Source organism: Stenella coeruleoalba (assembly GCF_951394435.1).
Source record: "Stenella coeruleoalba genome assembly, chromosome: 3".
Taxonomy (NCBI): Eukaryota; Metazoa; Chordata; class Mammalia; order Artiodactyla; family Delphinidae; genus Stenella; species Stenella coeruleoalba.
The window spans coordinates 5,479,027-5,623,205 of NC_137148.1; the positions used below are offsets into that span (position 1 = coordinate 5,479,027).

Genomic DNA, 144,179 nt, shown 5'->3' on the forward strand with positions numbered 1-144,179 from the left:
TCGCACACGAGTCCCTTAATCGTTGGGCAGCAAAAGGTCTTGCAGAATGTACTCGGTCACAGAAGCCCAAGGAGCCGATCGCAGGAGCAGACAGAAAACTGATAAAGTCCAGAGCAGAACAGGGGCCAGGATGCTAGAGAAAACAAAGAGGCGTGTGCAGAAAGCCTGAGCACCCTCAGAGCCCCAGCTGTGAGCAAGGGCAGACCCACCAATCTGCGGCTTTGCCGATTTCTGATTCTGAACCAGACGATGCTATAAATAAGGCCAGGAATAAATATTCCACCAGCGCATCCCTTGTCTCCTCAGCTTGTGCTTGCTCTGCTGCCGAGCAAGGCTGTCCCCACTTCTGCCTCATTATCCTAATGTCGCCACCATCAAAAAGGATGGGAAGACTGCTCTTGTGAGCCCCACGGTCTGCGCCCACTTCAAGGCCGGGCCAGTCTGTCTCCCTCTTGTCTTGGATTTTGTGTCTTGGCAGGAACAATTTAAAAGAGAGTAACAAATGACCCAGGCACGGGCTGCTTGAAGCCTGTCTAAGCAGGGTGATGTCTTAATATCACCAGCCTCTCATCATCGCCACCCTCCCACCCCAACCAGCACTAAGCATCCTGCTTAGGCCGAGTGTTTGGTGGCAAAAAAATTTGACATTTGCTCTGGGAGCCAGGATGAGCAATCAGACTCAGCAAAATTAAGAGAGAAATAATAAAAGTGAGTGACCCTTTACTGACCGATCACAACTGATTGACTGAGTGCCTGAACAGCCCTGAGCGCTGTCAAGAGGAACCACGTCTTAGTCTGTTCCCGGCAGGCGTGACCAGGCACCGCAGAAGGAGCGGCTTGAACAACAGACTTTATTCCTCACGGCTCTGGAGGCTGGACGGCCAAGATCAGGGTGCCTGTGTGCCGCTTGTTCTGGTCGAAACTCTCTTTCTGGCTTGCCGACGGCCGCCTTCTCCCTGTGTTGTGATGACCTGAACAGCTCACAGAGCAGTGTTCCCCTCAGTCACCCATCGGGAAGGACCCGATCAGCAGGTGTAGACACAGGCGTAAAGCACGGGGTCTTGTATGAAATAAACACTGCAGCTAGGGGCGGCCCTTGAATCCCAACCGGCCTCCTCCTGCAAGGCCAACTTGTTTCAAAATTAAATGGACGTGTGCATGGACTTTCTTGGTGTTCACAGCACACTTACCCAAAAAGCAATTCTTTTAAAACGGTTGATTTTTTAAAGTGTTCCTGTGGATGACTAGCCAGAGCTTACGTGTGATGAGCAATAGGGAGAACCCGCACTCACAGCTCAGGAGCCGCCAAACCGGGGTAAGAAGCCCCCTGTCGGATGAGGAAGTGCAGATTTGGTCCCTTCAGGGGTCACCTGTCACCCTTCCTCTCTTGGGGCACTATGTGAGCATCTTCCAGTGCCGACGCGGCCACAGAGACCGTGGATGCCCTTCAAGAACCTCTCCCTCAGACCCCTCGCCTCTGCAGCTCCCACACCTTTGTCATGCACACAAGGCACTCCCAGCTGTGTGTGCCTGTGTGTGTGTCAAGGCCATCTGCAAGGCATCCTACTTTCTCGGGTTTGTAACTTCCGCCGTCACCCACAATATTTCTTCCTTACTGCCAAGCCAGAAGTCTTGGCTACTTTTTCCTTTTTTATAAAATTTAACTTTTTCCTTTCAAAAAGCAGAAAAGGATCTTATGACAAGGAAGAAGACAAATGTTGCTTCTGTCTCTACGTGGACGCACATGATTTTAGTGTTTTCGCCAGCCCTGGATCTTCGACTCTCAATTCATGACCGGCCTCCACTGGGAAGAAGGAACCAGACGTTTACAGGAGGTGGCAGCTGGGCCCCGGGCAGATCGGGAAGAATGGACATGGCAGTCCCTGAGTCAACAAGGCCAGGGCCTCAATGGCCAGACCTGCCTAATAGGGCAGAGTAGTGGGTGCAAAACGATGGATTCCAAAGATCTGTTTCTCAGACTCTGCAAATTCGACGTTATTTGGAAAAAGAGTCCTTGCACATGTAGTTAAGAATCATGAGACGAGACCAACCTGGATTTTCCAGGCGGCCTTAAGTCCAATGATAAATGTCATTACAAGAGACACAGAGAAGACAGCCACATGATGACTGACGCAGAGACCAGGGTGAAGCTGCCTTCAGCCCAGGCACAGCTGGAGCCTCCAGAAGCTGGAAGAGGCAGGAAGGATCCTGCCCTGGAGCCCTTGGAGAGAGCATGGCCCTGCCTACACCTTGATTTCAGACTTCCAGAAATCAGGTGTAAGCCCCGCTCCACCCTTGTTAGCTGTGTGGCCTGAGCAGGCCACCCAACCTCTCTGTGCCTCAGCTTTCTCATCTGTAAACTACCCCACAGACTTCCTATGGCGACTGAGGCAACGTGTGTAGCACGTTGTGTAGCAACGTGTGTAGCGTGCTTAACCCATATCTGCTACATAAGTGACAACATTACACATTAATGGAACACTAAGTGTTAAAAATTATTATGTAGGAAGTTCACTGACTGGTCTAGATGTTCGTGGTACACTCTTCGGAAAAAAAAAAAAAGCACGTTACTAACTCATGTGTACAGGAATAATTTCACATGTAGCTATTCATTTGTGTGTCTTGTGTTCGTAGAAAAATGTCTGGATGGATAAAAGGCACAATATTAACAATAAGGACGGCAGTATGTGTGCCTCTCTTAGCTATATTTTTCGGAGTTTTCCGTAATGAACACATGATCGTATACCCCAAAAGATGAAGGGCATCCTACTTCTGCATAAAGGCAAGGGCTTAATATTTGCTTTTTCATTTTCTTAACCGCAGGGGCAGCACAGGTAACGAGAATAGTGACTTTTAAAGCTCAGGCCCCAGGACCCACCTCTTGGTGCCATAGTGATGTAGCTGTGCGTTGAAAATCACTGGGCTTTCAGGTTGGTTGCTTGGTTGATCAGTGTTTGGGGGAAGTGCAGGCAGGGGTGACTTCAAAATCGAAGGAGGAATTTGCAACTAACTAGGCGTCATGGATGAGCAGGGGTGACGTAAAGAGAAGCAGCCCATCAAAATGGTTGCTGTTGCACCAGGATGACTCCAACAATCATTGCTTTTTAACTGAAATGAGGCCCTTGAGAGGAGGGGTCAAAGGGCCAAGGGAAGGGGCAGTGAGGTCAAGTGTGCACAGTCTGAGTCTAGGATGCGGCCTTGGACCTTCCAGTGAAACCTAAAGGCCGTGGGCAGTTACGCTCAACACGCCACCTTCACCGTGAGTCTGCAAGAAGGCCGCCTGCAGGCCTTTCACGTGAGTCACACAATGTCCGTTCTGAGCGGGGAGTGCTCAGTCACCTAAGAGGACTTGAAAGTGGTTGGCACTTGCAATGAATACTCATGCCAGGTCCGGTGCAAAACGGAGACCAACCCATGAACTTAGGGGAACGTACCGTGACGTCCCAGCATCTTTTGGGGGCTCCACTGCAGAGGCAACGTCAAATGCGCTGAAGGGTTGTTGACGAGTCCCAAGGCTTCCCCCCAACACACCCTAACTTGTACTGAAAAGACGGAGGGACATTCCAGAGTGACTGGCTCCGGCAATCCCGGCCCCTGCGGGGCCTGGCTCAGCAGGCCCCCAGGCTGGGGGGCTTTGTATCGTCACTGGCTACTTGATCAGCACCTCCACTCATCGACGGCAGCCGTTCTTCTCAAGGCTGAGAAGTAGCTGGAAACTGCCTGATTCTCAGGCCCCGGATGTGCACAACAGCTGCCCTTTGCCAGCTACATCCTGCGAGTTTCAGAACCCAGAGGGGAATTACAGACACCTGTGGACCCACCAGGCACCCAGGCAGAGGGAATGGAAATACACCCTCCGAGAAGGCTGGGGAGAAGGCCCACGTCTGGGTCACGCACGATGTTTTAAGACAGAGGACAAGGAATGGTCTGGAGTAATCGGGTCACTGCTGGAACTGCAAAGGATGTCTTCTACTGAGTCAACAGGATGGAGTGGGTCAGAACACGCTCTGAACAGTCGGGCTGCATGTAACATGCTGCTCCCTGCACATCAGCTGTGACTTCTGGCTCTGTCATACGGTAACAGTTCTTGCAGCTCCGGGGACTGAGGGGAGGACCAACTGAGTTGTCCCATGGGCACAGGGGTTAGGAAGGGCTTTCAGCCCGGCCCCCTACCACCCACATGCAGCTGCTAACAGGGCGGTCAGAAGCGGGAAAGGCAACGCAGGAGAGGAACCTCCGGGTCCAGGATCTACTGGCTGGGGCAGCCCTCATCTAGAGAAAACCGCGCCCGGGATGGGAATCCTTTTCTGGTGATGTTTTGGAGAGAGCGGAACTACTGACAACAAGGTAGCAACTTCCTAAGGGGCCTGGCCCCCAACTCCTAGCAAATATAAGACTCCCTTGGGAAGCAAGGGCACACACGAGCCCCCGTCCCTGGGAAGGGGTCAGCAGAGAACGCTGCGAGCTGGGCTCTGACCCTCACTTCACTCGGCCACGCCCGCGGCCTCACCGGACACAGGCCAGTCAGCGGAGCCCACACCATGCCCACTGTCACACACCGATGAGACTCAAGTCCCTAACTGTGGATCTTGGCTCTAAGGGGTCCAGAATCACTGGGGCCAGGAAACCAACAACACAGGTTCCCGGGCCCCAGCCCAAAGCCTCTACCCAACAGGTCTGAATTGGACCCACCTTTCCGATGAACGAGTCCAGGTCATTCTGATGCCGTGGTCTGCAGTGACCCTCGAGAAACACCACACTGGGGCCTACGGCTCAAAGTCAGCCCGCAGGTGCGGCGACAGCACTGCCCAAGTTCACCAGACACACAACCTCCCAAGGCCCGCCGGCCCTGCAGACTCCGAAGGCGCAGCTGTCCCCGCCATCTGGCAGCCCCCTCAGGCAGACACACAGGGCCCCGGGATGGGCTGGGGGTGCATTCCTGAACTGTGTCAATACACCCGCAATGTCCTCTGTGAAAGAGGCCGCAGGGAAATCAGAATCCTGCATTTCACTTTGGCTTTTCCTGCCTAAATGCCTGCAGAACAAACTTCACCAATATCCCTCACACTTTAGGGAAGTGACAATTGTTTACGAGATACAAGATACTATACTATGAAAACGTTACAGAAATAATTACATGGAATAAGTCTTATAAGTACTTAAAGACTTTATTATATTAGACGAACTGAAATCTATGGAAACACAGTTCCATTGAACACATTCTTTATGCACTATACTTAAAAATATAAAATACAAAACGAATTTAAAGTACTTATATTAAACCAAGTTTTCCTTCTGTTTTTTTGTTTAGCTTTCTTTGACACCATAAAAGAAAGAAAGAAAGAAAAAGAACAGAAAGAGTATATTAAAAGAAAACTATTAGGTAGAATTTTTTTAAACTTTTACTTTACCTATCATATTTAATATTTCCAAGACTATTTGGCCACGGAGAATCATACACATCGCACTCAAAGTTGTGTGATCACCAGTCCCCTGAGAGCTAGAGGACCAAACAGAGCACGTCAGGGAGGGGGGCAGCTGGCGGCACAGCCCCGCACGCCCTCCAGGCCCTGCCGTCCCCAGAGGCCAGGACCAGGACAAGGTGGCGGGAGGATGGGCCCAGGAAACAGCATCGCTGCCGCTCAGTCAAGGCTGCCTGAAGGTCACGGCCACTCGTGCAGGGCTGGGAGGACCTTCAGACAGACGGAGGAGGGAGTTAGGAAGGAGGATGGTCTTCCCCCCGGACGCTCCGGTACTTGGCCATGTCCTCAGGAAATACTTTAGAGAGTTCTTGAATCAACAGGCTTTTAAATTTCTAAGAAGAAAAATATACACGGTCAAGATATTTTTGCACGTGACCCATCACCCAAGTTAAAGACGACGCCCCACCAGAGCCTCAAACTCAAAAGAGAAACTGGGCTTTCCCTGCACTGTCTGCTCATCTCCCTGGATGCCACACCTGCCAAACCGCAGCAGGAAACTGCTTGCAACTATGCTGCAGGTACATCAGGTACATGGAGAACTTCCTGAAAGAGGAATGTTCATTCAAAGACTACTTCTTCCCTCCCACCTCAAATGACAAGGAGCCCTCTCGCACAGAGCCAGCCACTCAGGTGGAAATGATTAGAGCAAGTGTAACAGGAGTCTTCACGTAATAATTAAGCAATTATTAATTCAAACCACATCAAACCCATTGTGTGCAAACAGCTCTCGATCAAAGCTTTCAGAGCACCTAGAAACCTGTCTTCTCCAAATACCACGCTCCTTGAGCCTTCGTATCAGCATAACGTTTGTTTTAATCCAATCTTAAAAGCAGCTAAATATCTGCCAGCATCTCAAAACCCTTTCTTATAAGCTGTACAGAAAGGCAGCACCGTGGATACAAACAGAGAGATGGTCCTTATGTAGGTCAGGAACACATCCTTAAAGGAGGCTACATGCCAACCCTACAGAAAGCATTTAAGATAGAACTCATGCAACTTTAATCACTCGACCCACCAGGCATACAAACTGCACTGTGAGACGTTCACAATCTTATGAGAGGAAATGACACCAAGAGGCAACAGAAAGGGGTGCAAACTGAACAAATAGCACGGTCGCTAGTGTCACTGCCGACAGGCCATCTCCAGGTGCAGAGGCAGGGAGGCGAACAGGAGCGCGGGCAGCCGGGAGCACATCGCCCTGCGGCCGCGGCCCTGTTCTTAAGGGGAAGGGCGGGGCTCTTTCTGCCTGTCGTCCCCTGAGCTGGACGATCCGGCTCGCCCGCAGACTGGCCCAAAGAACCCCAGCTGGCTCTCCACCAAAGCGCTATCGTGCCCCAGAGGTGATGCTCCGTTCAAGAGCAACTCAATCCCAAGCTGGCAAAGCAGAAATGAGGCCGGGGGCACCACACTAACCCTCACAGCAAAGCCACCTCCAGGGCAGGCCACCTGGGATCAGCACAGATCCCTGCAGTCCAGGCAGCGGGAGACGGGCCTGTCACGGCAGTCCCGCCACCACCGCTGTGCCGGCCCCTTGCCTCGCCAGCGCGCCCTCCGCGTGGCCGTCCCCACGAACAGCAGACACCGAGCAGGCACCTGTGCCCCTGGGCAGCAGAGGGAACACAACACTCGTGCCCCTTGCATGCTGGGGCTTAGGCTGCAACAGGGGACACAGGACAGAGACAGAAGGGCCGACCCTTATCAGCCAAGGCTGGTCCGCAAGGCCTCTTGGAGGGGGTGACACGCCGACCAGGGAGGACAGGCAGTGGGCAGAGGACGTGCAGGAGTCCCAGCAGAGGAGACGGCAGGGGAATGGACAGGAAGGAGACAAGGAGACGGGCCGGTGAATTCCAGAAACGCAAATGAGGCCAGCGCTGCTGGGGGCAGGGGGAGAGGCAGGAGGGCTCGCTGTCTGAGACCAACAGGAAGGGGTGGCACCGCCCACCTAAAGGAAACCCCCCACACACACACACCCCCCGCCCCTGGCCACACGAGAGTCAACGTAGGTAAGAAAACACTCCATATACCATGTTCAAGATGCAGTTTTCTCAATCCCATCAAAACCAAGAAATACAAAGAGCAGGGTCTCTGTGGCGAATAGGGTATACGGTACAAAGGGGTCTGGAGTCTGAAGCTGGAGACGACCACCAGAGAAAGAGAAGTCAAGGAGGATTCGGCAATCCTCTAAACCAAAGACCCACAGTTACAGAAAAAGGCCGAACAGAAGGACTCAGAAAGCACCAAAGGGCAACCTGGAGATACTAAAATCGTAAAAACAGAAACAAGCACGTTAGCCAACAACTAACACCACAAAAATTAACCCAGACTTCTGTAAAAGGGAGGCTAGCCACGTCGCTACGTTTATTATGCTACCACACGGCTTGCTATTTAATTTTATTACCTATTACGCATTTCAGAAATCTCAGCTGGGTAATGTTGTCAGGTAGCTGAAGTTTTACAAAGTCTATGAGCCAGATTTGCTCTGTGAGCATTCCTTGATGTTCTGACATTATCTTCTGTTGACAAGAACCTTACCTTCATTGTGTCAATCTTGCCTTTAACTTGTTCATTTTTAGCCAGAGCCCTCTCCAGGCACTCTTTGGTATAGAGTTGGGGATTTCGACCTTGATCTATGTATCTGGAAACATGAAACATGTCAATTAACATTCATGGCTGATACCTCCTCTCACAGTTTTCTTATGGGGAAAAAACAAAGGTAGCGATCTGTAACCTCACATGGCCCTGTTTAGAAGCTGTGTCCAGGAACCAGGTGAATTAGGATTCCTTCGGTTATACAAGTATAGATGACTTGCACTCATATTACTTCTAATAATATGAATGACTCATGAAATCAAGTTAACGATCACTTATAAACCAAGCAAGCTTCACAGTCACACCAGTTCACATGTTTAGCACTTGTGTTTTTCGAAAGGTTTCATGGCCAACCACACCTTTTTATCCTCACAACAACCTGTAAGGTCAGGCAGCTCTTGACAAGAGAGAACTAAGCGTGGGCCAGAGCTTCAGGGCTGAGCAATACAGGGAGCCCACCGAGATGCAACCCAGCAGGCCCACCCCGTCCTCTGTAGAGCCGCCTCGGGGCTGCAGGATCGGTGAGGGGAGAGCAGCGAGCACGAGAGTGCTGGCTTTGCCTGTCCTGAGATTAGTTTACCAACTGGAGAGAGGGGGGAATGATACACTACTTTCCTAAAAATACCTAAGTAACTTAAACTTAACAGAGACAGATTCTCTCCAATTATTTCTTAACAGCATAAAACTGTTCTGTGAAATTTTCAACACGTGTCCCCAAAATGTCTTCCTCATCCCAAAGATTTCATTAAGTGTACTGCCTAGATGAATATACACATTTTACCTGCGGAAGGCCACCTGCCTACTTCTGCACCTTGAAGACCTTCACATCATCCAGCTAAACTGAATTACTCATTACAAAGAAACAAAAACCACCACCACTACACTAAGTCTGATTTATGCATTTTTAGGCTTCAGTTAAAAAAAATTATCACTTCAGATTAAAGACACCGTTAGGTTGCTGTTAATGGCATAAAAACTGGCTTTTAATTATGACAGATAGAGAAATACTAATAAATGAAAAGTTCTAGAAATCCCATTTTATTGTGATGTATTTGAAACGATGGAATGAAAAAAGCAACATTCTGGTTAAATCCTAAGCAAAATCCATCCATTTCTGGGGGGCGGGGAAAACTCAACGGGCCCAAATGTCCTAAATAAACAACCCCTTTCGACAGTGATGTCATTTGGATCGGGCTCTTCTTTGAAGACTCGAGGGTTGACTCCCACTTCTGCCAACTCGCCAACCCCAAGCACCCGGCAGAAGGGCCGAGGTTTACGTTGGTGTCTCTGCTCCAGACGCAGTCGGCGTGCCTGAGAACAGGCCTGGAGACCCTTCTACGTCGGCACAGACTGATGTAGACAGATGTAAGCCAGATCTGCCGACAGCTCAGATCTGCTGCTTGCTGGGCGCTGAGCGGCCACCCCATCCCAAGTCCCCACGTGGGTCTCCGCTGTCCCTGCACCCACCGGCTCCGGCTGTGCTGGCCGAGGCCTCACTGCCCCCGCCTCTTCAGCGGTCTTCCCCATCTGTCTTCCTCTCATTTGCTCCACTTCAGAAGCCAGGAGTAGTTCCTCGGCATCTGTCAATATACTCATCCCACACACTCGTGACCAGAATGGCTCTAATGAGGACACTTAAGGAAAGGAAATCAGCCTCCACCTTGCCACACTTCACGAGCAGGAGTCTAGAGCTGCAACACACGCACAAGACAGACCTTCGCTCCCACCTGGGAACATGTGACACCTTGGCCAGCAGGTGAGGACAGAGCTGAGGCTGGGAAAACTGCAGCCTATGTGTCCTGACTTGGTGGCCAGCTGCCGAGCTGTGCTGTAACTGGGACTTTCATCTCTGACCTTTGGGGATGTAAAAAGGTAACTTTTCCTTTTACTGTTCAAGGAACTCTAGTGATTTACATTTGCAGTTTTACTGCAAAAAGCCCCAGAATACTCTTGCTGTTCCAAGCCAGCTCCGGGAGGGAGGCTGCTTGGCCCAGAGAATTGGCCCTGGTCAACACAAGTCCAGGATTTGAAACTAAAATTAGAGCTGTCATATGATCCAGCAATCATCCAAACTCCTGGGCATATACACAGACAAAACTATAATTCAAAAAGATACACGCACCCCTATGTTCACAGCAACACTATTTACAATAGCCAAGACATGGAAACAACCTAAGTGTCCATCCACAGATGAATGGATAAAGAAGATGTGGTGTGTGTATATACATACAATGGAATATTACTCAGCCATAAAAAAGAATGAAATAATGCCATTTGCAGCAACATGGATGGACCTACAGATTGTCATACTAAGTGAAGTCAGAAAGATGAATATCACAAGCTATCACTTATATGTGGAATCTAAAACATGACACAAATGAACATATCAATGAAACAGAAACAGACTCACAGACATAGAGAACAGATTTTGGTTGCCAAGGGGAAGGGGGGTGGGAGAGGGATGGAGTGAGAGTTTGGGGTTAGCAGACACTAATATAGGATGGACCAACAAGGTCCTACTGTGTAGCACAGGGAACTATATTCAATATCCTGTGATAAACCATAATGGAAAAGAATATATATATGTATAGCCGAATCACTTTGCCGTACAGCAGAAATTAACACAACACTGTAAATCAACTATACTTCAATAAAATTTTTTTTAAAAAGTCCAGAATTTTAGTCTCAGCTCTGACACTGACTAGCTAAACAGCCACTACAGTTACTTACTGGTTCTTTCACCTGTGAAATCAGTGTGATAAAACCTGGATGGATAAAACCTAAAGAGTTTATTTCCTAGAGGCATCTCTAGGCCAGGACTGTGCCCAGGTGCAGGCAACTCTCTCACAGAAAACGGTAAAAAGACTTATCAACATACCTGGCCTAAGAACTTTTTTTTTCAATAGAGCAGATATTATCATCTCCTAGAACCAGCACTGCCAGGGCAGTCTGGGGGATACCAGACCAAATTCGTACTTCTCAGGTTGTTTCTGGCTTTAATTTTTTTTAATTTATAACATAGCTGCATAAGACTTTTTCATTCTCAAGAAAAAAAAGGAATTCATGTGGTTGTCCTTTTATATAAGCAAGATTTTAAGAGCCTAGGATGTTCTTCACATATTTAAAAAGCCTTTATTCACATGTAACTCTTTTTAAACAATACAATACTGAGTTGTTGTTTTTTAATTAATTTATTTATTTTTGGCTGCATTGGGTCTTCGTTGCTGCGCGCGGGCTTTCTCTAGTTGCGGCGAGCGGGGGTTACTCTTCGTTGCGGTGCTCGGGGTTCTCATTGCGGTGGCTTCTCTTGTTGCGGAGCATGGGCTCTAGGCATGTTGGCTCAGTAGTTGTGGCATGTGGGTTCTAGAGCACAGGCTCAGTAGTTGTGGCGCACAGGCTCTAGAGCGCAGGCTCAGTAGTTGTAGCTCACGGGCTCTACAGCGCAGGCTCAGTAGTTGTGGCACACAGGCTTAGGTTGCTCCGCGGCATGTGGTATCTTCCCGGACCAGGGCTCGAACCCATGTCCCCTGCCTTGGCAGGTGGATTCTCAGCCACTGTGCCACCAGGTAAGTCCCTGAGATTTTTTTTTTTTTTTAATGGTTTAATCCCATGAGAACATAAGCTCCATGACGGCGGGGATTTTTGTCTGTTTTCTTCCCTAACATATACGAAGCACCCAGACCATGCCTGCCACATAGCAGACACTTATATACTGGTAGTTGAGGAAATGATTACAGCAAAACTAAACAATAATTAGAATATCAAGAACACTACTTACTCAAAAACTTCTAAAGGGACAGTAATATCATGAAGTTGCTGTCTGCATTTATCGATATCCTGTAAGCCAGTAACAATAAAATTCCTGAGGAAAAAAGCAAAAATGGGACGTTAGGTTAATTGGGACGACGGCACTGAGCACCACCCACATCTGGCCGACCAGGGATCCACACGCGTGTTCCTTGCACAAGCACAGGTTACATGTGGCTCTCAGCTCTTTGGTTAGCTACAGAATTCCGTAAAGCTTTGGCGTTCTATCATATGCTTACCTATCTCCTGATCGTCTTTTTAAACAAGGAATTGCCAATACTGGGGGGCAAGAACCAATAGGAATAAGGGCAGGAGCCTTTGAGAATCTGATGAAAAATACGAGCCTTCTCTCAAAAACATTCACCCTGAGGTGGCGGGGATTTTGTGTGCGGTGTCAGACAACGCCCGCGGTGGGCGACTCCAGTTCAAGCATCCATCCTCAAAGCCTGAGGGAAAGCAAGTCGCGGCTGCCTAGTCTAACTTCAGCTCCCCGCGGGAGCCTTCCTAGATCAGCCGGCTGGTCCCGCAGCACCGGGTACGCAAGGCGGGCTTGCAAACAGGTTGGTGCTTGTGCCCTCCGTACAGCTGTGAGCCCTTCTCCGGAGCATCCGATTTGTATCTGCCTTTTGTTCACCCTAGGGCCGGGCACCGCGGCCAGCACAAGGCTGCTGCCCCAAAAATCACTTCATAAACGTTCTGTGGCCCGTCGCAACCCACCACCGCCCACCATCATCCGATCCTCCCTTCGGGCCTAGGCATCAAGCGGTTTCTGAGCCCTCGCCTTCCCGGGGCCCATTTCACCGCACTGCCGCGTGAAGCCCGCCTCCCTTCGGGGGGCAGGGGCGGAACCCCCGGCCGAAGGGGAGAGAGTCCTACGTGCGTAGGGCAAGACTCAGATTCAGAAGCACGCCTCCCCCTGATAGCCCCAGAAACAGAGACTGATAACGTGTCCAAACGCGGCCCCAAGACAAGGTCCCAGCGCGGCAAAGCGGGAAGGAGGCGGGCCTGCAACAGGCGACAGCGGCCAGCCCGCCTGCGCACAGCCTGGACCGGGAGGGCCCGGGAGGGCCCGGCCCCGAGCAAGGCGGGGAGAGGAGGCGGCTCTCAGCCGGCTCCAGGCTCCCCATCCCGGCTTCCAGGCAGACAGACGCCACCCCGCTGGCGCCGGGGACACGCCGGCGGACTCGGCCGCCACTCACAGCTTCTGGTTGAGCCCGGCCTGGCTGCTGGGCTGGAAGTCGCTGACGATGATGCCGAGCTGCCGGATGTTCTCCACAAACTTCTCCAGGTGCTCCTCCAGGTGGTCGAACTTCTCGGCCATTGCCCAACCGTCAGCACCGCCGCGGGCTCGCTCCTGCCCCGGCGCCTCTGGCTTCCGCCGGGGCCCGCCACCACTTCCGTTTCCTCTGGGGGGCGGGGAGCGGGAGGGGGGTGGGGCCTGGATGGTGGGGCGGGGCGACGCGGGGCGGGGCGGGGCGGGGCGGGCCACCGGGGCGTGGTGTGGACCCTGAGGCGGTGTCTGGGGCGGGGCCTGGATCGGAGGCCGGGTTTGAGCGCGGAGCGAGGCGGACGTCAGCTCAGCCTGGCACCAGTAGCCCTAAGCGGCCCAGGTGAGCAGGGCACGCCAGGTGTTGGTCCTCAGGACTCGCACGCGTGCTCTGAGGGCCACAAAGAGCCCGCGATGGGGAACTGTGGGATCCGGCTCTGCCTTCACTGGCCCTAGGCAAGTTCCCGAGCCTCTGAGCCCTTACATAAAATCAGGATAATGAGACCCGACAGCTACATGAGGTTAGTTAGAGGAGATAACGCCGGTAAGGCTGAAGCACAGCGGGCAGTACTTGGAAAGAGTAGCTTGACCCATGATGAAAATGACTTTTTTTCCCCGAGTATTCAAATTACAGGTACTTATGGTAAATAATTGCAACAATAAAGAAAAAAATGTAACGAAGAAAGGGGAAAAGACACCTGATATCCTGCCCCCCTGACATGAGCCATCTTTAAGATCTCAGAGACCTTCCCTTCCTCTGCTTCTTTACAGGCAGGTACAACCGCTTGTGGACAAAGGGCTTGGTCAGCTTCTTATTCCACACCAGCGAGCCGCTGTGCAGGGTCCAGCAGGCTTCCTACCTGCTCCTCTGGAAGCTGGCCTCTCCCTTTTGGAGCCACTCAGCCTTTGCCCTGACCCTGAAAGGCAGCTCAAGCTGGGCTTCAAACCCATCACTTTTCCAGTAGTGATTTGCCATCCCCAAAGGGGTGAATTAGCAGCAAGGACAACAACATACGGTGACCTTAGGTCTAGTGTCACAACTGAGGCTTCTAGTGCTAACTGCTGCCACCTCCCACCAGAGGTCTCGGTGCCCTCCATGCGCCATATAAGGCAACGTCTTCACAAATACCCATGTACCTGAAAACCCTCAAGTTTGCATGAAGGACCCGATAAGGACAGTCTCCTTGTCCCTCAGTTGGAATCCTTGAGGTCAGCTCTGGCACCCCGACTTCTTTCTTCTGGTATGTAATTAGCACCCACCAACTCTAACTCTTCCTTCTAACCATGTCCCCTCAGCTCTTGCTTCCCTAATTCCAGCCACCTTCCTAGGTCAGGTCCTCGGCCCCTTGTGCCAACTCTAATAAAACAGTGCCCTATGGGGTTTCCCTATCTGCGAAGAATAACCTCCCCTACTTCACAGAGCTTTTTGTAAACAGCTGTTCATTGATCTTACTAAAATTCCATTTTGACCACTCTTGTGCTTAAGAAACGTTTATGCCCATTCTTCTAGGAGTAACTGACGTTTGCTCCTGCAGTAGCCTGCCTGGATCCCTCAAGCCACCGTAATTTCCTTTTCTACTGAATATCATAGTATCCATCATTCATCCTTTTCAGTTCCTAGAGTCTTAGGCAAAATGAGGAAGCCCCTTTTCTTGATGATCTCCAAAGCCTCTCCCAACTGCAGCCAGAAATGGGAACCCAGAGAAGGTACGTGATTTGTCAGACTTACTGAATCAGGAACTCCAATTGATGTGGTGGGCTGAAGTGACAGGGAAAGCCTCTGTTCTGCTCTGAATACACAGACATGTTAGATAAAATACCTCCCTCCCAACGTAAGGGCAGTTAACTTCAGGGGAATTTTAAAACGAGGTGGCAATAAAATACTAGACAAAAGGAAAAAATGATGATTGGGGAGAGGGCTGGATATGAAGTTAGTCCTTTTCAATTTCATAAGAATAAAAAGGGATAGATATTGATGGGACTTAGGCTTTGTTTAGTATTGATTTAAAAAGTTAAGTTTATTTCTTTAGTAGAACAATATAATTTCCAAATTAGTAAAGGGGAAAGGGAATAAGGACAATGCAATCAATTAAATAGAAGGCAAGAAAAACAGAGAATAGGTGAAGCAAAGAACAAGCATAAAAAATAAAAAGCACACAATGAGATAAAAGAATTAAAGAAAAATATGTTGGTGATCACAGTGAATGTAAACAGACTTCACTACTTGTTTAAAAGGGAGATTCTCTCAGATTGGAAGTGTTTTATTATATTTTGTTTTGTTTTATTGTTGTTGCTGCTGTCTTAATCCAGCTATGTGGCTTTTCCAAAGCACACCTAAAACAAACATACAGAAAGGTTTAGATAAAGGAATAGGATAGAAAAAGATATGACAGGTAATCAAAAAATATTATTAAACATATGAAATTAAAAATTAATAAAAATGTTAAAAGACTTTTTTAATGATAAAGGAAAGAGTCCACCAAGAGGCTATACTAATATTTACCTATAAGCAACTAACAACGTTGTCTTATAATATCTAGCACAAAAGTTGGCAAATTATGAGGAACAATTCAAACTCCATAATCGTAACAGGAGATTTGAACCACCTCTATCAGAAAATGATGTCAAGTAGAGTACAAAATAAATGAATATGAAAGAGTTGAATAATATGATTAATGTATGTGATCTTTGAGAAACACTGAAGAACAGATTATTTTCAAGCACATATGGAATATTTATGAAAATTTGACCATTCACTAGACTACAACGGAAGTTTCAGCGAATTTCAAATTGTGTCACATGGACTGGATTTTCTGTCTTCAGTGGTATAAATACAGTAGAAATCAATGAAGTTATTTGCTTTTTACATACACACACATGCACACACACACACACACACACACACACACACACACACACACACACAGACCTGAAAACCAAAACACACTCTTTGAAATAATTCATGGATATATATACATCTAAATTTATATGGTCAAGACCCGATTGATGTCCATCATCCCAATATAAGTATTAGTAGCACTTCCTGTCACTCACTATCAAAGGTATCTCAATTTGGTTGATACATTACATGGCCATACTAGTTAAAGAGGAATTTGTAACATATTTGCAACTGAATGATAAGCACTCCTTATCAAACTTCTGCTTTGCTTCTAAGGTGATACTCTGAGGAAAAATAACCTGGAAATAATAAGCTAGGGTTTTCAACCCAAAGAGTTAATGAAAAGGATCAAGAGAGAAATCACAAGCACAAAAAATATATAGAAAGGAGTGGAAAAGATAAAGAGAGATACTGATGAAAACGAAAACTCTTCCATTAATTTTTTTTTTTCTGCTTTCGTTAGAAGCTAGAAAGATGAACAGTAAAGAAAAGCTGGCTGTTGAAAAGACGAGTAAAGGTACATACTTCAGCAAGTCCATCAGAAGGCAGAGAGAAAATAAACAATATTATAAATGAATGAGGAAACATCATTCAATAACAGTGAAATTTGTATTCATATTTTGAAAGCTTGAAGGATGTGGACAATTTTCTAGAAAACTCCCAAAAGTTAACCTAAAAAATAATAGGAGATCAGAATAGATCCTAACCTTTCAATAAACTGGCCAGCAGACAAAAATCTCTTTCAAAGAAACAAAAGACATCAAGCTGTGACTGCTTTTAACACTAGATTGTTCTTCTTTAATGAAACATTAAAGAAAAAAGAATTTCAATTTTAAGCAGACATTTTCAGAGACTAGAAAACGAAGAAACAACATCCCAGCTCATTTTTGTTTTGTTTTGTTTTGTTTTGTTTTGTTTTTGCGTTACGCGGGCCTCTCACTGATGTGGCCTCTCCCGTTGCGGAGCACAGGCTGAGGACGCGCAGGCTCAGTGTCCATGGCTCACGGGCCCAGCCACTCCGCGGCACGTGGGATCTTCCCGGATCGGGGCACGAAGAATCCGTATCCCCTGCATCAGCAGGCAGACTCTCAACCACTGCGCCACCAGGGAAGCCCCCAGCTCATTTTTAAAGAATTATATAACTTTGATAGGAAATGCAGACAAGGACAGTCCAAAAAAAAAAAAGAGGAAGAAAATATAGGCCAATCTTCCTTCTGAAAGTAGATGTAAAAATCACAAATATTATAAAATATCAGCAAATTGAATCAATTATCCCGTATCAGCTATCAATTGCTACATAAACAAACCTCGTGGAAACGTAGTGGCTTGAAACAGCCACTTTCCTCTATTTTGCTCGCAACTCTGCAATGTGGGCTGTGCGTGGCGTTCGTAGCTTTCCCCCGCTCCATGTCACTTTGGCTGGGTGGCCTGGCTGAGGCTAGCGAATCTACTTTCAAGATGACTCCCTCACACGGCCATCACATTGATGGTGCATGTCGGCTGGGAGCCCAGCTGGACTGTAAGCTAGAGAACACAGTCCCCCTCTGCGTGAGTCTCTGCGGACTTTGGGAGCATCCTTGCCTTGTGGTGGCTGGGTTCCAGGAGCACGTAGCTCAAGAGAAACAGGTAGAAGTTGCACAGCCTTCTAGAATCTTGCCTCCAAAGTCCCATAGCATCACTTGCACCATAGCCATGGCACAGATGGATTCCCAGAAGGGAACATAACCCTGACCTGTCAGTGGAAGAAGTAAGAAGTCACTTTGTTGGAAGAACAGGTGAAAGAACAGGTGAGACCTTTTGAAGCCATTTTTGAAAAACACAACCTGTCAAACATCACACTGAAAAAAAAAATAATAATAATGATCTATTGGGCTTCTCCTAGGACTGCAAGAATGGTGAATATCATAAAATCTTTCATGTATCTAAGTCCATTAAGAATTAAAACAGAGAAATATCTCAGATAGATTTTTAAAATAGACACTTGGTAAAATTCTACTTGATTCGTGTTTTTTTTTTTTTTTTAACAAAGGAACTTCTGAGTAAACGAATAGAAACTTCCTGATCCTAATAAAGGATACATACTATAAACTTACAGAGGGCATTTGACTAAATGATAGAACTTTGGAATCAGTCTCATTAAAGTCAAGAACACGCCAGAATCTTCCCTATCACCCCAACTCTTCAGTACTTCATTGGAGCACCGGCCGGTGTAGAAACAGCCATGGGAGCGGCACTGGGCTGTTACTCATGTCCTCACTAGTGTCTGCCTTTTTTGACATTGAACCTCTATGTCCTTCCTGCTCATATCTTATACCTTAGCTTCCAGCTATATTTTAGGAATTCTGAGGAGAGGAATCCAAACTTACACATCCCCCAGAGTCCCAACTTAGTTCAAACTAACTCAATAAACAGTTTTTGATTATATGAAGGTCACAGGAAAAAGAAAGAAAGAAAAGAAAACCACAAAAGAAAGTGGTAGAAAGAAACCAAATGCCTGTTTTTCCACCATGGATGTAACTCCCCAGGAAGCCATTCTTTTCTGTCGGGTCGACCCTGGCAGCAACTTGCTTTCCAAATAATGAAGAGAAATGGGTGCTTCTGCAGTTTTGACTTATGGCCCCATCTGTGCTACCCTCCCTTTGTTTTCTCCAGCACTTAGCGAGTTATTTCTGCTGTGTCCTGTACTTGTGTCTGTAGCCCATGATAGGGCCAGTTCCTAAGAGCCGCTGTGGCCATAGAAAATGTTCCATGGAGATGTTCTGCACTGCTGCTTCTGCCCTGCCTCATAATAGTCACCCTGGCTCTGGGATCATATTACCTGTTGTATCAGTTCCCTAGGGCTGCTGCAACACAGTATCACAGACTGGGGGGCTTACACAATAGAAATGTATTGTCTCACGGTCCTGGAGGCCAAAAGACAGAGACCAAGGTGTAAGCTGGGCTGGTTCCTTCTGAGGCTGGGCGGGAGAATCTGTTCCATGCCTCTCTCCTGGCTTCTGCTGGTTTGCTGGCAATCCTTGGTGTTCCTTGGCTTGTAATTGCACCACCCTGCTCTCTGCCTTCATGTTCACATGGTGTTCTCCCTGTGTGCATGTCTCTGTCCAAATTTACTCTTTTCATAAGGACATCAGTCATATTGGATTGGGGCCCACCCTAAATGACTTAATTTTAACTTGATTGCATCTGCAAAGACTTTATTTCCAAATACAGTCACATTCTTAGGTACTGGGAGTCAGGATTCCAGCGTATCTTTTTGGAGGGGACACAATTCAAGCCGTAACACCTGCCTCTTCTGTTCAGGAATGCCAGCCCTTGCTCTCTGTCTTGTGGCTGCAGGACATTTAATTCAGGCCAGGTCATAATGAGTATAATTATGGTATCATACCCTACATTTTTGTGATCTGTGATTAGTCATCAGCTCCAATTATTGTTCCCATAAATATTCTCTTTCCTCTCTCCTCCTATTTGCATTGGCTAAAGTGAGAACAGAAATGGGAGGTTTTCAAGTCTGACGTTTGAAACCATCCCAAGTAGGGCCATTGAGATCCACTGAGTGCACCACAGTTTGAAAGTCTCTCTAAATCACTCATCTCCAAGTTGTCCTAACTTATTGTTCCATTGACTATTGTTCTCTGATGAAACCAAAAGCTATTCAAATCCACTGAGACCTTTATGCAGGTTCTCCCTTTTGCCCTTGAAACAGCTAAATTGTGGCTGCTTTCCCTTTACTGCGCATGGTAAATATTGTTTATTTGTTTGTAAGACATGTTTTAAGATTTAAACACCCAAGGCTCCAAATGTAAATGGAATTAGGCTGGAAAATCCCAGCAAGTCAGGTGTACCTGGTAGGAGGCTGCATGCAGAAAGCCTGCAGGGCTCTGCTTACGGTAGAGGTAGAGGGTGTCGCTTTGGTTTCCCTCTGAGGTCAAGGTGATCTGCCCCTGGGAAATTTCCAGGCTTCTAATGCTTTGTGACCTTGGAATCTGGAGGCATTTTTTTTTCTTTCTTTCTTTCTTTTTATTCATTCGAATTATTGTTGCTCGATCAGCACTCATGGCCCTTAGTGATGCCATTTGGAACATTTTTTGCCATTCATTTTCATTTATTCTGAGAACCAGATTCAGCTTAGGTTTTTAAAAATGCAGCTATCCTACCAAGAGGACAAAGCAGCTGGCTTCTGCTTCTTACTTTGTGGATTTTCCGCACATTAGCAATTCTAGCAGAAGGGAAGGTTTGCAACTCTGTTGCTTTGATGATGATGATGATGGTATGATGATGATAATGGTCATGAGCATACTGATGTCAATTGCTAGCATTTTACTGAGCATTTTATAAAGAGTATTTCATTTATTCTTCATAACCCTAAGAGGAATTTGCACCATACATAGTCAATGCACTATAATTTGCACTATAATTTGCACCATACATAGTCAAATGTAAACCAAAAAAGCTTCCCTAAATACAGAATTGAGAAGCAGAATAATTCCAACTGGTAGAGGAGGCTGATATCACTTTTCCCCAAGTGCCACATTGACACATGAATGTTCAAATAAATCAGATTTACCATTCATTCTATTAGATTCACATGTCAGTGAGCGTACATGACTTGTGCCGTAAAAAAATATAAATTGTATCTTGTTTTTACACTAATAAATATTGAGAAACAGTAACATCTCTCTTTTATTTCCTTTGACATGAAACATCTGTGGTTCTACCTGAAATTCTGTGTAATGAACCTATGACAAGATTACATTCCTATAGCCTACAGATTGCCATGTGAGCCAATCAGGGAATGGAAGCATGCAGTTGACATTCACTATTAAGTTTTTATGAAAAGTTTGTCACAAATTCAAGAGAGGACAGGGTAGCACTATAGAAAGAGGGAAAAGGTGAGATACACACATACACAGAAATATAAACTTTTTAGACTTCATACCAATTTTCACCCTACTAGCTCCTTCAGTACATTGCTGAAGTCCTGATATCTCGCAGTCCTGTGTAAAAATTGACGACATTCAGTAGAAGTCTAAGTTTGTCTTAAACACTCCAAAGAGAAATGCACTGTGCTCAAGTATGCTCTTCCAATTGTGATGATCCAGAAAGCAAAGCCTTACCTTGCAGAAAATCATGGTGCACATGGACTGGGGACACCTGCCTCTGGTTCTGGTCAAGAAAGAGCACCAGGATGCTGTCCGGCAAAGAACACCTGAAATAAATATGAAGCAGCTTGTGTCAGAAGACTAAGTAAAGATATATCAAAACTCTCAGTATGGAAGATGGAAGCTAAGAGGGGCCATGACCAAGGTCTATACAATTTCAGTTACAATGGACACTAGAACTAGTGTCAACCTCCTTAACCTTCTAGAAAATGGCTTTAGGTGTGCTAGTCCTGGTCTGTGAGAAGCAGATCCCAAGACACGATTGAACATATAAGACATTTTTTTAAGGAAACATTGGTGAAATAAAATGGGGAAGTAACCAGAAAAGGCCAGGAGAATCAAGACCAAGATGCAGGTCTGATCCCAAGAAAAGGAGAGAAAGGACGAAGCAGGGAGGGAGGGAAGAGGTGGTAGAGAAGGGGGGAAGGGAGGGAGGAAGGAAGTGGGGGAGGGAGGAAGACAGGTGGGCAGGCAGGCTAGAAGCATCTTAGACTGTAGTGCAGTTCAAAGGAGAGTTTGGTAAGACCACTACAGAGTCCTCGAACCCAAATCCCTCATCAGCAGAGTCCCAGGTCTCTCTGGATGAACATGACTTAGTATTCCTGCCTTACCCAGTCATTGGCTAGAAGCAGTCCATGGGAGCAGAAACTGTAATAAATTTCAGAGTAGAGCACTGGGGCTCCTTGTCAATTCTGGCCACTGCAGTTGGAGATCTGAGGGGTGTATTTTCATGGGCACCACGTCAGGTCAAACAACAATCATAACCATAATCATAATAATGGCTGTTTACTGACAGCCTGCTCAGAGCCGAGCATTGCACTAGATATTTTGCATATTCAACATAATTGTCGAAACAACCCACCAGGCTAGGTATGGTTGCTCCTCAGTCTCAATGAGGACGTTGAAGCTTGAAAGGGTAAGTGCCTTACCAAGACTACACAATCGGTTGGTGCAGAAGTGAGAGTAAATCCTGGGTCCCTCAGGCTCCAAAGCCCTATATTCTTACCGCAGCAAACACAGGAGAAGACTTTTGCTTCCTCAACAAGAAACACTGGCTTCGCCGAACTTGTTAAGCCAAAAACAGTTGAGTGTATTTAAAATATAAACAATACTAACACAGCCAACCAACAATGTAAAGCAATTATACTCCAATAAAGATGTTAAAAAAACCCCACAATGCTCCTTGTGTTCTGCGTAATTCATAAGTGACAAGATTTGAGACCGACACCATCACGCTTTCCATCAAATGACTCATCATCACACTGGGCCCTTAATGGTCCCAAATGGTATTCCTTAAGTCCTCCTGACTGTCTAAAAACAGAGCTCAGGTGTGACCAGGAAGGGACAAAGCCCTGTACTTCCTTGCTACATGACTTTAAGAATGACCCTAGTCATTAGTTTTCTCCTCCTGGAATCAAGGTAATATCTATAAATTGGTGAAACATCTAGCATGGCACCTGGAATGTGAAAGGCGTTTGACAAATGTGGTCCCCTTCTATCAGCTTATACTGAGCAGGCACAGTCAAGCTTTTCTTCTTGTACCATAAACTGACTCTTGCAAAAATGTATTGATTATGTCATTCTCCAACCTAAAATCTTCTGACAGCTTCCATTTTCTACAGCAGGGATTGTTTTTTTTTTTTTAACTCACTCATTTTATTTATTTATTAATTGATTAATTAATTTTTTAAAAAATTTTTGGCTGCCTTGGGTCTTCGTTGCGGTGCGTGGGCTTCTCGTTGCGGTGGTCTCTCCTGTTGCGGAGCACAGGCTCTAGGCTTCAGTAGTTGTGGCACATGGGCTCAGTAGTTGTGGTTTGCGGGCTCTAGAGCACAGGCTCAGTAATTGTGGTGCATGGGCTTAGTTGCTCCGTGACATATGGCATCTTTCCTGACCAGGGCTCGAACCCGTGTCCCCCTGCATTGGCAGGCAGATTCTTAACCATTTACAGCAGGGATTTTTAAACTTTACTCTCTGTGTAACGCCATCCACACGCCCCTCGTACTGGCTCTATTACATTACCCAAATTCTGTGGGGGAGCAGGAGGGAGTGGGGAGCAGGTGCATGTGACCCTGGGAGAGGGCATGAGACCCTCAGAGGAGTAGAGTGTGTAGCCTGAAAATTCTCATCCTCCGGGAAGTTAGGCTGCAGCCCTCGTCTCCTCTTTGAGAGTTTCCAGTCCTCAGAATGAACTCTGAGTCCTTGTCTCCCACTGACCAGCACCCCAGGGACTGGCTGGACCCTTGCTCTCCCTGCCTCCTTGCCTTTGTTGGTTTCCTCCTTCTGCTTGGAAGTCCCCTTTCACACTTTTGTCCCATGCTTGGGGAACTCACTTGTCCATTTCAGTGAAGTTTTCACTCCCTGCTTCAGGCAAAATTATAACTCCCTGGTAGAGCTCTGGCACATCTAGGACCTGTTCCCTCCTGTAAAGGTAGTGGATCCACTAGAGGCTAGAAGCACAGACTCCACCTTCAGACAGGTAAGTGTGGTGGAGACTGCTTGAATCCCAATAAAACCCAGTCTTCCTTCTTCCAAAGAAATGGAAGTGAAGCCAGGCCCATAGCTGCCCGGCTGGTCCACATTTCCTAGGCTTGCTTGAAGTTACCTCTGGCCTTGACACGAAGAAGTTTGAGCAGAAGTCATGTTGCCAGATCTGGGTCTGGGACTTAACACATCTGGTGGGTCTTCTCCATGACCACTTCCCTCATCTCTCTGGCTGGACCTAGACAAGGCAACGACTGTCCAGTAGACCTTTCTGAGTTGATGGAGATGTTCTAGATCTGTGCTGTCCAAGATGGTAGCCACTGGACACTTAAAATGTGGCTAGGGCAACTGAGGAACCAAACTTTTAATTGTAAAATAGCCTTGTCAGCAGTGTATACTGTATCAGACACTGGAATCCTTGGGGGTGGAGAAGCAATGACTTGGAAGCAATATGAGTCTTGAAATGCCCAGTGGAGCAGACTTACCCCACCAACATGGACTACTTAACTCAGAACTGTTGAGAGGGGGAAAAAGTCAATATTTTTAGGACAGTTAGTATAGTGTGGCATTGTGGTTATGGCAGTGACCGGGAGGGTCACTTTGTGAGTTCAAACTCACTGTGTGAGTTCAAATTCCAGCTCTGCCACTTAATAGCTGTATGACCTTGAGCAAGTCTCTTTATGTCCTCGTGCCTCAGTTCTCAACACTTCCCTGGGGAGATGAAGAGCACACAACCTCAGGTTGTTGCGAGAAGCAAATGAAGTAAGAATGTAAAACACGTAGAATATCATATCCCTCTGTAATTGTTAGCTGTTGTTAAGAAATTTGGGGGCTCATCGTTATAGCACCTTAGCTTTGCGCTAACTAATACATGTGGGTTTGAATCAGGCTCCACCATTTGCCACGTGTGTGATATTGGGCAACTCAGTCTCTCTGGGCCTTAGTTTTCTCTATTTCTTATAGGATAAGGGGAATAATAGGCTCTTTCTTGTAGGGTTCTTGGGAGTAATAAAAAAAGATTATACAAGTACAGAGCTTAACACAGTGTCTGGTCCAAGTTAAGCACTCATATCTGTAACTATTATTGTAGAACATATCATATTCTGGTATAGGCAGCTGTTTAGTTATCCCTCTGTGAGCACTCAAGGATAGACTGTCATCTTTTTTGTTCTTTGGTGATTAGCACAGTGAAGATTCTCAACAAATGTTTATTGAATGGATGACTGAATAGGTAAATAACTCCTCGAGTATTAGTTTACCTGAAAACCCAATACTTTAGCTGTTGAAATGCTGCTTCTGAGACTTCCCTTGGACATCAAATCCCAACGGCAGTCAAATGAGCACACCCAAACAAGGATGTTCTGTCCCCTCCACCCAGACCCTCCCTAGGGACAGCAGCTCTTCCAACACTAACAAAAAGGTTACTCTGTAGCCTCAGCTGAGCACAAAGACTGGCCAGGATGACTCACTCCAGCAGGCTGTTGGCAGAGGGCACCTGCGGGATCACTCTCGTCAATTCCTGTTTATTAAGTGTGTGCCCCGAGGGATGCTGGGGATGGGTGGTGACATGTGGCTGGAATCTAAGGGCCTTGGCAGAGCCAACGCTGTACCCTGACTCCCACAGATTACTTGCCCTAAGCAGAGGGAACCTTTGTTCAAGCTCTCGCTGGAAGGAAAGAACGTGTGGAATCTTACCTGTAGTCAGGGCTGGGTGAGGGGAACAGCCAGAGACCCACCTGCACATCCGTCAGGCAGTGAACCCTGGTTCACTAATTGAGGTGGTCAATTAGTCAGGGTTCTCCAGAGAAACAGAACCAATAGGACATGTATAGATATATAGAAAGAGGTTTATTGTAAGGAACTGGGTCACGTGATTATGGAAGCTGAGCAGTCCCATGTTCTGTTGTCTGCAAGCCCAGCCAGCAGTGTAATTGGGTACCAGTCTGAGGCCTGAAAACCAGAGGGGCCAAAAGCCTAAGTCCTGGTCTGAGTGCAAAGGCCCAAGAGTCAGAAGTGCTGATGTCCAAGGGCAGGACATGGATGTCTCAGCTCAAGCAGAGAGCAAATTTGCCCTTTCTCTGCCTTTTTGTTCCAGTCAGTCCCTCAGCAGGTAGGATGGTGTTCTTTGCTTGGTCTACCGGTTCAAATACTAATCTCTCCTGGAAACAGTCACAGATATGCCCCAAAATCATGTTTTGCGAGCTACCTGGGTGTCCCTTTGCCCAGTCAAGTTGACACATACACTTAAGCATCATGACCACAGTCCTTTATGAAGCCAGAAAAATGGAATGCTGACACAGGTCTGGGGCCACCCCAGGGGTGGCCCTGTCCAGCAGGAGCACAGGGTCTCAGGGAGTGAGTGCTGTGAGGGGCAAGTCCAGTCCACAGGGACCTTTATCTGCACCCAATGGGAGCCTCTGAGGATGAGACTGGGGTGAATGTGGGCTCGTCTGCGGTGCTCAGCGGTCCCCAGCATCTGCACGAGTCCGTGTGAGATGAAGAGTCTGACCGGAGAGGTGGGGGGTGGCTGTGAGGACTCATGGGGTGGAGTCGGCTGAACAAGAGAACCAGGGAAGAGCCACGTGTGGCTCTGTGGCTCTGGCGGGAGGGCAAGGAGGAAACACTGAGGAAGGAATCAAGGGAGCACGGTGTTGGTCTAGCCATGTTGAGGTTGAGCTGCTTGTGGGGTTCCAAATGGAATGCCCATCAGACAGTTGAGAAGATGCCCCTGTGCTTGGTGTCAAGGCTGTGACAAGGTCGCTGTGAGAGGGATTCAGGAGACCCAGGATCACAAGCCATGAATGCCATGTACGGGGTGAGATGGTTAAGGGTGAGAGCGTGCAGTAAGAACTGAAGGGCTCAGGGCAGGAACCTGGGGGTCTGCAGTTCACAGTGGAGGGTGGAAAGAGACCCGACAAGCAGAGGAGAGAAGGAACCTTGAGAGGTTCAAGGTGATGCAGGGGTGGGAGGGACGGGAGAGGCAAGAGAGGGCACTGCCTCAGGAAGGAGCTGGGCACAGGGACAGGGGACCACAGGGAAGATCAGGGTGGAAACACACCCACCAGAGGGGAAAGTGAGACTTGCTAGGGGCAGGTAGGGAGTCTCCTCCAACGTCGCGTGGCATGTGAGCAGCGACCTGCCGGAGGGTGATGCAGTTTGCCAGGTCTTGAACCATCTTGCTGTGGGTTGAACTATGCGCATCGTACACAGCAAATGCTCACATCCTGGTGGTTGAAAATGAACCCAGCACTCTATAGGGCCAGCACGGGTCATGTAATCACTTCACACCTTTTAATTCCTTTAATCCTCACGACAGCCTTACAATATAGGATATAGGTGTTATTGTTCTCTCTACTTGTCAGGTAGAGGACAGAGGCAGAGGGAGGCTGAGTAGCTTGCCTGAGGCTGTGTGGCCATTGGAGCTCAACGGGCAGTAGGTTCCAGAGGCTAACTCCTAAAACATGCAGTGCCGCCAGGCATGGGCGGAGGCGCTGGGGAAGAGATTCTACCGCACAGGTTTCCTGATTCACTTGGAAAATCTTTGCAGTGGCTAGAACTGTGGCCCCCAAAAGACATGTCCACTGGCCTAACTCCTGGAATCTGTGAATGTGACCTAATTTGGGGAAAAAAGTCTTTGCAGATATAATTAAATTAAGGATTTGGAGGTGAAGAGATCCTTCTGGGTGGACCCTAAATTCAATGACAAGTACCCTTACAAAAGACAGAAGGGGAGAGAGACCCACAGGTAAGGAGGCCCTGTAAAGATGGAGGCAGAGATTGGAGAGATGTGGCCACAGGACAAACAGCCCTTGGAGCCTCCAGGAGCTGCTGGAAGGGACAAGGGAGGGTCCTTTTCTAGACCCTTCAGACACCTTGATTTTAGACTTATAGCTTCCACAGCTGTGAGAAAATACATTTCTGTTGTATTAAACCACCACATCTGTGGTAATTTGTTATGGAGGCAATAGGAAACAAACACACATCAAAATCATAGAGGACGGTCCAGAGTCTGTCCTGAGTTCGTTCCCTGCTGACCCTGAGACACAAACATCCCTGTTCCTGTTACCGCAACTGAGATTCTACAAAGTAAGGTCTCCAGAAAGTATTTTAAAATTCCACAAGCCACAGGAATTTCACACTGAAACACTCAACTTGGAATGTCTCTCTACGACTTTGGGGGCATCTAATGTGGCATCAACAACAATCAGATTTATGAACTCAGGCAAGGTGGGGTTCTGAACTGACTTACCCGTTCGCAAGAAGAGCAAGGCTGTGACCCAGTGCAGAATTTGCTTGGGTTCAAATGCTTACTACATTTTTTTTTTGTATTATACAAATTTACTCCCATTACTTAAAACTCATTCTCATCACCTGAAATCATTCTTTGCCACACAGCAGGAGATGACTTGTCCAAGCTTCCCCCACCCATCGTTATCCTCCACTGCCTGCCTCCCATGCCTGGGACTTGAAATGTGCCCAAGGTGCTAAGGCTGGGTCACCGCGTCCCCTCCTCACTTATGACATCACATCCCCTTAACGGCTTTTACATGTGCGGTGGTAGTTACCCTAGTAGTTAAGAGTTGGGTGTTGGTCCATTTCAATACCATACTTTTTCCAAATCTTAGATTAGGGTCTAATGATTTGTTAGCCGTGTAAAATTGCTAAGAAACGATCAGACAAATAGTGTTATGGGTCTATTTGTGGTGTCTGCTATGCTGAATTATGTATATATAGCCATAGCCAGAGCATCATCACCCCAAGAGCTATGTTTTCTCAGCCTTCACTCTTTCATGCTAATCTCCAGTCTGTTGATCTGAGTATATTATATTTCACAAGCATACTTACAGCAGAAATTATCCAGCTTTGGTTCTGATTAAAAGCATAAATAACTTTTGTGCATAATCATAGGAGTAAATTAAACTAAAAAAACACCCGGCCACTCAATTATCAAAGGACTTTTGTACTTAACACATAAACCACTATTCTAAGGTATATATTTTATCCCATGTATATCTTTTATCCTTCTATACTAATTTCGGGATTTTAAATTCCATATTTTCCAAACAGCATATGAATTCTCCCTCCTTGAGAGGGTGAATTAACACTTCTGAGAGTTTCGTCCTATTTATAGATGTGAAATTGGTGACAGGAATTTTTTTTATGCTAACAAGCATTAAGGAACCACTCCATGGCAGGCATTTTTACATATGTTACTGTAATTAATTTTAGAAATTCATTTTTTCTTTTATTAATTCTTGGTGCAGCTCCTTGGTCTCACTCTTATATTCTCTTTTCTCTGTAATGGGCTCTCTCTTTATGGGATCCCTCTGGGTAGAAACAGTGTCTTCTCCACAGATTTCCAGAACCTCTCTGGGAGTGCTGAGGTGGTAAGACTCACAGCTGATTAATTACTGCAGCAGGTGCCCCAGGGGACCCCCAGCCCCGGGTCAGCTTCCTCGGACATAAGTTAGACATTGCTCTGAAAAGTCCCCTCAGGTCATGTCCTGGGGGACCCGGGGATGCTCCGGCTCGTGTGAGTGTGTGTGAGTGTGTGTGAGTGTGCCTGTAATGTGTACAGCTGTGTATGTTGATGGGCGTGTTCAGAGTAGGGTAAGCCATAAACTTCTGGTGAGAAATCACATTTCTTTAAAGTTTTTTCTTCACTCAACAGCAAGAGTGATGAACCAATTGATCGGCCCCTGGGACATCTGGAAATCAAAGCAGGGAATTAATGGTCTCTTGCAAAACTGAGGGCAGCCTGCAACCTTTCTGGGGAGGGAGGGAGGAAAAGCAGGGAATTTCCGGGGGCGGGGGAGTGTAGAGACAGCAAGGACTTGGAATTTGGAACCCAGAACTCAGACCAGAACAGAATCTCCAGTACAGAGCAGGGGATTCCACATCTGCTCCCTACCCAGCCTGAGGCAACCTGGTGAAAGTCCCTTTGCGTTTTTTTAAGTTATTCTATACCTTGTCCAACTTCTATCCAGTAATATACCACATGAATAAAAAACTCAAAACGTACAGGAGGACTTACAGAGAGCAGCTGTCCCTGGCCCCTTGCTTCCCAAATCCCCTCCCCTCCCTGCTGTTTCCTCTTCCTGTGGCTACCGCCCTATCTCTACATAATGTGTTCATATTGGCATTACTCAATCTGTCAATTTATGAATTCTATATTGATTTCACGCTTTGCCATATGAGGGCTTAGCTTTACCCCTGCTCCCAACAAGTTCATCACTATTTTTACTTTTCCAGTTGGTTCCTAAGTAACTTTGAGTGGTGCCCTCTCATCTCTTAACTCCATCAGGTGTAAACCACACATCCCCACCCTCAAATGTGTAAGCTACTGGCCCCCTACCCAACGAGCTCTTCTATGCATCACCTGTAGGGTTAGTTCTGAATATCACAAGGCAGCCAACAGTGGTATCTTCCTCAGACTATGAAAGTACGTTCATGCATGGCCAGAGAGCCTGCTTTGATTTCATGTCTTTTATTATACTATTTATTGTTGTTCCTGGAGTTTCTAATGTCTTTTAAGAATTTGCCTTCTTCTGGCTTCCCTGGTGGCGCAGTGGTTGGGAGTCCGCCTGCCGATGCAGGGGACGCGGGTTTGTGCCCTGGTCCGGGAGGATCCCACGTGCCGCGGAGCGGCTGGGCCCGTGAGCCATGGCCACTAAGCCTGTGCGTCCGCAGCCTGTGCTCCGCAACAGGAGAGGCCACAACAGTGAGAAGCCCGCGTACCGCAAAAAAAAAAAAAAAAAAAAAAAGAATTTGCCGTCTTCACATCCTTTCCTCCTGCAACCTCTCCACTACCTGCTCTATTCAGTCAAGTCCTCCTTCCCCTGGAAATGACCTCTAGGAGCTTCCCACGCTCACCCTCCTAGGCTGGATCCACTTTCCAGGCCACACCACTGTCGTCTGAGAACTTCTCTCCTATTGCGTGGGACTCACTATCTCCTGGACCCCCATCGTCCTCTTTTCTGCCTTGCTCAAGTACAAACTTCAGTAACTTTTTTGTGTGTTGTTTTTTGTTGTTGTTTTTGGCTGCATTGGGTCTTCTTTGCTGCACTCAGGCTTTCTCTAGTTTCAGCGAGTGGGGGCTACTCTTCGTTGCGGTGCGTGGGCTTCTCATTGCGGTGGCTTCTCTTGTTGTGGAGCACGGGCTCTAGGGCGCGCGGGCTTCAGTAGTCGTGGCACGCGGGCTCAGTAGCTGTGACTCGCAGGCTCTAGAGCGCAGGCTCAGTAGGTGTGGCACACAGGCTTAGTTGCTCCGTGGCATGTGGGATCTTCCCGGACCAGGCCTCGAACCCGTGTCCCCTGCATTGGCAGGTGGACTCCCAACCACTGCACCATCAAGGAAGCCCCAAATACAAACTTCAGTAACTTTTGATGAGAGAACGCTGGTAGATACAATTTCCGAATCTTCAAACATCTGAAATGTTTTCATCCTGCTTTCATACTTTATATTTTGATAGATTGGCGGGGTAGAGAGATCTTGGTTCAAAGTCACTTTTCTTTAGAACTTGAAAAACCACTCCATCCTCTTGTAGCATCCACTATAGATAACAAGAGATCTTATTTCATTAGATCTTATTTCGGACCGATTCTTATTTCCAGGAAGAGACTTTCTGCATCCTTGGTTTTCCGAAATCCTCCCAGGAATGGGTTTGGGCCTGGGTCTCATTCACGGCACTGAGAACTCAGTGGACTGTTTCAATCTGAACACTTTTGTCTTTTAATTCTGGAAAGTCCTCAATCTCTGTTTTATATAATTCCTTCCACTCTGTTTTCTTTAATTGACTCCTATTAATCAGGTATTGGACCTCATACATTTTTTCTCCAGGTCTTTTGTTTTTTCTCCTATACATCTTTTGCCATTATTCTCTTGTCTGGAAGATTTTCTCTATTTCATCTTCTGACCTTTCACTGATTTTTTTTTAATTTCAGCAATTAGCGTTTATTTCAACAGTTTTCTCTTATTCTCTGATGGCTCCCTTTCTGTTTAGCATAAGCAGTACATGTTGAATTTCTGAGAATACAAAATAGCGTGCGTGGGGTGTCTTTTCACACACAATAACGTGTTCTCTTGTTCCCTGTATTAGCTCCATTTGCTTTGGTCTATTTCTTGTCCTTTTTCTTTCTTTTCCTGTTTGTACAGCTTGTAACACTGGCAGGGCTTTGTAGTCACTGAGAGCACTTTTCTCCTTTGTTGGTCCCTGCTTACCTGTTCCTAATGAAGTGCAGAGCAAAAGCTCAGCTGCCTGTGGGCTCTATGTGTGTAGGTGGAGCTCTTTCACTTGGCTTGTCTGGGGATGGTGGGGAGTAACTGTTTTGTTTTAGGGCCCTAAATGCAAGAAAGGAAGGACGTTGCTTGAGAAACCAGGTCCCACAGCTAGCTGTCTGAGTTCTCCCCAGACATTCCACTGAATGTCTTCAGACGATAATTCTACTTTGGGGAAGGGAGGTGGATGAGGTTACGGGGATTATTTGTGTTTGCTGTTGTTATTGAAGTTTTTGCTAGGAAATAAATTCCTGGGGATGGGATGGTCTGCCTGAGAGTTGGAGGAGTGTTTGATCCTCAGAAAAAAATACAGCATATCCTGCAACCATGTCAAAATCCCTTAAGCTTGAGGAACTAGGGAATCCAATGAGATATTTCTGTGGAAGCCAACAAAACCAGTGGAATGAAACCCTGACTGAAAATTGGCCTGGACTTCTTAGGTCATGATGAAGCTGAAATTTCTCAGACATCCCTAATGAGGACACAAAGCAAAGTGTGACAATTTGAACCCAAGTGAAACAGAACTCTTCCATCATGTCAAAATGGGGGTGTGGTCTGTTCTCAGATGTATGTTTCTGCTACCCACGGAGCTCCCTTGCTTCTTTATAGCCACACTCCTCAAATGATATATGAAACCAGTAGCCTTACTTGCTAGCATGGATCTTAAAGTTGGAATGCCTTAGTAGTCACCTAGTTTAAGTTCTAATTTTAGAGATGAAGAAAGTAAAACCCAAGGGACTTTTTAAAGCTCACACCACCAGCTGGTGAGAGGCAACAGAAGAAGGGACGTGGGGTTTGGAGGGAGAAGATCTGGGTTTGGATCCAGGTTTGCTAGGTTGGATTGGCCAACACATTGCCTAGGATGTGTTTCTGGTGCGTTAATAGGTGAACGTGAGTCCCGGGAGCAGAAATTTTGGGTGTTCTAGATCCCAACAGACTCTGAAAAAATCAAAATTATCTGAGAAGTGTAAGATGAGTATTCCAGATGGCCCTTTAAAGGACAGGGAAGACCCTAGTCACATTTGCTTGAATCCATTCTAACCATCACTGTCTGAATATGTAGGTGAATTTTTGGAAACCAAATTGTTCCCCAACATTCTTTGTGGAGCTCTCAGAAGCAATCCAGAAGGATCCAAAGAGAGGTCAGAGATTTGAAGAATCATTATGTTTTAAGATTTCTAAGAGGACTAAGAGACGATCCATCCTGATGCCTTCATTGTACAGCTGAAGAACAGAACATATAAGTTAACTTGACCAAATTCACACTGCAAGTTAACAGCAGAGGCCAGAAGTGCTGTGGACTGGGGCTTCCATGGGTGTCAAGACATGAGAATACAGATGTGTGGATAAACACTCGCTGACACATTCCCCAAGACCATTCCTTCCACAGACACACGGACCATTTAAAAAAGGTGGAGACCCGTGAGTGGTCAGGATAATCTCTGGGTGATCAATATTATATAGGAGTCATGTGGCTAGATCCTAATTAATGATTCTTAGTATTATTTAACATTTATTTCATATGTAATAGTAGTTAGTACTATATAATATATTGACATGGGTATTTGTTCCATTAATAACTTTAAGCTCTTGTTAATTTGTAAATAAATGTTCATTAGGATTCAGAATCTCAGTGGTGAATATATGTTTACCAGACCCATTGGCACATACATAAGGTCCTCCTTCCATCCATCTGGACCCTTCCCACTGTCCCAGTTTGGCACAGGTGGGTCCAGAGCAGGACTGAATTAGCTGAAAGTGATGATAAAGGCTGCTCACGGTGACAGGTCTTCTGACTGTCCTGTCTGATGGATTTCTGCACAGCATTCTCGGGCTAGTTATGGTCAAACTCTGAGAGGGAAATTTCAAGATATAAGCAAGGAGCTTGGAGCATAACAGGGTTTGGGGGTGTGAATACAAATCATCCAAGATGCTATTTCTGAGGCCAGCAGATGCCTGCTTCTCCCTGTACAAATGGTGAACGCGTCATCGCGGCCCTTCTCCACAGGGCAGCGCTCACCCCACCCTCACTGGTGGCAGCCTCTGTGGGTCACTTGTCCTCCTTTGGACTTCAGCTCGCTCGTTTGTACAATGAGGCTCTGGGGTCAAAGGACCCTGGGGGTTGTCCCGGCACCATGTTTCTTTATCACAAATGAATTTTTTTTCCTCCCGTGGAATGTAGTTCAAGCACAAGCCATTTAAATGTCCTCTCTGCTCTAGCAGTGGAGGTTTTAACTGAAGCCTGTGGAGTTTTTTACTCATTTCAGGTCTCACAGAAGTTGAAACTTCAGCATGTCTTGGTGAGAAGTACACTGAAAATATTTTTAAAAGCATTTATGTCCACTTCCGTCTTTCTACAGCCCAGGGACCTAGTTTTTCTTGAATTATGATGTTGACATTGAATTGTAAACACCAGAAGTGTGAACACGCATGTCCGGTTACATAACAGGCGGATAATCTTATTTAAATAAGTAATTTCAATTAAAAACCTCAAGCATGATCCACAGACACTCCTATCAGCTCTTTGAAATGGATATGATGACTTAGTTTTGTGGCACCAGCACCGGTAAGCAGAGGATCTTGGTAATAAACCTGATTCCTCTTTGATTGATTCCTGGTCCATAGACGGCCCGCCTCAGCTGTCCTCAAGGTCAACTATGTGATGGCTGAGTTACAGAAATACGACAATGTAACTCATGACAACACCCACTCCCTGGGCTGGGCGTCCTCCCCTTGAGGTCACATAGCTGTGGTCACCTCATCTCCAGCAAGCACACTCCCGAAGAGGCTGTCTGGCCTCTGGCCTCCTGCCCCCTCAATTCCAGTGGCCCCAGGGATGCCCATTCTAAGCCAGAAACTTCCCTGGGAAAACACAGGTTAAACCAAAGCCAGCCACTCTGTGGGCAGTGACCTGATTCAACAGGACAACCAAAAGCAAGGTCTAGCAGGAGCAGTCGGTGAGCACAGAGCCACAGCCTCTGTTCTTTCTTTGCCTCTTATAACTCTCCTGGCCTTAATTTTGTTCTGTGTTCATAGGGTCCTGTTTTAAAGAAGGAAAGAGGGTCTAAAAAGAAAAGAATGTTTATTTTAATATCAGCCCAGAAAACTCTTGGGAACGAGCCGGTGGTCATAAGGGAGAAAGCTGTATTTTCCAGTGAAGGAATGACTACAGTTCCAAGCTCAGGTCTCCTTCTGAGACTTCATGTGCGGGCTGCCGGTCAGCAGAGCCTGGGGCACCCTGCACCCTTACCTGCAGCACCACAGGTCCGGGGCCAGGACGAAGCAATGGCGTAGTAGGGAGGGTGGCAGAGGGACACGTCAGCTCCTTGAAAAAAGCGACCCTTGAGATGGAATAAGCAAACCCCTCAGACCCTCTAACTTCAGACACTTGGCAGAGCTCACCGAGAAGTTCATTTCTTCTCCCCCATTGGGTGGCCCCTTTGAGGATTTCAGTGGTCATGTCTAGAATGGATCCCTCTCAATATTCCAATTCCAGAGCGACCTCACTTAAGAAAAAAAGCCAGACCAGACTATCAAGACTGATCAAGCAGGCATGAACGAAGCCACCACCGTGGTTTCTTTACAATTACGATAGGACGATGGGACACCCACAATGTCACCAGCCCTGAGCATCATTGAGGTACAAACCCTGCCTCCTCGCTTGGGACATCACCACCTTGCCACAAGCCTGGGCTGACCCGCCCACGTGAGTATCAGCCTTGTTTCCCTTTTGCCTCCAAGAGTGTATGGGCACAGCCAAGGCCCTGTGGAATCCATGGGGGTAAAAAGTGCTTCCTCTCCTATGGAGAGATTTAACATCAAACCAGTATCACGAGTAAAAGCTGCTGCACTGGGGGATTTTAAATCAGAGAAACAAAATCCAAATCTCCCAGGTGGAGCTCAATGAATAACTTCCAGACCCGAGTCCATGTTTTTGATAACACTGCTGATAATCCCATGCAAACACCTAACAGGAAAAAAATGCACCTGTAAAGGTTGGGTTTTCAACAAGATTGTTCCCGCACAGGGAACGGAAATAACTGATAGACAGCAAGTGGATTTGAACTGTCACAACCCAGCCCCCCAGACCTGGATAGCCCCTTAAAGACATAAGGCTCTGTAGCAAATGCAGGAGGCTTTTGACACCTAAGAGAGAGTTTAACAATAGTTTGTGACAGATAAGTTTGAATGTGCAGAATTGGAAAAGATAACATTTCTCCACTGTTTCTTTAATGATAGCTTTGAAAGAGGAGGTTGTCAGTTCCACCCTCATTCAGGAAACTGTCTTGTGATGTCTCTGTTTGCTACAACTGTCTCCATATTGTCAGGGAGGCTCCCAATTTCCCAGCCTTGCAGTAGGTCTCAGGCTGGGGCAAAACCTTTGGTCGGTGCGGTTCTCCAAAAGAGGGCAAGGTGGACAGGCCATCCACTCAGACTCCTGTAGCCCCCTTCTTGCCTTTGACAAGAAGCCCCATCAGCACAACTGCCACGGCGTGCCCGTAGCACGGGCCCCCTGGGAACCAAGCACCAATGCCTGTCGTGGTCATCACTGAACAAGAACTGCTTGCGCCACTGATATTTTCATCGCCTGTTGTCTGCAAAGGGATAAGTTCGGGGAACATATGGACCCACCTCCCATAAAAGCCCTGCTCAGGAAAGATTCCAAAAGGTCCATGTAAATACGTCCCCCTCAGCGGGTAGAACTTAACTTCATGCCTGCCCCACCAGGGTGTGAGCTCGACTCCATGACTTGATTCCAAAAGACTATGGAAAGAGGAGAGAATATGGAAAGAGGAAAGAATATGGAAAGAGGAGAGAATAATGTTATGGTGGAGAAATCTGGCAGACTCCAAACGGTCAAGGTTATGATGCCCGGGGATGTCATGTCCATACCAGGTGCCCCTGATGTGCTGCACTACAGGGGACTTTCACCTTTCTGGTATGCTTTCCCAAAACATCCCCAGCATCAACATGAGAAAAAAACCTCGAAGAAGCTAGACTGAGGGACATTCTACAAAATACCCAACAAGCACTCCTCACAACTGTCAAGTTCATCACAAACAACAAGACGACTGAGAAACCATCCCAGACCAGAGGAGTCTGGGGAGACACCATAGCTGAATGCAATGTGCAGCCCTGGTTGGGATCTCAAGAAAGGGCAGGACTGGGGAAACTGGAGAAATCCAGAGTCTGAGGTCTGGTTAGTAGTGATGCAGCAGTGTTAACCTTACTGCTGGCAGGTGCACCATGGTCATGTAGGATGCTGATATCCGGGAGCTCTGGGTGAAGGGTGTCTGGGAATGGGACTGGGACCAGGCATCGCCAAGCAAGGCACCTGGGTGCAAATTTAGGGAGGGACTCCCTCTGGGGGTCTTTCATGTACCAGCCACGTGTGACCCCGTGTGGAAACTCTCTGTGCTATATTTGCAGATTTTCTATGAACCTAAAATCATTCCAAAATAAAAAGCTTATGAAAGAAAAAAGCTCTGTTTGGAATCTTTCAATATCCTTATTAGGATATGGAACAGAAATCTTCCTGGCAAGGAAAAGGGAGAATCTGGCGCAGTGGCCATGCAGGGTCTGCTCCGCTCCAAGCCTGTGAGTGTAGGGCTCAGCCTATTACACCTGCCGTGCAGGTACACACAGTGACATTAGGCAGTCCCAGCGATGGATAATAATCCAGCAGGGGCTCCCCAGGTAGGTACCCGTGTTTAACAATACCCAAAGGGACACCTTGGCTCAGAGCTTTACAAACCCAAAGAAGCCGTTGAGTGTGAGAAGTGTATTAACGGACTCCACTTACAGCTCATGACTGACCAAGCATGACATGTTGTGGATTCTGGTAAGAATCCTCAAAGAATTAACTACAGCCCCAAATCAGGATGGACAGCATCCCATTGGATCCAGACTTGTGCGATCCATGTTATTCTGCCCACACACTGTCTGGAATGGTTGAGTGGTACTATTGCCTGGTGGCTCCATGCCTGTTGACCATGGTGCTCTCAGCCTTCTCTTAGGAACCACAAGAAGGAACCACATAACTCTACAAGTATCTATCCCACCTTCCTATGTCTGTGGTCCCTCTCAACAGGGGACGTTTCATCGGCTGTGTCCTTGTTAGGTTGCAACCAGGCATGGGGCAGGAGGGAGGGAAGGAGGGAGGAGAGTCACCTCCTACTTGAACTGAGAGCTTAAAAAATGTTCTCCCATTTGTGCAGTGGTGCATAACTTCAAGTGTGATGTCACAAAATACACCCTCGTGGAACACAGAGGCCAGTTCTTCCCCTTCCACTACCCAGCACCAGGGGAGGACCGAGGGGAGCTGACCCAGCCCTGGAAGCTGGCAGTGCTGATATGGATGTGGCTACAACAATGAACAAATAAGCAGTTTTTAAATTGACAAGGTGAAAAACATGTAGGATTGGGGACTGTTGCCAGAGAGAAAGCTGAATGTCAGTGAGGAGAAAGAACACTGAATAAACCCAAAATATGTTTTAAGGAAACCCTGAAAATGCCTTCTGTATAACATTAGCTCCCTCTGCTAGAACTGCCAATTTTTAGTTTTCTCACTATTTTTATTTTCTTGAGAACTGATCATTTTTATAAATAGCTTTCTAAATGTCAAACTAACTTGCATAATTTCTCTCTCCTTCTTATCCTGAATAACTTAATCCTTGCTTAATTATCTTGGGCTTGATTAAAAGGGGGCGGTCATCAATGGCTGGAAAGTGGTCCTCTCTTTGATGTCCTGTTGACTTTGGTCATTCAACAGTCACAGCCCACAACCAAGGTCAGGTAACACAGATTGAAGCCACCAAGGAGCCACTGGCCAGGGGCCACGGGAGTGCTTCCCCTGTAGCCACAGTGAGACTGTGACCCTGTTGCTCAAGGAGCGGAGGCCACTCTCATACATCTGCCCAATCCAGGGCACCGTGGACATTTGTCCACTTGGGTGTTCTGGTCTCCTCTTTTGGGGCTGCAGAACCAGCCTGTGGCCAGGATGAAGTCCAAGAGATTTAACTTGAGCTAGAAGGTTGTTCTGCAAGGGCATGCCTCCAGCATCAGCATCACCTGGGAACACGTTAGAGATGCATTGGCTGAATCAGGAACTCAGGGTGGGAGGGAGACAGTGACCTGTGAGTTAACATACCCTCAGGGCCACTCCGATGCACCTTCAAGGGTGAGGACCTCTGGTCTGCAACCCTGGTTACCTGGTCCTCAAACCTGGCTGTACATTAAAAAAAAAAAAGCTGATGTCTCTACGGAGCCTATGATTCATTAACATGACGTGTGGCATGGACAAAGGTTTTGAAAACTCCTCAGGTGATTCTGATGGGCAGCAAAGTTGGAGGACTGCTGGTCAGGAACAACCCAGAAGCTCTGAGCCCAGGTCCTGCCCCAACTCGTGCACCAAGGGAATCCTGCAGTGTCTTCTAGGTCCAAAATACTCATTTTTCTCCAAAGATTGTTCTAGAACAGGGCTCACTATTCTCCTGCACATTAGAATCATCAGAGGAGGGCTCAGAGATTTTCATTTGTTTTTAAATTATTATTTCTCAGGTCATTCTCTTGTGCAATCAGGGTTAAGAATCAAGGGTTAAGGACACATGCCCCATTCTCATCTGGGTAGGAATTCTCCTTTCCCAGCCAGACTTTGAATCACCTCAGAAATGGGCTTAGGTGGTGTGATACTGTGTTTTTTTAATAAGAAATAGATTCTTGGTCTCTCCCTGGTTCTGGCACAGAGCTCCTAAAACCCTTGGAAGTTCTTGTGTCTCTTGTTATGTTAATGAGGTGACTTTGGAAAGTCACCACCTGAGGAGGAGGGATAGTTACCAGGGGACCCATCCTTGTGTTTTAGATGATGAACCTTTCATTCCCACCTCCGACCCCTGGGGAGTGGAGAGGGGCTGGAGATTGAATGATTTAATCAATCATGCCTATTAGCAAAGCCTCCATTAAAAAACCCAAAAGGACTGGGTTGGGAGAGCTTCTGCGTTGGTGAACAGGTGAAAATTCAGGGAGAGTGGTGCTCAGGGGCCTGAGCACTCCCTTCCCCTTCCCCACACCTTGTCCTATGCATCTCTGCTTTCTGGCTCTTCCTGAGTTATAACCTTTTATAATAAACCAGTAATCTAGTAAGTAAAATGTTTCTCTGAGTTCTGTGAGCCATTCTAGCAAATTAATCAAACCGAAGGAAGGGGGCATCATTGGAACCTCCGATCTATAACCAGTAGGCCAGAAGCACAGGTGACCTGGCATTTGAACTGGCAGGGTGGCAAGGGTGGGCGTCGGTCTTAGGACTGAGCTCTTAACCTGTGGGATCTGGCACTATCTCCAGGTAGATGATGTCAGAATGGAGTTGACTTGCAGGACCCCCAGCTGATGACACAGAATAGCTTCATGGGGCGGGGAGCCCCACACATTCCAACTAGAGTCAGAATAGCCAGGTGGGAACTCCCACCAGAGCACAATGGATTAAAAGTGCCGTTTGCTTTGTTTGGGTCGATTGAGTTTGAGATGACTTGGGTCTTAGTCATTCACAAACCACCCCTCCTGAGTGACATTTTAGATGAGCCTTGGGTTCCTGCACCTGCCCTGAGACCTGGGATCACAGAACATCAAAGACACCTGAGAAACGCCTTCTGGGGTCTCCCTCCTGGGCTGCCTCTCCGGCAAAGCCCTTTAATTCACCACATCCTCGCTTCTGTAGAGAGACGAGAAAGATTAATATCTTCCCCCTGAATGATCCCTGTTTGTATTCAGGGGCATCCTTAATTAGGGCAATTTTACTAAAATCCTTTAAATAAATAATCCCAAATTTCATTTTAACATAACCAGTTTCAATGTAATTAAAGTGCCCTGGTAGATGCCCTGGAGGAAATCAAGGTCTCCATTTAAATTTCTAAAACAAGTGTGCAAATTCTTACTTAAAAGCATCTTAATTCAACTGTCACTTCTTCCAGGAAGCCCTCTCTGACCACCCCCAAAGTAGACAAAGCCCCTGGTCAAGGGCTCCCCGACTCCGTAGACCTTTCTCCCTGTCACTCAGCATCTGTAGCCATTGATCCCCCTCTGCCTGCTAAGGACATGGCCAGCTGGGTGGCCCTCTCTTGCATCTGTGGGGTTTGGCCCAGTGGCTGGCACAGCCATCAAGGAAAAAGAGAGCTCTTCCTTCTACTCCAAAGAGTGTGTTTCCTTTCTCCCATCTTGCAGCCTCCTCCAAGTAGACGAGACGCATTGCACATGAAATCAAGAGGGACGCGGGAAGTTCATCACTGACAGGGAAGCTGAAAGCCAGGTGTGGGAGGAATGCTGCCACTTCAGGAGGGCCAGCTGCACAGCCAGGCAGGGTCGCTCGGTTTCATTCATTCCATCTTGGGTCTTATTGCTCAAAATGATCAAACACGAAGCAGGGGACATGCCATAATTTGAAAGGTAGAGAGCCCCAAACAAGACATTAATAAATGCTAACAGCGGGAGGGGGACGCTAAGAAGAACAGACATTATTCAAAGCTGGGGCTCCTTCTCCTGATTCCCTGTGATTGATTGTATCTTGGAAATTTCTGGACAGAATTATACTCTTAGCATTTGTCCTTGACTGAATTGTGTCCTCCACAATTCATAGGTTGAAGCACTAACCCCCGATGTGACTGTGTTTGGAGGTGGGGCCTTTAAGGAGATGATGAAGCTTAAATGAGGTCATAAGGGTGCGGTCCTAATCCAGTGGCGTCCTTAGTAGAAGAAAAGAGACACCAGAGTTCTCTCTCTCTCTCTCTTTGTCTCTGAGCACACACAGAAAAGGCCACGTGAGGACACAGCAAAAAGGCATCATCTGCAAGCTGAGGAAAGAGGTCTCTTCAGAACCCAACCTTGACCTCAGACTTCCAGCCTCCAGAACTGTAAGAAAATAAATTTCTGTTGTTTCAGCTGCCCTGTGTTTTTCTGTTATGGCAGCCCTAGCAAACTAATATGGGATTTTTCATTTCTGCTTTATCAAGAACTCTGTATTTGATTTCATCATATAAACATGGGAAAATAAACAAGATAATTGACTTTGGAAGGTGGAACTGTTCAGAGGTGAAATGTGTGCTTGGTTTCCTCAGTACTCCAGCATGAGGCATTTTGAATCAGCAGCTCAGAGTTGGCCTTAAGTCTTCTGTCCTTGCAAAATCCTTTACCCTCTTCTTATAACCCAGAGTTTTGCAACTGGGGGCAACGCTGTCCCCCCGCAAGTTTACTTGGAAATGTCTGGAGACACTTCTGATTGTCACAGCTGAGGGAGGTTGCTATTGGCATCCCCCCTGGATAGGGGACCTGGATGCTGCTAAACGTCCTACAATACAGGACAGCCCCCCGAAGGATGACCCCACCCCAAGGATGATCGTGCTAAGAAACCTGTCCCAACCACCCACAGATTCAGGTTCTAAGTTGTCACTATGTTTTCAGACCCCAGATTCATCCGACCAAACCAATCATTAGCTGAAGAATGTAAATAATTACATTATAGAGACCAAAAGAAAGTCATGTAAGAAAATAGAAAGCAAGGAAATAAGTAACCATCAACTTTCCAGTTGGCATTTATTAAACTTAAACAATGTCTTATCACATCATAGTGCAAATAAAATATTAGGTACCAAATAAGACGAGTGTTCCTTTTTCGCTGACTTTGTCACCTTGACATGTTTTCTGATGAGTCTCACATTAACAACGGTGGCAAGAGCCCATATGACATTTGCCCTGTAAATCCAATGTCAGCTGACAGAGAGGCATGTAATTATACCCACAGGAGACTGAGCTTACTTTTCCAGCTTCACATGTTACAATTTAATAATACCTCATGTAATTATACATTGTTACAGCACGCGATGTCACAGACTCACTCAGAACTCTTCTTTTGGGGGGATTTTTCAGTTCCTAAGCTGTACCCAAACACTTTCCCAAGCTTCAAGATGTTCTAATCCTTTTATAGATCTAACTAATAAAAATAAAGAAATAGCAAGGCAGCTGCTCAAAAGGGTCTCTTTACATTGACTGTCTGTGCCCTCACTGGTGGTTGAGTGCCATGGTGTTTATGGAAGTGATGCTTGTCTTGTACTGGCCATCATGTGGAAGGTACAGTGGAAACAGTCCCCAACTTGGGTAGCATCTGACAAATCCGTGGACTGATCCCTGCTTTTGTGATGTCCCAACACCTGTTTGTGAGTTTCCTGGGGCCGTCATAGCAAAGTACCAAAAACTGGGAGGCTTAAACAGCAGAAATATATTGCTCACAGTGCTAGAGGTCACAAGTCCTAGATCAAGGTATGGACAGGGCCATGCTCCCTCTGAAGGTGCTAGCCTGTCCCAGGCTTCTCCCCAGGACTTGTAGATGACCATTTTTCCCCCTGTGCATTCCTGTCCCAGCATCCAAATTTCCCCTTTTTATGAGGAATCCAGTCATGTTGGATTAGAGCTCACTCTAATGACCTCATGCTATGGACAAAATGTTTGCCCCCAAATTCATACGTTGAAGCTTAAATCCCCAATGTGATAGTATTAGGAGGTGGGGCCTTTGGAAGGTGATTAGGTCATGTGGATGGAGCCCTCACAAATGGGATTTGTGTCCTTATAAGAAGAGGCTGGAGAGAGCCGCTTCGTCTCTCTGTGCCCTCTGCCATGTGGGGATGCAGCAAGAAGGCAGCCATCTTCGTGCAGGTCCTCAGCAGACACTGGATCTCGTCTTGGACCTCCCCCTGCAGCCTCCAGAACTGTGAGAAATAAATGGTTGTGGTCCACAGTATTCTGTTATAGCAGCCTGAGCTAAGACACCTCATGTTAACTTAATTAACTCTCTAAAGACCCCGCCTCCAGATAAGCTCACATTCTGAGGTCCTGCTTGCATTGGTTTGTTCCTTGATAAATGTGCTGGAGGGGACATATTTGCTGAGGGCCAACAGAGCACTAGGCATTGTGCAAATTCCTTTGTACACGTTCTCAGAGTTGACCCCTCCACAAACCCAAGGGGGTAGGTTAAATTTATTCCCCCTGGTACAAAGAGGCCGAGTGGACACCTAAATGAGCTGACCCACTCACACAGCCGGGTGTTGTAGAATCAAGTCAGAACTGCGTCTAATCAACTCTAAAGGCCGTGCCTCTCCCCAGTCCAACCTGCTGCTTCCAACTGCTTCTCTTTATTCTGGTAATTAAAGTTAGGTAGCTTTAATTGAGCCCTTATAAGGAACTGAGAGCCCTCAGCTCCCCTAGAGAAACCCAGAAGCCCCTTATATGTCACTAACGTGTCACCTGGAGACCTACTTCCATGATTTTATATTTTCAACATAGGAGACAAGTCCAGCCTTTCAGCTTTGCAGTGATTTTTCTGAGTCTTGTCATTACGGTATTGGAGAGCCTGCATCTGATTATTTGCTTTCTGTTTTTTCTAAAGACAGAACTTCTTGCCTTTGAAGCAGGAAGCAGTTCTGCACAACTCCAGGGGGTAAGTTCATACTGTGATGCCAGTAAGGAAAGCTCCCAGGGCAGTGGGCGTCGTCATACAGACCTCAGATGGATGGGGCCCTCAGGGCCCGGACTTTGAAGAACGTGCCTGAGGTCAGGATTCCGGGGGACGTCATCGCTTCTTCCTTCCTCGTTTCCACTCTCACCTGCCCCGTCCCCACTTCCCAGTCCAGCCAAAATGCAACTCGACTCGGAAGACAGACTGTGTTCTTAGCCCCGCAAATCAAGACATTCACCTTCTGCCGATTTAAGTTATGTCCATGACATAATACCATAGGGACAAATGGAAAATCACTGTCCTGGGAGTTCAATGTATTTCACGGGGCAGTGGTAGCAGGTAGAGGGCTTCTGATGGTCAGCAAGTTCATATAACAAAGGCCCCCTCCCGGGCCCCCAAGATTCTGTTCACCATCAATACCATCTCCTTCTTACTCTTTCATTCGTTGTTTGCCACCTTCCATCCACCGCTATTTTATTTTTTCTCACCTTCTGTTGTGGGTTGAATCGTGCCCCCCCAAAAGTCCTAACCCCTGCTACCTGTGAATGTGCCCTTATTTGTGAATAGGCTTCTTTATAGATGTAATCGGGTTAAGAAGATGCCCTTAGGGCAAGTCTAACCCAAAGAGTAGTGTCCTTAGAAGAGGAGATGCCATGTGAAGGCACAGACACACAGGGAGGTCACCCTGTGGTCACAGAGGCAGCTGGAGTGACACAGCCGCAAACCCAGGAACGCCAAGGACCGCCAGCACCACCGGAAGCCAGGAGGGGGCAAGGAAGGACTTACCTAGAGTTTCAGAGGGAGCTCAGCCCTGCCGACACCTTGATCTCATACGTCTGCCCTCCGGAACTGTGAGGGAGCAAATTTCCATTGTTTCGAGCTGCCCCGTTTGTGCCGCTTTGTTACTGCCCCCCCAGGACCTAATCCTCCTTCTTTCAGCCAATCACCTCGCCTGCTGTGAGTCAGCTGGGGTCCAGCGGGGAGGCACCGACCATTTAAATAGAATTCATCGGAGAACTTTTGCTAGTGGTAAGAAACTGAATTCATTGTAGACTAAAACCAAAAGCAAAAACCAAAATAACACCTCCTTTGAAAATGAGTGATTTCCTCGTATTATGGGCTGGTCACAGTATTGCCCCTGCTCCCTGCCCAGCTGTTTTGTCAGGAGCCGGGACTTGAGCTCGTGCTCGTGGCTGTGGAGTCTCTGAAGGGGACCTGGGACGGTGGTACAGATCAGCACCCCGGGCAGAACACTGCCGGGTCCTCAGTGGGAGACCGCCCACGGGCACTTTTATCACCAGTGGACCGGCGGCCTCTCTCTCCTTCAGCCATCTTCCTGAGTTATTGCCAACCTGCCTGGATCAACTTCTTCCATTAAGAAGAAGCTCTCACCGGGGCGAGGTTTTGTGGGTCATGAAAATGAATATGGACTCAGACTTTGAGGGTCAAAGAGAAGGTCACGTAGAAAACAGGAAAGCCCTTACTGTATGTAGTCACCTTCAGCACTGCTCCTCCATCCCACCTCGGACCTCCCCACCTGCGGTGTGCTAGGAGGGGTTGCTTCTGTGGAGCACTTGTGTGTCTATCAATCTTCTTAATAATGGCCATTCATTGCCCACCAGTTTCCATCTAGGACAAAACAGAGGAGGGAGGGAGTGCTGATTAATTCTTTCCCCAAGAAGCTTCTAAACAGCGACCCGACGCTGCCATCTCTGCAGCCCTTCTTCTTGGCGGAATTCCCGACTCAGGTCCATGGTCACCGGGGCAGCAGCGGGTAGCTCACTGCCCTGTCCCAGCCAGGTGCGTGAGTCCTGTGGGAGACACTCTACACCATCTAGGACGATTGTGTCTGACTCACCACCAACGCCTGGAGAATAGACCAGGAGTGACCCTCGGGTGACCCGCCAGCACGAGCAGTTTATGTGATTGTAGTGTTGAGTGACACGAGTCGTCCCTCTCTCAGAACCTGCCCTGTGCCCAGCTAGTTGCCTTTGGGGTTCCAGAGCCAGTGTACGGCCCTGGAGGAGAGCACTGTCCACTCGGGGCCACGCTTGGTTCCAGCCACTCAACCACAACACTGGACATGTAAGTCACTGCCCAAGGCACAGAGGGTGATGGTTTCCTGCCTGTCTCACCAGGCCAGCAAGCCCAACCTGGCTACACGTGACACTGGGGGAGTTGTCAAATTACCCAGATCTAAGCCTCACCCAGGAGGTTCTATGTTATTGGCCCTGGAGGAGTGGGCATCAAATTTTCCCAGGACAGCCCCACATGCCCACCCAGGTGAGCCTGTGTGTAGCCAGGCTGAGATGGCTGAACTAGAATATTAACCCCTGAAGTTATGGTGTTGCAGTCTATACATTTCTTTTAATTATTAATATAAAAGCCTAGCCTAGTCTATCACATTTAACAAAAATGTTCCTTGAATGAATGAATGAACAAACGAATGAATGAATGAATGAACGAACAAACTAATGAAGCCTTATGTGCCTTCCTCAGGTTAAGAGGAAGAGTTTGTATGTGATCTGCCAATTCTGAGATGTAAAGATGAAGGTTACTTTCCTGCTAAACTGTGATTCGCTAAAGTTTGTAATTTGACAGGAAAAGGGCAATGCTCTATGAAAAGTGAATAACACATTTTTCATGCCTGTAAAATTACCTAACAGCAGACCTCGTTTGACCCAAATAAACCAAGAGTAATTTGACTTTGGAATAAGATTAAATATGGAGAGTTGCAGACATAAGCCACAACCAGGGAAATGGAGGCAAATGGAGATCTGTGAGTAAAACGGAGTTTCTAATAAACCATTTGTAAGTGTGACCGTGGCAGTGAGCTTCCAGGGCCATGCTGGAACTTATTAAACTTTCTCATTCTTTGACCAGGAAAAACCTGGTTAAACGACATCTTACTTATCAAGCTTCAAACAAACAACATCTCATTAAATTCAGCTCTGCATCTTTAATTCCTCTGACCATTCCATGAAGAATTTGGGGCTCCTACATTGGTTGATATCACATAACTTATTCCTACTTTCCTTCATTACTTACACATTTTCAAAATTATTTCTCAACGTCCTGATTTTCTGAAGGATGTTTTCCTACTGTGTAAATGTTTGAGCCCAGAGGAATTAAAGACGCAGAAAATTCCCAGTACCAAGTATTTTCTTTAGGGATCGTCACAGCCTCAAAATCACATGATTTGACCCAAATTTCTAACAATACCATTCAGTCACACAGTAGTTCTCCATGGAGTCTCTTTTCTGTGCTAAGTACCCATTCTTCTCTTGGCAAAGACAGGCTACCAAGGAGACGAGGGAAGGAGCTACAGATGTGGCATCTGGGGAATTCTCCAGACTGGCTGTATTCCTGAAGTTCCATAGCTAGAAACTCTGCCCTTTTAGGTTAAAGCAGTGTTCTCGACCAGGAGCGATCTTGCCCCCAGGGGACATTTTGTGAGGTCTGGAGACATTTTGTCATCACGACTGGAGTAGGGGTTGCTACTGGGATCTGGTGGGTGGAGACCAGGATACTGCCAAACATCCCAGGATACACAGGGCAGCTCCCATAACAAAGAATTGATTGGCCAAAAATGTTAATAATATCAAAGGAGAAAAACCCTGGATTGGATCAGTGAAGTTTTAGACATCTGGAATGAAAATAAAGCTAAAAAGGAGCATTAAGGATGTCTTTTAGATCACTAAGGGAGGGTCCACAGATATTTACTGAGTGGCTAATATGGGCTGGGAAACTTAGAAAATTTATTGTATCTAATTTTATCGCAATCCTTTGGAGGTAGGTATTATCCTTACTTTATTGATAAGGAAATTTAAGTTTCACGGAAGTTAGATAACTTGCCCCAAATTATGTAACTCTTACAGTGATGCTCCAAAATCAACCCAACCGTTTCACCAGAATATCTCTATTTATCAAATCAAAAAGCTTCAACAACAGGGATATTGGCTCGGTGCTTTGTGACCGCCTGGAGGGGTGGGATAGGGAGGGTGGGAGGGAGGGAGACGCAAGAGGGAAGACATATGGGAACATATGTATATGTATAACTGATTCACTTTGTTATAAAGCAGAAACTAACACACCATTGTAAAGCAATTATACCCCAATAAAGATGTTAAAAAAAAAAGAAAAAGAAAAAAGCTTCAACGAAGCATGAAAGATGAAAATCTAAGACTGAAAGAAGGATGGCCTCACATGGTTGTGAGTAAGTTTATGGAACTCAATACTCAAAAAAGTCAGTACCAGTTAAGCATAAACACAGCCACACAGACACTATATAAATTCATTTATAACATTACTAATGGCATTCTCATGGGAAGATAGGCTGTTTGGAGCACACTTCTGAAATTGACATCAGAAAGGACAATCACCTCTTTCCGGAAACTACCTTGAGATTGAGGCCACATCCTGCATCTCATACTCAATAGTCAATTAACAACTGCGTGTCAAATTAGTCTGAAATTCTTGATGTTCTGGTCAAAGACAAGATTCAGTGGAATGGGTCACAGAGTTTTACTTGACAATTTCTATGTTTATATGTTCTTAGCTGGAAGGAAGGGAGAGAGAGGCAGGGAGTGGGGAGAGAAGGAAGGAGGGAAGGAAGGAAGGGAGGGAGGGAGGGGGAAGGGAGAAAGAGAAAGAAAGAAAAAGAGAGGAAGGAAGCAAGGGAGGGGGAAGGGAGAAAGAAAGAGAAAGGAAGGGAGGAAGGAAGGAAGGGAAAGAGAGAGAGGGAGGGAGGAAGGAAGGAAAGGAGAAAGAAAGAATGAAAGGAAGGAAGGAAAGAAGGAAGGAAGGAAGAAAGAAAGGAAGAAGGAAAGAAAGAGGGAGGGAGGAAGGATGGAAGAGAAAGAAAGAAAGAAAATTAAACTGAGAGTGGATAAATTCCACTTGTATAGTGAGCAGACATGGGGTAGCTAAGTTGAGGAACACGTAAACATGTCTCAACTACCAGTTCAGGGAACTCCTCTTGAAGACAGGGTAACGTCTACAAGCATACCAAGACTTTCTCTATTTACATATTTTTTCTAGTTTAACACTATTTTCATACCTGGATATTTTAATATTAGTCCCAAATCTAAATATTATAAAATGTTCCTATTTTACAAAATCCAACAAATCCTAGACCTTTAACAAGGGAGTTCTCAGGTGTCTTCATGACCTCAGACTTGGTGACGTTTGCAAATAGTCATGAAATGAATCACATTTTCCACTCTGCATGCAGACTGTTCTATGCCACAGACACAGCTTTTGCGTATTATCTTTAAAAATAGCTCACTCTGTTTCCTGGGCTGGCTCGTCCTTCCCCTGGGCTGGCTCGTCCTTCGCTTCTGCATTCCTCTGCAGAGGTTCCCAGGCTGGAGGGGCGGCAGGGCTGTGTGGGAGACTCCGGAGCACAGCCCAGCCCAGCCTGGCCCTTTGCGGCCCAGGGCTCAGGGACCCCCGCCATCAGCCAGAGGTCCAGGGCACTGCTTTGACTTCCACCTCTGAAGCCTTTCCACGACGAACTTCCAACTAGTAGGAACTTACCTCTGAAATCTGGGGTTGGACTAGATATGTTTTCAGGGCTCATCCATTGGCAGATGGGGGAGCAAGCTGCTCGTGGCCCAAGAAGCTGACTCTCCTCCCCCCACAGGTGCCAGCCTCTCCTCTGCCACAGTTGCCAGCCTTAGCTTAGCAGGGTGACCCCTCTCCCTGCCTTCCTTCCCTTCAGAGCCCTTAAGGCCTGACCCTTCCTCTCTTCAACAACAGTGCAGCAGGACAGGGGAGAGAAGAAATTTTCTCTCTCTGGGTGCAGTTGTCCACGTTAGGGGAGAAGAGGCCGGAAGGTCCCCTCTGCTTCCACACCCCCCACTGAGGTCACAGCCTCCATCAGCACAATCCCTGGGTGCCTGGTGCGCACCTATGGGCACCGGGTGCTCTGCTGGGCATTGAGGGCTGCGGAGGGGAAGGTGAGGTCGCGACTCATAGGCAGTCAGTTCATAACCCGCTTGGAGAAAAGAATAGCAGAACCATCAGTTAAAGTGATGTGCTTCTAAACAGCAAGGTGAAGACAGTCCTGCAGTACTCAGCTCCCCCCGCTCTGCCTCTCTGTCCCAGGTCCCACCTGGGTGGCACCCAGAGCCCCAGCACCACCTCCTGGGATGAGCCCAGGGGAAGCTACAGTGGTCCCAGCAAAACACAAAGGGTGAGCCCTCCAGGGCTGGGGGTTAAGTGTGTGTGTCTGCCTGAGGGTTGTGAGGAAAGGCGCAGAATGAATGGCCAGGGAAGAATTCCACATTTCAGGTTTCGAGGATCACTGTACGGCGGTCTGGGCACATACTCTGCACACAGTAGTGTTCTAGGGGCAAATAAAATGTGTGCTCTAGGGGCTTCCCTGGTGGCGCAGTGGTTGGGAGTCTGCCTGCCGATGCAAGGGACACGGGTTCATGCCCCGGTCCAGGAAGATCCCACATGCCGCGGAGCGGCTGAGCCCGTGAGCCATGGCCGCTGAGCCTGCGCGTCCGGAGCCTGTGCTCTGCAACGGGAGAGGCCACAACGGTGAGAGGCCCGGGTACCGCAAAAAAAAAGGAAAAAAAAAAGAAAAAAAATGTGTGCTCTAGCGGACTTAAAAGTGAGCCTTGGTGACACAGTGCTTCCTAGACTAGCTGGAGAAGAAATTTGGAATTAGAAGCCACGGCCATGCAGAGCGGGCCAGGACTCTGTGCTGAAGAATCCCACCCCCTCTGTGCAGGGCACAATGGGGACTCATTGGGCCAACAGGCTTCTTCAAGGGTGCGGGCGTGGGTGTATTCGTTTACTAGGGCGGTCATAACAAAGTACCATGTTTTCACAGTCCTGGTGGCTAGAAATCCAAGATCAAGGTGTTGGCAGAGTTGATTTCTTCTGAGGCTCTCTCCTTGGCTTATAGACGGCCGCCTTCTCCCAGTGTCCTCATGTGGTCATCCCTCTGTGCCTGGGATCTGTATCTTAATCTCCTCTTCTTACAAGGACACCAGTCATATTGGATAGGGGTCCACCCTAATAACCTCATTTTACTTTTATTACCTCTATAAAGGCCTTATCTCCAAATATAGTCACATTCTGATGTATTAGGGGTTAGAACTTTAACATGTGAAGCGGGGTTGAGGGACCCAATTCAGTCCGTAACGGGGGAAAATTGTGAATGGGTGTCTTGAGGCATTCATAGACCTCTCCTCACCCCCAACCCAGGCTCAAGTTGACTAATTCAAATAACTGGCGCCCCAGGGGGTCACAGGTAACTGGGGAAGGTGAGCTGAGGGGTCTCCGGGAGCTGTGAGTCTCTGGGGCTGGGGGCGTCATTTTCAGGCACAGAGAACATAATCGGGGTGGGGTGGGGTGAGGGACAGGCCGAACCCAGAGCAGGGAGGAGCTCTGCAGGAGGGAAGGGACAACGGGGCTGCAGCGTGGAAATAAGGTCTGGATCCCACCTGCTTGTCGTTAGCTCAGAACTGGCCCTGCTGCTTGGATGAAGCTGGTAGTTCAACATACACATCTGACATGAGTGGAATGACTGATAGCAACCAAAAGGGATCCACACCTCAACTTGAGTGGCTCCTCTACCTCTTGAAAAACATATTTACAAAAATGTTCTGCCCTGCAAGACAAGGTTCTACGTTCAAATTCCTCTATCCCAAACCCCAAACATTTTTTATATAGTGAGTCTGAAAATAAAAGAAAAATGTTGGAAGACATTCTTCATGAATTCTGATAAGGATGTGATTCTTTTTGGAGGCATCCTAATTAGAAAGCTACACAATAAACCCCAATTCCAACAGAGTTATTCTCCTCTATTGGGTAGATGGTAATTGCTTTTAAAAATATATATACGTGCACAACTCGTGGCTCATCTGCTTAAGCTATCTGTTTGGGGGAAGTAATATCTAATCTTCTTAAATTGCCTAATTTTTTATTCTGCAGAGTCTCACTCAGAATAAAATCTCTTTTCAAGAAAAATATTGCTACCTAGATGAAACAGCAGCACTGAAAATATAGAATATTTTCTCAGAAAAGACAATAGCAGATTGTCAGAGAAAAGTAGTTCAGTGAACACACACGTGAAACTTCTGCCACAGAGGCTGGAACTATTTCAGACTGAATGAAGATAAAGGACAGGATGGGGACCCCAGACAGTCACCGAGGTGATCCAGGCTGTGCCACAACAGGCAACATTGGAAGATGCACCCAAAGTTAGGAGAAAGCATGGGTGCAGCTGGAGATCCCAGGATGAATTGGAAGCTGCTTCCCTGGATGACCAGTACCAGTTCACTCCTTCTGGAAGCGTGCCCCTCATCCTCAATCACAGAAAACAAATTCAGAATCAGCCTTGCATCAGGTTGCAAAGTAAGAGATTCAGAGGGGGGTCTTATAAGTGTTTGCTCCCCAGCTACTTGTGAATGCAAAGAGCAGCAATGAAGTTTTAGGCTCTTCAGCCGCTCGGGCTCAGACACATTGGGCAGCTTGGGATGGGGGTGGCCTCCAGGCTCATCCAGACCCCAGGAAAGGGGTGGGGGAGTTCCAGGCATTTTAGGAGTAATCCAGTGTTGATTACCCCCAGGGTCATAGAGGACCATGACAGTAGAAAGGCTGCAGTGCCTGGATTTCTACCCAAGGACCACTGCACAAACACAAACATTTCCAGCCAGGCAGTATCACCGGTGGGATTGCTTTGATCAAAACACAGGCTTTTCTATTTGAATATTCATGACTGGATTAATTCATTTATGCATGTATTCGATCATTCAGTAAAAATATGTTCAAATATGCCATCCACTGAAAGACAGAATAAATTTTATCTCACATTGCTTTTGAAGATATTTGTTATATATCTTAAAATCTCTTCCGTTGTTCTTTGAGCTTTGTTTCCTTGGATGTTAGTTCTTTGGTTAGGGTTGCTTTTCCTCAAACATTTGGTGGTGTTTTATTCTCTGTGCATGTGGGATTGCTCAGGAATCCCTGCTCTCCCCCTGGGGAAGGCTGATTCTTAATTTGTTTTCCGTGATTGAGGGTGAGGGGCACGCTTCCAGAAGGAGGGAACTGGTACTGGTCATCCAGGGAAGCAGCTTCCAATTCATCCTGGGATCTCCAGCTGCACCCATGCTTTCTCCTAACTTTGGGTGCATCTTCCAATGTTGCCTGTTGTGGCACAGCCTGGATCACCTCGGTGACTGTCTGGGGTCCCCATCCTGTCCTTTATCTTCATTCAGTCTGAAATAGTTCCAGCCTCTGTGGCAGAAGTTTCACGTGTGTGTTCACTGAACTACTTTTCTCTGACAATCTGCTTCAATCTGCTATTGTCTTTCAAGGATGCCTCCAAGTTTCATGTCCACTAATGATTCTCTTTCTTGTTTTCTAGCAGTAATGCTGGTGGGAGTGTAAAACAGTTCAATCAACATGGAAAAGAGTTTAGAAGTTTCTTGCGGAGTTAAACATATGCCTAGCCTTTGACACAGCCATTCCACTCCTTGTTATAACCTGAGAGAAGTGAAAACATATATCCAAAAAGACGTGCACCTCGGTGAGCATAGAAGTTATATACACAATATTCAAAACTGGAAACAACCCAAATGTCCTTCGACAGGAAAATGGATAAACATATTGTGGTATATTCATGCAATGAATACTACTGATCAATAAAAACAACTACTGACACATACACGACATGGACGAATCTCACCGTGAAATCATATACTGATTATATATCACTGACAGAAGCCAGATATAAAAGAGTACATACTGTATAACTCTATTAATATAAAGTTCAAAAACAAAAAGCAAAACTACTTTATGGTGATAGAAAGCAGAACAAAGGGTGCCTTTGGTGGAGGGTTAGGGTAGGCTTGACCTCAAAGGAACGTAGGGGAACTTTCTGGAGTGATGGAAATACTCCATATCTTGATTGAGGTGTAAGCTACACAAGTGCATACATTTTTCGAAACCCACTGAGTTGTGCAATTAAGATCTGTACACTACACTGTATGTAAATGAATCCTCTATTTAAAAATTTTTGAAAATAAGATACTATCTGAGTACCAGATTTGCAGAGTTCATTTTTCATTATATTTTTCAAAGCTGGCATGAGAGCAATAAGACATGTATTGTCATACACTGCTGTTACGATAAATAGCAAAAAAGGTTCAGAAGATTCCGTTATACTCTAACGCTTTGAAAATGCATAAGATAAATATAATACATGTTCTCAGTTTCAGCTAATTACAATATTTCACTCACCACCCCTCAGCTTGCCAGGAAGCAGAACTGACTTTTCTTTCTCAGAACACTATATTTGGACCAATCTTTAGACCTAATATTTAAGGTAACAGTGAGTAGAGACACCACCTTGACACACAATATCAGCTGTCGTTTCGCACTTCCACACAACCAGAAAGTAACTGTCTTTGCCTCAAGCAAAGATGAAAAGGACAGGAAAAACGAGATGATTATCTCTGGAAATCTCTCCAGGACCAAGCAGTTTCTTCTTCAGAAAAGAATGCATGACTCATTTCATCGGTCAAGCATGCCTTCAACTGCCAGAGACAATCTAAATTCCGTTATTACAAAAGCCATCTTCTCCACTCAAAAAGCTGAGTAGAGCCCAGGAGGAAGCCTTCAGAGATCGTCATGGCGACAGTTCACACGGGTTCTCCAGGCAGCCCTCACGCTGACCCGCGTTTGGACTGGACCACCTGACTTTTGGAAGTCCTGAATGAACAAAGGGGTCAGGATGCTCCGATAGCTTCTGAAGGTCGCTGCAGAGGGGAAGCAGCAGCGGGCTGAGGCAGCACATGGGGACAGCACCCAGCACCTCTACAGCCATTTCTGGCACTGATGGCATTTCTGGGAGGTGAGCAGCTAAAACCTAAAGGCAATACCCTTCTTTCTTTTGGCTTCCTCAGCATCCCTGTTTCTTCTTTTGTTTCTCAAACACTTCAGTGGCTTTGTAACCAATTATCTGGATTAAATATCTCCTGTTGAAACACTTAGCCTAGCTCTGTGCTCCTGATTAGACCCTAACTAATACAGGGCTTAAGACCAGGAGTGGGTCCAAAGATTGAGATGACCAGCTAATGGCTTTGACCTCGAGCACAATAATGGAATCGATGCTGGCGGAAAATGGAAAATTGGTAGTTAGTGTAAAGCAGCATCACAGTTCCGTAATGATCACCCCCTGTGGTTGCCTGAGATGTGGGACATACTTGAAAGGAAGGTTTGGGGAGAGCCAGTAGCTGCTGCACTTGACCGTGACGGTAGAAACGTTGATGACAGTGGAAAGGTGGACGATGAGCTCCTCTGAGCAGTGGAGGGAGAGCTCGCAGAAGGAAAACAGCAAGCTCAGAGATCAGAACACTCAGTCCAAGAAGAATCAGAGCAGGCGGGACACTCCACAATGGCCCCATAAGACTGTCATAACCCTTAGAGCAAAAGGACTGGTACAGCGCAAGACCAGTCCCCAAATATGATTCTTGAGGATACAGGATTAGGAAGTACATTGAACTCACAGCCCTGCCAACACTCTGATGTAAAACTCTGAGCATCGACTGGGAAGAAATAGCAGCCTGAGAACTGAAACGGGCCCCTGTGGGTGACTCAGAAAGCTTTGAGAACCCACAACCCTGACACTCCTTGCCTGTGTCTTTCCACACCTGAGTCAAGTACTAGCTCCTTTGCCTGCAGACCCCATACTAATCTTGCCCAAGGGAGTTGCCTTGCAAGGGAGGGCCTGTTCTCCCCAACACTCAGCCACCGCCCCTCACTGCCACCAAACCAGAGCCCAGCTCACCCCAAGGGGACAAAGCCCATGTCTGACCCAAGAGGAGAGAGCTTGTACTCCAAAGAAATTGCAACACAGTGTGAGCTTACACCAAATCCGAAGGGCAGAGTGAGGAACTGCTCAGGTACAGGCTAGAGAAAATGCCCGACAAAGATCGCGTGCACACACACACGATCTGAACTTCTTCCCTTTGGTTTACTCTCCTAAATTAGCTATTAAGTACAGGTGATAGAGACTTCTACTGGCCCCCCAGAATCCATACCTCCCTGTTTCTTTCTAGTGAGTTTAACCTGGCACACGCTAGCCAGTGAAAAACAACATCTCCCGTGCCGCCTTGGAGATGGGTGTGGAATTGGCTAGGAGTGGTCTATGGAATTCCCTGGACATTTAATTACAGCTACATCCAGAATGAGCAAAAGGCAGCAGGTGAAGCCACCAGGGAGGCCATGTGGCAACTGCCTTGTCCTATTACATACAAGAGAAATAAACTTCTTATTCGAGCCCCTAGATTACTTTTTGTTAAAGCAATCTAACCAGTGCTCTACCTAATACAAAACATATTATTTCAAAATAAAAACACTGCTATATATTATCTAAAGTTTCATGTGAATTAGTTTGACCAAAGTCCACGCACCAAGACCAACCCCCATGGAGCCTCCATCTTCTAACCTGAAGTTCTGCTTTGATGTGTCGGATTGGCTGAGGCCAGGTCCCATGTCTGTGCCTGGATGCAAGGAATCTGGGAAAGCACGTTTCTGGCTTCGAGGAAGTGAGAATCAGAAAGACCTGTACTGTATTGGTTATCTATTATTGTGTAACAAGTTGCCCAAAACATGACGGTCTACATCAGCAGTGTTCTTTCTTATCCCTCACAGTTTCTTTGGGTGGGAAAATCCGTCAGGGCACAGTGGGGATGGCGGCTTTCTGCTGCTCAGTAACTGGGGCTTCAGCTGGAGGGCTCAAAGGCTGGGGGCCAGAACCGTCTGGTCCCTGCTGCTGGCTGTCTGCAAAGACCTTAGCTGGGTCGATGGTTGGACACCCACATGTGTGGCCTCTTTAATGAAGGTTGGGCTTCCTAAAATATGGTGGCTGGGTTCCCAAAGTAAGCATCCTGACAGAAAGCATTCAGAGCCCTGTCCTCTCATAGCACAACCTATGGAATTTGAAGACTGCATTGTGATAGCACTGGATAGGGCATCAGGCCTGGGGCTCCGGGCTCCCTCTCCATCACCTCCTGTGACTCTGGGCAAGATCCTCACTGCTGTGACTTCAGACATCTGTGCTGTAAAATGAAAGGCTGAGTTTTCAATTGAATAACAAAATACATCTGCTTCCATCATGGGTCTTGAGCAAATGCAGAGGTGAGTATGGAACATTCCTTGACGTCCTCAAGTTCTTTCCTTTAGAGCCTGCTAGAACAATTTTCTATCGAGTGCTCAGAGGGTGATAAAGACATCCTCCCCAGAGCCCCAGCTCCAGGAGGGCAGGATTTCTTCACTGCCGTCTCTGCAGTGATGACTGCATGTAGTAGGTGCCCACAGAGCAATAGTGCAGCACCATATGAAACTGTCTGGGTTTGAATCCTGGCTTCACTGACCACTCACTGTATCATTTTGGACTAGTTACTTAATTTCTCTATAAAGGAAGGCTAAACATGGTACCTACTTAGAAGGTGTTATGAAGAGTAAATGAATATCTATATCTATATAATATATATACAGTGCTTGGGATGACACTTGAGATATGAAGTCCCATCTAAGCACTGGCTTTGATGATCGACAAACGAATGCCATAATAGGTCAGGTGACCTGGTGACACCAGAGATCAACACTATGCTGCCTTGCAGTGAATTCTCGCAGAAAATGTTTCTGAATTTTGATAGTGATCTTAACACCTTCGTTCAAGGGAATAAACAATGTGTATGAATTGGGGGCTGATATTTTGAGCTAGTCTGGTTGATGCCTTTATGAGACTGGGGCTCCTGAAGAAATAGGACCAACTGGAAAAAATGGGGATGCAGTCCTCTGAGACAAAGAATAAATGGGCAAACCCAGTTCTGCATCTCTTTATAAAAACTGCCACTGGAGACAGCAGGCCCCTGGCACCATTGATTCAAATGCTCATGGGAGGATCACTGGCAGGTACAACACAATCCCCAGACGACGGACGACCGTGATAACCAGCTTCCCTCCCTCCCTGCCTCCCTCCCTTTCTCCCCTTCACGGCAGATTGGCCTCAGCTCCCTCTGCAGAGATCCCCTAGCCGTTCCCCTCCCCACCCCATCACTACTTGTGAAGGGAGGAGGAGATAGAGACCCACAGCTGTCCTTAGAGATTATTTTATTTTGCTAAACACTCTCAATTCAACTGTCTTAATGTTGTAAACTTAATCGCCAATCAGCCAATTTTTAAAAACTTGCTAACAATTTTTTTCATTGTAACTGCAATATATTCTTTTTCAGAGTGTTTGAAAATCAAATAAAAGAGAATAATTTAAAAAACAAAATGCAACCTCTACACATTGCTAAGCTGGGTAGGTGCCCATTCATTCCACTGGTGACGTGGAAATTTCTAGAATCTCCTGGGATAGGAGAAGGAGGGGGCCCTCTTTCCCACTGCTGCTGCTAGCATCCCGTCACTGAAGCAAATGTTTGAGTCCACGGACTGGAGGGTTGAGGAGGGGGTATGTTGAGAATACCTACCCGTACTAACGTAATAATTGTTACCATTTCAATTTTCCTCCTTCTTGTCTTTTTTCCTACATATAGCTTTATGCAGTTGTAGCTATAGTGTATATAATTTTGCACTCTGCTTTCTTACTTAAAACTATTATGTACATCATAAATATTTTTATTTTGCTATATAATCTTCATAACTGTAATGTTATTGCTGCATAATATTCTCTCAAGTGGATTAGGTATAATTTACCTTCCACTTATGCTATTGTTGTAAATTTAGGTCGTTTCCAATTTTTAACTAACATTTGCCTTTAGCCCTTTAAAGAGTTGATCAGAGATGCTGAAAGTGTGACAGGTAGATAATAATTAAGATGACCTTTATATCACCTGTCAGTCTGTCCTGCTTTGGCCTCTTGTCCCAGCATCAGTATTAACTGTGATCCTTTCACTTTCAGAAAAACAAAAACAAACAAACAAAAAAACGCCCTGCATCCCAAGAATAAATTATATGATCACCCTAATAATACTTCCAGTCAGAATTAAAGCCCTTACAGATGGCTGCCTGGGATTTCAGTTAAACCATTCCCAAACCACACTGGATGACACCCCTGCTTCAGGTAGGAAACGTTTCTCCAAGGCCTCCCCCTAGGTCAGCTGGCCTGTGGGGATTACAATCACACCTGTGGAGACTTTCTCACCTCCACCTCCGGGACTGGGACTGAAAGCCAACCCCGGCAGAAACCCTGCAGGGCAGTGTACTGTCTGGGGCAGCTGGTTGACCTCAGCACAGGGCTTGGGGGCACAGGGACCAGGATGTAGGCCCCAGCACACGGCTGAGCTGGGCTAGCTGCTGAGCTTCTTTGAAACACAGTTTCTTTACCAATAAAATGGGTCAGATAAAACCCGAGATGGCTTCTGTGGCCGTGAAATGATAAAACAAGTAATGCCTGCCTGTCCCCACCAGTGTCACCTCCCGATCTGCTCACATCCCCTCTTCCCATAGGTTAAATGAACTCAGGGTACTTTACAGACAGACATTGTCATCTTCCTGATCAACCTCTCTTTAAAAATCAGAGCTGGACAGAACGGGTCACACAAAAGCCCATGAGACCAGGACAACTAGATCTCAGTCAGTTGCAGCCAATTCGGTCACCAGCCACTGGTCTTGCCTGGACTGCTGTACTGCCCACTCCCACCCACTGGAAAACAGCCTCCACGGAAAGGCACCTTTATATATAGTCACCGATCCAGGGGACCACGTCCCAGGGTTGCATGCACTTGCCACAAACCGGCGAGGACTGGCGGGCACCTCACTCTACCGGGAAGCAACTCTAGAAAACCGAACCACAGACCCGTTAGGTCTGAACTTAACTTCCGCGGTGATCTGAAGAGCTATTTTTCACAGGGAAAATTTTTAATAATTTATAAAAGTGAAAATGGTAAAGACGTTTAAAAACAATCGTCACGGTGACATCAGAATGAACGCGCTCTGCTGATGAATCTAGAGGCTCCTCAAGATGAAAGCCAAACCAGGAACAGCGGTGAAGTTTGGAGTCAGTCCTTGGCCATTTGGGTTTTCGGGGTGATTCCTCCCATATTGCGGGGATCATCACCGCCCCTCCCCATTGCGCAGCTGGGCCACAGACACTAGACTATGCGCGGCGGCGCGATTCCTGCAAACGTTGGACTCTTCCCGGCTTCCCTGGTTGTTCCAGCTTCTGGGGCTGTGAAAGTGCTTTTTGCTTGAAATTTCACCAGATAAAAATAAGTTTCAATGAGTTAAAGGCAGAAAGGGAGGCGAGGGATGAAAGCGTCCAAGTCGAAGGAGGATCCCCACCCCTTCCGCGGCCAGTCCCGAGGTTACCCGCGGGTACCGGGGACTCCAGGGCCGCAGAGTGCCCGCCCCGCGCCCTGAGCGCCCGCTGGCGCCAGAGTCGGATGCGTTTCCCCGCAACCTCTTGGAAATGACTCGAAAGCCAGTGCTCCGTGGTCCCTTCCTTCCCCTTTTGGAACACAGGGACCCCCTGGCGTGGCGGGGAGGAGAGGAGCCAGGCCTGGTCGCAGGGGTGAATTCGCGGAACGGTCATCCTTTAAAGTCGGGATTCGAGGGGTTCTTTAGCGGGTTGCGGAGAGCACGCTTCCCGCATCCTCCTCCCCAGGCCCTGATTCTTTGATCAGTCCTTAGGAGAGCACTGGTTCCGCAGATCCCGGTCCAGGATTGCGGTGTGGACACCAGGCTCCATCTGGTACACACGGGATTCAATAAACAGGTTGCTTTCCATCCTTCTCCGACGCCCCTTCCCCTCCGGATTGCTCCAACTAGGTTAAGTGAGGTCGGAGGCTCAGGCCGGGGTTAGAGCCTGGATCCCGGGCAGAAGGACCCGGAGCCTCTGAGACCCTCATTAGCGCGCGCACACACGTGCCCCTTCTCGCTCTGCTCCCCACCCTCGCTCCGCTCCGGCCGGCCGGTCGGCTCCGCGCGGCGCTACCCCGCAGCCCGGCGCGCACCGATGTCTCCCCCCAGCGGCCGTGCGCGTGTCGCCGCAGGAGCCGGGCGGCTGGCGGGCGGCGGGGAAGCGGCGCGGCGCAGGCAGTCCCGCGGCTCCGCCCCGCGCCCCCCTCCCCGGCCGGCAGGACCGCCCCCTCCGCGCCGCGCTCGGCTCAGACTGAGCAGACGCCTTTGCAATGTCAGCAGCCGCGGCGGCGGCGGCGGCGGTCGAGGCCCCGCGGTAGCGGCCAGCGCAGCACGGCCCGGCGGGCGCGCACGGCGCGAGCCCGCGGCCGCCTCGCTGCCTTCGGGGCGCTGCGGACGGCTCGGCGCGCCCTGAGGCGGCGATCGGACTCGAAGCCAGCCCGGCTGCGGCCGCTCACAAAGGACCGCGGACACCAGGCTCCGGGGGGCTGCGCGCAGGGACCGGCCGGGGGACGGCCCGCCGCGGCGCGTCCCCTCCACGCTTCCCCTCCCCGGGCGGCTGGAGCCCGAGCCAGAGCGGGCCCCGTCATATGACAGCGGCGACCCAGCGGCCGGCGAGCGCGCGTGCTGCCCGCTCGGCTGCGCCACGGCCGCCGGCGCCAGGGGGGGCCCGCGCCGCGCCCCGCTGAGTGGTCGCCGGTCGCTGCTGCCCCGCGCCCCCCGCGCCCCGGCTCTCGGGCTCCGGGGGCAGGAGCCGAGGGGAACCCCGCGCCGGCGCCAAGCCTAAAATGGCCACGCTGCTCCGCAAAATCGGGCTCATCCGCCTGCACAACCGGGACACCGAGGACCCCAAGCATCACCACAACCACCGCGGCGGCGGCGGCGGCCAGCAGAGCGCGTCGCTGCGCGGCAAGGGCGGCGCCAAGAGCGGCGGCCACAAGCCGCAGCAGCAGCATCCCGCCGGGGGCGCGGGCGACGCCAGCCCCGGACCCGGCAAGGGCAAGGGCAAGCGCGCGGCGGAGCTGGCCCAGCGCGACAAGCCGCCGCAGCCGGCGGCGGGGGCGGCGAGCGGCGGGGGCCCCCGGGAGCGCGCGGCGGGCGCCAGGGCGGGGCCGGGCCCGGCGGCGGCGGCGGCGGCGGCGGGCGGCAGCCTGGTTCCCGCGGCGCGCCAGCAGCACTGCACGCAGGTGCGCAGCCGGCGGCTCATGAAGGAGCTGCAGGACATCGCGCGCCTCAGCGACCGCTTCATCTCTGTGGAGCTGGTGGACGAGAGCCTCTTCGACTGGAACGTGAAGCTGCACCAGGTGGACAAGGACTCGGTGCTGTGGCAGGACATGAAGGAGACCAACACCGAGTTCATCCTGCTCAACCTCACCTTCCCCGACAACTTCCCCTTCTCGCCGCCCTTCATGCGGGTGCTCAGCCCGCGCCTGGAGAACGGCTACGTGCTGGACGGCGGCGCCATCTGCATGGAGCTGCTCACGCCGCGCGGCTGGTCCAGCGCCTACACCGTGGAGGCCGTCATGCGCCAGTTCGCCGCCAGCCTGGTCAAGGGCCAGGTAAGCTGGGAGGAGGCCGGGGGCGCGCGGGGCTGGCCCCTCGGCGCTCTCGCTCCTGGTGCGCGCGGGGCTGTGTCTCTACCCCAGCCTGCCAAGGGGAGACGTTCCCGAGCGCCTCCGCTTCTCTTCCCTGAGCGTTTTCTTCTTTCCCTACTTTTCCATCCCGTCTCTGCGGGTCTCCCGCTTGTTCCCGGTCGGTCCCCATCTCTCTAGAATACGCTCTCTCCCTCTCCGCACACCCTCCTCTCTTTTCTCCTCTGCCGCTTCTCCCCTCTGGCTCTGCCCCTCTACCCTCTGCCCTGATCTCCTGACCCTCTGTCCCCATGTGCCCCTCCCTTTCCTCCTCCTCCGCCCCCGCCCCAGGCTTCCGCTCTCTCCCCCTCCCCCTTCCTCTCCCGTTTACCCCCTTCTCCTTTTCCTTGGCTTCTCCCCATCTCCTGACCCCACAGTCTCCCTGAGGGTGGAACTTCACGTGGACTTAGGAATCTAAGTATCCAGCCCAGTTTATTGCCCCCTTCCCTGCCACACACGCAAAGTTCCCCCCCCCCCGCAACAACAACTCAGGGGGGATCTGCAGGTGGGGGGCTCTGCAGGGGGCCTGCTGCCTGCTGGTGAATCTGCTCCCCTGCTCTGCCCCCTCTTGACCAGCATGTAGCGCAAAGGTGAAAATTTTGCTCTTGAGAAATTTCACTGGAGAGGCAGAGGTGTGGTTTGAGTGTGACAAGGCCAGATGACCTCAAGGAAATGCATGGTACCTGGCTCCTTCCAGGACCATCACCTTCTGGGTAGTTGTTCAAGGTCTTGGTCTCTCTCAGACCTGTTTCTTCCTTCCGGGTTACCCCTGCCCCCGGGGGGTTAAATCCATTATCAGAACTAAAGATTTTTAACTAAATACTGAAATCAGGGGCAGGCTTGGTGCCTGAATCTTCTCACCTATTGCACCAGACGCAGCTTTACCAGAAGAAACCCCAGAGAACTTGAGAGCAGAGAATGAATGAATCTTCTGAAATTTGTCCCCCCCGCCCCTCGCTGCAGGCAGAGGCATGATGGTTTTATCTTCCCACATTATATGCTCCTGATCATGTTCAAGTTGGTTGATGTTTTCCCAAATCGCTATTGAACATTACTTAATAAAATTATAATTTTATATGGGTGTCTTTTAGATTTATGAAGAATCCCTGTTTTGTTTAGGAGCCCCGAAATGACCTCGATTTGATCTTTCTACAGCTAGCGTTTCAGAAGCCATCAGTCCCCTGTCACCTGCCTCTGTCCCTTTCACGGCAGGATCTTTCACACTAATCAAATAATGCTTGTTCTGCCAATTTCACTAGAGGTGGAGCCCCTGGGATTCCAGGCAAATCGCATTGTGACTCCAGTGGAGAAAGGCACTTAATTCTTGACTGAGGTCTGTTGTTACCAAGTACTATCTTGCTAGTCCATCTTTTCTGGGGTTTAGCTTCCGCTCATTTCTCGCGTTCGAAATAGGAGGGACCTGGCGGCTCTAGAAAGGTGAGGTTTAATGCTTTAACATCAGAAATGCAGTCTGAAGCCTGTGGTTCAGCGCTGGCTCTGATGTGAAGAGCCTGTGATTCGATACAAGCCACAGGGGTGGGAGAGGGTCCCGGTTTATGTTATTATCAGGATTTATACAAATGATGGGGAAAAATATTTTGCAGAAATGCTTCTGTTATTTTTTCTGAAAGCACTGCTAATCAGAACTCTCTGGAACACTCTCTTGCCTTCTTTCATTCTTCACAGAGATGACTTTGGGGATGAGGGGCAGAGGAATATCATTTTGCCTTATAATCACAGAATAGTAGCATTTAGATTCGGAAGAGATCCTCAGCCACAGCCTGCATTTTGAAAGATGTAGGAAAGTAAAGATTTCAAATGAGAAATAAGGACTTTTTTTAAGGAGAGATACATGTCAGTAAGTTAAGTGTTTTCCATGTTCACATGAATGCTGTGATTGACAGTTCTCTTGGTGCCCCTGCACTTCTATTAAATTAGGCAGGTCCTTGTGTCTATATGTCTTTTCTTTGTAATCCAAATTGAGAGTCTTCATACAGTCAGCAAGTCAGAGACCTTATTGTTGAAAGTAATTATCAATATTTTTATTTCTTAATTTCAAAATCTTACTTAGTTGAACTCAGGGCCCTCTATGTAGCCTATTGTGTTATATCACCTATTCTAAAGTCTAGTTATGAAATACCTGAAAGGGAGGCGAGTACTCAGCCATTTATAAAAATACCAGTTCCGTTTCTTTGCACTTTTCGTGCTGACTTCAACATCCAAAAGAGAGTCGTGTAGGATATACACAAACAACTCGAAATGCAGTGTAAGAACAGGAGGAATGAATGTTCATCAGTGTTTCAGGATTCTGTGCAGGAAAGGATCCTAATAGTGTCTCAGGGCCCTCAGCGTTATGGTGCCTTTCCTGCTTTCGTAAATTTCCTACCTACAGGTTGTTCATTGCACTTACTGCAGTTACCGAATTATTTCCGTAGTTGAAGGTAGTTAAAGGACTTTGGGAAAGCAATCAAAATACCTGATTAGGTATTCAAAGAGAACCAAGAGTGCTACCAAACCAGTGATTACTTTAAAAGGCAGAACCGTTCCGTTCTAGTTACATTCCTCCATCTGTTGGCCCTTTCGTTTTTCTTAAGCAATGAGATTAGAAAAGGCTCGTTTTCCTCTTGCATAACTACCAAGCGTAACTTTCTGAATTGGGGATCTCCTAAGTTCATTTTGTTTCTCTACCTTTAGAGAAATCATAAAATACTTCTAAGGGTTTCATCGGTCATATTAAGAAAAGATCTGCTTAACCATTTTGTGTATAGTATTAATGTTTGCGTTTATCTCACGGTGTGACAGATTCAGTCATTTCACGAGACCTTTACCTGACTTTTGGGGCCCATGTTATCAAAATCTCTCGTGTGCTGCCTTATGGATTGTGGTTGTTTTAAATTAACTTACAACTTTCTTGTATGATATATTCTTTGTAGAGATAATGACGTACATACCTCGCCTATTTGTTTATTACCGAATCCTCTTCTGACTACAAAGAGACATTTTAGGTAACTCTTGGATCCTGCAATTAAATGAAAACTCCCCGTACCTGGGAGGGTCCTGCCCAGGCTGGCCTCGGCGTTCACTGGCATGTGTACCAGGTCTCGCACCTGGGATGATCGATGATGCAACAGAGACCCTCTCCTTGCAGCTGTGTGAGCAGAAGGCACCCAACAGTAGCTTGAGGGCGCACGAACTCAGGGTTCTACTTTCACATCAGTTCGCCTCCTGAGTGTCCCCTTTTTAATTAGTTAGACATCGCCAGGGGCAGGGAACCAGACGGCACTTGGAAGACAGTTCCTTACTCCTCCTCTGTCCGCTCAGTGCCAACCATGCGCCTCAACCCAGCATGAGGACGATGTGGCAATAATAGCAGTGGCGTTTACTGTTTGCTCCATGCCAAGCTCTGGGCCAGCGGAGCACTTAGGGTGTTAACCTTACCTGATTCTACTGTTTCCGTGGTCACTGTACAGGTGAGGACACCTCAGCTCCACACGGTCAGGTGAAATTAATGCAGCCTCGTGTTCTAACACTAGCAATGAGTGAGAGCCTCTGAATACCAGTCCACATTAGTAAAAGTCAGCGACGGCAGAGTCACACCCAGGCCACCTGAGCCCCTGGCCGTCTCCAGCCAGTGGTTGGCGGTGACCGGTGTGATCATCATTTGTGTCCACAGAAGACAGGTACACAGTCAGCTGTCAGCAGAAGAATGAACACAACAGGACTAAAACACCTTCAGTTCTTAGTGTTTGAATTAAAAATTGCTAAGCGATTCCGGAACAGTTATGTTTCCTGACAGCGCTAGTTTCTGGAATTTTTGAACACAGAAAACTGGTAGATGTTGCCACGTGTCAGTGTGTGATGAAAAATTAACAGGCTCTGCAGATCAGCTCTGTTTGACGATAAAGTGCATCTCTGAGGTCGACTTTAGGGCTTAAAGTGTTCTGCACCATGGGTGTCACTGAGAATCTTGCACACACACACACACACACACAGCCTGTCTTCAGAACCTCTTCCAAAGTACCAGGCCTGGAAATAGCTTTTTACTTATGGCTACACAATCTCCAGGTCTTATCAGGAAAAAGTAATGAAGATAAACAGCCTTGTGGGTTCCTAAAGTTTATTGGCTTCTGAACTATTATAATTCACACAACACTTTTGAAAGCCCTGTGTGAGTGTGCTAGGGCTACGGTCACAAAGTCCCACAGACTGGCGGGCTTCAACAACAGACATTTACTTCTCACAGTTCCGGAGGCCAGAAGTCTGAGCTCAGGGTGAGGGCAGGGTTGGGTCCTTCCGAGGGTGTGCAGAGGATGAGCTCCAGGCCTCTGCCCTTGGCTTGCAGATGGCCATCTTCTCCCTGTGTCCTCACGTGGTCTTCCCTCTGTGCCTGTCTGTGTCCTAATCTCCCCTTCTGGTGAGGACACCAGTCGTATTGGATCAGGGCTCCATCCTAATGACCTCAGTTTAACATGATCACCTCTGTAAAGACCCTGTCTCCAAATACAGTCACCTTCTGAGGTGCTTGGGAATAGAACGCCAACGTATCAATTTTGAGGGATCACAGTGCAGCCTGTAACAAGCCTAAACAGGAATTTCTTAAGCAATCCAACCTCTCATTTCTCTAGAGGCTATTGCTGGTTTGCAAAGTAACATAAATGATGCCCATCCGTGTGAACACAGGACCACACCGAGGAGGCCCCAGGAGGGCCTACGTGGAATAGAGAGATGGTGGCCGCTTTAAAGGGAAGCTGGGAGAACCTAGCGTGTGAACCGTGACAGCCAGGGGGTGGGTCCTGCCGCGTGACTCACCGAGGAGAGTGGATTTGTGGAGGAGTCTTATGAGTCAACCGTGTCGTTGTGTCCTGTGCCCATGTGTAGGTGAGGGAGGTCATTACCACACAGGATGACTCTGCAGCTTGAGGTCTCCATGTACTCGATGGATCGGAGAAGAAAATAACTTGTTCTGGTATCAAGTGGGACGGGGCAGGAGGACGCAGACAGGACTCTGCATCCTAAAAATAGTGCCGCGCCGACTTGGCAAGCTCCCACGTGCCCGCTCCCTGGCGAGTCTGCTCATCCCAGGGCTGACGGTGCAGTTAATAATAGTAGTGGCTTACTTTACCCAGAGTTGTAAACTTTTGAGAATCTAAAGTTGCAAAAAGAGGATGCAAATGCATTTGTGTTTACTTTTCTGATTTATAGTGAAGGGTGTGAGAGGATTGTTTTCCTATTTAAGGGTCAGGAGAGTTTGGGGGGGTTTGTTTGTTTGTTTAATGGAAAGTACCAACATGAACACTAAGTTGAAGTTTGTTTTAACCCAGAATCCTGCCCTTTCTCATCCTCACGAACAGGCGTGTGTGAGTCCAGCTTTAGAAGGAAGGCAGCCTCAGTGGTACCACTCTGGGGACAGCTAAGGAACCAGCCAAATGGCTTTCATGGCTTTTTTTTTAAGCAGCCACCAATAGTGGGTTCTTTGAGCCACATTTCAAGTCTCCTGAACCCTAGATTTTTGCTGTGTTGATAGGGTCGTGGGGAGATGGGACATAGGATGGGGACGAGGTAACTCCTTTCCTCTCTTTCCTTTACTTATGGCTACACAATGGCCGGTGGTCCTCAGCCCCAGGTTAATTAGATGCTTCCGGGAACCTTTAAATTATTCCAGTGCCAGGCCCTTTCCTCGAAGATTCACACTTCTTGAGGCTAAGATGAGGCCCTAGTAGAGGCCCGTTGGAAAATCTCCTACGTTGATTCTAACGGACAAACCAGGGTTGGAAAAACCACCCTGGACCAGAATTACTCATCACGTCTACCATCTTCGGTACATCCTCCCACCAACAGCCAGAACAGGGAGCTTCAGGTGATGGTGGCTGTAATGAACCCCTTACCTTCCCCCCTGCCACCTTGATTGGACTCACTGTCCTGTGTCCACCCCGACTAGCCCTCTGGAAGCCCTACTTTTGTAGAGGAGCTCATCATACAACTCAGTCCTTCCTCCCTGGACCAAGAGGGAGTGTAAACCCTGAAAAAGGAAATGTGCTCAAGAGAGTTGCTCACCCCCGGATCAGACACTGTTGTGAGGGCTTAGGTGCGCGGACCGCCCAGAACTGTGGATAATTAGCTCGTTCGCACAGCACGGGTACTGAGCGTCCACTCTGTATCAGGCACACACTGGGCACACAGTGGTGAATCAGATTCACGGAAAGTGCCAGCCACGGAGAACTGACTGTCTAGTGGGGATAAAGTGCAACCCACTCACATTTGTCTGTGATGTACCAGGCAGCTCCGCGGTTATCGCTTGCTTAGTATTTGGGTGAGTGCCCATTCACTGGTGCAAGTGGACTGGACACCTGGCAGTGGCCTGTGGGTATGCCAGGGACTTGAGAGAGATGGGGTCCTGGGCTCAGCAGCGTCTTCCAAACTTCTGGGTGACGTTCCCAGAAGGAATGCTCATGGTTACGTGATTGTCACACTGAGGGTTAGCCTGTTTCTCTGAACATAGTTTCCCTGCTAATAAATGGGACGATCAGGCATTTCCCAAAACAGACAAAGGAGTCATTGTAAGGGCAGAAATATTGCCAATAACGTCTACGCTTTCCTACCCAAGGAGTCAGCAAACTAAGATAAGGTTTAATTGTTTAATGCCCCATCGTCACACACTTCATTCCTTCTTTCTTTCCTTCATTCGGGACCCGTTTGCTGAGGGTCTACCATGACTTGGGCACTGAAGACGCATGGTCTTCAGCACTCCCGTGGCGACCTACCCCCATTCTGTGGGTCGCCCCTGGTCCTCTCCGCTAAGGGCAGGAGGACCAAGGCCCCCAGATCGAGAACCTCTGGGGAGGAAGCGGAATTGGGACCAACCAGGTGGCAAAGCCTTGGGAGAGGAGGGTGGGGCGGGAGCGGGGAGCCGGGAGGAGCGCCAGAAGGTGCCCTTCCCCACCCTGCAGGCCTAGGTGTGGTCAGGCAGCAGACTAACCGGGCCTCCTCGGTCACGTTCCCAAGCCTGGCTTTTCCTCTCCTCCCTGCCCTCCTGTCTCCTTAGAGGCTTGTCATCCCCTGCTTGGATTCCTGGGATGCCCCCGTCCAACCTCTCCGTCCCTTTCCATCCTCCCTGCTGCCACCTTCCTGGGTCCTCTAAGACGCGCACCTGGTTTTCTCACACCCTTGGTTAGACAGGGACAGAATACATCCAAGCGCCCCATCGCTGCCCAGCCTGGGTGCAACTCTTCCACCTTCCACAGCCCCCAGGAAGCCCTTCTCCCACCAGCCCCGCCAGCCACAGCACACCAGCAGGTCTCCACGTTTGCTGAGCTCACAGGTCCGCCCCCATCGGGAAAGCACCCCCTCATGCATCAGTCGAGCCCTGCCATCCCTCAGAACCCTGCCGAGACGTCTTAACTCCTGCAGAAGGCCCTGCAATCACTCCTCCAGTAAGGGCATCGGCTCCCTCCTCTAAACACCTCTGCGTTGTCTGGAAGGTGTTCATTTCTACTCTCATCCTGCTAGACCGCGTGTACCTATTTCCAGCTCTGTTTCCCCTTCCCCTCGCCCAATGCCCAATACATTGTATGTGCCGAATAAATGTGTCCACTGGGCAACTTGCACAACTGCACACACACCCCCTCCCCTCCCCTCGTCCCTATTTGGAATATGGTAAGATTGTGAACTTACCAGGTGCTTGCCGTGGGCCAGCTGATGTGCAAAACGCTTTAGTAGGTCATGTGATTAAATGCTTTCAACAGCCTATGGGGTGAGCGCTGTTGTTATTCCCATTTTACAGAGGAGGAAACCAAGGCTCGCTTAGCCTGGGGAAGGCAGAGCCCTGCAAATCTGCGGGTTGGGGTCTTCGGGAAGCCCCTTCCTCCAGTGAATGCCTGAAACTAACCCAGATGAGCTGCCCGCAGTGGCCACTGTGATCCCTCCCCTCACAGAAGTGCTTGTTTTTCCTTTGATCACCTTTATAATGTATCCTATGAAGTATCATAATCTTAGAGAGCTCATGAAAGACAAAGCTTCTCTAACTGTAGGATCAACCAGTAAAATTACATAAAGCTGAAAGGAGGTTGGTTTAATTCATAACTAAAACTAATCTAATAAAACGTGACTTTGAATTCTGCTGGATTGAATTACAGTGATTTTTGTTTTAGTCATTTTATTTAAAAGGGGATCCCGGCATCTGCCTTTTCACTGACAAGGGAGATGGATGCCTCTTGGTTATTCTCTCAGATCCGAGAAGAACCAGAGGCCCCTTCCTGCCACCTCTGACCCCCAAAGGCCACCCCCAGCATCTGGGGGCATCTGAAGACCCCTCCTCAGAATAATGCTTTTAAACGCACAAAATAATATTCATAGGCTTTCCAAGGAAAACAGTCATGCTTAGAGATAGTTATTGCTATTTTTAAAAAGTGATGAACTAAAATATGAAATTAAAACGCATGTCTTTATTAACACATTTAATATCAAGGTCTAGTTACTGTCCTAACTGGACATAGGAAGAACTGATGACATTTCAAGTTGTCTACAACAACTGTCATATGATTTTTAAATGTCTGGGGTTTCTGTTGGTGACAAAATCAAGGCAATGCTAAATCTCTGCTTTGTTACTTCCAATCGCAGTTAAATGAAGTGCTGGACTACAGTTAGAGTTAATGAAAAGAAAGACATTTTTTTCCATCCAAGTTTGTGTTCCCTGGGGATGCACGGCCCCAAGAACCCCAAGGTGGTAGATGGCTCTAAGTGTTGACAGCTGTCTTGGGAAAGAACTTAAAGTTTATCATGCAGCTCATGGCCAGAACCTCTGGGAACGAGGTTTAGGATCCCAACATATAGCTCAGTCCTGCCGTGATCTTGTTGGGTGGTCACAAAAATCACAGGGTAGCCTCCTCTTTGCCCTCTCAGAACTGCCACCTCTCCTTGTGGACTCTTGTCATCACCTCTGTGGACTCTCCATCATCAAGTCATTTTGCACCATCAGGTGTCAGTTTCAGATAAGAACCACGATCATGTTATTGACCAAGCACAGATCTGAGAGCTGTGTTTTCACCTCCACAGCCTTGCTCTCTAAGAACCCTATTTGTTAGCAGTATCTTTAAATTAGCTTATTTTTTTTGCTGCCGCTAAGTTAGAAAATTACATAGAAGAATATAATTATTTCAAACATTTACCTTTATCAATGCACACATTGATACTGTTCCATAGTGTTGAGATTCTTTCTTTATTACAGAACACGATGTTCACTTGAAAACTTTTGAGCCACCATTTTGTTTCAAGATGAAAAGCCGGTTCAGAAATAAACGTAAAATGTTTTTCAAATGCTGTGGGTTCCATCAGTTATCACAGGTCACACAGAATGAACACAGATTGCCTCAGTACAACTGAAAGAGAATTTCACTGAGTCAGCGATCCTTTGCCTGACTGAGACCTTTAGGAAAGGCTTTTTTCTGTAATGAAATTCAAGAGAAATCTAGTTGAAATGTTTGACCTACATACGTATATGTGATATTTTGACAACTGGAGGCTAATCAACAAAGAACACCAATCTTCTCTTATTGCTTAGCAGTTAAGGCCCTGAGCATCTAGGGTAAGTCTTCCTGCATTTGGTAGGAAAGTGACTAGATGTCTCCAGGGTTCTTTCCAACTCTTAAGACTGAGATGAATGCAGCCAGCATTCTCACAGGGAGCGGGAACAGTATACGGTTCATTGGTCCTCCAGGATTCTTATGCTGTTTCTGTTGTACACTCACTGATTTCCCCATAGTTTAGCAATATTGAAGTCTGAAATTCGACCTCTGAGATCACTAGAGACATGAAGCATCCTCCTGTCCCCCGGGGTTCTCAGCCTGCAGTGTGTATCATTCTGAGAAGGGGTGTTATCTTCTTCGTGGAAGTGGAGTCTGTAACAATATCTCAGTCAGTGCGTGGGCCTGGGTGGTGTTGCCGTAACTACCTCGTTAGGTTGGTAAAGTTTTCAGCATCATAGTCAGCAAATAGAAACGGTTCTACCCAGCACTGCTCAGGTTGGTTTTTCACATTTACGTATGTCTCTTTTTCCCACCTGTAAACTAATTATTTGGCTATCATCAAATCTTTTGACTGAGGTCATTTCAGTCGCCCTACCCTAAGGAAAACATCCATCTGCAGCTTGGCCCTGACCATGTACCGCTTAGAGTCTCAGAGGCCGGCTGGTCTCCCCATTCAGATAAGGATGCACCCAGCAACTGTTGGTCCACACCTGATTTGATTGCCTCTGGGGCCAGGATGCTGCACAAGAAGAGGGGACCCTTGTTTAACCCTTTCAGGCCATTTGAAGAAAGGATAGATGGTCTCACGCCATCTCTGTGGCCAGAAGAGCCCCGGAGACTTCAGAACTGGGTCTTGGTCAATGCCCAACCCAGAAAGACACCCATGGCCCTGAACTCTAAACCCAAGTGTGGGAGGAGATGTATGAAGGATGCAGCCAATGGCAGGATGTAAGAGGCATGGGTCTGCATGGAGGAAGGAGTGAGGGTGCTGCCAGCAGGTGCTGAATGCGGGTCTGTGATTGAGGTGGGCAAAACAGACCCCCATCCTGGAGCAATACTTGCGTCCACTGTTTGCTCCTTACAAAGCACTTTACCTGTGTGGTTTCCTGGAGGTCCGAGACGGCGGGGAGTCCAGCTGGGGAGCCGGGCAGGCTGGCAGCCCGGAGGGCACAGCAAGTGCCTGTTTTCTTGAGCTCCCAAGGGCAACGTGATTGAACCAGACCATCATTCCTCAAGTAGGAACAAGGGGCTTAGTGAGAATTTCCAAGGGGCATCTTCTCTCCCTATTGTCTCATTTTGTAGCATCATTAAGTAGAAGTTGTCAAATATTCAAGTCTGAAGGACCACTAACTAGAAAGAAGACAGTCCACCCTGAAAGGCTGGACAGAATGAGCTTGTTACAGAACTCGGGGAGGTGAAAGAACGCCCTTGCTAGTGTGCATTCCGGACAGAACGAGCCTCGTCCAAAATTCCTGGGGACAGTCCCCATAGAGTCAATGAAAACTTACATACTGTGCCATTAAATTAAGTTGCCCCAAAAGGCTGAGGGAAATATTAAGATTTCTGCTGCAAGGAAATGCTTCTGACATGTCTGCCTTCGAAACCTACAGTGAATTTTGTAATTTGTTTGGTCTTTAGAACAATGCAGTGATACTAACTAGTCTTATAAGTCAAGCATAGTTTGAGTGATAGAAAGGAGAGTTTTTCATAAGTAATCTTACCTTTCAGACATATGAAGATACTTAGTATCTTCCTTTCCTTTTCATGTTATTTTCTTTACCTAATTACAGTGAATATTGGTGCATTGTACCCAATCTTTATTTTCTTCGTTTCTTGCCAGTCTCATTTATCCCACTACTTTCTGCTACTCTTCTAAGTTAGTAAGTCACAATATTTACAGGTCGGTAGCATTTCAGAAAATTTTTCAGAATGTTCTAGAAGGTTTTACTCTGAGGTTGGGTGAGTGAATCCTTTAAAATGTATTTCTTGCAAACCTTGAGCATGTACCATGTGTTAAATTTATAACACAGTGATTCCAGTATTTTTTTTACTTAAACAGTAAGACTTTTACTTATTACAGATTTACTTATCTAGTTTACTTATTACAAACCAGAGCCATGTACCACAGAGAGTCTGGGGAAAGAATACGGGTTTAGTAGTGACTGGAAGGGAAAAGAAAGCCATCAATGAAGAGGAGGGTAGTGTTTCCTCCGAGCTGGGCCTTGGGTGGGGTGCCCCTCCATTTCTCTGCACTGGCGTAGACTGCAAAACTGTAGGCCTGCAGTGTGGCCATTACCTGCTCCCACACTGCCCGGCCCTCAAGCCATGGTCAGGCCGTAGAGACTAGGTGTCAGGCCTTGATCCAAAGATCTCCCCAAACCTAGTTAGGCTTAGCATTTGTGCTATGATTTTTTTTTTTTTTTGGTGGTACGCGGGCCTCTCACTGTTGTGGCCTCTCCCGTTGCGGAGCGCAGGCTCCGGACGCGCAGGCTCAGCGGCCATGGCTCACGGGTCCAGCCGCTCCGCGGCATGCGGGATCATCCCGGACCGGGGCATGAACCCGTGTCCCCTGCATCAGCAGGCGGACTCTCAACCACTGTGCCACCAGGGAAGCCTTGTGCTATGATTTTATGCTGAATTTTTGTTCCAGAATGTGCTAAGGTTTTTTTTTTTTAAACAAATTTGTGGAATCTTGGGATTAAGCAGAGCTGGGGAAACACATAATCCCAGATTTTAGTGATGCTTATTGAGCTGTGATGACATTGGCATTTCCTTGCCACGCAAAGCACATTCTGTCCCCAGTATAACATGGTTTAAAATCCTGTGCTAGGAACACCGAAGCTACAAGAGATTTGAAATCCTGCACCACACACAATTCCAAAGTCACGGTGGTGAGTGGTCTCATCAATGAAGAAGAAATGGGAAATAGCCCCAGTCAGTTCCAGTAGAACTGTTTATCACACAGATTCTCCGTTTGTTTGTTCGTTTGTAAGGTTCTGAAGTCCTTTATCAGAAGTAGCTGATTTCACTCTCTCATATGTGAGGGTTCTTGTCCACTTCTGGCTGCTTTTCTCAGTTACAGCTGGACTGGACTGGTTATGTGGAGGTCAGAGAGAAAACAAACTCCTACCAGCCCTCCCTGGGGCTCAGAGGGTCTGGGGTCTGGGAAGGCCACCTTTGCAGGCCTCACTGCTGGGCTGCACAGCCCTGCCCCGAGTGTACACACAAGCTTCCGGTCACAGCCAGTGGGATGCTAGCACCTCCCCAGGAGGACTCCCCATGGGGGCAGCAGTTCCCTGTAGATGGAGCGCCTCTCCTGGGGCGGGGGGGAGAGCTATTGGGTGGGGCTCCCAGGGGGCATGTGGGATCCAAGGGGACTAGCCCAGCCCTTGACCCTAGTAGGCAGTCCACAGCTGTTGTAGGATGAAGTTGAGTTTATGACCTTCAGGTACCGCAAGACCATGAATCATCAAAGAAAGATTAAGGGTGATGAGTGCACTGTAATTGCAGTGTCGGGAAAATGGACATTTTTAGCAATGGGCACTCAATCAAGATGGCGTTTTCTGGTTGATGCTAAGTACCAAAATAATTTTACCCTCTGCACTGTGACCATCCCATGTGATTTAAATTTTTTGTTTTTCTCTAAACACTGAATTGATTGATCCTGGTGTCTTAGTAAGTGAGAATTCATTTTATGAGGTTTTGTTTTTGATCATGTGCCCTTGAAATGTCATTATTCTATTTGCCAGAAAATACATCAGGCTGGTGTTTAGGGTCCAAGAGACAGTGGGTGAGGGTCCCTGCCCACTGTCTTCCGATGATCAATCCACACGTAGGGTTCCGTGATTATTTTGTCAAGCAATTTTAATAGGAAGGAGCTTCCCTGTAACCATCTCTTTTGTTTCTCTGTCGTCTTATCATGATTGGAGGTTTCCGTGTTGCCATATAAATTCATTCTCTCCTCCCTCCCTTCCTCTCTCCCTCCTTCCATTCAGCTTATCGGAGCCTGTAATGGCCTATATTATCATTGGAGGGCACACACCTAGTCAGGGTGGCTAAACAACAGACATTAATTTCTCACAGTTCTGGAGGCTGGAAGTGTAAGATCAAGGTGTCGGCAGGGTGGGTTTCCTCTGAGGCCTCTCTCCTTGGTGTGTGGACGGCCGTTTCTTCCTGTGTCCTCACATGGTCATCCCCTCTGTGTGTGTCTGTGTCCTAATCTCCTCTTCTTACAAGGACACCAGTCAGGCTGGACCTGGGCCCCCTCTACTGACCTCATTTTACCTTAATTACCTCTGTATAGACCCTGTCTCCAAACAGTCACATTCTGAGGGGTTAGGACTTCAACATACAAATATTGGGGGACACAATTAAACCCATAACGGATTCTTCCTTTCAAAGCACGTAAGTTTTAGCCATTTGTTTTCCTCTCCTGACGTTGACCTCCGATTCCGCATCTTCTCGTCGTTGTCCCTGTACCTCCAGGCCCCTTGACTGAGTGACCAGATGTTTCTCATCTAAGCAGCTCCTGCCACATCCACAGGTTCTCCTCATCACTGTTAGGTTTCCCACGTCTCTTCGTTTTTCCTGGCATTTTCAGAATCTTTCTTTTCTACTTTTCCCCAAAGATGGCAATTGCCTTTGCTTTGTCACGCTTTCCTTTTCTTCTCCACCTGAAGGGTTTCTTCTGGCTTTGTTTGCTGTGGGCTTCTCCCCCTACTTTTATTAGAGCCAGTGATCAGGGGCTCCCCGTCTTCTCTGGCGCCCTCCCCCAGCTCCCCCTTTATCCCTGTGTGCCTTGTGAGTTTTGCTCCACTTTTCCACTTCACAGCTCCCGTAAATCTCCCCATTCCTGCTCCCACGTTGCTCCTCCCGTTTTTCCGCGGTTGACCGGAGTGTTCTTTTCTTTCCGTTCTTTCCAGCCGTCACTGTCTCCCGCACCCGCGTCCACACTGGAGCAGCCGTCCATCCTTTTGCCTCTCTCTGGTTCAGGGTTCCCTCTCCTCCGCTTCACCGGGGTTCTGTGCCTTCTTCTCCTCCCGGTCATCTCAGCCCTGGGGGCAGGCGGCTGAGGAAAGGAATGCTCTGCTCCGTGCATTTTCCTGGGGGCCTGTAGACAAAAAGAGGACTCTGGGCAAAGCCACGTTGCAGAGGGGATGGTGTCAGGTGGGCAGTGTAGACATGCCGGGTGGACCTAAAGGGAGAGATGCTGATTGGTTGATGATTATTTCAGATGATGGCTTGGGATTCAGTGATCCTGGAAGGCCGCACTAATGGACCAGTTGAGGTCAAAATTATAGTGAATATGCTTTAATTCAATTGATTTTTATGCTGATACACCTAAGTTGATGCATGTTTTTAATCAAAAGTGATTTTTATCATTTTAGATGTCTTTAGATGTAGGAGGCTTTCTGAAAGCCCTCATTTCCATTCTTATGGTATTTTATTCATTCAATTTAGTTACGTGAGAAAACAATTCTTCACTGGTAAATTTATTGATCATGTCTGAAACAAGCACTTAAGAGTTTGAGGGATACATCAGATCGCAAGGCTTATCAGGGAGAACAGTTTTATTCAGCCATTTGCACTGTGCATGCATTCTTGTCTTATTGAAAAGTAGAGGAATTCATTAAAATATCCCACAATATCTCCACCAGCCTGAGAACAGGCTAGGACAGCCCTTCGTGATGATTCCCGGCAGAGGCAAACGTGATTTATACACACAGCCATCCCCGTCTCCTTCCAGCGTCCTTGAACTCCTCTTGTTCAGCTCCGGTCCACCTAAACGATCCCTCCTATCTCTGGTCCTCTTGGAACCTGGAATTCTGTAGAGCAAGACAGGCTTGGTTTTATCACCAGCCTTGACAGAGGACAGTAGCACTGTTTGAGCCCTTCTTGCATCTCTTCAATCACAATTATGTTATTTCTGTGGATCCAGACGAAATGCATTGCAGATGACACTCAGCATCTTTGCCACGATTGATTGCCAAGGCCAACTGACCCCAGATGTTACTTGAGTGGAGGGATTTTTCCACAAACTTCACAAATATCAGAGTCTAACAAAATGTCATGAGACTGAGCCCTTAATACATATAATCCAAGGTTTCTTATAAAATAAAAATCCATGTTTAAAGTTTTAAAGTAATTTTCTTATTCAAGCAGCATACACTTAGAGGTTTCATTTTAATTTCAGGATGATATCGCCGACTTTCACAGGATCATAATTAAAATGATCGGTGGAGTTTTTTTCTTCCACTAAATGCATTTAACCACAAAAAGCTAATTAAATGAGAAATAACAAATAGGTTTTCTCTGTTGCTACTGACTTTGATCTTCCCCCGTGATGATAATGATTTATTAGAGAAGTAGATGGCTTTAATTCGGTTCAATTTAACAACAGTCATTGAGTTGGAATCAAATGCCCTTCTGCGATGAAAGTGAAACCAGGAGATGTTTTATTTTTTTATCTTTATTTTATTTTTAATTGACTTTATTGAAGTATAGTTGATTTACAGTGCTGTGTTACTTTCTGCTGTACGGCAAACTGATTCAGTTCTATATATGTATATATATACATATGTATGTGTGTGTGTGTGTGTATATATATATATATTTTTTTCTTTTTTATAATTCTTTTCCACTGTGGTTTATCATAGGATATTGAATACAGTTCCCTGTGCTCTACAGTAAGACCCTGTTGTTTATCCATCCTATATATAATAGTTTGCATCTGCTAATCCCAAACTCCCACTCCATCCCTCCCCCACCCCCCTCCCCTTTGGCAACCACAAGTCTGTTCTCTATGTCTGAGAGTCTGTTTCTGTTTTGTACATAAGTTTATTTGTGTCGTATTTTAGATACCACATATGAATGATATCATATGATATTTGTCTTTCTGTCTGACTTACTTCACTTAGTATGATGACCTCTAGGTCCATCCATGTTGCTGCAAATGGCATTATTGCATTCTTTTCAATGGCTGAGTAATATTCCTTTGTGTATATACCACATCTTCTTTATCCATTCATTTGTCAATGAACACTTAGGTCACTTCCATATCTTGGCTATTATAAATAGTGCTTCCATAAACATAGGGGTGCATGTATCTTTTCAAATTAGAATTTTCATCTTTTCCAGATATATGCCCAGGAGTGGGGTTGCCGGGTCGTATGGTAGTTCTATTTCTAGCTTTTTGAGGAACCTCCATACTGTTCTCCATAGTGGCTGCACCAATTTGCATTCCCACCAACAGTGTAGGAGGGTTCCTTTTTCCAGGAGACATTTTACGATAGACACTCAGGTAAGAGCTCGCATTGGTCCATGGCCATCACAGGCCAAAAACGCCAAGGGGAGCCGAGGTGCAGGTGTGTTTCTGTGCACCAGCACTGCGTCCAGAGACTCGAAGGTCCTTAGAAGGAAGCACATGGTGTAATGCCTTTGTCCCCTAAATGCAAGATGGCCCCTCAGAAGACTGTCCTTCCCAGAGGGCAGTCTGGGAATGGCCTGTGTCCCCTCGAGGCAGGGATTGTGATGAGCTGGTTATAAGATGCTATTACAGCTTCATCATCATCATCATTAATTTTTTCGATTCTTACCATGACTATCAGGGGCACAGGATTTCCTGAAGGGGCCACGAAATGCATAGATTTTGTGGCAATGTACAAAATGTTAATGTTGTATGTTATTCTGTTTAATGTGTAAAATTCTTAAGTTTTTTCTGACTATAGAAAGTAGTACATGCTTATTGTACAAAATTCATGCAGTACCAGAAAGTACAAAATAGAAAATGAAGAGATCCGGAATTCCACCTGCCAGAAATAATATTTTTTTACACACACGCACACCACACATACACATACATACACACACACACACACACACACTCACACACACAGTTACACCAGTGTAACAACTTAAACAGTAATGGAATTATGCTCTGTGTGATGGTCTGAAGTTTGCACATCTTTTCTCGCCAGTGCATTGTGGATGTCTGAATATTAGGTCAGCTGATCTAGATAGAGGTCACTCTAAAAGGCCACGGAGGACTTCCCTGGTGGTGCAGTGGTTAAGAATCCGCCTGCCAATGCAGGGGACACGGGTTCGATACCTGGTCTGGGAAGATCCTACATGCCACAGAGCAACTAAGCCCATGCGCCACAACTACTGAGCCCGCACTCTAGAGCCCGTGAGCCACAACTGCTGAGCCAACGTGCCACAACTACTGAAGCCCGAGGACCTAGACCCCATGCTCCACAACAAGAGAAGCCACCGCAATGAGAAGCCCGTGCACCACAGCAAAGAGTAGCCCCCGCTCGCTGCAACTAGAGAAAGCCATGCGCAGCAACAAAGACCCAATGCAGCCCAAAATAAATAACTTTATAATAAATAAATACATAAAAGCCCACCGAGCACCTGGGTGTGGAATCGTGCATTCCTGATCTGTCCTCTGGGCAGCCTTCCCTCTTATCTTTCCTGTACATCACAGTCACTCACTTGCACTTCTGTTACCATGAAAGACACTCCCGGAAGTGGGTCACTGGATCAGAGGGTGTGGACACTCACATATTGATGGGAGAATGTTGTCAAATTGCCTGTCATCAAGGTTATGCCAGGTTGCATCCCATCAACAGCATGAACTAGAAGCCTCCCCCCACCTCAGTAACTATTACTCCAGTCGTACTTCCTAATCTCATTGACGAAACAGATCTTTTATTTTCTTAAACTCTACACTTAACTGTCTCTCTATTTACTTATTTATTTATTTAGTCTGTGTATTTGTGTTTTTTTTAATTGAAGTATAGTTGATTTACAATGTTGTGTTAGTTTCAGGTGTACAACACAGTGGTTCAGTTATATATACATATATATATACACGTGTATATGTGTATGTATATATATATATTCTTTTTCAGATTCTTTTCCCTTATAGGTTCTTACAAAATATTGAGTATGGTTCCCTGTGCTATACAGTAGGTATACAGAAATGTGTATCTGTTAATCCCAAACTCCTAATTTAGCCCTCCCCGCCTTTCCCCTTTGGTAACCATAAGTTTGTTTTCTATGTCTGTGGGTCTATTTCTGTTTTGTAAATAAGTTCATTTGTATTTTTTTTTTAGATTCCACATGTAAGTGATGTCATATGACATTTCTCTGTCTGGCTTACTTCACTTAGTATGATAATCTCTACGTCCGTCCATGTTTCTGCACAAACAGATCTTATTTTTAAACTTATGTATTTCTTATTTTATTGAGGTATAGCATCTGTGTTCATTTGCTAGGGCCACCATAACAAAATACCACCGACTGGGTGACTTAGACCACAGCCATTTATTTTCCCACAGTTCTGGAGGCTGGAAGTCCAAGTTCAAGGTGTGGGCAGGGTGGGTGTCCTCTGAGGCCTCTCTCCGGGGTTTATAGATGTGTTTCCTCCGTGTCGTCATGTGGTCATCCCTCTGTGTGTGTCTGTGTCCTTATCTCCTCTTCTTATAAGCACACCAGACCTATAGGATTAGGGCTCGCTCTAGTGACCTCATTAACCTCAATTACCACTGCAAAGGCCCTATCTCCAAGTAGAGTCACTTAGAGATTAGGGCCTAGATCAGCTGAGGAAGACCTGATGGGGCGAGGACCTGCTTCCAAGATCACTCACATGGTGTTGGCAGCGTCCAGGGGCCTGGTGTCTGCTGGCTGGGCCTCCCCTGTTCCCTGCACCTGGGCTTCTCTCTGGGCCAGCTGGCTTCCCTCAGAGGGAACTGGTGAGAGAACGAGAGAGAGCCCGAAAACACAGAGGCGTCATCTCAGAAGGGGCATCCCATCTGTTGTGCCAGTCTGTTCATTAGAAGCAAGTGACAGGTCCTACCCACACTCGAATCACAGGGGCATGAACACCAGGAAGGGGATCGTTGGGCCCAACTTAGAAGCTGCCCATCACAGGATGGGCAGTACTTGCTGGTTTTGTCAATATGGCTTTTTTTTTTTTTTTTTCTTGCGGTACGCGGGCCTCTCACTGTTGTGGCCTCTCCCGTTGCAGAGCACAGGCTCCGGATGCGCAGGCTCAGCGGCCATGGCTCACGGGCCCAGCCGCTCCCCAGCATGTGGGATCTTCCCGGACCGGAGCACGAACCCGCGCCCCCTGCATGGGCAGGCGGACTCTCAACCACTGCGCTGCCAGGGAAGCCCCAATATGGCCTTTTTTGATTACATTTTCTAAACATGTATTATTGATATATAGGAAAGCTATCAAATTTTCATATACACATGATGTATTTACATAGATATGTATCAACTTACACCTCATTTTTACTGTGACTTTTTCTTTTTGCCTCAGGTGCAGAGAGAATTAGGTTAATCATGGCCCACCAGTCTTTCTCTCTCTTCTTTTACTGAAGAAATGATCGCTAATTTTGCAGTAGTTTCATTCATCCATCTTTTCACGGCAAGAACTGTTTGTTAAGACCCATTTCCTCACCCTATGTCACAAGATACACCCCTACGTGGTCTTCCACTGGCTTTATAACTTTACCTTTTGCATTTTAAGTGTAACCCGTTTGCTTTGTGTGCCATCAGGTAGGAGCCCAGCTTCTTCATGTACTGAAGAACCACCTGGCCGTCTTCCACGTTCTTACTTTTTTGCCATTTTTATCGTGTACAAGTCCCATACAGATGGGATTCTCTTCCGTTCCGCTCATCTATCTCCCTGCTCCTGCACGAATATTATTCTGTCTTAGGAATACGGCCTCCTAGTCTGTCTAACAGCGGGTAGGTCAAGACCTCCTCTGTGCTCTTCTCAGCTCTTTGTGGATCATTCGTGCTCCGTGTGAATTGTTTTCAATTGTCCGTCAAGAATTTTATCATAGTAGTGAGCTCTCGTTTCTGCAAGAGAGCGTCACACATCACACATCACGCATCAGTATCACACAATGGACGCGTATTTCCTGCACACACTCTGATGTGGGCTGGTGCCCCTCTCCATCTTGTAGCATCTCCATCTGGAGCATGTGAAGCAGATTCACAGATTCCCAGCAATGGAGGCTGAGGATGGGTGAGCACAGTAGCTCTTACTGCCCGCACTCAGAACGGATATGCCCACTTCTCACCGTCCACTGGCCAGAACTAGCCACACGGCCACAATCTGATGCCAGGGAGGTGGGAATGTAGGAGAAGCATGTGGCTGTTTCTGGAGAACCAATGCTCTCTACCACATCAAGTTCCTCAAAAATAGCCATGTCTCAGACTCACCAAGTTGTACACGTTTAAATACGTACAGCTCGTTGCATGTCAATCATACCTCAAAGTGGTTGAAAAAAATTGCTAAGCCGTTAGGATTTTCTGCATAGGCAATTGTATCATCTACAAATAATGAGGTCAACAGAATATTGCATCCCATGGCACAGAAAACCTCTTAATACCATGAAAGGCAGGCAAGCAAAGCCAGAGAGAAACGATTATTTTTGCCACTTCAAATATCAAGATTGAATAAGCTTGGGCTTCCCTGGCAGTGCAGTGGTTGAGAATCTACCTGCCAATGCAGGGGACACGGGTTCGAGCCCTGGCCTGGGAAGACCCCACATGCCGCAGAGCAACAAAGCCCGTGAGCCACAACTACTGAGCCTGCGAGCCACAACTACTGAAGCCTGCGTGCCTAGAGCCTGTGCTCCGCAACAAGATAAGCCCCTGCAATGAGAAGGCCGTGCACTGCAAAGAAGAGAAGCACACACACAGCAACCAAGAACCAATGCAATCAAAAAAAATAAAAGAAGGATTGAATAAGCTTGATTTTTGTATATTTGAATCTCAACACAAGCCAACATAAATATTACATAACAGAGCCAGGAAGTTTTGAAAAATTACCCTTTTACCATTTAAAATATCACTGCAAAATATACCTGAGATTAACTTTCCCATTACTGGGAAAAGGGCAGTTTTGCTGATTTACTCCTTCACTCCCTTTGACGTGTGATTAGTGCCTCCAAAATAAACCTTCCCCCAAATTATTGACTGTAAACATGTCAACCCGTTTTATGAGGTACTTTCAGTAAAAGTGAAACATTTTACTTTGAAGTTTGTCTTCGGAAAATGTCGACTTTGTTAAAGATTCCTATTGGAAAGCTCTGATCAGAACTGGCGTGCTGGTTGGTTTTGAGCCCGCAGGGCTAATATTGACGTTGGTCTGTGCTCACAGTGTCTGGCTGGTACCATCCACCACCGCAATCTGTGACTCTGTGGAGATCACCCATCCAGCATGGAACGCTAGTTCTTAGGCTGTTACTAACGACTGGTGCAAGCAGAAGGCAGTATGGTGGGAATGGGGTATACTGTGGTCAGATAAGGTTGGGATATCCTGGCTTACTCAGAGCCATTAAAACTTCTTAGAGCCAATAACATGATGATATTTCTTGTGAAAGTTCAGACGCGGTTCTACGATGCAAAATTTGGCATCGTGGGTTTCAGGTCTAATTCCGGCAATAGTTGCTGAGGCACACTTCCGTTTACTACCTCTGCTGCCACAAAGAAGTGATTTGCCCCTTCATTCTCCACTGGATCATTTGCCAAAGGACGAGTGTGTCCACCTCCCGGGTGAGGATCAGATGAGCCAGTGTGTGAAATACCGTATGGGACAGGTTTTGGGAAACGGCAGCCCATGAACTACCTTTTCTTTGGAATTCTGGCTGGGATGTAAAGGAGCCTTCAGATCAGTGCTGATAATCCTGTAAGATCCCTCATTCCCTCCTCAGGGAGTGTGCTGGTGCACACGCTGGGTGCCGGTTATGTAGTTGTGTGATGCTTTCGTTGAGGCCTTGGGTACCCAAGGCAGTGAGTAGAGATGCCACAGCCTCACATGTTCATCCTGACACATAATGAGAAGTGGTTTTGTTCACCTCCAGCCTGTGCCCTATGTTCACAGGCATACGAAAACAGGTGACTGTGGGAATAAAATACATAATCATAGCTGACCTGAATTTGCCTTAGAGACTAAATCCATACATTATATCCATGGTTAAAATTAAGTATCCAAAATTGAAATATAATTCCCTTAACTTACAGTAGGCTAGCAACTGACAGCCAGCATGGCTTTCTCATTTCTTCCCACAAATGTTACCGAACAAAACTTGGGTCTGCTCGCCCGCACGCGGTAAAGCCAATCCGCTGACACCGGGTTGTGGTGAAGGAAAGCACCGTGTTTTTTCCAAGGCATCCAACATGGGGCCGAGCAAGGAGAATGGGTAGCTCATGCTCAGAAGACCCGAAGTCCCCGACGGCTTTCAGGAAAGGGTTTTTAAGACAGTGTTAAGGGTGAGGGTCAAAGGGTGCCTGATCAGCTCATGGACATTTTTTTAATTGGTCAGAGGTGAGGTAACCAGGTGTATTTCAGGAGTCAACATCACCAACCTTCTGGTTCCAACCGGTCTGGGGTCTAGGTGCTTGTGGGCAGCATGCAGTTAATTTCTTCTACCTGGTGGGGACTTGGTATCTGCAAAACAGCTCAAGGATATGGCTCAGGATGTTAGCTGTAGCTCTTGAGAAGGAACTAAAAGTCCTTGACTTTGTTTTATGGCTAAACTATTAGTATTTTGTCTTGCTTGACTGTTTTCCTTTGTTTCTGCATTTTTCACTTCTCTGATAAGATTTGTTCTTTGGGACTCGGGGAGGGCCTAGAAGGCTAAAGCGTTTCTATAAACAAGAGGCGGGGCTAGGGGAGAGAAGTCTGTCCCCCAGAAGGCCCTGCAGTGTCCAGCTAGGTTTCAAAAACTTAAAAGTAAGAATCTTCAAAATATTTGATGTATGCTGTTGTTTAATTAGAAATCTAATTTATAAAAACTGCATTATTTAATTTTATTACATTTTAGATGTCTTGAGAATATATTTGTACTCAATTTATATAGTTTTTATGAGGCTTCATATAAAGGCTGTCATTTAAGAAGAGTTCATGTATCTGCAAAACACAGTTTGTATGTGTCGTGTGTGCAAACATACCTCTAGGATTTTTTTCTCGAATGCTGTGTCTTTATAGAGGCACCATTGGGCTCTCTGTGGCTAAATCCGTTTTCTTGGCTACATTAACTGTTATTGTGTACAATTATATTGCCCAAATAGTTACCCAACTTGATCTTAATAAAGAAAACTAAAGTAACTGGATTTGCCATGGTGTAGTCTTGACCTTGAGATTATGTTGCTAATGATGTATGAATCAGAGGGTCCTTTTGGTCTCATTTCTAAAATTCCCCGAATCTGTGGGGTTTGGTAGCACCTAGGAAGCTGCTGCTTACTGCCTTAGATAATGTGGGAGGAATGTTTAGGAATCCGATGGGGGTCCCAGCTCCAGCCCTGACTCCAGCATTTCTTGATGGGGTGACCCCATTCCCCACCTGCCAGCCCCCCACTTCCACCCTTTTTATCACGGAAGGTAGTAGTTGCTCTCTCTGCCACACCAAGGAGCGAAGATGCAAATGAGAAAGGTCAGTTGAAAATGATGGAGAAACCATAGCAAGCTTTGCAGGGATTGTCCTCAATTTGTAAAACGGGTCTCGTTTACACAGCATTGTAAAGCAGAAGTAACCCGCAGGTCGATCATAAGTCAACCTGGCAATTCTGTCTCCATTACAACGCCCGCCCTTTGTGCTTTGGCGTGCTCCTTCAGCGGGGATGTGTCACACACGCATCCCTGCGGGTCTGTGGCTGCAGTTCTCAGCACTCACACGGGTTTTGATAAAAGACAAGCTCCCCGACCCGTCACGGGCAACAGCAGGTTCGTATGCTCATGGAAAAGGACTGGAGGGAGGGAAAGACTTCCTCTGGCTCCAAAGCTCAGTGCCTTCGTACAAAAGAGGAAAATTAATTTGGGGAAACAATGAAATGACACAAATATAATCCTGATTGAGATGAGAGGAGGTGGTGGGGCTAGGAAAGGACCTAAGAGTCTGCTATAAATAAATGGTCTGATATAAATAAATAAAATGATCTTTTTTTTTTAAAGGGACTGGCACAATTGGGCATATTGCCTGAAAATTCTATTTAGCATTTAAATACGATTGTGAAATGCTCAATTAAAAGTTGGACCAATGTCGTGCAAACCTGCTGATAATCTAGGCATATATGGGGCTGAGCCACTGCAGCCAACCACCCAGTATGTATGTTTCCATCACTGACGGCTGCTTTCTCTAGTACAGCAGAGCACGGAGGGGCAGGGACTCTGGAATCCAACTGTGCCAGTTCAGATTCCAGCTCCACCACCTACCTGCTGTGTGACCTGGGACAGTTTAGCTCCGAGCCTCAGTTTCCTCATCGTGATGGCGGGTATAGTGATCTCTCTGTGGTGTGGATTGAGCGAGTTTATACATGGAAATCCCTCAGAGCTGTGACTGAAACAAGTTTTACCTATGTCGTATGACAAAGTATGTGTTGTTTGAAGATTCCCTGTGATGTTTGTAAAAATCACTGACTGAATTCTTCTCTCTGCTCATTATGATTCTGAGTTCATCAAAAGGAAAGGATTCTGTAGCAGCACGCGTATACAGATACAAGAGCTGAAACCAGAACATCCCTAAAGTGATGACCTAAAAGTAATAATAGCCATCCCAGGTGCTTGTAGAAAATCACTTTTTAATTTTTATTAGGTCAACCAAAATCAGCCCCTCCGTTTTCTAAGCTTTTCCGACAGAGACCAGAAATTTGAATTTAGAACCAACTTCCTTTCTTGATTACAATCTTGAGACTATCTTCTGGGAACAGAATACCACGTTTTCCAGAAAGATCCCCACCCCCTTGCTTCTCAACACAGAGCAAGCTCCTTCATGCCATATTGTTGCCCTGCTTGTTCTCACAAACAGAAAGAGCGTGTGTTGGGTTTCCTCTGCACTGGAACCAACACGTGTATGACACCAGCAAATACGGATGACAGTATGTAGCCCTGAAATGGTTTGCATGCCTTACTTTTATCCAGGTCTTCATAGCACATGGCTAAATGGGCTCTTTGCGCCCCTGGTGCTTTCTTAATTTAACAAGAAAATAATGCAAGGAAGGCAGGGTAGGGAGGTGGGATGGGGGAAGCCAGGGGAGACAGGGGCACGATGCAGGGAGCAGTAGACTCCAGCCTTGGACGTGAAATGCTGGCTTGTGACAGATGCTGGCGGGGCAGAAACGCACAGGCTTCCGCACCCGCCCCAGTTATGGGTGCTGCATTTCACCCCAAGACCCTCCAGAAAGTACGCCTGATGAAACGCATGTAGCTGTTAAGATCAAGTGCACTGGGATTCCTGTGTTAGGATAAGGTCTTCACACCCATTGACGTGGCTCCCGGGGAACTGCCTGCTTGGCTATCTGGGGAGTATCTGCAACCTCGGAGGGAGGGGGTGGGGGAGTGTTGGTCGCGCTCACACTTCCCTCCTGCCAGCCTCCCTGAGCACTACCTCTGCCCCGGGCCCTGCCCCTCATTAGCACTGCATTGACAGCCAGCGCACAAGACGGTCAGAGTCAGTTCTGGGGCAAATACACCAGGCGTGGCCCAAGTTTACTACAAAGTGCTTGCTTATTGAATGTTTTCCAGCATGTAGCTGGCCACTTTTCCCACGGGGGAAAGCACCCCATTATTTTAATTGGAGTATAGTTGATTTACAATGGCGTGTTAGTTTCAGGTGTACAGCAAAGTGATTCCGTTACACATTATTGTTCAGATTCTTTTCCCTTATGGGTTATTACAAAATACTGAGTAGGCTTCCCTGTGCTATACAGTAGGTCCTTGTTGGTTTTCTCTTTTATATATAGTATTTGTGTGTGTGTTCATTCCATCCTCCTCATGTATCCTTCCCCTGTGGTAACTGTAAGTTTGTTTTCTATGTCTGTGGGTCTATTTTGAAAAAACCCATTTTAAGACCATGGGGGGTTGCTCGGGGGTCAGGGAGCTGCTGTGTAGGCGGGACCTGAGGAAGGATGGGGTGCAGGACCCCACTTTGACTCATTATGGGATGGAATGGAAACTTGGGGTCCCCGGAAGAGGCACAGGTGCATCTCACAAGTGTGCAAAACCCACCCCAAACCTACACCAGTGTGTGCGGACATGCTGAGAAAGGAAAGGAGCCCCGTGAGTGACACGTTCCTGGTGACACTTTTCTGGCTCTTTTCATTGCTTGGAATAATGTTTCAGGTCACATCCTGTTGGCGATGCCCACCTGCCCATGAGTCTCCTTATTTTGCATTTGTGCAAGCAAACCACGATTGTCTTCGCTGGACGCTAGTTGCCCCCCTTAATGGTTGCCTTTCACTGGGCAGGAGCATCCCCCCGACCTTGGTGTAGAGACAGGTGTAAACATCTCTTTCCCAGCTCCAGGGGCTCAGAAATCCCTGCTCTGCCCATCCTCGGCGGGTGGTCTCACCTGTGAGCCCTGGGACCACCGGGTCACATCGGTGCTGAAGGTCCATGGTCACATGGCGGGGCGGGGCAGGGCCAGCAGGGCAGACCCTCTCACGTTCCCTGCACCCCGATTGGCCTCCTGCCGCAGACTGAGTGCCTGTCTGCCCGTCTGCCACCTCCTGGGCTTCTTCCCCCGAGTGCCCTCCAAGCCTCCCCCCGCCTCCCAAACAGAGCTCGGCTCAGGCCATGACCCCTCCCAGCCAAACTGATGTAGGAGGTGATGTAGGACACTTTCTCAGGCCAAGTTCATGGGCTCCTGGTTTCAGCACCATTAGGGATTCTTGGTGCACTGTCCCCGGCACCCAGCCCTCACACAGGCCACCTGCTGAGATTCAGGGCAGGTGCACTGGCCTGAGGTGGGGCTTACGGGGAGCTGCACACCTGCTCCCTCCCAGGACAGGGGTGACCAGAGCCCCCAGCACCTTCAAACTGGAAGGGCTGGCCCAACAGGCCTCCTAGGCTGAGGGAGGGGCTCTGGGTGACGTTCCAGACTTTGAGAAACCGTTGACTAGAAAGTTGGCGGGTTTTGTGCAAATTGGGGAAGTGGGAGGGACAAGCTATGCAGTGTAAGATACACTCAGGGGGTGTATTGTAGAACACGGGGCATATGGCCAATATTTTGTAATAACTGTAAATGGATAATAACCTTTAAAATGGTATGAACAATATTTTTTTAATTTATGTATAAATAGAAGGTCAAAGTAAAAATAGGGAAGTTAGAGAGAAATTCTTTAATCAGGAAGGTAATGAGTTGTATCCTAGCAGTGTCCACACAGAGGCAGCAGTGGCTGGCCTGCGGCACGTGTCCAGCAGGAAGTGACCGGCATCTGGGAGGGAAGGGGAGACTGAGGTGTGGACTCCAGAGACCCCGCACAGGGCATGTGTGAACCATGACCTGTGGACTGGAGACCAGTCTGTGTGGCCCTTTAGAGACAAACTGCGCATTCAGGGCTATTGTCCAAGGCTTCATCCACGTCCCATCACAATCGTTTCCATCTTTATCCAGTGCTTCAAGAAAGAAAACCAAGCTGACCACAGACCCTGCCCTCTTGTGCCCATCTTACTAGAACCAGGTGAAGGGCAGGAATGAGGCCTCTCCCGTGGGCAGAGCTGAAATTTCACATCTTTCTGAACACCACTCCTTTACTGAAAATCAGTAACGTAGCAGAGAATAAAGTAATCCACACAGAGTCTTTGTCTTGCTGTACTTTTTCAGCAGAAACAGACTCTTCTCAAAAGTAATATATACTAGAGAATTTGTGCTCAAATCGTAACATTTTCACCTTTGAGTTTTTCTGGAAAATACCTCTTCCGACTTCCAGGGATTCCAGAATCTCATTTATTTTTTAATGTGGCAGAATTTCCTTTAGCACTTTGACGTTCCTGCACCAACTGTGTCGTGCGGTGGGAACTTTCTCTGTCACTAGGTCACATTGCTCGTGGAAAACATTGATGCTGGGAGATGTCACCATAAATCGCAAAGACGGACGTGCCTCCTGAAACTAGAAACCATCAAGCCATCCCGGGAGTGAAAGCATATGTTACCTTGGTTGCCTGTGAAAGTCTTGGGTTACTTCTTGATGTAATTTTTCTAGAACAACACAGTTTGGGATTATTTCATCAAACTCTTGAAGCTTCTGCTGGCAGGGCCGAGGGCAGAAGGCGGCTGCCCTCTGTTTTGACAGGTTAATTCCCTGAGCGGATTCTTGTCACCTTTTCTAGTGACAGTCTCAGTCTCCTTTATTTCTCTGGACTTCCCCCCGATGGCATGGCCGTAACTACTGTCTGTGCTCACACAGAATTGCTTCCGTCGACGGGAGTGGGTAACGAGAGTGTCCAGGTCACCTGGTTTACTGAGGGTCATAAAATCAACAGCAGACCCCCCAGCAGGGCACCGGCTGGAAGCAGATTCTCTCCCCCCAGCCCTGTGCACGTGGGGTGAAGCTGCAGGAGTGAGCGGCCCTTGTCAGCCCGGCCGCTTTCTCTCGGGAGGGCACGGGGGCACGAGGTGTGGGGAGTGGGTGTCTCCTCCCGCTGGCAGCCGTGAGCTCTGGCCACCCCAGGATAAAGGAAGACCCGGCCTCTCCAACAAAGCCCCCCCCCTGCCCAGCCCATGCACCCCTTCTTGCATCTCCCCCAGGCAGCAGCAGGAAGGATCCGCATCCCCAGCGTCTGGTCCTTAAATCAAGGCTACGTGGCGGGACAGGGGCAGCCTCGCGTGTCATGGGGCCCCAGTGGGTGAGTGGCCGTAGGCCGGAGTCAGTGGGGTCCCACCCCCAGAACAGGGGGCTGCAGGGAATGGACAGGTGGACTCCAAAACCAGTGGGGTGCTGGGGGGATGAACCACAATTCTCGTCCTTCTCAAAATGTGTTCCCAGAAGGGAAAACGTGGTGCCCTTGGAAGGTTGCCTGTGTAGGACAGAGGGTTGGATTCTGACCTGAGAAGTCCAGTTGGGTAGGAGAACACCACCGATCCCTGTTCGCTCGCCGGGTGCAGGGCACACATGGAGCTGTCCCAGTAAGAAGGCTGCTAAGCGACCGCGTGCTTGTCAGTGGAGCCAGCTGGGGAAGCGCGCCCATGATGAGCTGCCCCCGTGGGGATCGTCCGGCAAGGCAGAGGGCGCACTCGGGAGCTTTTCTAGAGCGCCACATGCCGGCGGCCGGACTCAGCTCGCAAGTAGAAAATCTGGAAGCTGTGGTTGTGTTGCGTTAAACAGGCACTTCAGCCTCGAGAATGGAACACGCCGCCCTCGGCTCGGCCTGTGGCCAGCAGCTCTGCCTACGTCCTGTGCGCAGCAAATGGAAACCGCAGGTGGCCGGCGTCCCAGGGAACAGGGCGTGTGGGTGAAGGAGGCCTCGCAGAGCGAGGCCCCCAGAGTTGGGCAGGGGCCCGAGGTCCACACGACTGTGGCTGGAGGACCAGGCTTTTTGTGGTAAAGGCAGATTCGGTGCTGAACGGCTCGGGGTTTCCACGTGGGATGGAGGCCCGGAGCTCCACGTTGAAAGGAGGCTGCGGTGCAGAGGGATAGAGGGGTTCAGTGACCCCGGGGCCCACATCCAATGAGGGAAGGCCAGGCCGGGCAGCGTTCTCTGCAGCGGAGGGTTGGTATCTTGTTCTCTCGCTGACACCTGCGAAACTTCTCCGTGTTCTGAGAGGTGACCTGGCTTTGGGGTTCAGGGCATGGCCTCCGGTCCTGCGTGGGGATCCTGTGTGGCTTCGAGCACGTGATTGGCTTGTCTGTGCCTGTCTCCTCATCTATAAATCAGGGTTGACGGTAGCGGAGCCCACCTGGCGGGGCTCCAGAGAGGGTTTAAGGAGTCTGTTCGAGCCCAATCCTGAGAACACTGCCCAGCACACGGCAAGGACGAGACACCACCACCAAGATTGCCTTTAAAGAGTACGTCCAGCTGCCACTGCCTGTGTCCCTACACAGCTAGTGAAACCCACTGGGACCCAGCCACTTAAGCAGAAGTATTAGTGGAATCTCCAGAAAACATAATTTCGAAATGATTATCTGATACAGTTTAAAGTTTTAGCAAAAAGTTCCTTTTCCCCTGTTTGCTTCTTCCAAGAAAATATAATCTGTCTTAAAACAGATTCCATAATTGCTAGAACTTTCTTTAAAGTGTAGAAGAAAGAGATGCTTATGTTTTGCAAGAATCAAAAGTATCCATGAGGTATGCCTTTGATGCTGCTAGTGGCTTGAGGATTTTTTAGTGATAATGAAGTTGTCCCTTCGTATCTGCAGGGGATTACATTCCAAGGCACCCATTGGATGCCTGAAACCGCGGGTAGTACCGAATCCATATACTATGTTTTTTCCCATGTACTACGTGGAGATGCTGGACAAAGGGATGACTTACGTCCCAGGTGAGATGGAGCGGGACAGGCACGCTTCATTTTATTGCAATTCATAGATGTGTCTTTTACAAATTGAAGGTTTGTGGCAACCCGGCATCAAGCAAGTCTATCAGTGCCATTCTTTGTCAACAACACTATTTTTTAATTAATGCTGTTTTTAAATGTTTAAATTGTTTTCTAGACACAGTGCTGTTGCGCACTTAATATACTATAATGTGGTGTAAACATAACTTTTATACGCACTGGGAAACCAGAACATCTGTGTGACTGTCTTTACTGCGATATTTGCTTTATTGCGATGGTCTGGGACCAAACCTGAAATATCTCCAAGAGCGTGAGATTTCATCTCGCTATTCAGAACAGTGTGCAATTTAAATCTCATGAATTGTTTATTTCTGGAATTTTCCATTTAATATTTTTGGACCATGGTCAACCAAGGGTAACTGAAATCACACAAGGTGAAACGGTGTCTAAGGGGGACTACTGGGTTAAATAATGTAGTTTCACTTTAATTTCTATTAAATATTAATATTATCCAGGTTATATAAAACGGATGCTGACTTTGTCCTCCTGAGAGGTTCACAAAAATCAAAAGGAAATATCTGAGGACATTTATCGCCTAATAATTGGGAAGCTATTTTAGAGACTGTCACAGAGAGTCTGTCCTTCCCTAAGGTTTCTCAATGGACAATTCTAGAATGTTCCACCAGGGAAATATTCCTTCCTGACTGCAGTGGCTTTGCATCCTGGGCATTCTTCTCATCCTTCACCCAGATGAACGTCAGTGCCGTGGAAAGATGGCCTGTGGTCCTGCCGGGGAGGGAACGCGAGTCTGGCCCGTGGCACTCATGTGTTTACTCCTTCATGCATTCCCACGGCTGCTGCCCACGAGGCCCAGGCCAAGCCCTGGACATCTCCCTCACCTGGCCTCACCTGGTGTCTCCAGCAACCCGCACGAGGTCTGTTCCGTGGCAGGCACTTATTAATCTGTGGGAAATACAGGTTGCTCTTTTGGGACTTTCTGATAGCTAAGCTGCACTTTTCCAAAGAACCAGATTTTTTTTAACATGCAGTGATTGCTAAAATATAAGGTCGAGAAGAGTTTTTAAAGTTCTGATTTTATGATGAATCAAGGGAGCATCACACTTCTGAGATGGCTGTTTCTTCCTGAGGGCTGGACCACAGATGCTCTTCGGACGCTCGCAGGCACCCTTCGTGGACCGCCATCTGTGCCCGCCTCCCCGAGGTCCCCTTGCTGGGTCCAGCTGCTAAGCCCTCCGCTTCCTGCTTCTCCTCTTGCCTCACCTCCCACCTGCTCCCAAGGGCTCGTATCTTACCCTGGAACCCTGTTTCCTCCAGGGTCAGAAACTTGCTTCCTTCCCTCAACGACAGATCCCTCCCAGTCCTGCAGGCGTCGCCCGGCTGCTCTCAGCCCCTTTCCCTCCCCGCGAGTTGCCTCTGTCCCGGGCCAGGCCCTTGCCCATCTTCTCTGGGCGGTGGCAATAAGGCAGCTGGCCCCCACCCCGTACTTGACGGCCACCCACCTCCCAAGTGACCCATCCCAGAGGAAACCCGGACCCTGCACTCTGTCCCCTCCAGGAGAGATGCAGGTGCTGACCTTTCTGTCAGCCTTACCTCCTACAGTGGGGACAGTTGTGCCCCAAAGGTATATTGAAGTCCGTCCCCTCCCTCCCCCGCCCCCCCCAACCTATGAACGTGTCCTTATTTGGACACAAGGTCTTTGCAGAAGTAAAGAAGAGATCATCCTGGGTCAGGATGGGCCCTAATGCCATGACCAGTGAGTGTCCTGGTAAGAAGAGGAAGGGTGACACAGAGACAGAGAGATGCATAGGGAGACGGTCACATGACCTGAAGGCAGAGATCGGGGTGATGCGTCCGCAAACCCACGGACACCTGTGATTGACAACAAACCACCAGAAGCTGGGGGGAGGCATGAGACAGATTGTCCCCTGGGGCCTCCCGGATCAGCCCTGCCCACACCTCGGTTTTGGACTTCTGCCCTCTAGAACTGAGAGAAAATTAATTTCTGTCCTTTTAAGGCAGCCAGTATGGCCCTCGGTTACGGCAGCCCCAGGAACTAACCCACCTCCCATCCCCGCCTGCTCCGTCTCTGTCCTCCCGGGAGCATCTGGACACGTGTTCCCCGTGCTCCCCCGTCTCCCTCCCTGTGTCCTGGATGGATCACTCCACTCGTCCTTGAGTCCAGCTCCTGAACCGCCTCCTCCAGGAAGTCTCCCCTGCCTGGCCCCCCAGGCCAGGTTTGCGCTCCATCTGCACCCCGCACAGCACGCTCCTTGCATAGACTAGAGCAGGCTATCTCAACGGGAAGCGATTCTGCCCCGACCCTTGGGGACACTTGGCGGAATGTGGAGGCATTTGTGGTTATTACATCTGGCACAGGGCCGCTATTGCATGCAATGGTTAGAGGCCAGAGATGCTGCTAGACCTCCTACAATGCATAGGACAGCCCCACTACCAAGAGTGATCCACCCCCAGATGCCAGTAGTGCCCAGGCTGAGACTCTTTGATCTAGAGAACACTCGCTTCTGCAGAGACATATTGTATGTTTCCCTGCTTGTCTACCCCAGTCCTGGTGGGGACCACCCTATCACCCACGGCTGTGGCCCAGGTCTGCCCGCCACATCACCTCCCTTCTCATAATTGGGCTACAGGTCGTAACGTCAGACAGTCTTGTTGGCATCCGTAGGAGAAAATAAGCATTTAACCTCTTGGGTACAGTCCCTTCCGTGTCGACGACTTTGATAGACCCAAGCGTGTCTTTAAGGATGGGTCAACCACAAGGGTGACGCCCCTGGACGTGTGTGCAGTGAAAGGTTGTGTCCTGATGGGCAGAGAATCACAGCTTCCTTCTGGGTGTCCCTAGGGGTTCACTCAGGCATCTTTCCAAAACACAGCATCACCTGCTGGTGCCCTGCCTGCCTCGGGTGGACGCACGCAGCCCACGATGCACTGTGAGAACATTTCTACTAGGGAGAAACTGCAGTGCCCTTCTCCAGCAGACGGTATATCCACGTGCACATGTGCGCAAAGCTTTCATCCTGGTCCCTGAATGGAGGATCCTGGCCTTTCCCACCTAAAACCACCCAAGAGTGGCTCCACTCTGTCCACCTGGCAGTGCGGCCCCTAGAGCTGCTCAGCACAAGTGCCCCGTCCCCAGCACCTTTTGTTCCTATGGAATGTTCTAGTGGTCTGTCTTGAAACTTGCTTTTCTAATAGCCTTTATGTGTGTGACTGTGAATTAGTGCCCAATGTCAGAATTATAAAACAGACCTTGTGTCCTCAAGGGGTAACTTCCAGAAAGATAAACTTAGCTTTTTGTTTCTGAGGTGAATATTTTGAGTTGACAATTTCTAGAATCTGCCTTACAGTCTTTTTTTTGTGATTTATATTATAAAAATAAGACCTTTAATATATAGTAGAATCCTTACAACATTTTGTGACAAGGATAGAGAAGTTTGATTTTTTTAATTGAAGTGTAGTTGAGGTACAATATTATGTGTTACGGGTGGTCATTATAGTGATGCACAATTTTAAAGGTTATACTCTATTTATAGTTATTATAAAATACTGGCTATATTCCCTGCATTGTACCTTGTAGCTTATTTTATGCATCATAGTTTGTGGCTCTTAAACCCCTCCCCCTCTCTTGCCCTCCCCCCCACAGCGGTAACCACTAGTTTGTTCTCTATATCTGTGTCTGTTCCTTTTCTGTTATATTCACTAGTTTGTTTTATTTTTTAGATCATACAGTGTTTAACTTTCTCAGTCTGACTTATTTCATTTAGCACAATGCTCTCCGAGTACATCCACATTGCTGCAAATGGCAATATTTCATTCTTTTTTATGGCTGAGTAGTATTCCATTGTAGATATGTACCACATCTTCTTTATCCATTCATCTGTTGATGGACACTTAGGTTGCTTCCATATCTTAGCAATTGTAAATAATGCTGCTATGAACATTTGGGGTGCATATATGTTTTTGAATTAAAGTTTTGGGGTTTTTTTCAGATATACACCCAGGAGTGGATTTGCTGGGTCGTATGGTAGTTCTATTTTTAGTGTTTTGTATCTCACAAAAGGTCTTATCAACAAAATCTGGGAGACTTCCCTGGCAGTCCAGTGGTTAAGACTTCACCTTCCAATGCAGGGGGTGCAGGTTTGATCCCTGGTCGGGAAGCCTAGATCCCACAAGCCTCGTGGCCAAAAAACCAAAACAGAAAACAGAATTGTAATAAATGCAATAAAGACTTTAAAAATTGTGCACATCAAAAAAGAAAATCTTAAAAAAAAAAACAAAAACAAGATCTGGAACTAAATTACAAATAGCTAGGGTAGGGTGAGGGGATGGTGTTAAATAACTTTGCTATAGGATGTCGAAATAATGGAAGCAAATAGAAGCATGAGCTTCTGCTTAAAACCCAAGGAGGGCACAGGGACCTAAATGCCCAGCAGAGGGATGGGACGCAAGGAAGGGCTGAGCCTCTGTGTCTTTGGACACACTGATTGCCTGGAGGGAGCCCGCCAAGCCCCTCCCACCCCCACTAGCAAAGCCCTTCCCCTGGCGGGTTCCGTGCCTCCTGCGAGCCTGGCCATGATGCATCTTTCCCTGGTACTTCGACCTCAAGGGGCCTCCGGTCATCACCCGGTGGTCTGGAGGAGGCAGCTGTGCTTGGGGGGATGAAGTTGATCAGTGGAAGCCCACTTTCCTGACCAGCCCTGATGATCAAGCTCAAGTGGAGTGTTGTCTGTGGGAGTTTAATGAGATACTACGTGTGAAAGCGGCCACACCACTGCAGCACATCAGCAGACGTGACCAGACGTGGACCAGATGCCATCGCACTTGTGGGCAGAGGCCACGTGGGGATTCAGGGCGTTTCACGTCGAAACCCAACACCAGCTCGTTGACGGCGTGTCCCCACCACGCCATTCTGCCCCCCACTCCCTGCCCTTTCAGCAGCCTCTTCTCCTCCCCACTTCGGCTGGTGCTGGGTGGGACCCCTGACAGGCAGCAGGTCTCCCCCCTGTAAACTCACCGTCCTCCTATTCGACGTATGAGGCCCGGGGCTTCCCTCGGGAAGGTTACTCTTGGGTTCCAGTCACTGCAAGGACCCTCACATCTCTCCCAACACGACAGTCACACACACACACACACACACACACACGTGTGCACATACAAACGCACATGTGAATGCTCGTGTACATACAGACACACACATACATATGCACACTCGTATGCGCACATGTGAACATGCATGCACAGAAACATATACACACGTTCTCAGACCTATGGTAAGGGCTGCAGAATCATATCAATGCATTTCCACCCGCAAGTGCTTCTCTTTTGTGCTCCATTGGAGAGATCCAGCAGAAGTCCTTCCCTCACTGGTCAGTGGCTTCAGAGTCATTGTTTTGATTTGGGAAAGAGTTTCTTGGAAGCAGTCTCAACCGTTGTAGAGTTTTATCTGTCCTTCAGAACTTGTAAGTTGATCTACTTTGAACAGCAGACCTTAAAAGAGAGGCAAAATCACTGCTGTCTCTCCAAGCGGACATCCTTTCAAAGATGCTTGTTCCTGTGCTTTCCTCAAGCCGAGCGTGTGACCCATCTGAGCTTCTCCTCCACAGCCAGCGTCCTGAAGGGAGTCCACACTGAGCACAACACATGCTTGCAACCGGCGTCAGAGGGGTAAGGGTGCGTGAGCGCTTTTAGAATAAAAATTACACTTTCAAAGACTTCAAAAACAAGTAGCAGCAGCTCTATAATTCAGCCCAGGAAATGAAATCCAATGCAAAATATTGGATTTGCCTGAAGATGTTTTTGTGACCAAATAAGCCAAGTCATAATATCCTCACGAAAGACAGAGAATTGTGTGTGTGTGTTTTTTTTCCAAGAGGCAGAATGAAACTAACTTTGCCAAAGAATAAGGATGAGATCCTCTGTGATAGTTTCAAAAATAAAAATCCACATTTATTGTGATCATCATGTGCCTGGCACTGTGGCAAGCATCTTATACGTTTTAACGTATTAAATCCCTATAAAAATTCAGTGTCATATAATCCTGTGACTATGCTTATTTTGCAGATGAGGAAGTTGAGATTCAGAGAGGTTAAGTAACTCACCCAGGGTCACACAGCCAGGAAGTGTTGGAGCAGGGATTTGAAGTCAGGTCTATTGAATTCTGTACACCCACTGGACACACACACACACACACTGTGCCCTAGCTTCACCAAGTGTCTGCCCATCCTCCTCTGAATACAGCTGCATATTTCAACCACCACTTTTGGACCACTTATCTTCACCCACCATGACCTGATAAACATTTACTACCCGTATTTCAAGGCTCAGTTCAAGTGTCTTCAAATGTGGAAATCTTTCTGACCACACAGACAACAAACACTACCCCTTCTCTTTTCCTCTCTCCCAAGGTAGAATCCATCCTCCCCTCTGAGCTGTAAGTTCTATGAGGACCGAAATCGTTTCCAGTTTAGAAAGCCCTGCAGTCCCAGTAACCAGCACAGTTCCTAACCCGGGGAGGACTTGTAGCGGTGAATAGAGATGGGCTATCTCCTCCTTGCTCTGGGCCGTCTTTATTCCATACACCAGTGGCTCTCATTCAGGAGTGATTTTATCTCTGAGGGGACATTTGGCGATGTCTGGAGACAGTTTGGATGTCATAGCTCAGGAGGTGCTGCTAGCAGCTAGTGGGTGGAGGCCACGGATGCTGCTAAACATCCTATGGTGCACAGAACACCCCGCGACAAAGAATTATCCAGCCCATGTTGTCAACAGTACGGGGGCTGAGAAACCCCGACATACCCCTTCTGTCTCAGCAGCGACAACACGCCGGATTCTCTCCCCGTAATGATTCTAAGGCCCTACAGGCAGGGGCCAGGATCATTTTGTCTTTCTAAGCCCAGCACCCAACATACTGAGTGAGTGAATGAATGAATAAATGAATGAATGAACAAGAGGTGAAGAAGTGACAGAGCCAGACTGAAATTGAATGTGCACATCAGGGTAATGAAAGCCACATAAGACCAGGTGGCCTGTCCGAGGACCTGAGTCTGGGGTCGCTTGTTAGCTGTGTGGAAATGTTTTCATGTTGATCATCGTGATTGGTCCCCCCAAAAAACTATAAGCAAAAAAAAAAAAAAGGTCAAACCAAAGCACCAACTAATGGTTTTGTTTGACAGATGCAGCCCCAGAGAACTGTGTTATCATTAGAATTGCTTGGCATCAATATTACTGAGAGATTTTGAGATTTTTAAGGTTTGTTAGGTCAGAATCCTATGGTTGCACATAACCCTACGTTTATAATCTGGAACAAAACAGACTGATTGTAACCAGGAGAGAGAGTTTACTTTTCTAACCTCTTAATGCTTGCACAGAGCTATCACAGTGGGCTAAGCAAACTGTCACATCAGGTCCTTTGGCATTAAATACAAGTATAGGTATTTTAGGGAAAACAAGAGTATTTTGAAGGAAAATCTCCAGAAAAGACTCTCTGAGTATTAGTTACATGGAAATAGATAAGAGAGAAATATCAATGTTAGGAAAATAAGAAAAACTGTTCTTAGTTGGTTGTACGCACCTTAAAATTCTCAAAATGTTTTCAAATTCAATATCTTATCTGACATTCATCATGATGCTGTAAAGTGGGTTTTGTCCCTGATTTATAGAGGAAAATACAGAGGGTCAGAGGAGTTAGGCTGAAGGTTTCCCCAAAATCCAGACTCTAGGAGACTGTACCCGGGAAGGAAGAACGGAGCTGCAACCTTGCTAATCATTAGAGGAAAGCAAATGAACACTACAGTGAGGCACCACCTCACACCAGTCAGAATGGCCACCATCGAAAAGGCTAGGGCTGCCCTGGCGGCGCAGTGGTTGGGAGTCTGCCTGCCGACGCAGGGGACGCGGGTTCGTGCCCTGGTCTGGGAAGATCCCACATGCCACGAAGCGGCTGGGCCCGTGAGCCATGGCCGCTGAGCCTGCGCGTCCGGAGCCTGTGCTCCGCAACGGGAGAGGCCACAACAGCGAGAGGCCCGCGTACCGCAAAAAAAAAAAAAAAAAAAAAAAGTCTTCAAATCATAAATGTTGGAGAGGGTGTGGAGAAAAGGGAACCCTCCTGCACTGTTGGTGGGAATGTAAATTGGTACAGCCACTCTGGAGAACAGTATGTAGGTTCCTTAAGAAACTGAAAATAGAACTACTGTATAATCCAGCAATCCCACTCCTGGGCATATATGCAGAGAAAACACCAATTCAGAAACGTACATGCACCCCAATGTTCATAGCAGCACTATTTACGAAAACCAAGACATGGAAGCAACCTAAGTGTCCATCAACAGACAAATGTATAAAGAAGATGTGAGATATATATATATATATATATATATATATATATATATATATACATGCAATGGAATATTACTCAGCCATAAAAAATGAAATATTGCCATTTGCAGCAACATGGATGGACCTAGAGATTATCATTCTAAGTGAAGTAAGTCAGACAGAGAAAGACAAATACCATCTGATATCACTTATATATGTGGAATCTAAAATAATGATACAAATGTACTTACTTCCAAAACAAACAGACACACAGACCTAGAAAAGAAACTTATGGATACCAAAGGGGAAAGGTGGGGGAGGGATAAATAAAGAGTGTGGGATTAACAAATATACACTACTATATATAAAACAGATAATCAACAAAGACCTACTGTACAGCACAGGGAACTATATTCAGTATCTTGTAATAACCTATAATGGAAAAGAATATATATATAATACACATATTCTGGGAATATATATATATATATATATATATATATATATATATATATATATATATATATAACTGAATCACTTTGCTGTACACCTGAAACTAACACAACATTGTAAATCAACTATACTTCAATTAAAAAAATAAAGAAGTTCCCTGGTGCCCTAGTGGTTAGGATTCGGCACTTTCACTGCCGAGGCCTGGGTTCAGTCCCTGGTCAGGGAACTGAGATCCCGCAAGCTGCATGGTGTGGCCAAAAAAACAAAAAAGAGAAAGAAAGAAAAGAATGGGAGTTGGTTCAACATGAGTATGGCCCTGGACCATCAGAGGCCCGGGTTGGACAGAGTGACCCTCCCCTTCTTGGTGCAGTGGGCACCTCAAGGGCATTTCAGCAAGAAGAGCACAGCCGCCCTGGTTTTCGAGCCCAGGGTGTCGCTGGGTGATGCTTAAACAGCCCATCAGAGGAGGACAGGTGATCTATGAAAAGATATTTGTTAGCTGCAAACGAGGGTGTAAGACGGGGCGAGATGGGAGTGCTTTGTGGCCAGCTGAGTGCGGTGAAGATGCTAAGCCCTCCGAGTGCCACACACGGTCTCTGTCTCCCGGCTGCTGAATTGACTGAGTGCTGGTGCTCTATGTTCATCATTCTTCTCGGGAAGAAGAGGCAACAAAGACTGGTCTGTTCATCTGGGGGGTTATCTGTTGTTTTTCGTAACAATTGAGACTTTCACAAAGAATTAGCAAAGGCTGTGTCCATGCCAAGAGCGTTGGAATATTCCAAGATGATTGTGAGCTTGTATTTTTCTGGCTGCTTTTAGTTCAGAATTCTCAAGTCATACCATAAATTTTCAGTATTATAGAGAAGAATGGCAGAGATGGTTAGAATTTGCATTTTACACAAAACAATAGCCCTTGTTACTTGCTCCCACTTATGTAAAAATGGATGCCGACATCCCTGCAAAGATGCATTTGCCTGTGTTTAATGAAGTAACGTTGGACTTTGATCTTGACCCACATAATGATGATTATAAATGTATTAGCTTTTCATAGTCCCTTTTTATAAGTGTAACTACACCACCTAAGCAAAGCAGGAGAGACAGGGGGAAGTTTCTGTAAGCCAATAAATGGTGGTTTCCTGTCTTCTTTTCCAGTTTTCCTTCACCCTTTAACAGTTCATTTCTTGTGCGCCAAGCAGCTAATTAGAAGCGGTGGTCTTGCCCTTGATTGGCGGATGGAAAAGCTCAGCCAGAGGGATGTCCAGAGCAGCCAGAGCAAAGCAGTAGCTCTGGGTTTCTGACTCGCCACCGCCGCCCCCCCCACCCCACCACCAACTGGGCTTTGCTCTGAGTCTCCACTGTTGAAAAGACAAATGTTAAAAAGGAACCATGAGCTCTGAATTTAAATATGTGGAACAGCCTCCCGTTCCCAGTTTGTAGGGATCCGGTGCCATTTCCCCCGTGAATGAAGACGTCTTCCCAGGGGAGTTACGGGTGGGTTATCAGAGAGACCCAAGATGGGAGGATCTTGGTCCCCAGGCCACACAGACCTGGGTGGCTGCTGCCCTCAATTCTGTACAAGGGAACAGGTATGTGGTGTAGCCCAGCCAGGCCCTGGGGGTGAGGTCCAGGTCCCGTTCAGGTCCCCTTACACAGATGGCAGATGCCCGCAGTGTGCTGTAACAAAAATATTACATGCCGAGGGCCTGTCCAGAGAGCATTGTTAGTGAAAGTTCATAAACAACAGGAGACTGCTGAGAACGGTGTGCACGCGTTTGCTAGTGGGTGAAACTCAGGTTGTTTCCATCCCACCTACAAAACACGTGCATGGGATGCTCGGGAAGACAAGCAAGTCTTCCAGGACGGGTGAAGGGAAGTCAAGTGCGAGGAATTGTAGCTGAGAGACTAAGAGAGCATTTCTGTTGATGGGCCGTGAGGAGGCGGCGTGGGGAGCGGCTGAGAGTGGTGCCGACTCATCTGATGGAGGGTCCGGCTCCGCCCAGCCCCTCAGGGTCCTCTGTCTGCCCATTCCCTCTGATGCCAAGTGTACCGCATTCCCCAGGGCTCCCTGGAGGGGTGGCGATGGCCCGAGACACGACCACCTCAGCGGTGTCTGCTGGTCCCTTCTCGCTCATGGTCTAGAGCCTGCGTCCATCCTGAGATGAAGCAGACCCTCTGGTCTCTGCAGACCCAAAGGCTCCGTCCTTCAGACCGGAGCATCGCTGGTCACTGTGAGGGGAGTGGACCTCTCCTAGCACCACCCCCCTACCACCGGCGGTTGTGTGAGGAAGCATTGGCCTCCCCTGGACCCCTCACTGGGGACTCGAGGACAGGCTTCCGCCTCCGTGGAAATGGCCCTACCATCTTCTCAGGAACTGGTTCCCTCATGGCATGAATTACAAGAAAGTCATTCATTGCTGCTGAGCTTGAACATAAAAAGTTGGAGTTGTAAAGTGTGTATGTGAATCTATAAATATACACATCTATACATAAACATGTATCTCTAAGTTATCATTAAAGGCATTCTGTGGTGGGAGGGAAGGGAAGTTAGAACAGCATTTTGCCTCCAGGATAATGGGCTCCGTTTTGCATCGATGCTCTTTTGATAAAGCTGGTCCTCCCGGCTTGGGCATGGGACCTGGAGCAGTGGCCGCCTTCCAGCATCCTGGGTTGAGCTCGTTCTGAGGACGCCAGCAGCCCGCGTGTCTCTCTCTCCCCAAAAAGCTTGCCCGCCACTGGACCCCTCCGTCCATTTGGTAACGAAGCTGTGATGTTCCATATCTCCCCTTTCATCACACCGATTCAGACATCAGAAATCCCTGTCACTTTGTGTGTTCTTCACAACGAGGGTGGGAATTGGGATTGCTGATGGGTTCTAACCTGCTTTATCTTTCCTCTCACTCAGGGGCGGATCTGTAGAAAAGCGGGCAAATCAAAAAAGTCCTTCAGTCGCAAGGAAGCCGAAGCTACCTTTAAGAGTTTGGTGAAGACTCATGAAAAGTACGGCTGGGTCACCCCGCCCGTCTCCGACGGCTGATGTTTGCAACGTGCGTTAGACGCTTCAGCCGCCTCTGCACACACACAGATACCCGACATCTCCTCCTCCACGCTGAGCATCCTTCATCCTTTTTCACTCCAGCCGGAACTGAATCCTGAATGCCAAGGAGACTTTTAAGTTATTTATGACCAGATGTGTTTACAGAGAGAAAGAGGGAGCCAACGCTGTTTGGGATTAGGTTTCAATTATAAATGAATGATCATCTCTAAGTCACTTTAGAACAAACGTCAAGATGGTGACATTCCCCAGCCCGCCTGCCCCTCCGCCCGCCCCATCCCTTTGGCCCTTAGCTTCTTTCCATGACAGCAACTCCAAAGAGCAGGCAGGAAACTCAGTGCCCTATTCTGGACCCGTTTACATGTAAAAGGCGCCGTTCATATGTAACAGGAACGCCCTGCATCACCAGTACATGTTTGCTGTGCTCTGTATCTCTGTTTCTCTCCCTGGCAGGTCAACATAACTTGAAGACGTGTCTTCCTGTGGCCCCATGTCATGACATGTAGACCTCATTTGTGCTATGACCTTTGGCTCATGAAAACAAAAATTTAATATTGCCAGGTTCTAGAGATTTAAAACAGCAACTGACCACTTGGTTAAACCGTGCTCCCAATGCCGACGCTGCAGTGTGTGTGTGTGTTGTCCACAGCTCAGCCCGTGCCCATGGGTGAAGCTGGGCGTGCTGTGGCCATGATGGGGCACACACGGTGCAGATGCCAGGGGCGCCCTCCCTGGGGCTCAGAACAATGGTGGTGAGATGCGGACAGTCTCTTCCAATATCCTGAGATGCTCCTACGACATTTGTGTTCCTGTCTTCTCTCTGCTGGTCAACCCACCACCAAAAGCAAAAGACAATGTCCCATTCACTGAAGTCACCTTACTCACTTTCTTCTGTGTGCTCGTGACAGGGAATGCCAGAACTGCCAAAGGAGACCCAGTGACCGTACGATGATTTGCATGGCCCAGTAGTCACTTGTGTGTCCCCGAGGCTGGGATGCGTGAGCACCCTTGCTAGGATATAAATTTCTGTTATTTAACTCCCCACAATTTCATTTTTCTCTTCTGTTGAGTTACTTAGAACTTTCTAAGAAAAACCATGAAATGAGGAAACACTGTTTATAATAATATGCGGAAAGAGGTTAAAATGTTCATTCCAAGTGGAAAAATCTTATTGGACACATTTTAAATAAAATCATGCATACCTGAATCCAGTCATTGTGGGCTATCCTTCCATTTAAAATATTTAATCTATTTTCAGAATTTAATATTTCAAATGCTACAAATACCATGACAGCATTCTGCAACAAGGTGCAGGAAAAGAGTCTTAGGAACCTATGGTCTTTGCAAAAATCCAGTGTGTTAAAATTGCCCCCAGAAGCAACCAGGGAGACAATTAGAAACTAACTGGAAGCATGAAGGGATGGTTTGGCCAAACTCTGATGTTGCCAATTATATTTTGCCACTATGAGGGAAGGGGAATTTTCTTTGCTGATTGTATTAAATTCTTCAGGCAATTTTGGGTATTCAGAGTTTTGGGTTCACTCACCAAGGTGATCAGAGATCTGAGACACCACGCCTCAGAGGATGGGGGTCAGCTCCTCCCAGCAGGTTTGGTCATTCCTCTAAAATCTACCCTTTATTGCTACTTTTATTTTTTTTTTACAATGTTCCGATGTGCCCCAGATACACATGCAGTTCTGTGCGGCCAAAATGCCTGACCTCCAGCTCAAGTTCCCTGTGAGTAATAATAGTCATGAAATTTGATGACAATGAACTTAAAGTGTCCATTCACCTGATCCTCCACAGCGGAATTCTCCATCCTGGAAACCTAACGTTTAACCCATGGTCTTTGGGCCCCTGGGCTCCCGATTGTAATGGAATTACACGGTGGATATTGTAGATCTAGGGCAGAAACACCGGCAAGGCAGAGCACCTGAGTTTCTTTCTTTCCAGATAGCTTCCTCTTCCAAATTTTGAAATAAAAACAACTTTCTTTTAGGAATGTATGTATATATTTGGACATATGTCTATATATCCACAGCTGGGTCACTTCAGCACTGCTTATTAGCTGATTGAAGAGCTTGGCCACAGTTGGTTCAGGTGTAGCCAGGAGGTGACTTATAACCTAAGGGTGGGAGAGATTACTGCCAACAGCAAGGGGGAGGGAGACCATTGGCTCAATTTCAACCTCTCTGTACACCCTAAACTTGACTTTTTTTCCATGGCATTTCCAATAGGTTTTTTAGAAACTGGAAGTTATAGAAAAAATACTCTTCGGTAAAAGAAATATTATTTTTCACTGAAATTCATAAGACTTTCTTATTTTAAAAGCAGCAGAGAAGAATTTAAAATTCAACAATTGCTTTGACTCTTAGTCTGAAGCAAGAACTCCCTTTCTGGGGGCTGGAGAAAAACATGACAGTGTTGGCCAAACAGCAGAGCCCTCTGGCCATGGAAGTTTCCCGATGACCCCGCATGTGGGTCCTGCTGGACTCACATTCCCACACAGGCCAAGAAATCCATCCCTCTCCAGGCCAGCAGCAGGGGAGTAATTGGACGGGCCTGCAGATGTTCACGGCCCACCAGCTCCACAAGCCCGCTTATGGAAGGAACTTGAATCCAGCCAGTGGACACAGAACCAAGGGCAGGAGAAAGTACAAACTCACATGTGCCTCCTTTCCGTTCAGCAGTTTTCCTGGACTGACTGCCCTTACTCCTGGGTGTCCCCTCCACAGCGGGCCAAGGGCTGTGCATGGGACTGCACGTGGCTCATTGGCTTCATAAAGATCAAGAATTACTTCTGCTTAGGAAGTTCTCTGTGAGCAGTAAGGTTCCACACACACACACACACACACACACACACACACACACACACACAGTCCCTGGAAGACTCACAATATCTAAAATTCACTACTCAGAAAAAAAATAGGCCTCGATTTTTCAGCCCCCAAGTTTACTCCATTTTTCACAACTCAGCCTTATCTCATGAGAGGAAAATCTGTGGCCTCGTGAGAAAGACCCGGTATAGAAAGACAAATGCCCACAGTGTCTGTGTGATACTGGCAAGTCACGTCACCTGCTTGAGCCCCAATTTCCTCGGCCGTAAACTCCTACCAGGTTGGCGTGAGAATTGACTTAAACAATGAGGGAAAGTGCTTGGGAACCAAAAATTGTCATATGAACTTTATGTGTCATTTTTACAGTATGGGAAAATTATAATAACAACAGGATTTCACTAGAACACACTTGGATAGAGACTCAGACTGAGCAATTACAATGGTTCAAATACAATTATCTTATAACCCTACACTGGCTTTCTGTCCCCAATCCCTTACTTTAAGTCAATCAACCAAACTTAGCATCTCTCTACCCACTCAGATACAGGGAATGTAGAAGTTAAAGACACGGCTGTCTCCTGGAGAAACTCATAAGACAAGAATAACACACAGATAGCTAAATGCTAAATTGCGTTGCAGCAGTTGTCCACGTGGTGCAAGGCCAGAGGCTTCCTGACTGATAACTAGGGAAGATTTCAGAGTGAGTCAGGTTTAAGCTATGGCTGGGGGAGCAGGAAGGACAGGGGTCGGGCGCGGTCTCCATCCACACTGGCCCTGGAGGGGGGAACTGGGCAGCCACTTGTCACTTCTCCCCTGCAGGGACCCTGTCTGCAGATCTGATTTCAGGAGGCAGGACAGAGTCCAACCCCACAGCCTAACATGGCTTGTGGGGCTGGCCCCTTCCCTAAGAACTGGATTTTCCGTGTTTTATCTGAACCTTCCTAAAAGCATGCAGAATTTTCATGGAATTTTCTTTCTAGAGAAGCAGGGCTGCTTCCCAACTTCAGTGAGGGCAGACCTATTGAATCTAGGAGACATTTAGTCTAACTTTATACACCCTACAGTGGAGGCCATAAACCCAGAGAGGTTGAGTGGCTTTTCCAAAGTCAACTGGAGAGGTGAAGATAAGCCCACTGTCTGGGTGGTGCTTTCTGGTGCTTTTTGATGCTTCCTAGGGACCATCTGGCAATTCACATGGACCACATCCAAGTGCACACCTTTTAGCCCACTGTTGGGTCAGAAGAGCCACAGGTCTTCCAAGCTGGCTGGGACTCACCCAAAGTCATCCACTCTGCGTTGAAAGCAACTTGGTGCAAAGGGCAGTTTCCACTCCCTACTGTTTTGGGAAGCCATGGCGAGGGGCTTAGAGCTCAGTCCATGTGGTCACAATCAACCCTTTTTTTTTTCCCTCCAAAGACATTAAAATAAAATACAGCTTCATTCCTTAACTTCATGCTATGATGCTATGTTCTATCTTATCTGTCTGATTTTTGCAGCCTCCAGTTCACGTAGTGTTGAATATCACTCAATCCCAGGGCCCATCTGACCTGCAGTATGTGACCAACAAACTGGGAGAGCCAAATACTGTTGTCATAGGGAAGGAAATAAGCAATGTTAGCTCTGTTCCAGAAGAAACACAGGAGCAAAGTGTGCTGGCCAAAGAGATATAATCAAGGCAGAGTATTTGAAAAGAGTGTAGATCCAGAAGTAACCCAGATTTTATCACAAGGTCATAATAGCGCTAAACAAATTGTAGACTGGACCTTGAGGAGCCCAGTTCCAAGGTCGTCCTCTTGGGTCATGAAGGCAGTAGGTGGTGAGAAAAAAATAACCTGTACTCCTTCCCACTGCAGATTCACCCTGTTTGTCCTGCAGAGTTAAAACAAGGAGGTGCTTCCCCATTTCTTCTATGGGAGGTAAATTGGCTGTCCTGCTTTGTAGACATGCAATCACTTTGTATCTCTAGATCTTGGGCAATCACTTGTGATGACACTGACTGAGCTGAAATAGAACGGTTGTAAACTGATATGCTTGGTTTCACTTCCTGCTTGTCCTTTTTACCGAAGTGATTTTTTTTCATGAACGTTGTCGCCATTTTCACCATGGTAGGATGCTAATCTACATGCCATAGGCTACTGGAAACTTTCAAACTATCACCACAGTTGTCCTATTCTGTGATGCTCAAAAGGGTGGGTGGAATTGCATGTGCCGTAAAATAAATAGGAAAGAAATATTGACTATTCAAAGGAGGTGAATGTACGGGTCACATAATCTAGAGGCGTTGTCCTCGTGGGGAAAACAATGATGCTGAAAAGACTTTAAAACCAATAAATGTCTTTCCACGGAATGTTGGTTGTGTTCTTGCATGGTCTGTGTTCAGGATCTGTCAGAATTTCTCTGGGTTTCCGTATGTGTTATCCTCTGTGGTCCATTGTGAGCAGCTCTCTGTCACGTGGTCCCCTCTGATTTGCTTTGATTTATTTGTGGTTTGCCAAATGAAAACTCTGAAGCATGTCACAGGTATTCTGTATAAAAGTCAATGAAATGTAATTGAACCAAATCTAATTAAGCATTCGTGTGATTTAGAAGATTTCTCCTTCAGCTGTCATATGCATTAAAAAGATGTGTAAACGTGTTTGCTGATGATTCCCATTAAAGTTTCTTAACATAATTGAAATTGTGTGCTTAGCACAATACTATAGCTTAAACTAGTACTGAATTACGGAGATACTTCTCTGGAAAACTCTTATAGAGTAACTCTAGAAAGCAACAATTTTCACATAACCTAAGTTCAGTTTATTTAAAAGATACTTCAGCCAACTTTTCACACTAGCTGGCTTTCAGTTTTTATTTTATACTCTTTATCAGAGAAACTTCTCAGCCCTGTGTCAATATTTGGAACTGTTTTCCAATCAAGAGCATACTTTTCTTTTAAAATCTGAAAATATGACTATTTGGGTACTGAATAGGCACGGGCTTTGGAATCAAACAGCCTTGAATCCCGTCTGCCTCTCATCACATGTAGATAAGGAACTTGGCCACTCAGACACTGTTTCCACTTTCTAAACTAAAATTATGAAGTTACTTTTTACAGCTGAGGCTGCTGTGATGAGACAAGCAGCACGTCTTGAAGCCCTGCGCCTGGCAGGTAACTGATACTCAATACATTCTTTTGGAAACAACAGAGATTGATCTGGTATGGTCGATCGGACAGCTTGAGCTGGCTGTTAGGATCTACTTTAAGTTGTTCACTTCATCCCAAGTGAATTTGCAACCTTTCCTTTGGGCAAAGGCATGGAAGGTCCTCCATCAATTGGGCACTGGCTCTGCCTTTCTCTTGACGATGGAGATGGACGTGTGTCCAGTCACACTCTTCCCTGAAGCGTATCCAACCCCAGCTGGTGGGGGAGTTGACTGTGGTGGCCTGGGTAACCTGTGTCCAGGGACATGGTTTCCTTAAGGCAAAAGTTAAAGATCCAGAAGGATTGCAACTGACCCATCACCCTAAGACGTCAAGGTGTGGTCTGTGTCCTAAGGATAGGGGCTGGTCAAAACGACATAAAATGCGTGCTCTTGACCTCTGCTATGTCTGTCGCTTAGGTGTTTGTCTTGAGTTCTATTTCCATGCTACAATAACTGTTACATGTTAATGGAAACAAGTTACTTTTACTTAAACACAAGGATAAGGTAGAGATATTGAGGTAGATGTGTACACAGTCTGTTGGCAAAAATGAAGTTTAAATCAATCGTGTTTAGTCTGGTCAGCCTTCAAGTGTAGGGATTGTGTATAATCTTGCAAGGATTGGTCCTTATAGAAGCAACAGGGTCAGAATATGGTGCATTTTGAAAGCAAAACTTTTTTGTTTAAACTTATCCCATAGTATTTTTTAAGATATTTTTTAAGTCATGAAAAGTTTTTTTAATAAATAATTTTGAAGGTTAAATCCAATCAAATAATTCTAAACAACATGAATAAACTTTCCCATGGGGAACTATTGCTTTTTTTTTTTTCCTTCCCCTTCTTCTACATTTGCAAAGGTTTCAGTTTCTTAAAGACCTTTGAGAACTATCTTCTCATATCACCACCTTAGGCAACACTTTGAGGTAGATTTATAGGCAGTACTATGCCAGGCTTATAGATAGGAAGCAGGGGTTAAAAGCTTAATTGATTTTTCTAGTCTGATTTTACTTAAACGTGGTCAATTACTTTCCTGTGTCACTTAAACATTGCATTAAGTTGATCCTAAAGCAACTCTTAAATCTCTAATTTCAAAGGATATTTCTAGCTACAACTTTTCAAAGTTTACTGCTTTTAAATGATACAGATCATTTTGCATTAGACAGTACTTCTTATTTTTACCAAATTCTGTGTGTCTACACACACACACACACACACACACACGCACCTGATTTATGTAATCTTATTCTCCTTGTTTCACAGGTTTTCTTCCTCCTTTACTCTAGTTTCTCCCTTTAATGGTGTTGCTTTTCCCTAAAACATGTTAATTTCTGAAACAGTACACAATTCCATGCCACGCCACCTCCTCTCTTCCAAAATCTGGAGCCGCTGGGGGTCTCCGTTCTCACCTGCTGGGGGGTTTGTGTCCTCTTTAGGCTGTCCTCAGAGCCCTGGACTTCGTGGCATCCAGGGTCCAACTTTCCCACATTCAAATGGTAGGAATAGAAACTGCTTTTAGTGAATGATAGCTTGGCGCTCATTCATATTTACTCTAGAAAGTTAGTGTTGGAAATAAAAGCAAAGGCTCTGAGTTCTAATCTTCATGCCAATCATTTGTTTAATAAATGAACTGGAAAGGACCTCAGTGGTCACTGGGAATGACCCCGGCATTTAATTTGGTTCAGTCGGCCCCAGGCTGAGTCCTCAGCTCAGAGTCCGTTCAAACACTTCCCTCCGATCACATAGGGGGTTTTAAAACTAGCCTGTCCCAATGACTTCAACTAGTGAAAGGACTCTTTACAACAAAAGAAGTGTAACCTAGGGACCTCACTTTTCAGAAGGGTGTTTTTAAGGCACAGGAAGTTAAATGCAGAGCATCTTGAAGGTCCTCATCCAACACATCGTGAAGCTGGGACCAGAGATGAGGGCTTTGTTATTCCGGTCATATTGTCTTAGATGTACAAAATATATCTACACTCTCACATATGTGTGATGCACCTAAGAACTAGGCATTGTCTTGGAACATGAAAAAATATATATGCTTATAGCCATATAAAAAAAAAATATATATATATATATGTAGTGGTGAGTTGAATAGTGGTCCCCCAAAAGATATGCCCAAGTCTTAACCCCCAGGACCTGTGAATGCAACCTTATTTGAAGTCTTTGCAGATGTAATTAACTTGAGGATCTCAAGATGAGATCACCTTGGATTTAGGCTGGACCCTAAAGTCAATGGCAGGTGTCCTTATAAGAGAAAGGCAGAGGGAGATTTGAGAAACCGAGACACGGGGCGGGGTGATGTGAAGACGGAGGCTGCAATTGAAATGATGAGTCTACCACCCAAGTAATGCCAAGCATGGCCAGCAACACCAGAGGCTAGGAGGGAGGCGGAGGATGGATTCTCCCTCACAGCCTCTGGAAGAAACCAAACCCAGTTTTGGACTTCATGGGTTGGCAGATTATTAGATGCTGTCCTACTAAAAGCCGTCCCTTTGAGCTTCTCTCTTTAAATCTCCGAAAATGTAAGTGCCAAGATGGTCACGACATTGGCACTCTCTTCCCTTGGGGGCAAAGATCACAGTGGTGTGATGGTGCCGGGGTGGCAGGTATGGAAGGAAGCAAGCGGGAAAGAAACGGAAAGCTTGCGAAGGGCAGCCCCAGGAAGGAAGACGCTTCAGGTGTGTCAGCCGCCCCTGAAGGTGACTCCCCAGTGAGTCGCACTCTTGTACAATCCCCCCCCCACAGTGGAGGTGGGGCAGACCGACAGAACATGGCAGAGGTAACGGGGTACAGCCCCTGATTATGTGCCGTTTCCTGGCAAGAATGAAGCAGTGGAGCCTAGTCTTTACCTGAAAGCAGAGATTCTCCTGCTGGCCTTGAAAAAGTCCACTGCCAAGTTGTGAGGGTGCCTCGTGGTGGGAGACTGCAGGGGTCTCTAGGAGCTGGAAGCGGTCCCCAGCTGACACCTACAAGAAACAAGAGGCCCAGTCCTACAGCTGCAAGGCCTGGGCTTGGGAGAATACCCCCAGCTCCAGAAAGGAACATGGCCTGGCTGACCCCTGATTGCAAACTGGCGAGACACCGGGCACCGGATCAAGCCCAGCTCTGCCTGGACCCCACACCACCGCAAAACGTGAGATGACAGACGTATGTTATTTTAACAGCGAACACCTACGATAAAAATAGCAGTGAAAAGCTAATATACCAGGAGAACCTCACATTTTTGTCCTCCTCTTCCCCAATTGAGAGACGTTGAACTCCGTGGTGAAGGGAAGGTTCTGGCGGAGGACAGAGGGCCTGCAGTTGCCCAGATGTTAAGTGATGCTTTCTTTGGGGCCCTTGGGCATCACCGTTGTTTCCTGGGGCTCCCATAACAGATCACCACAAAGTAGGTGGATTAAAACAGCAGAAGTGTATTCTCTAACAGCTCTAGAGGCCAGAAGTCTGAGATCATGGTGCTGGCAGGACCACGCTCCCTCGGAAGGCTCTGGGGAGGCTCCTTCTTGCCTCTTCCGGCTTCTGGTGGCTCCTGGCATTCCCTAGCTTGTGGCTGCATTTTGCCAATCTCTGCCCCTATCTGTGCCAGATTCCACTCTGCCTTTTCTTATCTGGGCATGTGTCATTGGATTTGGGGCACACCCAGATAATCCAGGATGATCTCCTCACCTCAATATCCTTAATTTTATTTATTTATTTCTTTTTTGCGGTACGCGGGCCTTCACTGTCGTGGCCTCTCCCGTTGCGGAGCACAGGCTCCGGATGCGCAGGCTCAGCAGCCATGGCTCACGGGCCCAGCCGCTCCGCGGCATGTGGGATCTTCCCAGACCGGGGCACGAACCGGTGTCCCCTGCATCGGCAGGCGGACTCTCAACCACTGCGCCACCAGGGAAGCCCAAGGTACTTAATTTAATTATGCCTGCAAAGACACTTTTTCCAAATAAGGTGCCAGAGGTTAGGACACGGACATGTCTTTTGGGGAGCTGCCCGTCAACCCGCTCCAGGCATCCCCGTCAATGATGTTGAAATTCACACGCACACCGCATCCCAGCTCTGTCTGCCCTTGACTCTGGGGCAGAGCCTCCGTCCTCTGAGTCTGCGGATCACCCTCTCCAGAGAGCACCGTCCTGCCTGCTCCTCCATCAGCCCACGCTCGGCACTGGAAGCCTGAGCTCGCGGGTCCCTCTTCTCAGCATCCTGGGCCTGGGGAGGGGGAGGGGACGGGGGCAGAGCTGGCAGGCCAGGTCACCCAAGGCCCTGCAGCGGGAGGGACAGGGGGTCCGCTGCTTCTCCAAATGAGACCTTGGGGAGGAAGCAAGAGGAAGGCCGCCATGGTCCCGCTTGGTCTGCGGATCCACAGAGGACAGCTCCAGGTCAGCGCATCTCATTAGGAAACCCCGTGCTGACTTCTCTGGGAGAGGCAATCACAACTTCCAAACTGCACCTTTCCCCTTGAACTGGATTTTCCTCTCTCGAACCAGCGCTTAATAATGAACACCTGCGGGGAGCTGTGTACTGAGTCACCAGCTGACACACCCATCCTGCCATTTGGTCCTGCAGACGCCCCACAGTCTTGACTCATCACCCTCCGCCCTCCTGGCTGAGAACAGACAGACGTCTTCCGGGACCACGGAGCATGAGAAAGAGAAAGGGAGGATTGATCTTGGTAGAAGAAGGCAAATCTTCTCCAGGAAGGGAAACCCCCAGCCCTGTAACTCCATCACCAACAACTGTGAAGAAACGCCACCACCTTCTGGGAAGCAGCGCTGCCTGGAGCTGACAGAGGAAGGCCCCGCCCTTCCCTCAGCTTCTCCTGGTCACCTTGGGTACCCCTTCCGCTCTCTTCATTGGCTGAAGGTTCAAACTTCTCCCGGACGAGTCTGTATGGGATTTGCCCCCAGCACTACGTTTCCCTGTGTTGGTTGTTCCTGTAGCCTGAGCCGCAACGATTCAGCCCCAATTCTGCTACGTCTGACGGGTGCACAGCAGATGCTGTAAGGTCTGCTGGCGGGTTAACTAGAAAGAGAGAATTAGAGGAAGATGGGGAATAGGGACTACATGCTCAGCATCATCCCCTTTTCCGGGCTGGCAGCTTCTGAACGGCATGTTCAAACGGGTGGGGGGTTCCGGGCGATGTAATTACTTTCCTTTCCAGAGCTCATCCAGGCTGGGACTCAGTGAGACACCAAGTGGTGTTCGAAATAATCAATCTGCACTCAGATGAGATTCTCTACGGGGATTAGTTGGACCTGATTCTGATGGTTTCCACTGGAAACAATGGTCCTGGAGACCAGGCCCCCCTCAGAGCCCTGGGGTAGGGGTGAGTTTGCTGCAAAGGATTCGGGGGTTGGCTGGTGAGATGAGCCTGCAGGAGGACTTGTCCTTTCCGATTCCAAGCCTAAAACAGAAGACTGGCATTTCTCAACCACAAACAGGACACCAACCAGCAACACAGGCAGGACCTGTACAGAAATATCCATCTGGAGTTCACCCTATAATTTACTTTCTCTGTCATAGGGAGAACTATACTGTTTTCTTGCAAGAACTTCCTTCCCTTCCCCATAATTCTGAATGTTGGACGGAACTAGGAGATGCACCAATCAAAGATTCCTGTCCTGCCCCAGTGCCTGGCCGGGATCCACGTTTCAGCGGGCCCCGCGGGGCCGTCAGAACAAAGAGGCCTCGGCGGGCTGGGGGTGGAGGGTGGCCTGCTTGGGCGCAGGAGGTATAGAATTCGCACAGATTGGGCTTCCTAAGCTTCCTTCTATTTGCGTGGCTTCTTTTTTTATCTTTTTTTTTTTCCATCTTGGTAGGGAGGGAAAGCCATATATTTCCTATAATCTTTACTTTAAAAAAAGATGAGAAAAGAGGAATGAAAAGGGAAATGCGTGGTCAGAGAGAGTCGCTGTGAGCAAGAAGCGGGGGGCAGAAATGAAAATATTTAAGGTGTTACGGCTACATCAGGACAATCGAGCGGGCAGACGCCGGGTGTACCTGGAGGCTGGGAAGGGGGTGGGACCAGGTCATACGGACAGGAAGGCTCCAGCCAGGGTGCCCACACCTGCCTCTCTGTGTGCCCTTCTCAGGGTGTGGGTCAACCTGGGGGCTGTCTTCTCAGATCCCACACTGAAGGCTCAGGCCGGCCTAGGGCCCACAGGTCTCAGTGCCCCGTTGACCCAGGGGCACCACCTTCAGGTGACCCAGGAGCAGAAGTCAGCGATGAGGACAAATCAGACAAGATGGCTTACGAACGGGGGCTGGGCTCACTCAGGAGGGGGTGGGGCTTGACAGAGGACACGCCTGTACCACGTGTCAGGCGTGACCTGCCCACAGATGGAGAGCTAGCACCAGGTGGTGAAAACCTGGGCCTGAACTAGTGTGGCTGGCAGACCTATGGCCCCTGAAGACATCGAATGGGCATCCTAACCCCCTCGACCTGTGACCGTGTGACCTCCCTTCCGCGGCAAAAACAACTTTGCCGATGTGATCCAGTGAAGCACCTGGAGGCGGGAGATGATCCTGGACTATCTGGGTGGGCTCAGCGTCATCACAGGTCCTTATAAAGGGTGGCAGAAGGGTCAGAGTCAGAGAAGGAGATGTGAGGCCAGCCAGCAGAAGCCGAGTCGCTCTGGAAGCAGTCACAGGAGAGGGAGGCAGGCGCCGCTAGAAAATGGACTCGTGACAAGTCCCCAACCTGTTTCCAACAAATGCGGCTGATGAAAGTGCTTCTCAGACGAGCTTGTGGATGACTCAGGGGAGAGTCTGACTCATCACGCTTGGAGCAGCGTGCTGGCGGGGGAGCAGAAGCTAGCCCCAGCCCTGCTTTCACTCAGCTCGGTGCCTGCGCTCGGTAGAGCGCCGGAGACCCCCAGCCCTGGACGTCGGCAGGATACAGGAAAGCGAGCCCTCGGCAGTGTCTGGGGAGCAGAGCAGCGGAGAGGCTGGGTTCCTTCTTGCCCAGGGGGGACACGATTTCCCCCACGGCCCCTGGGCCCAGCACGGTCTCCCGCCACCCTAGGCCTCCCAGCAGGACCCTCACACTACCGGAGCACCCTGGGACTGAGGGTCTCCAAAGAGCCTCCGTGCTGCTCAGGGAACTTCCCAGAATCGGGAGCAGTGGGAGAGGCCGCTCTGGAAAGTGAGAAGGGAGGGCATCCTGCCTCAGGTTCCCCACTTATGTTCTGGAAACGGCCGCCTGCAGGTCCAGAGCACAGTTCTGAAACCAGCCCTGCCACCGTCGAGCCTGATCTCCCAAAGGTCAGTGTGATCGACCAGCAACGTGTCAGGGCAACATGGCCTCCTCTCCTCGAGGAGACATGTGTCCGGGGCAGAGCAGAGGCGAATGTGGCACATCTGGTTCTGGAGCAGCGTTCCCAAGCCTCTCACTGTGTCCCATGGGCACAATTACAGAATCCAGAGTGGGCAGTAGCATCGCCCAGTAGATTCAAACCACTGGACAACCGTCCCCCTAGAGTGTTGATCACTGGTGAGATGTCCACCCGATGTGAGATGTCCACTGCTGAGATGTCCGTGTCCCTGAATCTTTCTCCATCCCAACGCCAGGATGAGACCTGGACACCTAGAAGGGTGGACGGAACCATGCCCTGAGAATCACCTCTGCAAATATCTCCCCCGGCCAACATCTTGGCCTGTGGCCGGGGTGAGCTATGGCTGGAATGCTTATGAGATTCGCAGAAGGCCGGAGTCTGGAGGGAAAGTGATTCCACACATCATGGACTGAAGGCCCACAGGCAAAGTCAGCAGGCGGAAGTGCTCGCCCAAACAAGTCAGGTGAAATTCGACAAATAAGGCTGCGAAATCCTGGATCCGGGCTACACAGGTAGAGGCTGAGAGGATTTTTCTCTGTAATTCACGGAAGAAGAGGATCCAGGATTCGACGCAGTGACACGCTTGCTGCCACCAACGCCAGTGCAGGCGGCCTCCTTTAGATCCGTGGCCGTCCGGGGACAGCTGCCATGTGGGCATTGCTGGGACCACAAGAAGCGAAATGATTTTAATTCCAGACTCCACACTTCTCTGCTTGACAAAATCTGGGAGAAGTGAAAAAGCTGAAAATCCTGCCATTCCAATGGACCTATAAAGCCTGGGTTTTATATATATATTTAAAAGTTTGTTCATGTTTAAATTCATAGTGAACAGATGAGAAAGTAAGGAAAGTTCTGAGAAGAAACAAATAAGACTGGACCCCAAATCCCGAGAAGTTAGGGGTCCCTGAGGCCAGAGGCTGATCCACGACACTTGTGATTCCTGTCCCCAGAGGTGTCTGTTAGTCTGGGTATGTGGGGATAGGACACAAGCTTTCAGTGAGACACCTCCCATACTTTTGTACAGGACACCCAAAGGACTCAACTCCTGTTACAGGTGAAGGAGGAAAAGCTGACTGATCGACATAGAGACACATGCCTGGGGGCGAGAGGAGAGAGACCAGGGTCCCCGGGGAGCAGAGCCAGCCAGCAGATGCTCGGTGGTCACCCAGGTCACTGGAGGGGGACGGCTGGGCATCATGGGGGGGGGACCCAAGCGATGAGTGCCAGGTCGGGTGGATTTCCCCTGTAGGCCTGACATCTCAGCCACCACCAAAGGACAGGATCACGAGCCGCTGTGGGGGGAGGGGTCGCAGGCCTGGGGATGGGAGACAAGAGGGGTGATGTCCAGGCTTAGGGAGGTCTCACAGACGAGTCCATTTACAGTCTCCTTCACAGAGAACATGGGGCTCGGGGTGGGGCTCACAGAGGACTGGATTATTAGAAAGAGGACTGATCAGCAGACCGTAGAGGGTATTTCCAAGTGGGAGCCGAGCCTCACTGGCAAGGCTGATGCAGGAGGCGATGGTGAGTGACAGAGGGGATGCTGGGGCCCAGGTCCAGGTAGCAGTAAGACCTGCGTGGTCCCAGCAGCCTGCAGGGCCAGAAACAGAGCAGAAAACAGGAGGCGATGGATGGAAACCCTGAGACTTTAGAAACGGCCTATGCTTGACTCAACTTGCCTGGGCCATGGTTCCCAGTTGTTCTGTCAAACCCTAGACGCGAATTGCTGGTATTTTAGGTGTGACTAATGTTTACAGCAGTGGACTTTGAGGTCCAGCTCCATGGTGTGGGGGGGCCTCACCCAGTCAATGCAAGGCCTCCAAAGCAAAGACTGGAATTTTTCCTCCTTGAGAAGAAGGCATTTGGCCTCAAGACTACAACACAGAGGGAATTCCCTGGCAGTCCAGTGGTTAGGACTCTGCGTGTTCACTGCCAAGGGCCGGGATTCGATCCCTGGTTGGGGAACTAAGATCCCACAAGCCACGTGGAGCAGCCAAAAAAAAAAAAAAAGCGCTATAACATAGAAACCCTGTCTGAATGTCCAGCCTGCTGCCCTGCGGAATTCAGACTCAGGACTGCAGCATCCACCCTCCCCTGAGTTTGAGTCCTGTCTCTTTCTCTGGAGAGCCCTGATCATACACCCGTCTCTAAGTGGGGGGCATGGGAGGCTTCCCAGAGCACTCTATAAACCTGATCAGATACTTCAAGGACCACAGAGGGTAATGAAGCCCGGGACCCCACCGGCTCCTGGCGTCGGCGCCCCAGTTAGAGGCTTCCTCCTGCCCCCGCAGCACCCTCACTTGTCTCTGATGGGGTGTAGTCACTCAGGTTCGGCTGTAAGTTCTACCTCAACACAGCTTAGCGGAGAAGAGCTGATGGGCATGTGTGAGCCTAGCTGGCTCCAGTCCTGTTTACCTTTGTTTCACGGGATTGAAAGGATTTTTTTTTTTTTCCACCAAAGTGCACATCTACGGACAGTTTATTTTTGTTTTTTGTTTTTTTCTTTTGCGGTACACGGGCCTCTCACCGTTGTGGCCTCTCCCGTTGCGGAGCACAGGCTCCGGATGCGCAGGCTCAGCGGTCATGGCTCACGGGCTCAGCCGCTCCGCGGCATGTGGGATCTTCCCGGACCGGGGCATGAATTCATGTCCCCTGCATCGGCAGGCGGACTCTCAACCACTGCACCACCAGGGAAGCCCCATTTCTAGAGTTTTAAATGTTAACCATAGAAGTTTCTTCCAGGATTAGAAGATTCCTACACACTATATAGTTTTTGTTATTGTGAGTAATGTCTTGCTTTTTAATTATATTTCTATGTTGATTATTTCTTATGTCAAGAAACATTGTTGATTTTTAAAACTTAATAAGATACCCATCTACACTGCTAAACTTTCTTCTCATTATAATCGTTTGCTGATTCTCCTGTTTTTTCTTATAAGATGATCATGTAATTTGTAATTACTGGTCTTGTGTTAAAGTTACTCATGTATTTGACTCCTTGGAAAAGACAGAATCCGTGCTTGACTCACCTTTTTTCACGCTGGCACCAAGCACAGTACAAAGTTGTTCAATTAATATTTACTGAATGCATAAACGAATGATGAGTCAAAAGAATGCGGTAAACATATTGGGGCCATTAGGAAGTGAAAAATCCTATCAAATTGGGTTTTGAAACTGGGTTGAGTAAAAAACATACATGTTTACTTGAATTGGATGGGTATGTGATTGAGTCTAACCCAGGGCCCATGCTCTGGGGACTTATTGTCAAAGATCAGCAGACATACAGACAGTATGGACAAGTGAATAAAGAACAAAAGATAAATCAACAGGATGTTGCAGGTCAGCTCCACACAGAACTGCTGGGTCCCGGCGGTGCAGCCAGCAGTGCCTGGTCCCTCCAGCCCCGCCGGCTACCTCCCTTTCAGGAACCCGTCCTGGCTGCCGCTGTGGTTTCCATCCTGTGCGTCCCCTCCTCCCGCCCCAGCTCTGACCGGGCACTTCCGGTCCTCGTGCTTCTCCCACCCATCTGCTTGGCTTTCTCGCTAATCTCTCCTCCACCCACACACTCCCTGAGCTCCCACCGTGTCCAGCCCACCTCTGGTTGTGGGTGACCTGGGACACTTGGTCCGTTTGGGGCACTGTCGGCAGGTCTTTGCCAGGTGGGACGTGGAAAGTCAAGCAGGAGGCAATGATGGAGGCTGGAACAGGCCAAGACAGGATGGGACTGGGACCTCTGTCTTCTCCTGGGGTCACAAGCCTAGAACAGCCAATTGCTCGATTCCCTCCTGGAGCTGCTTTTGGCTCTGATGGTCAGGAGGAAACAGCTTCTCCCCTGAGACCCTGGAGCCACCTGGTATGGCTCTGGGCAAGTGTATCCCTGTCCACACCCTGGGGGCTAGAAGCTGGAGCACTTGGTCTCACCCTCCACGGGTCTCCTAACCCAGGGCTTCGGCTGGCATCACAGCCTTCACGGAGACCTTCACTTGGAGTTGCTGCCACTGCACTGAGTGGGCATTTGGAGAATATTCAGAGGCAAACACCAGCCCCGTGGTTTTCCTTATCCTGGACCTTTGACCACATAACAGTGTCCAGTGACACCTGGGCTGGCCGGCTCCACTCCTGCCCTCTGTCCGAAGGTGTGGACCTTCAGTCCTCAAGTTGTCCAGGGGCTCTGAACAAGCTCCATCACTTGGGCTTTGGGTCAGATGACAGATGGGCCCCCGAGCCACGGCAGAGCCTCCTCTGCCATCACCTGGTGGCAATCCCACAGCGTGAGCATTCTGCATCCCTTCACCACTCTCCCCAAGAAAAACGTGTGGGCCACAGGCAAGACCTAAGCCCAGCTCTCCAACCTTCTTATCTAGGACTGGCTTAATGGGGATCGACAATCACTGGGGGCACCAGAGGGCAATATTTTCCCTGTTCTTTAATAGAAAAGAGAAAATGCCAGCAGATCTAATTTCTAGGCAGAGCAGATTCTCATTAGAAACTTGCAAATGTGAGCTGTTCTCTTCCCCATGTAGTGTGTATCATTTATCTTCTTCTGGAAAGGGATACATTGGTCTTTGCAGAACTTTGCTTACAAACAATAGAAAATAGCCCCAAACTCTCCCTCCGCACAGAAAAGGAAACTGGGTTCCTCCCGTCCATGGCAGACTCCCCCAGCATCACCCCCAAGAGGGAGAGGAGGCTGCGTTCGGCTTTCATGGCATCTACTAAGCTTCTTCCCCACGACTCAGGTCCTGAACATTCTTCATCTTAAAGAGTGCCTCTCAAACTCCATGACACCTGCAGGACAGGTGTGTAGCTTTTTGGAGTATAGGATGGTTAATTTTAAGTGTCAAGTTGACTTGGCCATGGGGTGTCCAGATATTTGGTCAGAAATTATTCTGTGGGCTTCCCTGGTGGCGCAGTGGTTGAGAGTCCACCTGCCGATGCAGGGGACGCGGGTTCGTGCCCTGGTCCAGGAGGATCCCACATGCCACGGAGCGGCTGGACCCGTGAACCATGGCCGCTGAGCCTGCGCGTCCGGAGCCTGTACTCTACAACGGGAGAGGCCACAACAGTGAGAGGCCTGCGTGCCACAAAAAAAAAAAAAAAAATTATTCTGTGTGTCTGTGAGGGTGTTATGGATGACATTTACATTGAAACTGTTAGAGCAAATAAAGCAGATTGCCCTCCCTAATGTGGGTGGACCTTATCCAATCAGTTGTAGTCCTGAAGAGAACAAAAGTGCTGACCATCCCCGGAGTGAGAGAGAATTCTTTCAGCTTCAGGACCATAGAGCTGGGACATCAATTTTTTCCTGCCTTAGGATTCAACCCCAAACATGGGCTCTTCCTCAGTCTCCAGCTTGATGACTCACCCCGCAGATCATGGGGCTTGCCTGCCTTTATAGTCATGAGGCCAATTCCCTGTAATAAATCTATCTCTCTATCCATACCCTATTGGTTCTGTTTCTCTGGAGAACTCTGACTAGTAGAGAACAGTAACAATTTCTTTGTTTCCTGGCTTCAGAGAAGATCAGGTGAGTTCACATCCACCTCTGAGAGCGCCAGGAATGGGGTAAGGACAGCTTTACCACCTCCTACTTCTTGATGGTCACCTTTCTGGACCTCAGGGCATACATCACTAACAGGAAGAGGTGAGAGTAATAATCTTTTGTCTCTTCATTTCTAACTTTTTCTTTAAGTGTCATGAAGGTTGGACTCTGGTCTCTGTGTCCACTGCTCTTTATCAAGTGTCTGGCAGAATACCTGGGGCGTATAGGTGGTGCTCAGTGAGAAGTTGTTGGATGGATGCATGGGGGGGGCGGTGGATGAATAAAGGGATGATGGAGGGATGGAGGGATGGATGGATAAAGGGATGTATGGATGCAGGAATGAATGGAAGGGTGGTTGGGTGGGTGGAAGGATGAGTGGATGGATGGTGTGATAGTTAATTTTATGTGTCAGCCTAACCGCATTACCGGTATCTGGTTGAACATCATTTCTTGGTGTGTCTGTGAGAGATTCCAGAAGAGATTAGCATTTGAATCTGGAGCGTTTGTGGTATAGTAGATTGCCCTTCCCAACATTAAGGTGCATCATCTAATCCTTTGAAGGCCTGAATAAAACAAAAAAAAGTGGTGCAAGGACGGATTCACTGGCTCTCAGCCTGGCTGAGCTGGGACATCAACCTTCTCCTGCCCTTGGTGCTCCTGGTTCGCAGGCCCTCAGACTCAGACTGGAGTCTACACTATCAGCTCTCTGGCTCTCAGGTTTTTGAACTACACCACTGGCTTTCCTGGGTCTCCAGCCTGCAGATGGCAGATCACGAAACTTCTCCACCTCCATAATTGTGTTAACCAACACCATATAATAAACCTCTCCCCAGATAGATAGATACATAGATGATGGATAGATGTGTGGGTGGCTCCTGAATCCAGTTACTCTGCGCCCTTTTTCTTTTCTCCACACGCATACTCTGGTCATTCAAGTCAGTGCTGGAATCTTCAGTAGATCTTGCTGGGACCTGCCAAGCACAGCAGAGACTGGCATGTGTGTGCTGCTGTGTACCTGTGCAAGTGTACAGCTCTCTAACACAGGTAGAGAACGGGGAGACAGGGGAACGGAGACTGGACGTGGGCTATGTTCTGGTGTAGATGCAGTCCTAACCAAGTAAACACCGAATGCAGGACCCATGGGTGCAGATCTTCTGAGTCAGTCTGACTGAGAAAAAAGATTCTCGGCAGCTGCGTTTTCCTGGGACAATGCTGGCCCACCTGCCCCTCGGGGGGCCATGAGGGAATCCAGTCTTGTGCTCCTCTGGTAACAGGAACATCGGCTAGGCCAACCTTAGACTTATCCTGCTATACCAGCCCTTGAGCTCACTTTCCATGACCCTTTATTTTCCAGCATCATTGCAGGTTGAGCTGAGACACAGAAATGGTTTCCCAGGCCAGAAAACAAAAACATCTTAAATAATGTTCAGACAGAACTCTAAGGGGTTTAGACGTGTTTGATGTAAGCACTAACACATGGATACTCACGGCCATACTCTTGAATGGAGAATTCTGACCCTGGTTACACATTGTGGTGATTGAGTGTGAGCTCTAGGAAGGCCGGTTGCCCCGACACCACCCAAATCCCACCCTCCAGTGCTGTGGCTGCGTGCAGGGCAGTTGCCCTGGGAACACAGGTGGCCGCAACTTTTTGAGCTCTCAGTCTGCTTTGGATGATTTGGGGATCTCGTGTCATATTGCAGCCTTGGGTTTGAATCTACCTCCTCTGCCCCATTCTTATTTTCTGCATCCAGCCTGTGGCAGCCTGGAAAAGCAGCTCGCGACATTCATTGGAAATTTACCAAACGTCAAAGTCACAAACAGGCTCTGAGTAAAAGCTGCGTGGACTCTTCCATGTTAAAAATACACATACGCGTAAATGCGCATCAGCAGGTGACCATCGTTAACAGCGGCAGCATCAGCAAGATCAGTGTCACCACCATCATCAATATCAGCATCGTGATCAACCTAGCAACAGCAGTATCAACCTTGACATCAGCATCAGCATCAACATCGACATCAGCAGCATCAACATCAGTATCTTCATCAGCATCAGCCTGACAGCATCAGCATCAACATAATATCAGCATCAGCATCAACATCGACATCAGCAGCATCAACATCAGTATCAGCATCAGCATCAGCCTGACAGTATCAGCATCAACACTGATATCAGCATCAGCATCAACATCGACATCAGCAGCATCAACATCAGTATCATCAGCAGCATCAGCCTGACAGCATCAGCATCAACATAATATCAGCAGCATCATCATTATCAACAGCAGCAGCAACGTGTTCTTAACTAGCTCAGGGCCAGGCATCCCTGGTCATGCCTCTGCCCACCTGCATCGGAGAGTGGAAAGAGATTACTCTTCCTATAACAGAACGAGTTGTTTTGTGTGTCTTCCTGTGATCCTGGGCGTGTTTGCTCACCTCTGAGGCCCGGCCCCACTGCTGAGCCATGAGACCTTCCTGCCCCAGGCCTGTCTCATCCCTGGCACATTCCTGCTGCCATGTCTGTTCTGCTCTTTTCTTTTCCTGAAGCTCCTCTGCTTCCCGCCTCACCCATACAGGTCTGCCCACCTTCTCCCAGAAGCCTTGCACTCCCCTTGCCTTCACTCACCCCAATTCTCCACCTTGGCCTGTATCTCCCACCTTGCGAATTAGTTGCTACTGTGGCCTCCCAGCTGGTGATTCCCACTGTGTAAAGCTGGCAGGTTTTTCTTTGTGGCCTCCACGTACTGCCTCTGCCTCAGGTCTGGAGACACAGGGGCTCAGCTGGGGGCCCGCCTCACTCAGCTCTTCTCTCCAGAGACAGGGAGCAGGGTTAGGGTGGCCGTATCGCAGCTGCCAGCCTTGATATGACCCCTTTTCCCAGGGGTCTTGCCTTTTCCCTCACCCATATCCCTTTTCCCAGGAATTGTTTAATTCAGTCAAGTTAAGTTAGTTACTGAGTTACCTGGTGCTGTTATTCACTATAGGTAGTTTATCACGTATTATTGACTCAGTTTTATTTGTATTTCCTTTTCGTGGCTATAATCGAATTGTTCAGAGAGTGTGCCCGTGACCAAGCTCTCCAATTTACTTTTAGGGACAGGGAGGGTGACTGGTGTCTAATCTTGCATGTCCCCCCGAGGCCTTGGGCAGCCGTCTGGGGAAATGAGTTGTACAACTAACTTACAGACCCTAAGGTTTGCCGCAAAATGCCGGCGCAGGGTGGGTGCCCGGTCCAGGTGGGCCCTGAATAGATGGTGGTTCACTGAGCAGGTGAAGGTGAGAAGATGCTCTGTAATGGAGCAGAAGCCTCCAGGATCTCAGCGAGTCTCAACCCTGCCCTTGCAGGTGGGCCACGGAGCTGGCAGGCTCACCCCTACCTCCAGGCAGTTTCCTCATCCTCTTGTGTCCTGGGAGGATTGGAAGGATTGGTGGTGCTGGTGGTGTAGACAGAAACCTGAGGAATGCCACCGAGCTGCAGAGACAGCTCAGGACCCGAGACGGCCGTTGTTTTCGTTTTTTAACATTTACTGAGATATACTTCTCATACCACACCATCCACCCACTTGTGGTCTACAATTTGATGGTCTCTGGTGTATTCACGGTTATATGCAATCATCACTGCGGTCCATTCTGGAGCATTTTCATCATCTCAGAAGAAAACCTCGTGCTCTTTGTCTCCAGCCCCTCACACCCCACCCCGACACCCACTAATCTACTCTCCACCGCCATAGACCTGCCCGTTTAGATGTTTCACACAGAAGGAATCATTCCATACATAACCCTTTGTGTCTGACTTCCCTCACGGGACACAGTGCTTTCAAGGTTCATCCACGTTGTATCAGGATTTCTGTCCTTTTTATAGCTGAGTGATATTCCCTTGTGCGGACAGACCATGCTTTATTCGTCCGTTTGCCCACTGATGGCCAGTGGACATTGGGGTGGCTCCCACTTTCAGGCTGTTATGAACAATGGTGCTGCGAACATTGTGTATTGCTTCTTGTTTCGGCTGCTTTGTTGCTTTCTAGAAGAAAGTGAAACACGAAACAGTTTTTCCCATGGCTCCAGGCCCATACCCACCGAGCACATGCTCAGAAGCACCCCTGCCAGACACGGGCTGATTCAGGGCCCAGCGACAAAGCAAACCCTCAGCTGTGGGAGGGAACCACTTGGCCCCCGAGCTGGGGGAAAGGGGCGTAGTTTAAGGACAGTGTCCTGTGGGGACCAGCGTGGCCCATCTTCCCTGGCAGACCCCTGGGCACCCCCAGCCTCCTGGATCAGAAGCGGTGCCGAGCTCTCCCCAGGTGCCTCAGGGTTAGCCAGGGAGGGGCCGTGGCCTGGACCTAGGAGAGAGGCTCAGGATTTGGATGGGAAAAGCATCTTGTACTATTTGGGCATCAGTAAGTGAAGCAGAACTTATGGACTCCTAAGGTCTGAGCGGAGGAGGGCCCCGGGGAAGGCCATGTGGCTGGAGAGTCTCTGCTTCATTCGCAGCCCCGAGCTTCCAAAGCTGGGGCAGGAGGGCAGGGGGCTGGGGGACTGGGTGCTGGGGGCAGGGTGGGGTTTGGCTGGAGTCCTGCTGGGATGCCTGGAGTTTTGCAGATCCAGCTGGGAATGTCACTCTTCCCCCTGAAGGGGGCAGCTGTTCAGAGCGAGACCCACTCGCTGCTGCTCCTCTTTCTGCTGTTAGAGGGGCTGGCTGTCGCCACAGTGACCCTGCCAGGCCTGCTCGAGTTACCATCCCTCCCACCTTCCCTCCCATGGCCCCTCCTGCAGAATGAGTCATTGAGCCCAGAAGGACTGGAGGGTTCGGTCTCTCCCCCCCAGATTTCTGGTAAGTCTTGTGGAATAACTGTTTTCTTTCTCCTAAGCTGTCAGCGCTTGGTGGGGGAAGAGCAGACCTGCTGGGGTCTCTGGGCTGCTGGCACAGGTTACAACCGTAGGCCCCCTCAGGGCTGGCCCTGTAACTCTGCAGGGTTTCCTCCTTTCTGGCAGGGATGAGTTTCCCGGGGAGGTGATAACTGGGCTCAGGGCTGTGGCAGGGGATGAACTGACACCCTGCTGGGCCCTCGAAGGCCCCGTGTGTCACGTTCACCTTCCCAGCCCTGGCTCCAGCACAGGGCTCTGCTCGTAAGAGACAGCTGACCAATATTTGTTGAATAAACAAGTTTATTGATGTTTCTCCCTTGCCAAACAAGATCAGCTGTTCGGGGAACCTGTTTATTTTTCCAGATAGAAAATTTAGAATAGGGACTTCTATGGCAGTTCAGTGGTTAAGACTTTGCCTTCCAGCACAGGGGTTGCGGGTTCGATCCCTGGTCAGGGAGCTAAGATCCCACGTGCCTCGGGGCCAAAAAACCAAAAAACATAAAATAGAAGCAAAATTGTAACAAATTTAATAAAGACTTTAAAAATGGTCCACATCAAAAAACCTTTAGAAAAGAAAAAAAGGGAAAATTTAGAACAGCGTCCAACTGTGGCACTGGAGGAGCCCTAGGGCTCATCTGGCCCGTGGTTCCAGACCCTGGCTGAAATGCTGATGCCCAGGCCTTTGTCAGGCCATGAAGTCAGGTCTTCTGGGTGGGGTGGGGGGATGTCTTAAAGGCTCCTGGGTCGCTCTAACATGCGGTGCAAACACCAGCCTTTGCACAGATGGAGAAAGCAAGGCTCAGTCAGGGTAAGAACTTGATGGGCGGCCGGGACCAGGTCTCTGGTCCTGACTCCCGGTTCATGGCTCCCCCGGCATGGTTTGCACACCCTGCCCTTGCAGGTACAAGGGGACTTTATAGACACCACCCCATGGGGCAGCGACCACAATCTGCCTTCCCAGTCAACCTCCATGGCTTCTGCACTCAGGATGCACCTGTGCCCAGGAGGCAGGTACCAACACACTGAAACCTTGGTCCCCATAAGCACAGCGCCTCTGCAAAGAGCCACCGCACAGCCATGAAAGGTAAAACCCCGTGGACCTCAGCATCAGAGCGTCGGGTGGACACAGCCCTCGGCAGTGCTGGACAGGACAGGTCAGAGCATTTACAGAGCTGCTGTCTCCCATCTTACCTGCAGCCTGAGGACAGGGGCCAGCGGGTACAGGGGCATCGTTCTTGCAGGACGGCAAGGCAAGAGTGTCAGACAGTAGAGGTGTCTGCCAGCCTCACCTGCAGAATGTCTGTTTCTAACCAATGACTAAAGGAAAAAGCATCGCAGATGCAGAGCTGGAAACTGACCCAAGCGCCTAATGCGCAGCTGCCTGACGCTGTCTGAGACCAACATGAGGCCCAGGTGGCTTCCTGAGTCTTTGCTACTTTTTATGCTTTGATCAAGGAGTTCATGAACAAGGAAGCAGGTGGCAGAAGTGAAGTGGGGAGGAGGGAGCAGGGCAAGGAGCACCCACTGCCTCCTTGCTGTGTGACCTGCTCAAGCATCTGAGCCTCTCTGTGCCTCAGTTCCCTTATTTGTAAGAACCAGCTGAGATGACCACTGTCTAGGGCCACCATGTGTGTTACATAATTTAATCCGTGTAAGCCCTGGCATAAAGCAGTGCCACGTGCCTGGTATCCGGCGGATACGAGCTGTGGCTGTGAGTGCCCTGGCCCTTCTCAGCCCTTACCTGCTTCACCTGCTCTTCCTTCAAGGAGTCAAATCGCTGCAGCTGTTGGTGCCGTGAGGGGTGGGTGTCCTTCACAGAATCATTCATTGTCTCACGAGCACGGACTTGACTCTGCCATGTGCAAGTGCAGGAGATGCTGTGGGTCCGAGGGTGGGCAGGACACATGGATGGACCGGACTGGCTCCCAGGGGAAGGTTAGCACATGTCCTGAACTCCTGAAGGGCATAGACAGTGAGCTGCGATTCCTTACTGTGTGACCCGAGCTAAGCCTGAGGTCAAGCCGGGGCTCAGCCCTACAGGAAATACGAGAGGGTTAAACTTGGATCTGAGCCCCTGCCACACCACCCCACTATTGGAGGGTCTTTCAAATCAGCTACTGGTTGTTTTACTAGCTTCTGACGTGTGCTATCTGGGGCTCTTCCATATGACATTTAGTTCATTTGGGTGTAATTTGGTGAAATCCAACTCAATAAATATGAATTATGCACAGACTTACCATATTCACTTTGCATCACCATGACAGGAGGACAGTTTCCACAAGACACAGTCTTTACTGCAAGAGGGTTATTATGGGAAACAGGAGACCAAAAACTATTTCAGTGCTAACAGGCACAATGTGGGGAGTGTGAGGATGGGCTAGAGGTGAAGGTTTGGGCTGGGGAAGAGGCACGTTGGGGAGGGAACCTTTGGGGGTGAAATTGGCCTAGATTCTAGAGGCTCATGATTGGCTGGTCACCGTTTTACCCAATGAGGTCAAATGCTGGAGCATGCAGAGGCAGGAGCAGCTCTGCTGGGAGAAGACCACTGCAGAGCCTAGACCGCAGGGGGACGCTGAGCCCAGGACAGCAGAGCCCTAGAACAATCTCAGATCATGAGGTTGGAGGACTGTGACTCAGGTACTGCCAAAGGAAATGAGTATTTGATGTGATTAAGAGTCACTTCATGGAGAAAGTGGAACCCTCATACAGTGCTGGTCAGAATGCAAAATGGTACACCCACTTTGGAAAACCATCTGGTAGTGGTTTAAATGATTAAACATAGAGTTAAAAAAAAAAAAAAACATAGAGTTAGCCTACAACCCAGCAATTCCGCTCCTAAGTATATGCCCAAGAGAAATGAGTCCATGCAAATACATGTACATGAATATTCACTGCAGCACTCTTCACAATAGCCAAGACAGGGAAACAGCCCAAATGTCTATCAGCTGATGAATGTACAAACAAAATGTGTTCTGTCCATACAATGGCAGACTATCTGGCCATAAAAAGGAAGGGAGTACTGATACATGCTACAACATGGAGGAACCTTGAAAACATGATGCTAAGTGCAATAAGCTCTTACTAGAGGACAAATGTTGTATAACTCTGTTTATATGAAATGTCCAGAATAGGGACATCTATAGAGACAAAATCCAATTAGTGGTTGCTCAGGGCAGGGGGGATGGAGGGGCAGGAAGTTGAGAGCTGAGGGATCTCCTTTCTGAGGCTGTGAAATGAGGTAACGGTGATTGTGGTGGCATACATCTGAATACGTGCAAACTATTGAATTTTACGCTTTCAGTGCTGAATTGTATAGTATGTGAATTCTATCTCAGTAAAGCTGTTTTAAAAAGTCGTTTCAATGGAAGCATTGGCAGACTCGTGTGAAAGACCGGATATGGGAGATAAAAGAGAGGGAAGGGGAGTCCCACTGGTCACAGGAGTTGCCCTGTTCATGTCTCAACTCTCGTCTGTTCCCAGGGGGTCCTGTAGGCCCCCTGGGCTCCTCAGTAAATAAAAGGGGAGAAGAGAGAGAGCATGGAACAGCCCGGGCCCAGGCAGCATTAGCGAGTCCACAGTGCACACACATAACGATGCACCGCTGTCGGTAACAGGGAGACTAAGGCTCTGAAAGCAGAATTCAAGCATCTTGAAAGCTAGAGGGAGAAGAAATTCCCCGTGGCCTCGGAGTGCTCAGTGCATGCATCTCAAGGCCTCCCCATTAATCTGAGGTGTTTTCCAGATTCAGCAGGAAACCACTTTGAAAGCTGCAGGTGGATTAAGAGCCCGGGAGGGACAGAGCCCCAGTGCCGCTGTCACTGCTCATTCCGCAACGTGGGACAAGCCATCCCCTCCTCCACCGCAGCCTCCTCAGCTGCGCATCACAGGTCACAGACCCAGATCTTCAGAAACATGTTTGCGCTAAGAATGCAATAAAAAAAGATATTGTAAACCACTTGTATCTGTCAAGACTTTGAAAAATGTTAATAAAATGGCTGTGTCCAAGTTCCACTGGGCCCGCTCCAATTTTCAGAGCAGCAGAAGAGGAAAGGAGAGAAAACTTTTATTAAAAACTGGACAGGGCTTCCCCAGTGGCGCAGTGGTTGAGAGTCAGCCTGCCGATGCAGGGGATGCGGGTTCGTGCCCCGGTCCGGGAAGATCCCACATGCCGCGGAACGGCTAGGCCCGTGAGCCATGGCCACTGAGCCTGAGCGTCCGGAGCCTGTGCTCCGCAACAGGAGAGGCCAGAACAATGAGAGGCCTGTGTACCGCAAAAAAAAAAAAACAAAACAAAACAAAAAAACTGAACAATTGGAACACGTAGGAAATTTTTCCTCAGCATCTTCCAAATTGCACATTTTTTCCTTTTCTTTTGGAGCTATGAACACAGCTTAGTTAGTCAAGTGAAGAACATTTCTTCCTGGAGAGACGGCTGTCTTTAGACGTTATCTTATTATTTCTGTAATACCCCACTTTGACAGGGGTGGAGGGGAAGGGCCCAGCAGTAATCGATATCTTCACGACCCCCGCTATGGAGAGAAACAGTGCAGGAAACAGAAAAGCAGACACTTTCATTTTTCTACCTTGTTTTCTCCTCACGTATCTAGGAAGAGGGACCCGCTAGTCTGGGGCACATAGACAGTGTCTGCTCTACGCCGTGCCTGAAGGCCAGCTGTCCATCTATTTCCTATGGGACAGATGAGAGCAAAGAGAGAGAGGCAAGATGCAAGACAGGATGCGGATGAGGCTGTGGATTCAAAGGTGTGTGCCCTGGGGTCTGCAGGGAGATGCGTGCAGATCACCCGGGACCTTGCAGACTGCAGGTGTTGGGTGGCCTCCTGACAGCAGGCGTTCTAACAGGTCTCAGGTGAGGCCGACACTGCTGGGGCAGGGACCCCACTTCAGCAGCGGGTGTGGAGGGCTACAGCGGGGGTGCAGTGAGCAGCGCGGACAGGAGCTTCCCCGAACTGGGAGGAGAGGGGAAGGGGGACAGGGGTCTGCAGGGTCCTCACAGCGCTCCCTCCCCGCCATCCTGCATCAGTGCAGCTGGGAGCGGGGAGAGCAGAGGAGTCCAGGCGAGGCGATGCCCTCAGAGTTTTAGGTGGAGAAAGAAGCGGGGCGGGAGCTTCAGAGCAAGGTCCGGGAGACAGAAGGTCTTGCTGGTGGCCCGTGAGGCCCTGGGCTCAGGGAGGGGCTTGGAGAAGCCAGGAGAATGAGGAGCCAGCAGCGTTCGGGCAGGTGACCAGCCTCTCTGGACTCGGATGCCTGTCTGTACAGAGCCGACCGGCACTGGTGCAAGGACATCCATCCCAGTGCCCTGAACACCCCAGACCGGCACCAGCGGGAACGGGGAAGCAGGTGCCTCGGGGTACGGGCGTGAGAGCCAGTCAGACAGGACTTGTGCTGGCCGGGGACCCGCACAGACGCTTATGGCTGGTGTGACCGTCCCCGCGGGCACCAAAGGCTCCACATCCCCCAAGGTTTTCCCAGCTCTTGTGTTACTTGTTCTCTTGCTGAAGGTTATTGAAGATGGTAATTAAAACGGCAATGACATCTCAGAGTGTGTGCTCCTTTCCTGGGGAGGTTGAAACAAATTCACACCCACTGTGTGGCTTGAAACAACCGAGATCTATTGTCTCAGCGTTCTGGAGGCCAGGAGACTGAAATCAGGTGTCTGCAGTCCCTGTGAAGGCTCTGAAGGTGGGGCCTTCCCGCCTCTCCCAGCTTCTGGTGTTGCTGGCAGTTGTGGGCAGTCCTTGGCTTGTGGCTACGTCTCTCCCATCTCTGCTCTGTCTTCAGAGCAGTGGCTTCCCCCCCGGGTATCTGTGCTCAGATGGCTCTCTCCTGATAAAGACTCCAGTCATTGGATTAGGGCCACCCTAGTCATCCAGGGTGACACCTTCACTTGAGGACCTCTGTGAAGACCCTATTTCCAAATAAGGTCACCTGCACAGGTGGGAGGGGTTAGGACTTCTCCATATCTTTGGGGTACTCAGTGTAACCCACACCAGAGGAGGAAGTGCATGAAATAACCGCTAGTCAGTAACCCTTCCGTTCACCTTTGTTTCTGCCCCCATTAGCCTGCTGGTTACTGAGGGACCAGAAATGGAGGCCCACGTTGATGTGCTGCACAGGTGGTAGCCCAAACAGCTCGGCTGTGTCTGGGGCAAGAGGGGCCAGGGAAGGAGAGGCAGTGGGGTGGGTGCTGGGGTCAGGGACTAAACGAGGGGAAATTTCATGGCCCAGGAAGCGGGCAATGGTTCTAAACACCCCCTGAGAACTCCATCCTGGCCGGCCTTTGGCCCTAGTGGTGTCCCTGGATCCAAGATCTCCAGGGTCGCTCAGCAACCACCACCCTTTTAGGTTCTGAGGGGCAGCGACTGGACACACCTCAGAATTGAGAAAATAATTCCCAGGGCTTGAAGCCTGAGAGCTGCTGCTTCATAGATTTATGGGAGCTCAGAGTCGAGCAATTATAAAGGTCACTGAAATCTTCTCTCCCATCCAAACTGAATCCCTGGTTTTCATAAAACATTGAAGAGGTTGCCTTCAGGGAGGAGAGGATCGCCCAGCTTAGCATCATCTGCGCTAGAAAAAAGCTCAAACTCTTTGCAAACTTGGAACTTTTCTTCATTATGGAAGAAACTTCAGTTCATTGGGAAGAAATATTTTGTACAAAAGACGCATAAGGAGAGAAAGTATACCTGTCCTCGACCCTCGCCTCCACTCCAGGAAGGTACCTGCCCTTAAATGTCTGATGTGTGTCCTCCTTTTATCCACGTGCGAATGCACATCACCTTAGAGTAAGAACGTGGTCCCGTGGGTGTCACGGGTCCCCCAGGCACTCTGTGCTGCACGGGCTCCTGTCACACAGCCACACACGCCCCTCCTCTTACAGGGGCTTACAGCCTGATGACAGGGCCAGGCATCCTCAGGGTCTCTGCTCAGGACCCCCCTGTCCCGCTGGCCACTCCAGCGCCCCTCTGTCCTTCTTCACCTGCGTCTGTGACATCACTGCTGTCTCTGTCGGCTTTGTGCCAACAGGCAGTCTGCTCCCCGCCCCCTGAGACTCCACGGCCATCTGGACCTGGCTCTTTGCTCAGTGGCCTCCAAGTAGGACATTGTCCGTCTCCTTTACACATCCAGCTACCTGGACATTTGGCCTCTTGTCACTTGGAGATTAACACTGACACCCGTGGGGTTCATGGGATAAAATTTAAACATGTCGTTGGATTGGTTATATGCTTCCCCCACCCTTTTTTTTCATCTTTAGATTATTCTGATGTTTGTGTTTCTGGCAGTTTTGTTCCAGGTAAATGGAACAAATGATCAAATTAGCTCAATGCAGATAAGGGTGTTTTGTGATTGAAATGATGCCCTTTTAGCCCAAATCTAGACCCCTGTGCCTGCAGGAAGTGCAGGATGGGGTGATGGGTCCCCCTTTGAAAGCAGAGGGTGCAGCAGGTTGGGGAGAGGTCAGACAGAGCTGGAGCAGGGCAGGAGCATGTGTGCATGGACACATAGAAGTTTCTTAAGGCCGGGACCAGGGTCACAGCTGAGCCCCTCTGACCGGCTGGTTGCACACACTGTTGTCAAGGCTCTAAAATCCTTCCCTTTGCCTGGAGCTGCCCCAGGGCTGCTTATAGCCCAGGAGTGGGTATTTTTAGAGCTTCTGCGTTCAACTTACTCGGTTACCTTGGGTATAAAGAAGAAGGGTCAGCGTCCCTGGCTTCCTCGGGCTGGTTTTCGGGGCTGCTATAATAAATACCACACACTAGGTGGCTTAATAAAGGAGAACTTTATTCTCTCAATGCTCTAGAAGCCAAAAGTCCAAAGTCAAGGTGTCAGCAGGGCTGTGCTCGCCCTGACTCTGGGTGGAATCCTTCCTCGCCCCTCCCAGCTTCCAGTGGTGCCCATATCCCCATGCCCCTAATGTCTGCTCCAGTCTCTGCCCCATCACACACGTTGTCCTGTGCATGTCTGTATCTCTTCTCCTCTTGTTATGACCACACCAGTTACATCGGATGAGGGGCCACCCACTGTGGTGTCACTCATCATAACTTATAATGACAACCGCCATGACCTTATTTCCAAATCTGTTCACAATTCTGAGCTTCCAGGGGTGAGGACTTCAATGTATCTTTTGGGGGAACATGATTCAGCCCATAACATCCCTCTCTTCTCTCAGTGACAAGATGGAATCACTGCCAACCGTGACCTGCTTATACCTCGACAATACCTCCCAGAACCCCTTGAGGTGGTGGATGTTATCAACAGGCTCTTCCGTGGAGCAAATTTAAGTCACATAATTATGTAAAACACTGTGATCATCCCATCTTTTTTGGAACGAATAAGTGAATTTTTTCAGCCTGTAGCTCAGGGCAAGAAGGTAGTTATGCCCGTCAATTTGCCCTCTGACTGATTTCTGTGCTTGTAGCGTGAGGAGAGGATTTCCAGTTTGGAAGTGAGAACCTGAATGGAGAGAGAGGCTCCTCCCATTGCTGGCCGAAGTGCCGCCCTGCTGGGACATGGGAGCCTCCCCCACCTCCCCCCAGGGACCTCCCCAGATACGCAGGCTCCAGGCCACTGGCATAGAAGTGGTGGGGCTGGTGCCGAGGGACAGGGTGCCTCCTAGGGGTCACTATGAGAGCAGCATCCCTCGCGTGGACTGAATGTGTCCCCCCAAATTCCTACATTGAAGCCCTAATCGCCAATATGTATCTGAAAATGGAGACTTCAGGGAGGTAACTAGGCTAAATGAGGTCATAAAGGTGGGACCCTAATCCTACAGGACTAGTGCCACCTTAAGAAGAGGAGATTAGGACACAGGTATGCACAGAGGGAAGGCCATGGGAGGACACAGCAAGAAGGCGGCCGTCTGCACCGCAAGGAGAGAGGCCTGAGGAGGAACCAGCCCTGCCAACACCTTGATCTCGGACTTCCAGCCTCCAAAACTGCAAGAAATGAAAGTCTGTTGTTGAAGCCGTCCGGGCCGTGGTCCACTGTTATGGCGGCCCGAGCTGCTAATGGCCGTCCCCATCCAGATGTGAGGTCTGGAGCAGGGCAGGGAGGGCTTCAGGTGTATGGCTCTGGCAGTGGGAGCACAGGGCTGTGGCTGAGGGCACTAAGAGTCCAGGTGTCTTAGGTGTCAGTCAGCTCAGGCTGCCGTAACGGAACGCCTCAGACGGGGCAGCTGAAACAAGGGAGTTTTACTGCTTGCAGCTCTGGAAGCTAGAAGTTTGACAGCAAGGTACCAGTACAACCAGGACCCCGTGAGGGCCCTGCTCCTGACTTGCAGATGGCCGGCTTCTGTCCTCACCTGGCTGAGAGAGGAAGCTCTGCGCTCTCTTCCTCTGCTGGTAAGGATTCTAATCCCATCGTGGAGGCCGCATCCTCAGGACCTCATCGAAACCTGCTCACCTTCCAAAGGTCCCACCTCCTAGTACCCATCCCACTGGGGCCGGGGATTCGGCCTTTAAATGTTGATGGTGCACAAGCATTGAGTCCGCAGCACCAAGCCAGGCGTGAATGGGAAGGAGGCTGCGGAGGGTGAAGCCGTGTGGATGGCTGAGGGGTCCAGGGAGGGAACCGCTTGCCTGTGGCGCAGCAGGTGCCACACGTTCTGGGCAGCGGGAGCTGGGAGGCGGTGACTTCGGCCTCAGGCAGGGCTTCCATCCAGGGAGAGGGTGAGGGAAGAGCCAGGCCCCCTGCTGAAGTGAGACCTAGGTTAGAGCCAGGGGGCGGGGGCCCAAGGCCCTCCTCCTTGTCACCGAGGATGCTGACACCCGTTTGGGGCCTTCCTCTCCCCCGGGACCCCTGCCCTCCCGCCCCCTCGGAGGTGAGCTCCCTCCACCTGTGCCTCTCCCGGCTGTGCTCCTCCAATGTCACTGGAATGTTCTTGTGGCTCTGCACAACCTCTTGCCCGTCTGCCCCGGCCCCACCAGGCCACTGAACTCCCGGGAGATGACACCCCGTTGTTCCCATTCCCGGGCCTGCCTCTTCCACAACTCCCCTCCCGCACCCAGCAGGTGCCCGTCACAGGGGCCACCCTTCCTCACCCTCCCCAGAAGAGCCGGGTGCCGCTCCTCACCCATGTCCAGTTGGTCCCTCCTCCAGCCACCCAGACCCTCAGGCAGTAACAGAACTCGGGGTCTCCTCCATTCCCCCCAAACCATCCCCACAGGGGTAAATGCCGCAACGGCTGTGCTCGTTCACAACCATCTCTCTGCTTCTCCCCTCCCCTCCCCCAAGATCCTGGACTCCTGGGGGCAGAGGTCAGGCCTGGATCACTTTGAACCCCGGCAGTCGGGGCATCTAGCAAGCCATCTGGTACATAAGAGAGGCTTGCCGGTTAGTTTTTAGGAAATAATGAATAAATCCCTAAGAGAAGCTACAGTTCATTACTTCTAGACAAGTCTGAAAACTGTATGTGAGCATTACGTTTAATACTAACATTTTAATGGTTACGTAAATAAAATATTTAATGCTTTGTGTCTGGGACACTTTCAAATTGTCCAAGAAAACTCATTTCTAAGTGAGCCTTTTCACATTTCATGGCGTCCCTACTCAACTCTGTGTTCTGTGCCAGGAGGAATATAAGAAAGGATGATCAAGACTGACTCTCCTTCCTGTTCTAGAACTTTCCAGCCGTTCCTGCCGCCCCTCCCAGCTCAGTCTGGAGACCGAGGACCGTGGTGGCCACCTCTCCTGGGAGCAAACCAGAGGCTGGGGGTGGAAGGGGACACTGCTCAGGGGAGCCTGCCTGGACCACACGCGCCTCCCCGGAGCTCTGCAGGCAGCTGACCACGGGCACAGGCCATGCGGCTGAGTCCTGTCCCAGCTGTGAGTCGACCTTCCGCCCACAGGTGGCCCTCTGCCCACGGGTGGCCCTCGGACAACAAGAGTGAGGCCTCTTGCCCCAACCCTGCAAACAGCCTCACTGAGGTAGCTCTGCGTCTTGCTTGGGACATTGTGGAAGGCCTTAGGAATGGGTCAGCCCCAGAAAGAGGGAATGGGGTCTTGTGGGCAAAGCTCCTTCCCCACTTCCCTGCAGGCCAAAGTGAAGCAGCCTCCCACTGGGGCCTTCTGAGCAGCGGGAGGCCTGTCCCTGCAGGGTCACAGGGTGACCTCAGCTGAGTGCAGCACAGGGCAGCAGGGCAGCTGGGGAGTGGATGGAGCCCCAGTCCCCAGGACCCACTCCCGCCTTCTCTGCTGTCTGTCTCCCAACCCCACAGAATGACCGTTTCCTACTCGTGCCCCTTCCTTGAGGAGCCAGCCCCCAGACCCTGGGAGCTCCTGGAAATGCCGGTTCTGGCTGAACCCAAAATAAGCCTCCATGTCCAAAAGCTTCCCATTAACATCAGGGGTCAGACCTCTCTCCTGTTGAGCCAGTGTCCAGCAGAGATGGATGCAGGGCACTACCTACCTGGAGAAGAGGCAGCCCACCAGGATGCCTTTCCTGCTTGGGAGGGTTTGGGGTGAATCAGTACTGGGGGCAGCTCCCTGATCCAAAGCTCTCTGCCACCTCCTTCATTCTGTTTGATGCAGGTCCTGCGTCTTGGCAACCCAGGAGCCTAGATGCCAGGGCTCTGGCCAAGAAGAGCTGTTTTTCTAAAAGAACATGTGACATTCTTGGCAGAGATGAAAGAGAACGTCCTTCCTGCAGCCCAGCCTGGCTGGTAACGCTCTGAAGGGCGATGGATGCTGAAACTCGCTTGCAAGATCTCCCTCCAGCAAAGCCTTCGGATGCGCGGTTTCCCTGGGACTCATGCCTTGGCTCACAGCCCAAGAGGGCAACAAGACGAGGAGGTGAACCCAACCAGATGCCAAACTCCCGCAGGGACCCCGTCCCCTCCCTCCACGAATGGTGGATGCGAATATTGGCAGAGGGGCTGCTGCCTTGGCCCTGGGCTGAAACCCCTGCCAACTGAGAGCTCGGGCCCGACATCTGGTGGCACTTGGTGAAGGAACCCAGGGGGCCTCGCTTCTTCTCCCTGGGGCTGTGCATGGGGTGATCACATCCCTCCCACCTTAGCTGAAAGGGGCTCTGGAAACTGACTTTTTTCAATGGATGTAATGTTGTCTTGGATAACATTGGGTTTCCCCTGGTAAGGAAGGCAGAGGTGAACACGGGATGGGCAAACAGCAGCTCTGCCCCAAACACAGAGAAGACCCTTCAGAAGGAAATGGGGGCCCAGTGACCCTGCTGCAGGGATGGGGCAGTGGATCCCGGGAAGGGTGGGCAGTGGGTCAGGCCATGTCCTCAGGTTGCAAACAGAGAACAGGAGAGAAAGAGCAATACCTAGAGGCCCAGGAAGGGCTGTTTGCCTTCTTGGGACAGTAAGAGTGAGGGTCACACTGAGCTGGGGGAGGAGCTTGCTGGGGAAGGGGCCCCCCGTAAGCCAGACATGCTCTTGCACAAGCATGAATTCCCCACCCAGGCACCCCGCTCGGAGAGCTCTCACTGGGGACCTTATCTGGGGCTCTGGTCGCCACTGCAACTCAACACTGTTCCATTCCTGGCCCTTCCCCCCCTCCCACGGCCCCCCAGCCCTCTAGGTTTGGAGTTCCTGGCAGTGGGATGATGTCCCCAGGCCGCGCTGGTCCTCATGAGCTCCACCTGGCGCCGTCTGTCCAGGGAGCACATGAAACATGGAAGCCGATGTCTTCCCCTGCCTGTCACACTCCTCGTGAGTCAACAACGAGACCTCGGTTGTCACTTTTAGGTTGGCACGTTGATCTAACTGACCACCTGGACACCTGATTGTTCAACAATCTCTAGTTTCTAGCATCGATCTGGGGTCCAGCCTCCTAACAGGGATGGAGATGCCAGGAGACCAGTTGAGGAGGAGCCAGCCTCAGAAGGCAGCACCGGGGCATCAGCTGACGACCCTGCAGGCTGAGCACCGGTCAAGGTCCCCCTGGAAAGGTTGGCCCCTGCCGCCAACCCCGGAGTGCCCTGTGCACTTCTCCCAGCAAGGATATGGGGATGCAGAAGTGGCCTCTCACTCACTGGCCACTGAGGGCCGCAGGCCCATCGTCCCACTCCATAACCACTGCTTTCTGCCCCCGACACAGGGCCTGGTGGACACGTTCACCAAATACTCCCCGAGATGGGGCGGGAGGGAGGGAGGGAGTGGATGAATAATGAAAAAATGGTGCCCTAAACTCGCTGAAGAGCTGAAGCCAGAATCACTTGCTGCGTGGCTCCTGTTTCCCCTCCCCAAGCACCAGGCCAGCATTCAAGTTACTCAGCAGGCAGAAGCAGGGTCTCCCTTTTACTGCTGACTTTGGAGCCCTTGGGCATCCCAGCCTCAGTGGACATGCCTCCAAGGACCACACCTGTCTCCTCACTCCTGAGTTCACGTCCTGTCCACAGAGCTGGCATGACCCTAGTGCCTGTCTCCAAGGCCAGGCCTCAAGGGAGAGGAAGCTTCCATATCCTGTACCCTGGGGCTTGATGTTGCCCAGCCATCATGCTGGGAGGAAGCCCAGGCCACATGGGCATGTCCTGGCCGACAGCCTCCCTGAGGTCCCAGCTGACAACAAGCAATGGCCACCGGACATGTATGAGGGTGGTTCTGAGCTGACGGCTGGATGCAATCCTGCAAGAGACCCTGGTCAGCTCCTTAAAGGAGGAGCGGAGGGGGCAATAATATGAATTTAAAAGTAATAAAATTATTGTCTTTGCTTTAAGCCACTACATTTTAGGCTGATTGGATATTCAGCAGTAAAAACTGGAAGAAATGGTCAACTAATAAGAGTTGCTAAAATTGAAATAATAGCTCCTTCCCTGCCCTTCTTAGAATCAGCCTTCTGAGCTGTTAAATTCCATACAAATGAGTCATAGCTCTTCTTAGGAAAACTGCAGAATGCTCTTTTTATCACTTTGAATCTCTTGAGAAATATCACCTGCATTGTGGGCCAGATCTTTAAATTTTAAAATGTTGATTTGCAACGCGGGCCCTAAAGGCTACTCATAAAAAAGGCGTCAGAGAAGCAACTCCCTTTGTTCATGAAGACAGTATTTTCTGCCTGGCTCTCTCTCTGAGCAGCATAAAACTGTTTGCTCAAGGAGCCAATATTTGAGCAGGAACAGGTTGCTTTAATAATTGATTATTAGATAACTTTAATATAGAATATAAGGTAGAATGAAACACAAGGTAAATACACAAATAAAAGTGAATGGGGGCTTCCCTGGTGGCGCAGTGGTTGAGAGTCCGCCTGCCGATGCAGGGGACGGGGGTTCCTGCCCCGGTCCGGGAGGATCCCACATGCCATGGAACGGCTGGGCCCGTGAGCCATGGTCGCTGAGCCTACGCGTCTGGCGCCTGTGCTCCTCAACGGGAGAGGCCAGAACAGTGAGAGGCCCGCGCACCGCAAAAAAAAAAAAAAAAGTGAATGGGGTTCCCAGAGCTCCCAGCACAGCAGCAGTGGCAGTGGAGATGACGGGCCCAGGTAGACAATGAACTTGCAAGCACACGGAGCCAAGGTGTTACCGTCTTCCTCTGAGTGTCTGCAGTTCTACTCTATTGAACTTGACCTTGAACCCATCCTACTTTATACCATGTTCTTTCTAGTTTTCCTGGGTGTGGTCCACTCATCCAGGCCCAGTGAGCCTCTCAAGGGTGAGGAGGCTGTCTGGGGGCCCACTCAGTCATGAGAGATTGCCATTTGTTGAATTAATGCATCAAAAGCCATCTTGTCTGGAGATTGGTTCAAGATGGCGGAGTAGAAGGACATGCGTTCACTCCCTCTTGCGAGAACACCACAAT

The 144,179-nt window shown here is 48.5% G+C and overlaps 2 protein-coding genes across 2 annotated transcripts; one reads left to right on the forward strand and one right to left on the reverse strand.

Moving 5' to 3' along the window:
- Window positions 1–5,159: 5,159 nt before the first annotated feature.
- MED10 (mediator complex subunit 10) lies at window positions 5,160–13,285 on the reverse strand. Its single transcript, XM_079916296.1, has 4 exons — window positions 13,079–13,285; window positions 11,851–11,934; window positions 8,016–8,118; window positions 5,160–5,815 (listed from the first exon to the last, which is right to left on the reverse strand). Exons 1-4 carry the CDS (start codon window positions 13,198–13,200, stop codon window positions 5,717–5,719), a joined length of 408 nt encoding a protein of 135 aa, XP_079772422.1. The 5' UTR covers window positions 13,201–13,285; the 3' UTR covers window positions 5,160–5,716.
- A 48,855-nt stretch (window positions 13,286–62,140) lies between these two features.
- On the forward strand, window positions 62,141–105,636 carry UBE2QL1 (ubiquitin conjugating enzyme E2 QL1; the record flags this gene model as incomplete). Its single annotated transcript, XM_079917197.1, has 2 exons — window positions 62,141–62,911; window positions 105,505–105,636. 2 exons carry the CDS (start codon window positions 62,141–62,143, stop codon window positions 105,634–105,636), a joined length of 903 nt encoding a protein of 300 aa, XP_079773323.1.
- Between the last annotated feature and the right edge of the window lie 38,543 nt (window positions 105,637–144,179).

What these genes read in the sequence shown, in the direction of transcription:
- MED10 (XM_079916296.1), bottom strand. Translation starts at nt 13,200, where the DNA reads ATGGCCGAGAAGTTCGACCACCTGGAGGAGCACCTGGAGAAGTTTGTG. An exon ending in GCCGGGCTCAACCAGAAGCT is followed by an intron (nt 11,935 to 13,078) that starts GTGAGTGGCGGC and finishes TTTTTTCCTCAG; the next exon opens with GAATTTTATTGTTACTGGCT. An exon ending in GCAAGATTGACACAATGAAG is followed by an intron (nt 5,816 to 8,015) that starts GTAAGGTTCTTG and finishes TTTTCTTCTTAG; the next exon opens with AAATTTAAAAGCCTGTTGAT.